This window comes from Diadema antillarum, unplaced genomic scaffold (assembly GCF_040938485.1).
Source record: "Diadema antillarum isolate AM-2024a unplaced genomic scaffold, OU_Dant_1.0 seq00000169_RagTag, whole genome shotgun sequence".
NCBI lineage: Eukaryota > Metazoa > Echinodermata > Echinoidea > Diadematoida > Diadematidae > Diadema > Diadema antillarum.
In genome coordinates this window covers 41326-185504 of record NW_027271238.1, presented here as the reverse complement: position 1 = coordinate 185504, position 144179 = coordinate 41326, and the positions used below count along the sequence as shown (strand labels likewise).

The 144179-nt window shown below is 37.7% G+C and overlaps 5 protein-coding genes and 1 long non-coding RNA gene across 6 annotated transcripts in view; 3 read left to right on the top strand and 3 right to left on the bottom strand.

The window, feature by feature from the left end:
- LOC139728191 (large ribosomal subunit protein mL50-like) overlaps positions 1-3635 on the top strand; it is a 4282-nt gene extending 647 nt beyond the window's left edge. The window contains exons 2-4 of the mRNA XM_071639152.1: positions 1131-1324; positions 2380-2521; positions 3086-3635. Coding sequence (XP_071495253.1) covers positions 1131-1324; positions 2380-2521; positions 3086-3361 — 612 coding nt within the window. The 3' untranslated portion in view covers positions 3362-3635. The remainder of the gene's footprint in view (positions 1-1130; positions 1325-2379; positions 2522-3085) is intronic.
- Positions 3636-10142: 6507 nt separating this feature from the next.
- LOC139728189 (translation initiation factor eIF2B subunit alpha-like) lies at positions 10143-19124 on the bottom strand. Its single transcript, XM_071639151.1, has 9 exons — positions 19023-19124; positions 16619-16720; positions 15675-15814; positions 14759-14875; positions 13923-14035; positions 13236-13304; positions 12665-12740; positions 11786-11914; positions 10143-10354 (listed from the first exon to the last, which is right to left on the bottom strand). The coding sequence occupies exons 1-9, from the start codon at positions 19033-19035 to the stop codon at positions 10199-10201; spliced, it is 915 nt and encodes a 304-aa protein (XP_071495252.1). The 5' UTR covers positions 19036-19124; the 3' UTR covers positions 10143-10198.
- Positions 19125-20407: 1283 nt separating this feature from the next.
- Positions 20408-34695, top strand: LOC139728188 (cell division control protein 45 homolog). The gene is made up of 18 exons (XM_071639150.1): positions 20408-20529; positions 21768-21920; positions 23134-23271; positions 23840-23911; positions 24552-24620; positions 25122-25229; positions 25676-25737; positions 26652-26702; positions 27289-27408; positions 28088-28159; positions 29185-29343; positions 30152-30206; positions 30627-30677; positions 31094-31149; positions 31926-32148; positions 32757-32878; positions 33553-33629; positions 34452-34695. The coding sequence occupies exons 1-18, from the start codon at positions 20479-20481 to the stop codon at positions 34514-34516; spliced, it is 1704 nt and encodes a 567-aa protein (XP_071495251.1). The 5' UTR covers positions 20408-20478; the 3' UTR covers positions 34517-34695.
- An 8419-nt stretch (positions 34696-43114) lies between these two features.
- LOC139728171 (probable ATP-dependent DNA helicase HFM1) lies at positions 43115-77763 on the bottom strand. The gene is made up of 24 exons (XM_071639134.1): positions 77656-77763; positions 62637-62769; positions 62083-62234; positions 61300-61380; positions 60695-60874; positions 60400-60446; positions 59831-59984; positions 59022-59154; positions 58380-58481; positions 56675-56868; positions 56128-56174; positions 55300-55481; positions 53236-53319; positions 52418-52509; positions 51421-51575; positions 50812-50909; positions 49881-50095; positions 49477-49560; positions 48611-48768; positions 47798-47901; positions 46688-46867; positions 45269-45555; positions 43998-44253; positions 43115-43800 (listed from the first exon to the last, which is right to left on the bottom strand). Exons 1-24 carry the CDS (start codon positions 77761-77763, stop codon positions 43115-43117), a joined length of 3912 nt encoding a protein of 1303 aa, XP_071495235.1.
- A 14655-nt stretch (positions 77764-92418) lies between these two features.
- Positions 92419-102100, top strand: LOC139728187 (uncharacterized). Its single transcript, XR_011710792.1, has 4 exons — positions 92419-92553; positions 93559-93602; positions 95589-95643; positions 102011-102100. It is a non-coding gene; the product is annotated as an uncharacterized lncRNA (long non-coding RNA).
- Positions 102101-105069: 2969 nt separating this feature from the next.
- On the bottom strand, positions 105070-105954 carry LOC139728170 (melatonin receptor type 1A-like). Its single transcript, XM_071639133.1, has one exon. It carries the CDS (start codon positions 105952-105954, stop codon positions 105070-105072), a length of 885 nt encoding a protein of 294 aa, XP_071495234.1.
- Between the last annotated feature and the right edge of the window lie 38225 nt (positions 105955-144179).

The window sequence follows — 144179 nt, the reverse complement described above, 5'->3', positions numbered from 1 at the left end:
TTTTTCGCATAATAAAAGAGCACTTGACTTGCCTCTTTCTAAAGGCAGGGGGAATGATATTACCCATAACATTTGTCGGTAACAAGTCGGGGGAATGTGTACTTTTTTCAAAAGATGAAATTTTGTGAAATTCTCTTTATATTTTCCTTATATTGTTGTACGCATGTGACATCTAAGTTAGTCACACACTACAATAGTCTTCTCATCCAGCGGCTACTGCACAAAAACTTCAAAAATTCATAACTTTTGAATGGATTGTCCGATTTTCCTCAAACTTTCAATGATGTGTTCTACTAATATTGCTACATTCTCTCAATCCTTGTGTTTATGAAGGTGAACTTGTCCTTTAAGAAGGACTTAACTTAAGTGCGACTGGTGATCATGTCTTCATGTTCTTGCGCTGAATTACTCACACACACAGTATTGAGATTCTCTTGCCCTGGCTGTGGCTGTCTGTAATCTACATCTAGTGTAAATTACATCTATAAACCTGAAATTTAAATCTTCAAAATATATGGCTATCGCTTAAGCGCTTGGCCTATGCTCTACTCCGTAATGTAAAATTTAGTAAAAATACAGTGGTTTAACTTTCTTTGTATCAGCGAATTTAAAATGTCAAGTTGTGCCTGGTTTTAAGTTTTTTTTTTGTTTGATTTCTTTCATTTTGTTCCTACTGCCACAACATGACATTTGTATTAAAAAGGACAATATTCTTGTTCTCTATTATGGATCCGTTTGCAGTCAAAGAATGTTCTCTTTTTTCCATGTTACATAGAACCTATAACGCAAGCTGCCCACGATTCAACCACAACGCCGTTCAAAATTTGACTGCCTCCTATGAATACACTGTACATGCAGAAACCTATGTGCTTTTGCTCAGTCTGAACTGTGGCATGGGTTTTGAACCTTGCTGTGGATGCTGACACACTGATTAATTGTAATGTTAGGCCCGTGAGTGTGAGGATGGAATTAGAGGTTGAAATGTAAACAGACTTGATTGTGTGTACATGGTTTTATGTTTGTGTGTGTGTGTGTGGGTGTGTGGGTGTGTGTAAATGCAAATCCTGTATCATAGATGTGACAACTTCCTGTGTATTGATTGCCTCTCCATTGACATAATGGTTCAGCAGATATCGACTAGCTGTGTACGGCATGATGACACTGGCCTGAAAACAGACTCCGAGATGTCATGGGTGCGCAGGATCCTGCAGGGGAGTGGGCCAAGTGCAGACGTTGATGAGACGGGGCTGGAGGAGGAAGTGGTGGAGGTAGAACCAAGATACATGGAGATCCTTCAGGAGACTCCATCGGACTTTATTTCTTGGTATGCACAAGTTTTTCTCTAACTGATTCTTATTTACTAACAGTGCCAGTTTCTCTTTGCCAGGGCTCATTATGGTCAATTTTATCCCGAGGTTGATAATTACCCCAGTACAAAGCACGTTGAATGTAGTTCGTTTGCTTGTTTGTTTTTTGATCAAATTTATAAAGTAGCAAGCACTGATGTTTTTCTGTAGATGAACAAAATGTGAGTGAGATAATGCATAAAATGTAGACCTTTGTGTGCTACAGCTGTATGTATTCTACCAGATGATGGATGAGCAGTCCTGTTATTTGGTGACAAATGTTGAAATAATTAAATCAGGTACTGTACAAGCTGAAATTTTTGCTATGGTTTTATTTTAGAATCGCCTTTGAACCGCAAAAATAACAACACGCGAATAACTAAGTTCAGTTAGACCCTCGCAACTGTGAAATTAACATGCAGAAATGTCCTCCAAGGGGCAATTCGCGAAAATTTCAGCTCGTACAGTACCAGGGTACTCCATAGTAGGTCAGTATGCAAAACTGTCACAACTTGAAGCTGTCTTATTCCAAAATGTCATGCTGTCTATGTCACATACATGTACGCACACACACACAATTTCTATATATACAGTCAGCTCTGCATATCTCAACAGCGCATATGTTGAATATCGGCTAAGTCAATGAAAATACAGAGTCCCAATTTGCATTTATAGCCTGTGTCGTATCATACCAACGTATACACGGAAGTAGAGTATCATCAGGATCGACTTACTTGGAGTTGATTTTATATATTCCAGAGAGATGGAAATGAAAACATTAGGAAGTTCAGATGAGTTTATTGAAGTAAACTGCTTGGGAAATTATTACTATGATTAACTGTTCTATATGTATGTTTGTGTGTGTGTGTGTGTGTATGTGTGCATGTGTGTGCATGTTTTTGTGTACGGAAATACTGATCAGCACATAGTTGTACTCAAGAAGCAACTCATCTTTCATGTCACATTTCCAGCTCTGTACCATTGTTCGATCATTGAGTTTTGTGTCACCATCTTTGTCATGTTCTTTGAACAGTCCTGAAACAAGGAGGTTGAACTATTCTCCCCCTGCTGACCTTGAAGATGCTCTAGAGGAAATGACCCTTCAGTTGACAACGGACACTGACCCAGTCAACTGGAAGGAAGTCTCTCTGGACGACGCCCTCCTCAAGTACCAGGTGACAATAATTCAAAGTGATAGCACCCTGCAAGAGTTTGCCTATGATTAGCGTATAGTGACATGCTGTGGGGTGTTTCAGTTTTGTTCAGTGTGCATGCACATGTGTTTGCATCTGTGTATGCATCCACCTACATTAAGAAGAGTGCATGTGTCTACTGGGGATTGCAAGCAATCCTGTTGAAAGAAACAATTTTGAGAGGGGTACAACAATGTTTTAGGTATATTTAAAAGTAATGATGATATGTGATTTATGCTGATGAATTGCTGTAAAATTCATTTGATTTCAAAACTTCCCAAGAGTGATATGGGCAAGCAAAGGAGAAACTGTCTATCCTCCCCCAACCCCCCCCCCCCCCCAAAAAAAAAAAATGAAAAAAAAAGCTTTAAAACTGCCCAAGAGTGACACTCACCATGCAAGCAAATGAGAAACTTTGTCCCTGGCCTCCCCCCCCCCCCCAAAAAAAAAAAAAAATAAAAAAAATAAAATAAAAATAGTGACATCAAAGCTTGGTATCAGGCGTCTAAACATCTCCTGCTTTGATTCTTCAAAACTTCTCTGCAGCTCCTGTCAAACTGCAGCCAGGCGTTCAAACACTCCGTCCCGAGCTACCGTCTGAGGGGGATGAAGACGGTCGGCGATGTCCTGCGGTTTTACCAGACCCCCATCAAAGACACGACGGTATTTGACGAGTTCAGCACCAAGGACCTGCCCCCAAATCTGCGCATACAGTGGGACTACAATGACTCCAAACTGGAAGTGTACGAGGATTACTTGGAATATGTCAAGAAAAAAAGAAGCAGGAAACCACCAGAGTGGCCTTTCAGGCCCTCGCAATAAGTAGGCGATCACAAACTGTGAATGGACTTCTCCAAGATTTGTCGATGAGGAAGTGGATGGCAGCAATTTTGTGCTTTCTGGATGACAAGTGACTGTCATATTGAGTAAAGGCCAGCGTTTGTGTGACATGAAGAACATCTGCAGTTTAATCATTGACATTCTTATCACTTGTTTATGTTTTTCTTCTTTTATTGGGGGGGGGGGGGTCGCACTTCCTTTAATTCCATAGTCTATAGGGAGGTTTGAAAATTGAAATAATACGATTTTGATTTAAGATATTCGATTTTGATTTAAGATATTCACTGTGCAATCAAATATTAAGATAGCCCTTCATTTATGTAGTTGATTCAGGGCTGATCTCGCTGGCCTGCGATACACAATGGGCTTAAATTTGTAAGTGAAAACACTTCTGACCCTCAAATAAATACTGTTTCAATTACTGCTCCTTTTCTGGTCAAAAGCATTTCCTGTGCTCATGCCTTTTGATATTGCAGAAATAATTTACGTGCTAGATATCCCGTGTAATGACACCACTACAGTAACTTGAGAACCGTCTGTGGTAGCCAAATGATGTATGGTATATATAAGGTTGCATTCAGAAACGGCAAATGGTTTGTGTGGATTAGACATGATAGATGTACATTTATAAACATACAATGTATGTGGAGGGAAGTGAAGAGATCTAGCCAGTCATACTTCTGAATATTGTTTTATTGACTGTTTTTATTTCAATCCTGTGAATAAATTCACTTTGTGGAAAAAAAATATTTATAAAACAAATGAGTCTACAATGTAGTGTGATGATATCTGGCTTCACCTCAAGCCCCAAAAACTCACTGATCACAATAACAAGCATGCACACTCATATCAGGGCAATTACCCCCCAGCTGGTGAGTGATAAGGTTAGAGTAAAGATTAGGGTTAGGTTTAGGGTATAGAGTTTGGGTTAGGGTTAGGAATAGGTCAGGATTGGGATTAGGGTTAGGGTCAGGGGAAGGGTCCAGGGTAATTGCCCAGGGGGTAATCTGCCCTAGATCCATGCACACTCTCGTACAGATCAATGTCACAAAACAGTGGGTTGAAGTTTGTACATTTGGAGGCTGCTTATGCCAATGAATTACTTCGATTCAGTATAGTGCATGACTTTTGACCTTTTTAATTTTTTTTTTCCAGGGCTCAGCAATTAAAGTTAAACATTTTCACAGAATGCTTATTGGTAGCAGGCTAATTTACACAAGATCAATTTAAGTGACTGATCCTTGTGTGTTGTATTGAAGTCGCAACATAAAATATAAAAAATCTACAAACTTTGTGAGGAAGATAAACTAATCACGAGTATTCCATGGATGATGTGATGAATTACTTTTTCAAGCGTTATATCTTAAGATGCAGATTGCAAATACATGTATCAGCACTGTAGACATACAGGTGAACATTTGTTGAGATATGTTGCAGAAAATGCATTACAATTTGAATGTGTGAGTTTGTACACAAGAAACGAACAAGGTGCAAGCAACTCTCAAAAGACATCCGTTTATTCAGTCAATCAATTTACATGATAACTTGCAAATACCTTCAATGGTAAGGTGTAGGATACATGGAGTGACCTCCATCAATTCAGCAGAGACAACTACATGTACACTTTGGAGTTGGGACTACAGTATTGTCAGTGGGGAATTTTACTGTTATCCAGAACTCTGCAAAAGGTGTGCTGACTTAACACCATTCTTCTCTTATCATCTCTCCTTATTACATCATGGGATCCCACATAATTCAAAAGAATGATTCATATTTAGTTTGCAGTGATGATTAGTATGATTAGTTGAAGCATTTTGATGTAGGATATAACGTTGGGTCAAGTTTCACCAATTGTATCCTGTGACTTTTCGCAGGTGGCCCATTGACAAATGGTGGTAAATTTTTCATTAAAGTGTGCATACACAGCTGTTACTTGATCTCTGATAACCACAATGCAGATTTGGGCCAGTGATGTAACTTGCATCGCAGCAGCACTTGCAGGCAAATCCCATTGTAATGAATACAGATACAGCTAGGATTTTTATTGTTACATAAAGATTTTCCTTGTGTGTATGTCTAAACATCTGTGTCCATGGCACACCCTTGTCCATGGCACACCCTTGTCCATGGCACACCCTCCACAACTCCAGAGTACTGTAATCTTATTTGGGTATAAGTGTTTCACAATCTTGTTTTAAAAGAGGATTATATACAGTGGCAAAATAGTCACTGTTAACCTGATTATCATTTTTATCATCGAGGGATTAATCAATTCATGATACATGAATGTGGATTCATCACTAATGGACATGCATATGGGCAATTCCGCAGTTAGGTGGACATGACATGGATAAAAGAAATGTGCCTCTTTATCTTACTCTTTAATCTAGGTATCATCTAATGCCATGGATGTTCACCAATCATTAAGGTCTTTCAAATTCAGTAGATTTTATCTTTCGTATTGATTGATTTCGCGAGATCTAAAACCATCATTTAAAATGTACATGTGGGACTGGGGATGCTGAAATTCACTTAAATGCAAATTGCAGTGGGTTCCTTTGAAATTTTTTCCTCAAAGTTTTGCTAAAGGGTAAAAGATATATACATTTAAATACTCCAGAAGTCATGTGACATTTTGTCAATTACAAAAGGGTGAAATGACCTGCGGAATTACTCCGGACAAATGTAACGTTACTAACCGTAACGTTACTAACCATGCTTTTGGGGGTCTAGCTAAGAAATTATTGGTCGAACTGCTAAAAAACATTGTGTGAACATTTGTCATGATGCAATAATTAAAATTAATGCAACACTTTGTTTGAAGTAACTTGAATTTTTGCACACTTTTTGTTACAAGACATTGATTTTTTGGTCATGTCCTTTTTTCGTAACGTTACTAACCAGCCCTTTAAGTTGCCATAGCAATGCTATTATTTCTTGGATTGTATTAATTCTTTTCTGTATCATACACCTGGGAATGGTGAACATGTTTTTGACATAATTTTGGCTTGAAATGAATAAATGGTAATTTAGTAGTAAAAACAAATATCTAAATTTGTTCAAATGTAACGTTACTAACCGCGGAATTGCCCATATGGGTAATTCCATTAAAAAGGGTCCCACTAGTTAAATGCCCCTTCTATTTGCTTCATATTGTCATTGCTTACAAATTACATACCCTAAGTCACTTTTACTTCTGAATACTCTTATTCAGGTAAGTATCTTCCTTTTCAAAGTAAAATATAGAAATTGCTTCTTCAAAGTTCCACATGAATTTTGACAAAAAGTGCAAAATCACGTTTTTGGGCAAAATTGTGTGACATACTGCAACACCAGTTAGACAGATTTACAGCTTGTTTGTGAATTAAACTCCATTTTAAGGGGTCAAAAATGATAAAGATGAGCAAATTTTGAACACTATAAATATAATTCATGCATCAATTGATACACATTTGCGCATGTAAATCCCAAGAAAGACGTTTCACGTGTAAGTTTTGGTGTCCCCATAATTGCTTACACGAGAAACCTTAATTTATGAGTGTGGAATCCATATTAAGGACCAGTGTTGAACTGTTTGATGTTATTTTGGTAGCAATGACATAGTTTCAAAGATTTCAAGAGAAAATTGGGGTAAAATAAATAAATTTGAAAAATAGACCAAATTATAATTTTCATGCACGTGGCTTTGGTGTCCCCTAAATATTACGTCGGGGCACAGTGATAGCTAATTTTTTTTGTGTCTTATCACGACAATAATTGCTCCTCATTGGCATATTTTACAATGTAGCTGTGCTTTCTTTGTAACAGGTATCAACTAGATATATCGCTACGGCTACTGATATGCCTCCGCCATAATGCATGGTTCTCCTAATAGGTCTATAGTACAATGTCTTGACAATGTGTGATGACAGTTTCACACAATTGGCAAAATATTAAAATGACAGGTTTGACACAAATGTGCTGAATGTTCACTTTCCTAGAACTAGGTTCAATTGGATGAATGATTAAAATGTCAGAGTGCAGGTATTTGGGGAACTGATGATTTTTAGTTGACTTTTGACCCTTTTATAAGTTTATGCATTGAGTAATTTTCAAGGTATTGAGAAAAAGTATAATTTCAGTATCAAATGGGAAAATAGCATTATCTAAACCTGGCCTTTGACCTTTGACCTCACAGTTCCAAAGAGAATCACTGTTAGGTTGAACATGCATAAATATGTAAGTTTCATGATGATACCTTGAGTTACTTTCGAGATATGGAGGAAAAAGTGCAATTTAGCACTTTCACTTGACCTTTGACCTTTTGACCTTTGACCTTTTGGCAAGAAACTTCCCCCAAAATATATAATGGGTAATACATGCCTTACATCAAGTTTAAAAAAAAAAAAACCTTCATGCATACTGCATTTTAAGCAAAGTAGTGATATTTTGAGGAGTTGACCTTGACCTTTGACCCCCTGACCTTTGACCCATGACCCCCAACTTCCCTAGATAATCACTGCCCATTGGTACAAGCATATATACTAAGTTCCATGAAGATACCTTGAACCATTTGCGAGATATGGAGAAAAACATGAAATTTCAATTTTTTTTCACAAAATAACCTGTGACCTTTGACCTTTGACCCTGTGACCCTAAAATCCACACAAAGTATTATCCCCCAAGGATATACCCTCATACCAAGTTTGATGTAAAACCACCACACGGTTCTTGAGATATCGACAAAAACAAAACGGGACGGACGGACGTACGGACGGACGGACGGACGACCCGAAAACATAATGCCTCCGGCCACTTCGTTGCGGAGGCATAAAAATTGACCACTCTATTAATTTGGAAAAAAAAAAATGCAAAAATAATATTTGGTGTCCCCCTTACACGAGAAACATTGAAGAATCTTTTTCTTGGCCAAAGATAGGGGTTGTGTCATTTTTTCAATAGTATAGTTAATTTCTTACTTCAAAATAATCACTTCTATTGAAACAAACATAGAACTAGTTTGAAATATGTGGTAAGATGCCAAAATGGATGGTTCACCGTGTAAGGGGGACACCAATGGTGTCCTCTTTACATGGTGAACCAGTTTTTCCCCATACACTGCAAGTTAGTATGCTGACTTCCTTCAATTTCAGTTTAGAATGTTAATTTTCAGTCAGTTTTCAAGGGACTTACTTAATATGAATGTTTTTTAAAGTTATGTTGAACAAAAATCTGATTTTCTGATTTTATTGGCAAAATAGGCATGTCACAAAGTGGGTCCCTATTTTATGGAATTACCCATATACACGTTGTGCACAAACAAACAAGCAAACAAACAAACGTGTCACATTTCATATGCTCTCAGCACACACTGGGTGTGTACTGTACGAGGATGTATGTTTTACTCGCAACTGTATGCAGTGCAGTCAGTTGACCTAAATGTGAATTTATCTGCTACAGTCAACTTTATCAGAGGCAGATGTGATTCCAAAGGGTCTTGAGAATAAGCTTCAACTTTGCCAATCTTTCCACTTAACACAATGTAATGAGCACATTTTTCACACTTTGGTCTTAAAATGCACTTGGAAATGAGGCAAATTTGACTCATACAGAGTCAATTGTATACATATTATTTACAAAATTACCATCTTACCTTTCACACATGAATACACTAACAAGATTGTTCCATTAACAGTTAGGGCTTACTTGAGGCAACAGTACCTAGCCCAGTCCACATTCATACCTTGTATATTTACCGGTATGCAGAACATTATGGATGTCCATTGTAATAACATTTTGCATTTCCCAGTTTGTCATTGCAACACAGTCACCTGTGCAATGAGTAAGTACGCCAGGGGGTTCTAATTAAAGCACAGCTCCATGGCTCTGATGGAGGCATTGTGACAGATTAAAATTCTGTCTTACAGATTTAGTTAACTCTTTTCCAAGTGATGAAGCTTATTCTATGACTACAGGACTAGCACAATGACTCTTCTATGAGAGGCACTGCCATATCAGTGTCTAATAGGGCCTTTAAAGGCAGTCTTTGGAAGATACATACCAAGTGCTGCATTACAAGGCATATCATGAAAACTAGAGAAGCACTCTCAGAGTGCAGACCTCCGCCATGCAGGTTTTTCCACCACTTATTTTGTTCTTCCAGAGATATCCACTCATACATGCATGCTGTATGACAATACCCCACTCTCCCCATACAGAAGCCTTTTGTTACATCACCAACGTTCAGCTGCGCGGCACCTCGCCCTGGCCCTAGCTAAACTAGAGCAGGCACTTTAGTGCACATATGCAAACCTCAAATTCGCGCAGCTTGAACTCCCAAGTTCATTGACCCTACCTGCCAAAATATTGAAAATCCTTCATAAATTCCCCCAAAATTCTCGGATCACTCCCAAAATTTAATCATCTGTTACTTGTGTCATTCTTACCCTTCCCTGTGAGTTTCATCCAAATCCGTTCCCAACTTTTGGAGTTATCTATATGTTGCACACGGACAAACAAACCAATAAACCAATGCCAATGAAAACATAACCTCCCGTGGCAGAGGTAATAATACTAGTAAGACATGATGGTCCATGCCTTCACCTGCTGACTTTCCATCCATCAGTTATTGGTGGTACGCAGATTCCAACCGAAAGGCTCAAAATGATTGAGCATCCAGTCTGTACTTTTCTCATCTCCATAGTCCACTCAGGCCAAAATATGGATCAACTTCTGCTCGGGAACCTCCACACCTCTGACCTTTGTGTAGACGCCACAACTCACAGACAGTCGTTATAATAGTAGTTTTGGCAGTCGCTGTCCATCTTTGGCCTTTGACCTTCATAAGTAGAGCTTGATGAGTTCGTCGCTGATACCAGAGGGGGTTAGGACACCGAGGTCAGTAAAGAGCAGAGTGATGAATGCTGGGGGAGTGTAGTCAATGAGTGGGTGTTCATGGTTCAGGTCTGCGTTGTTCTTCATCTTTGATGCTGGATACTGAAGAGACAGCAACAGAAAGGAGGAGGAGGAGAGAGAGAGAAACCAATCAAAGAGGTAACATACAAACACAGATTTACTGGTACACATATTGCATGTGATCACACTCGTAATTGACCAGCAGGATAAAACTGAACATGTCATACACACCTGTAGAAAAGACCAGACACGCACAAGCTAGCACACTCTAAGTTACAAATCCATCTGTAAATCGAATAATTCTGTAACCTCCCCTACCCCCAGTGAACCAAGAACAATATGGGAGGTATGACATGCAAATCATCTCGTATGTCGTTTTCCCTATTAACTCGTTACCCATTGATTGCAGGTCGAGAGCATGAGATCACATTTACTCTCCTCTACCAACATTAGACTATTTAACCTAATCATACATTACAGCATTCAGACATCATCCCACTCTACTTTGAGTTCACTTCAATAGACTGCAACATCCAATACAGTGGACTCCCATTATAACGAAGTCCTCGGGACCGGCAATTTTCTTTTGTTATATCAAAATTTTGTTATAACCAAACAAATAAACAATAATAAAAATAGTGAGGATAATTTTGCTGCCTGAATTGTTATTTTGTTGTAATTGGAATTTTGTTATAATTGTGTTTGTTATAATGGGAGTGTACTGTACCCTGAGGGCATGGTCCATTGATTTGCATGCCTCTAGATGTGAGTGGAATGCCTTCGTCCAACTACATGGATTCCTTCTATATAAGTCTTACAAGAAATCACATTGATGAAAACATTTAGGTGGAGGAGAGGACAAGCATAGAAAAATCCCCCTGAAGGTGGAGATGATGCACAGTTCCCGTGGACATCGACTATACCCACAGACTTGGGGTGGTAAAGCAATAATTTGCTGGTGACAGCTGATACAGAATACATCAGCAACAGAGAAGAACAGCATTACTGACATAAAATCTATAGTTCAAATTCATGCCCTTTTTCGTTGTAAACTTGTGACGATCCTCATTCGTCTATGCCCAAACATCTTCTGTTCACACTTCACCTCTCACTTATCTATGCCCCAGCACCTCCCCATCACTCCGGCTTCTGCAGTGAAAGGCAATAGCAAGCTTTAGATTTGTGGCGCGGACGTTTGAGACGAGTACGCTGGACGTTCTCCTTCTCCCCTTGTGTTGTGCTGAAAAGTCGCTTTAGATTACGCTGGGACGCAAGGTATAAAAAATAAAATGGTGCCCCCATATGATGGGTGCATGAAGTAGCTCTCCACATCATGAATTCAGCAGACGTATTTAAAACATAGCCCAGAACGCGTAGTAAACTCAGGCGATGCAAGCTTTAAATAGATCAACTTGACGAGCGTTTTTGCGCATGCTCAGAACATTTTTTTTCCCCCTCTGAATGTCCCCGTCGCGAAAATCTAAAGCTCCCTAATTTTCCTGGTCACTTTACCTTGTACTCGTCTGGTACATCCTGTTGGTTCAGTGGGTAGATCATCCGCACAAACTTGAAACTCTCCGCCACCACGTAGACTGGCTTGTTGGCAACTTTGGCACAGGTGGCTATCTGGTATGTGCCAATCTATTGATGAAGCACAAAGCACCAAAATAAACAATGCAATGTGGCAGCACTTCAAACTTGTGTTCTCCAGGACAGAAAAAACCCCAACTGAACATACATGTATTATCTAATAATCATGAGTGCCTCTAACATTCTAGAACAGTAGTGATGAATTATGACAGAATTACAAAATAATATCTTAGTAAAGCATCTTGGCATGTAGTTGCCAGTATCCATTACTTGCCTTTCTCCAAAGCCTGTACTCTGTTGCTCCTTGTCTTAATTGAAAAAGCATTTTTTTTTTTTTTTACAATAATTTTGTCACTTATTTCATGAACTAAACTTCCAGAGAGAAGCAAGATAGACAGATAGAGAGTTAACATCCACATTTATAGGCTGTAATTGTTCTGAAAATTCTATTCTCATGAAAAATTTTGAATTAACCACATCTAAAATGACAACATAATTGAATGCCTTTATACAATATGCATAACACAATATGAGTGTTTCAGTCATATCTGAATGAAATTATGTTTTAGAAAAAGATGGATTTTAAACTTCTCATGCTTGTGGCAATATGCAGGAAGAATGTGGACAAATTCAGTTGTACTGAACAGAATACAAAACATGATACAGTATAAAAATGAAGATGAAGTTCATGAAAACCTCACTAATATTTCAAGAGTACATGTAACAACTCATTTAACAGCAATGATTAGAATGCACAAGGAAAAAATAGAAAAAGGAGAAAAATATTGATGTCTAACAAACCTTATTGATGATACCTCCACTTTCAACGATTCCTTCAGCTCCCATGATAACAAGGTCTACCCTTTCCATTAGGTACCTGCAGAGAAAGGAATTTATGCTGATGAATCTGGTATAAAGGGGATACAGAAAAGAACCACTTATTTCATGCACCCAATCTTGGGCATCTCTCGTGCTAACCAACAGAAGCAGTGGCGGATCCAGAGGGGGGCGCAAGAGGCGCACGCCCCCCTTTATTTATCGTTAAAAACAAAAGAAATAAAAATAAAAAAATAAAATGAAACCCAGAAGTGGCACCAAAAATAATAGTTATGCACCCCCCCCCCCCCCTTTACAGAATTCCTGGATCATGTGATGAACCTAAGCTGTATATGGTGGAATTCCATAAAACTTGCTACTAGAATTAAGTATGCCTGAACAGTAAGCTGGTAACATTCAGGGGTAGGTGTGGGAAGTGGTTCTCGTCAATGGTTTGAAGAGATGTTCCTGATGTGTGGTGAATATTTGATTATTTGCACAAAAAAAAACCCCAGGCAATACTCATTGCTAGGATTTAAAAGCATAAAACACTTACCCTGCTGCTGAATCAAGAATAATCACTGTGGGAATTCCAAGATCCTGGAGTTCCTTGGCCATCTTCAGGCTGGGGATGTCAAACAAAAATTGACTGAATTTGTGTGCGTGAAACAAATTTACAATTTCTCCAAGAGTTTTCGCAAACTTTGAACTGTCCATTTATACAGTATTTGTGCCACAGTAGCATGCTGAATCAGCTATGATAAAAGTCTACATTAAGTACGAATGATACTATTCCAATACAAAGATGATCCCAGCTGGTATCAAATTTGGGAGCAGAAATCTTGGGAATACTTCCAAAATTGCCTGGCCAAGAAAGTAGTTTTTGATGACATTGATTCCATTCATGATAAAACTATGTATTGATCCATGTTTAAGAAACTTTGCATGCATTTAAAAGAAAACAAATCTCAAGAATCCAAACATTTCACACAATCAAGCAAGTTGGTCTATCAGAGAACTGGAGAAGACAATATATTCTTTAGGACAAAGAATTCTGTTTGTAACATTAACATTATGTAGAACCAGGGCAGCAAAACAACTGAATAAACAAATTCATACTGTGGTCCATTGAGACTACAATGTACTCTATACATGTATTGACAAGATTTTGTTATATCAGGGTTCTTTTGAACCATGAGTCCACTGTGCTAACTCCCTGGAGTGTGACAATGTTTGCACTTACCCTGATTTGTCTGGACAGGACTCTGTGACATAAACATTGAACCTCTTCTTTGCCTTGGCAGCCTCAGATAAAACTTTCAACACCACCCTCGAATAGGAATGCGTTAAAACATTCTACAGGGGAAGAATAGAACAGGGGCGGGGGAACAGAACAAAAACACATCAAATGGTTGAGAAGTGTCATTAAAAACAAATTGGACATCATCATTAGGTGATCTATGTATCCTCATGGATCACTTTCTGTATCTGTACAAATTCTTTCTTTATTTCACATTTATTTTGTTTCTCCTGCTATAGTATGGACTGTAGCTCTAAGAAATCATGGTAGGCCATGAAGGTTTGCGACACATTGCAGAAACCTTGATAGGTTAAGTCATGATCAAAAGTACATACTTTGATGGTAGGAGAAGGAATCTAGAAATCAAGCACTTATAATGAGTAAATATCAATCACTTGCAAAAGTTTGGTTAGTCTATCACTTTCACTAACAGAAAGTGATTTTGTTCCTTCTCTCTGTTCCTCTTTATTGATGACATAAAAATTTATGTAAAATCTGAAAACTAATGTAGAAATACAGGACTATTTTCCCTTCATTGCTCCTCCTTGTATTCATCCTCACTATCTTTCTGCTTAATCTGTCTACGTTCGATTTTGTTTGATCCCATTTAGTTTTGCAAATTAATTAAAATAAATTGTAATGAACTGAAATGAAATGAAATGCATTTTGTTCTTATAAAATCATGAAAATAATGTACAATATAATCAAATAAAGTAAATGAAATCCACCTCTATGTCCATCTCTTACTCTGCTTATCTGTAAGAGTCCTCTTTACTTACTGCTCCATCTGTGATGAATGGATGACCAAGCTTAGCAATCTTGTCTCTCGATCCTGCAACCTTCTTCAAGTACAAGTTTCCTCTCTGAACCAGGATATTCTTGCATTCTGTGAAATCCTGGATATGCAGAAAAAAGGGGATACAAGCAATGGGGAAAGAGATCAATCACAAAGAAAGTAAATGAAATGGTGCATGAGAGGAAACAGACAGAAAAAAAAAAAACTAAGAAAGAATAAAAATACTCAAATTGTTCCATAGCATCATCAACCTCATACAGTGGAACCTCTATATAATAAAGAGGTTGGATATAACAAAACCCTCTACACATAACAAGGTTATTCTGCAGGTCCTAACTCTTTGTATTTCTTTGTTTTTATATCCTTGTTACAATGATGATATCCCTGTTTATCATTTACGCTGCTTGTAACAAAGAAATTTCTCAGATCTGTATTAAATGATAACTTGCGCAGACATTACCTGATGATTACTGCAAAGTCCTGTACCAGTGTTTCATACTAAACATGCATCACAATGAAAGATTAGCTTTCATCCCTAAATTCATATCTGTATCATTTGTATCAATGCCAACGTCCTATAGGAACAGCCAATCAGGAAGCTGGATTCTTGTCGTTACCATGACAAGTGCCATTAAGGCAAGAGTTGCTGTCACATCAACTTTTTTATGAAATGGGGACCTGTGCCAATGGAAATTTCCTATAAACTGGAAATTTAAAAAGTATACGTCTACAACTACATGAATGATCTAAATCTGAGAATGAGTGAATCTTGAGTTCTAGTACTCTCAGGGAAAAATTGGAGACACCCCTCTACTACAAAAACTACAACACATCGCCGCAAAGGAGGTCGCCTTGCAAAAATTGCCATGGCAACAGGAGAAAGCGAGAGATGCTCATACCTGCTGATCCAGGGCAGCTAGCGTGATGAATCTGAGGAAGAGCTCGCATCCGGACGAGATTGCCGTCACAGAGCTATCCGTTTCCATGAGCCACGTTATACAGTCCTTCAGCCCATCCCTCAGTCCTGCCAACGTCTCGGCTGAATGAATAGCAGACGGAAAGAGATATTTTTGCTCAGTAGGGGTAGCAGATTTTGTGTTGTTGTTTTTCTTTCTGCTTACCACACAACTAGCAAATGACTGTGACTGGCAACAAAAGGCAAGAAAAAAATTGACTTAAGGGAATGACACCCAAATAAACATGTGGGTTGAGTGAATGCAACAATTATATTAGAACACATCATCAGTGAAAGTTAGAAGAAAATCAGATAATCCATTCAAAAGTTATGAATTTTTAAAGTTTTGGTGCCATCATCGCTGGATAAGAAGACTACTACAATTCATAATGTTGTATATGGAAAACATTTCAAAGAAAATATAAAGATCAACATAATTTGACTTTTCTAGCACATTGCACGAGCACTTGACTTGATTCTTTCAGAAAGCAGGGAGACTAACATTATACTGGTTATCTTGGAATGACTAAAACTAAGACATTTTCTCATAGACACTTTATCGGTATCTAAGCACAAACCTATGCACTGTTAGGAATATTTTTGTAAGCATTCAATTACGGGTTGACACACACAACACTATTAATACTCCGTAGCTTTTGGAGTTGATATGCCAGGAGGTATTTTTTTGCTGCACAATTTTGTCTTCAGACTTTTTAAAAGTCTTCTCTAAGTACAAACTGATTGTGCATTACCCTTTATTTCTCAAATTGAATGAATTTAATAGATACCTGCTCTTTTAAAAATTGGGACATTGTATTCACCCCCCCCCCCCCCGCAAAAAATAAAGGAACAACTGAAAAATCTGTCAGAAAACTGAAGAGCACCAACCTTGACTGATCTTGAGAAACTCTATCAGTGTGTTGATGGCAGCCACAGCTGGCGAGATATCTTGGTTGGTTGACATGTACTCTGTGAAGTACCTGACTGCATCTACAGAATGAATGATTACAGGAAAAAAAAAACCCAGACACAACAGTGGTAAAGAGATGCATTGATTTGCCTACAGGTTCAACATGGGAAAAAAGAAAAACAAAATGCAATGTCATCATGTAAGCTGTGTCTCTCTTCCACATGAGAACAACTGGCTGCTGCTTGGAGGGATATAAAACTATACAGCAAGTAGGTTCAAATGGCATCATGGAATAGGTTCTGTTCAGAATCCCCATGACATAATTAGGCAGAAGTATAGTTATCATCAGATAATCACCGAGCTAAAAAGTAATTTAAGTACACACAGAATTTACAGTGAAATCTCAAGAAGAGCAAAATCAAACTGCATACTATGTGCTTGAGATACAATGGTGAGTTATTTTCTTTTATTTTAACATTTTCATAGATGACATATACAAGACCCAAGGGGTACGGACCACTGGCCCGTGTAAAACAAGAAAATCCAGTGAGCGGCAAAATTTGGACAAAGTGGCAATGATGCATGTGAGGGCACAAGTCTTGGATATAGATGACATGAATATAAGTAATAGTCTCATAGACATCCTGCAAGGAGTCTGAGGGCCAATGCTTTGATACATGTACTTCCAATGCCATTTCAACAAATACAGTGTATTCATTGCTTCAGATAGACAGTTGATGATGATTGTGATGATGATGATTAACAACATTTATGCAGCACCATGCATCTGTAAAAACAACAAAAAACAAAACAAAAACAAAGCAAAAAAACAAAACAAAAACACAATAATAATAATAATAATAATAATAATAATAATAATAACTAGAAAAGCACCTGTAGAGTGCAGACCTCCGCCACGCAGCTCATTCCTTTACTTCAATCCCGTATTTTAAACAAGCATGCTGAAAATCGCCCAATGTCATTTCTCAATAACAGAAGCCTTTTGTTTACGTCATCCGCTTCCATATGTATATGCCATATATTTTGTGAGTCTAAATTTTCACGAATTGGGAATTCTCGATGATTTAGTGAGTGGTTTCTATTTTCGATCACGGGGTCCTGTACTGAACAAAGAAGTGTACACACATACGTCACATTCACTTCGGGATCAGAGTCAATATTTTAGCATGTCTTTAATTTCGCGAATAGCACCTGACTCGCGAAATTTGTGAAAATAAAAACCTCATGAAATATTCGGCGTGTACAGTAATGCGGCGCCACCCCCAAGCAGAGCATGCGCTTTACAGCGCATATGCAAACCTGAAATATGAGCAGCTTGATCTTCCAAGTTCATTGACCCTATCTGCAAAAAGACAAAAAATCTTTTAAAAATCCATAAAAATTCCCGGATCACTACCAAAATTTTATCATCCCATCTTTGTGTCATTATCAACTTTTCCTGCAAGTTTCGTGCAAATCTGTCAGCAACTTTTTGAGTTATTTTGCAAACAGACAAACCAATGCCGATGATCACTTTTTACCTCCTCCTAGTCCTACCTTATCCAATTGGCAGAGCCAGAGGTAATTATGATAAGGACGATAATAATAACAATAATATAATGATATTCAAAGGCATCAAGCGCTCACATTAATATGTCACATGTTATTCACAAAGTTGCTGAAAAAGATAGGTCTTTAGTTCAAATTTCATTGTATTTCAATCAAGATGTTGTAAGTGTCCCTGGCGTGGACTGAATACCCCACACCTACGTACTTTTAATGACAACTGGATGAACAGTTTGCAGGTCTAATTATCAAGAAGTGCATTGCGAAGTCAAACTATGGATAGACTAGTCTAGTCCTAGTCTTTCATCACCCACCTGAGCATCTACTGTAAATTACTCTATATTAATGACAAACAACAAAGAAGTGCAATTGCATAGATCTACATTTATGTGCAACGACTGCAAGTGCAACACAGAACTTCGAACATTTAATAATCATAAATTACCTCAACTACGATCATTTCATTAAACCATCACCAATTGATCACACTATGCACAAAGATGTGCACTGATACTAGCCTTATAACATTGCGCTGTTTGTTTGCCAACATCCCAAATTTTGTGCATCTTATTATCAATTTATAATTATTTTTTTCCCTCAAAGCTGCAGAGCCAGCGCCAGGCAAGATGATGCAATCTATGCAAAATGCAGTATGAATGCACAACTTTGCTAACATAATAAGCAGTATGTGGGACCGTCTACAGCTATCGGTCTTCCACACAAATTTGTCTGTCATTGAGTTTTTACATGTTTTGCCGCAGAACATTGAATTTTAGCGTTATCGACCACAAACATTGATATAAACGTCATACCTACCTTCTTTATTCATGGCTTGGTGCGAGTGATATCGTTAAATTCACGTAAAACGACAGCACATATGTGTAGAAAAATGAGCGAGCGCCGACAGCTCCGAGTGGGTTATTGCATATTCATGATGTGTAATCAATATGCAATAAATATTCAGATTATAGTATTCTGCACTCAACCCTCAGCACACAACCCGACAGAAAAACAACGGCAAGAAATATGAAATCAATTACGAAAGTTATGATTGAATTCAAAATAACAACTGGATTGGGCCGTCAAAGTTGAGATGATCAGAATATGGAAATGATAGCATCAGCTTACAGCATTTGTCTCATCTCGACTTACTAATCCTAGAATACTATTGGTCCATAAGAGCATTAACTAACTAACTAACCAACCAACCAACTAACTAACTAACTAACTAACCGACCAACTAACTAACTAGCTAGCTAACTAACTAACTAACCAACCAACCAACCAACCAACCAACCAACCAACCGACTAACGAACTAACGAATGAACGAACGCAAGCAAGCAACCAACCAACCAACCAACGAACCAACGAACCAATGAACCAACTAACCAACCAACGAACCAACTAACTAACTAACCAACTAACTAACTAACTAGATAACTAAATGCATTGTATTATTGTTGATGTTTGCAATCATTATCACATTTCAATATCTCCTACAGTCTTATTATACCATTTCTTTTATTTCATGTGATATATATTTTCTATCAAATTACGTTTTCTATACTTTAGAAACAGCGACAAACGCAAGGTGTTATGTTTTCTTCCAGTCAGGCTGCCATGTTGAGAAATTTTAAAGCATATAAAAAAGAATCTGTTCTTTTTGCCACTTTTTTTTCTAGTCTGCTAAAATGTAGATATTAACCAGAATAGAAGTTGCATTTGTTTCTCACGGACAGTATATTCAAACTCTCAGTTTTATTCATTCATCCATTCATTCAATTATTTTTTCTCCGTTTCCAGCAGAAAATATTAAAACTGAATCAATTAAGTAGAATCTGAAGCAAATTGAACATAATTTGCTGGAAAGGGATTATTTCATTTGATATGTTTATCAAATAATCTTGCATAGGGGGATCCCGCCTCGATAAAGTGTACAAGGTTTTTGGTCTCTAGGCTTTTGAGTTACATCCCCATAATAAGTATCACTAATCAGGATTTTTTTATTTTTATTCAGATTTGTATTATTAAGAGTTGAGTTTTCTTTTTACTTAAGACCTTAATAAAAGTCGACCTTCTCTAAAATGTTCCTAACTTGGCTGCCGCCCCCATCATGAATATTCATATTATGAATATGCATCAACCTTCATCGACTCTCTTGATCTCCGAATCACGTCGGGAGTTTGTCGCGGGAAAAACGATCGAACTTCATTCGCACTTTTGTTCAACTCGCCCAAATAGCAGACAATTTTTAGTCTTTGCCCGAAAATAATGTTTGTTACAGACATACGAACGCAGTTCTACGATGTCATTCTGCATCATGTAAGTAGTTTCGTGGATATTGACATTTATTTGAGGTCAATAGGGCTCATTTGCCCCGGCAATTATCCTAGCACTATTGTACGATTGCGATACCAGAACAGTCCCACATACTGAAAATAATGTTTGTTGTTGATTCTGCAGGCAGTTGAGCTGCAACAGCCTACATTAAATGTGGTCAGTGCAGTTACAGTAGGGTAGGGCCTGGCGATTGCAATTGTTACTGCAGTAACTGATTACCAACACTCCAGATCGTAATCCAACCTATCATATTGTTATGAATACAACATACCTAACTTTACTAATAATGCTGTTCTTGCTCGTGCACCTCTTTTATTTTGAAAAGCGTGTTGCCGTTGCGTAGAGCTGAGTAACATTAACAATCAAGAGGTAGAGCGCAGACCTCCGCCATGCGCCAAGCCCAAGCAAGGCCAAGCAGCTCATTTCCGTTAATTATTTATTAGCCTTAGGTCTATACACGCATGGTGAAAATCGCCCAGTTTCCCAATATACAGATAAAGAAGCTTTTTGTTTATGTGATGTGATCAGCTTTCAGCTACGTGGCGCCTCGCCCGAGCAGACTAGTGCATAGATCTATATGCAAACCTCAAATATGCGCAGCGTGGCCTTGAACTCCCAAGTTCAGTGACCCCATCTGCAAAAAGATGAAAAAATCCTTCAAAAATCCATAAAAATTCCCAGATCAATACCAAAATTCAGTCATCTGTTCCTTGGGTCCTTATGAACTTTTTCCGCAAGTTTTATTCAAATCCATTCACAACTTTTTGGTTATTTTGCAGACAGACAAACCAATGTCGATGATCACTTGATAACCTCCCCCTTCCTAATCGTAGGACCTTGGCGGAGGTGATAAACATAACCTACATGTAGCGCTAGGTTATTTTTATTCACAATCTTGAATCTAGCCTACTGAGAGTCTAGTACTTTTGTCTAGTAATGTCTCAACGAATGATACTCTTTCTTAGCTAGCTAGCTAAGACGGTAAGAGTATTGTTCGTTGAGATTTGACTGCCTGCTACATGTAGAAACTTGTTGCATACAGTTGAACCTAGGCACGGGAGGTCAAATCTTGGAGTGGGTGCTGATACTTGATCAGTGTTATAAGAACTATAAAAAAGAGCCTCTGAGAGTCTGAGATTTTAACAGTTTACACTTCCCTTTTATATATCTAGGGACAAGTAGAGTCTAAACTCTAATGTTAATAAATTATTCACATGCAGAGAGTTCTGGTGCTTGTGGCCAATGATGTGGATGCCTTGTGTGCTGGCAAGATTCTCCAGACTCTCTTTCAATGGGATCACATCCAGTACACTCTAGTTCCTGTTGCTGGCAAGCATGATGTGGAGAGGGCGTACTTTGAACATTCTGAGCAGGTATGAATCACAGGTGATCATCATGGTCATTGATCATAGGGGTCCTACTATCCTACATACTTGCTTGCCAGGGTCTAGATAAGCATCACATGTCTGTATGGGCAAGTCAATTACATGAACTCATTCCTGTTTATACCATAGATCCTACTCTATAGTAATATAGTATGCTGTATGGGACTCTTTGTTAGAAAAACAATTCTGGAAGGTGTGGGATTTCAAGTTTGATTTTGTCTTTGTTTATTGAAGATCTTTAGAATCTGTATGTCTCTGTCTGTTATGATTTGCTGTGTGATTCTTGGATAGAAAAGATGCAATTCACACAAGTATAATTAAAAAGACTCTTCCTTACCTGCTTGGGACAAATCCTGAGTACATTATGTAGTTTTGATGGTTATGTCACAGATATATCTACAATTATTATTTTATTTTCTTGTATCAGGAAGAAGTACGAACAACAATGAAAAAAATTGTCTTATCAAAAGCCAAACATTTGCTTTCCATGTCAAACACTCCTTTTAATCATCTGACTTTGAATTTACAGTGATTATTCAATAAATCCACTGGTGCTGATTATGTGCAACACCATCTTGTCTTTTTTCCCCCTTTTTTTTAAAGGGATTTTCATGTGTGCACAAAATGCTCTTATCATATTTTCAGAGGATTACATTAATTTTCGGGCAGATATTACAGAGCAGCCAACTGAAATGTTTATAGATTTGGCATGATTTTTTTTTTCTTTAGTCAAAATGATGAAATATGTTTTTAAAGTGATGTTTATATGTTTTTGCTGACATATTACTGATTATCTAACTTTTCAAGTTTTGTACCAAAATATGATTATTTGCCCTCTCATATATATATATATATATATATATATATATATATATAATATGTATATATATATATATATATATATATATATATATATAATATATATATTCTTTTTAATTTAATTTAATTTAATTTAATTTTTTTTGTCCGTGAATTAGTATGTTTTATTGATCTGTAGAATCTAGCAGTTCTGACATAGTACAGAAAGTTAACTTTTATATCTAGGCAAGCCATTGTGTTTGGCAAGCCTTATTCATATTGTAATTGATGGACTTTGCTGTTGATGTCAAAGAAGTATGCTGAGGAAATGAAGAACTCCTCAAGATTCATTCTTAGACTTGCACACTGACCTTCCATCCCAACCCCACCATCCTGTCAACAGGTGAAGTATGTCATCCTGATCAACTGTGGGGGCAGCATCAACCTCCTGGAGACGCTGCAGCCAGATGAGAATGTCATCTTCTTTATCTGTGACAACCATCGACCTCTTGACCTCTGGAATGTTTACAATGAAACTCAGGCAAGTGTTGATTTTTTGTTTGTTTGTCTATTTATGAGCTCTTAGTGCCAACAATATGACTGAGTGCAACAAGATGGTTCCTTTATCATTCTTTTGTATAGTGCAGTATGCAATTAGTTACTGGATGAAAAGTTGGGAAAATTATACTAAGTTGCATGGTGTGTTGTAGCTTTCATGTCATGTGAATGAATGAAAGCAATGTATTTGACAATGACAAAGTGAGTTGCTTTTGTTAAACCAGAATCCACACCCAAAATAATATCTTTTAGAATGAGATAGCATCCTGGACAGGCTATTTTTACATTCATGGTCATAGTCAACTCTATTTATCTATCTTGACATAATTCTTACAATTTACATGACAGATGAGTTGCCTAAGAAGTCAATTAGATGTGTTAGTGGAAGAGTGTAAGGTTACCTTGGTGGAGAAATCATTAATGATAAAATAGTCTTGCCTCTTGACACACCATGGATCTTTTATGAATTGACAAATGGAATTTGAGCTTGCGCCAATATTATCCCAACTTCATTAAAATCAGCTGTTCTCGCTGAACTTGTTCCTTCGCAGGTCAAGCTGTTGATGAGTCCTGATGATGACTTTGAGATCCCTTCGTATGATGATGTGTTCAGAGATGACGAGGTTTGTTTTGGACACATTATGTTTATATATTTTTGTGGTGTTGATTATTCCAGACATATAACTTGTGTTTTCTTTCCAACTATTTAGATATGATGTTTAAATATAAAATATTTGTGAATTCAATCAGCTGTGCTAATTCAGAGTGAAATTTTCAGTGTGACTTTCCCCATGCTCTGTTTCTTACTTTTCAGGACAAATGTGCCATCAATAGCATGAGGACATATTTCCAACTAAATGCATGTGACATTGTTATGTCTTTGGTAGGGGGAAAAGACAAGTCACATGGTCATGATTATGATCAACTCTTGTCATGTAATGTCTTCACATCTACAACACATCTGCTTGAGAAACTCCTCAAATGCCAGGGACCTGAGATTCCATAAGTGCTAATATAGAGAAATGCATTTACTAATGACAGACTATCCATATTTTTCCATGGAAATCCATGGAAAAGAAGAGCAAAAAGAAACAATAATGACAACAACAAAAACAGACAAAGATTAAAAACTGTTGTGATGAGATGAGAGGTAGATGTATCTTTAAGAGTCAGATCTTATCAGAATAAGAATTATTTAATGGAACATGAGGAGTAAAAACTAATGATCAAGCTTGTCACGTTCTTCCCCCATTCGTGCCCTAGTCTGATGAAGATTCTGGTGCTGAGAGTGACTCATCAGAGCCAAGTGGAAAAAGGCAACGATACGATGAGGTAAATCAGCAGACAGGGCCATAGATTGCTTGTAATGAATGTAGTGTACACACTTCAAATCCAATCTAAAGTTTCCAGAGGAAGAAGCTTGTATTTTCTTCTCAGTTTAAAGAAACATATCAGAATTCTTCAAATACCCCCAAGTCCACTGAACCTTAATTAAAAACATGCATCTTTTATTTTCATTTTTAAATTTCATGGGCACAGACATACTACTGTTTCCAGAGATCCCTCCAATCTCAGCCATACATTTGCATGTTTTTCTGTACTGTGCAAAATGATACTGCCTCACTATTTCACATTTTTTTCTGATATATCACATGGTCTTGCATTTGCCAAAGTCAATTTCTTTACAACAAATGTAATCATGTTTCTACTTTCATTGAACTGCCTGTATTCTATTATAACATTTAAAAAGGAAATCACTTGTGCCAGCACTAATATTCAACTCTTGCTCCTGAGTGAGATTGGTGTACATGTTTCATAATTTTTATATGACAGGAGGCTCTTGAGAGGAGGCTAGACAGACGTCAAGAGAGAAGAAATTGGGAAGAGAGGAGGGCCAAGATCCTCTTTGACTATGAGGAATTTTCGTACTTTGGTTCATCTGTGAGTAAGCCTATCCGGTTACATATTCTTCCATCATCTACAGTAATCTGTTAAGAAGACGTTGCCCATAGAAAGGAAAATAAATACAGGATGAAACATTTGAATGTTTGTTCATACGGATGGTGCACAAGTCGGTCCTTCTCACAGCTTATTACGCAGTAAAGGTAAGTAAACAATGGGAGTTTGACAGGGTAGGTGAAAACATTTGCAAAAAGTTTGCTTTTCACTGTTGATTGTTTCTGCATAAATGTGAGCAATGTTCAAGGATATTTTCTGACCTTAGTCATGTAAAAAATTAAATTTCACCCCCCTTAAACTACCAAGCATCAATGTAGTTGATGAAGGTATTGACTGAAAGTCAATCTCTTCTGCCAGAATTAATCAAGTTCCAGCATAAATACCTGATCCGATTAAGCTATATCCACTTTGTTCTCTTTGTGCTGAAGGCTGCTGTTGTGATGTACAACCTTGCATGGAAGCGGTCAAAGGACACAAATGACCTATTGTGGTATGCATTTCATTCTTTTCATATTCTTGACCAGTTGTTAGTTCCATGAATGATTGACTAATTTGGATATGTTGATATTTTTGGAAAGAAAACACCCATCACCACTAGCGACTAAAATAAAAATACTGTAATTATTCCAGTTGTACTGCGCTTCGATGTCTAATAGTAGGGCACACTCATGCTCAAACTTGCTCCAGTTTATCATAGATTTGTGAGTGCCCTGTGGAATTAATTTATATATTTTGCTCAATCAAGATATAGCTCAAACTGTGGGTTATGCGGACACACTAAGATTTCATTGGGCATAAGTGTTCTCCACACCACAGTTCATAAAGCCTGAGAAGTGAAAATTTGACAAAGAAAATTGCCGGAAAAAGCTCATCTGTACAGAAATCATTTTAAATGCAATCTAGGCAAGTAAGTCCTTTTTATTACTACATGATGCAAAAAAGTGACTGGACTGAATGAAGTCAGAATGTTTGTTTGGATATCTTCAGTTGAGCTTCTATGTTTTGAATTCCAAAGGTGCCACTTTGTATATGTGTATGCTTCATTCAAAGTGAGATGTTACAGATTCGACTTGAAATTTTTTTTTTTTCTGAAAGTTTATTTTGCATGCTTCGTTCATATCATTTCCACTTCAAACTAAGATAATTTATGATATTTTCCCTGCAGAATATGTATTTCAGAGTGCCACTTTTTGTGTGTCTTTTTAAATCATGCGTGTAAGGTTCGCATGCCTATGCATGGTCCAGGTTCATTGTACATGTACAGTGTATGTTCTCTGATTTTTTACCTTTTGGCTTCTCTTTATCATTCACTGTTGTACTGTGTTTATTCTCAATGGAACTTGACACCAGTGAATCATATTTGTTCATTTCTTGAAAAATATTTTGAATATCTTTCTTCCAAAGGTGGGCTATTGTTGGGTTGACAGATCAACTTTTGCACAAGAAGATTGACAGGTAATCTTGTTTATTGCGATCAAAGTGTGCTACTTCTGTGAATGTCATTACATTGTGTTTTGGTTTAGTATATTTATATCATGTATGTAAGCATGTGTACAACTGTATGAGTGTAGAGAGGACGAATAATGATCAAAATTCTGAATCTTTGTCGGAAATGAAAAGTGGTGTCGCTTTGAGTTGAAGGCACATAATAGAAATGTCACATCGTCCATCAATCTCTGTGCTCATTTTGAATGCTCATGATTGATTTGTAAGCCATGTCAAGTGATACTGTAAAAAAAGGAATGTTTTCGTGCTTTTTGATTTCGCGAAAGCCAAATTTCGTAAAATTTATATGCATGCAAAAGTTCTTGTCTACACTATATGCATTGAATTTTAAAGGCAACTCGTGAAAATTTCATGCCCGAAAAAGGGCGTCGGCTCCAATTCGCTAAAATTTCATGCCGTGAAATTGTCTTGTTTTACAGTAAGCGAGTCAGTGGTAACATCCTGCTCTTCTGCTGGAATATTCCATGACAATGTTTTATGGGAAGTGGTTAAGTGTTCATTGGAAAGCTGACTGACTTGTTTTCTTGTCCTTCAGGGAGAAGTACGTATCTGACGTGACAGAGTTGAATCGCCACGTGGCCCGACACAACCATCGTGGGGAGGACGATGAGAATGTTGTCTCCGTCAACTCAATGAAAATCTCCTTCATGCCAGAGTATCCTTTGATGAATTCTCACCATGCATTTGGGTTTTTGCTGTGAAATGTTTGATTTTCACTTTAGCTTGTTTTTGGAAAGATTTTATGAGCTACAAATCTTCCTCTAAATGTTTGAATGCAATGAACAGAAGACTGCAGAAATTGACTATGGGCGAGAAATTTAAGTAGATGATATTGATAAAGCAAAAGTGCTTGTTTAGATCATTTAATATAGTCGCAGCATCTGTTCCCTGACAACTAGATACTTTTTTTTTTTTTTGTAAAATGAATTTGCCTGTTTTTCCATCTAGTTTTGTCTCACTTGGAGGCAATACAAATGAACTTCTTGTATACTTCAAAATTTACCCCCAAAAATTGAAATGTGAGGACTGAATTCTTTAACAAGACAAGAAGTATTTCTCTCCACCAAGGTTTGTACTTGGTAAAAAGCTAAATATGAATGTGATCGGATTTTACATATGTATGGGTTATAAATTTACACGATGACCAAAGGCCTTCCAGGGAGTGGAGAGAACTTACTGTATGTGCAGATTTGATTTCAGTGACTTGGGTAATGATAACTTATAAAGCTTTGTAATCACCACTAGATAATGAAAGGGAAGGCTGTATAATGATTATGAAAAACAACAACAACAACCTATCAACATTGCAATCCTTAATTAATTGTGTTTGACAGTCTTCAACTTGTGCTCTACAGACACTGGTCAGTGTATGAGAGTCTGAAACACTCATCCTACACAGCATGCACGTAAGTTTGTAAGAATTTTTAATGTCCACAGAAACAGACTCATGCTACTTTATGTCAGTAACTTTCTGCCTATTAACCCATTGAGGACTAGTCCCATGAATACACGGGCAGGCGTCTATGGGAAATGTATGTTTTAGCAAAGTCAGCTCCTCGTCAACGGATTAGAGTATCAGCAACATGATGTTGTAGTGGCAGAGTGACATTGATATGAGAATTCAGTCATTTTCCAGTGACGACATGGAGTGAAACTGCCATGGCATTCCACTAAAAACATTTGATGCAAAGAACGCAAGATTTCCTATTGATTTCATCACAATCTACCCCCCCCTTATATTTAGTTTAGGTTTATTTCTAGGTCAATGGAAGACTTGTGAGCCCATGATTTCAGCACCTCATCTAATTTGCATATGTTTATAGAGTATGAGTAATTGTTTATATTGCGCTATAACTATTTACAGACTACTCGGAGCGCTTGCTGCTCTCTCTTGAATGATGTAAGATTCGGAAAAAAAAAACTGTGGTGAGCAATATACATTTCATGAAATCATATTCAACTTTCAAGTTCCATACCATTTTTTATATTTTATTTATTATTATTTGTTTTAGTTAGGGTCCAATTGCGACAAAACATCTACTATTGTTTTGTTTTGTTTTTGTTTTTATTTCAGTGTATGTACAAAAGCCAACTTGAACATGGTATGAAACACTGTGTATGGCACACATTTAACGAGTCTATTTTTTTTTTTTTTCGAATCAGGACTTTCTGGCAATTTTGCAAATGGTTAAGTTTGTAGTTGTAGAGTACATTACTGAATGGAGAAATGTATGCATGCATGTCACATTCATGTTGAAATCAGAGTTAATATTTTCATGTTTTGTTTAGTACATTTACTGAAATCACTAGTAGAACCCTACTCGCAAAATTCGTGAAAATACAAACCTCGCAGAGTATTCAGTGTATATGACCCCTCAGACTTTCTAAACTCTCAGTCTATCTCTCTGACTCACTCATGGTGACATCACAGGCTGAAACTGTGGACACTGAAGGGTAAGAAGAAGCTGAATGAGTTTCTGGCAGACATGGGGCTGCCCCTCGCCCAGTGCCGGCAGAAGTTCTCCGCCATGGACATCACCTTCAAGAACAACATCCGCGACCTGCTGGAGAGCTCCGCCAAGAAGTTTGGGTGAGTCCCGAAGAGACCCTCGGTGGTGACTGAACCAGATGTTTCCTTGTTCCTGTGTGTGTGTATGTTTGGCCCCCGATGAAGCACTGAAATGCTTTAAAGGACAAGTCTACCTTCATACTTGACATGATTTTACTTCTCTCACACAATAAAAGAATGCTTGACTTGCCTCTCTCAGAAGGTGGGAGATTAATATTACCCATAACATACATCAGTGACAAGGCAAGGAAATGTGTTTTTGGTGGTTTTTTTTTCAAAAAAATAAAATTTTGTGAAGTTCTCTTTATATTTTCCTTATATTGTTCTATGCATGTACTGACATCATACACTGTAGTAGTTTTCTCATCTAGCAGTGACTGCGCAGGTACTTTGAAAATTCATAACTTTTGAAAGGATTGTCCGATTTTCCTCAAACTCTCATTGATGTGTTTTGCTAATATTGCTGCATTCACTCAATCCACATGTATATGATGGTGGATTTGTCCAAGCTACAGTGGAAACAAAAGCTTGAAGCCCTCTACCAAAGGTCTAGGCAATGGCACTAAAGAAGATGTGCATTTGAAATGAAATATGTTTTTTTTTTCTGAAATTTCATTCAGCATGCTTTGGGCATTTTTTTTTAAAGCTCATGTTATGTTTTTGCTTGTGATTCTGTTCTTTATATTAAGTATATACCAGTATAATTATATTTCTAGCATGCAGACCAAACAGCATATCTGCAGAGGTTGGCAGCCCTACTAATTACAGTTTAAGTCTTCTTACACATAATGCAATACAATTAAAATAATTCCTTTGTTTTGCTTCATAGATTGGACAATATCACCTTGCCCTCATTCCATGCTCAGTATGGCTTCAAGAACAAGGTATGTCCTGACTGACTGTTCTGCAATTAATATAAACAAATACTAAACAAGCAAACTGAAAAAAAAAGAAGAAGAAAAAAATCAGCAATATGTGTTGTCACAGGTGTCAATATCTTTTAATGTTCAATATTTTTAAAGGTAGAGAGAGTTCTGTTCAACATGAGGTCTTTGATTTGTGATGTTGATTAACATTTAATAGCCTTCATAAAGTATGAGAACATATACTGCCTGATAAACGGACAGATACTGGTAACTGGAACATGTTGAATGTTAGAAAGTACTATTCTCATTCATGCCATGTTTTGCTTTAAGCACAAGACCAAATCAGACAGAATATGGAATATGGTGTGCTGTATCGTTGCCTTTTCTGAAATGACTCGTATTCTATGATATAAGTCCTCTTTTCTGTTTTCTTCACAGTTTTGTGCCTTTGACATTGCGTATGCTGTTGAGGCTGTCTTGGAATCCATTGTAAGTAACATATTACTCTTTTCCCCTATAATGGGCTTTTCAATTTTAGTTAGAAAAATGACAAGAAATTACATAGGGAGGAAGGTATATGCTGTTGAGGCTGTCTTGAAATCTGTTAGTTGAAATAATAACACGATTTCACACAGGAGGAAGGCATCATCTCCAATGAAGTAACACATGCGTTTACTCTGAAGTAGTGTTATCATCAGTGAGAAGTGCCCGAGCTGTATTCAAAATCATTGTTCCGTGAAAAAGTGCCAATCTGTCATATCATCATCCAAGTTTATGTGTTGTGACACAGGACTTTAACCATGTTGACATTATTTTTCTTGGAACATATGCAAATATCTCGTTCATAATTTTAATTCCTATGAAATTGTGATGATTGTTTGGCCTTTCCTATGATGATTTGACAGGACAAAGACAAGTCATCGGAGGAGAGATTTCTGGATGCTCTAGATTGCTTGTCAAGGTACGTGTATGGAGAAAGCCACGCCTGTCTTTGATGCAGGCTTTGGCATGCTTGAAGATAAATGTGGTAAATTGATTGATCTGTCTACTTGGGCATCATATTACTTATCAGTGAAACTGGCCTGATACCTCTTTTATCGTATCTTAGAGGAATTGTCTGTATTTTTTCATCTGCAAACTGAAAATACTCTCTATCTGATATTTGACATAGTGTAGGCTGCATGGTAGTGATAATAATCATAAGGTCTTATTTATCCAGGGTAGCCTCTTCAGTGCTGCCACTGCTCTACCAGAGGGCCCTGCCTTTACTATCACCCCAGTGTTGCTAGGTACCCATTTATACACCTGGGTTGAGAGGGTTGAGAGGGTAAAAACATCTTGTCCAAGGATGTAGGCACTTTATGGGATGGGACATCCAAGTAAAATTCAAGAGTCTTATCCACCATGCTACAATGCTCCCACAATAGTGGCATTGACATGGTGACATATTTTTGAAGCTGGGAACAGTTGCAAAGAGGATGCTGCTGCTTTTTAAACCAATAATATTTTGCTACATGCTGGCCTTCTTTCTTCACCAATTTGCACAAATGTCCTGAAGAAAACTCAAGAAAAGAACCAGGATTAATTCTTTTTGTCCAGTAAACCTCACATAAGTCATTATACTTTGGGACTAATTTGTAAACATGTGTTGACAGAGTTTGCAGTGTCTTTCAAGTCACCTGTATGTGTCTATGAAGAACTGAAATAGATTGATGTTGAATGTTCCACGTGTCCCAGGTCGTACATTGACCGTCTTCACAAGGGTCTGGAGTCGGCCAAGCTTCAGCTGCAGGCCATGGTCACAGAGGTACAGAGCCTACTGGACATGGGTCAAGTGGTCAGTGCTGGACCCTTCCTCTATGCCTTTATCCCTGAGGGCACACCAGAGACCAAGTTCTTTGCCCACCCCAACTGCCTGTCAATGCTGGCTCGATTCACTCTGGAGGCTTATGTCAAAATGGTGAGTAGATATCCTGCTTCTCTACAAATGTGTTAAAATGAAACTCATGATTACAATACACTTTTCTGAAGTATGCTATGGATTTTTGTCAATTTTGCTAAATTTATCTGTTTAAGTATGTATCTGGTGTTGACTTTAATTACTATAAGTTTGCCTTTATGGTGTTCCAAGGTTTACGAGGAGTTGCTTAAGACAGAGAATAAATTGCTTTAGTTTCTGTCATCACCTTTATCATTACACTCTGAATCAATAATATCATGAGTGTATGGAACCATTATTCTGTCTGCCCTGCAATCTGTATGTTGTCCCTTTATCAGGCATGACTCAAAATATATTTGTTACCAATGAACGACAGCTTTATATTCCACAGAAAACATATCAATAGAAAATGTTTTTAGTCAACTCCCAAACTGTTGTACCAGTATTGTCTCCAATCAATCTAGGACTTATTAAGCATGTTTTCACCATTCCAAGGAATGACCAAATGTTGTGTACCGGTAATAGCAAAAGAGAAAAGTAAAGAAAAGAGGAACAAATATAGACGCAGAAAGCAATGCCTGGAGCAATTCACGCATGAATGGTGATTTCTTTCTCCTGTCTGTTTGCAGTCAAAGAGTAAGAGGGCAAAGAACCTCCCCCTGGTGATGACCGCGCCCCTTGACACTGAGACTGGTACGTCACTGGTAGTAGGTGTGCCTCCACTGCCGGAGCTGGAGCAGTCTGCGAGGAAGTAAGTCTGACTTGATTAGAAGTGACTACAGCTTTGACCGTGTAACCCACTGAGGGATTATCAAAAATTTTAATGAATATTTTGATGATGTCTTTGATATGTAATCATTTGTCAGATAGTAATTGTTTGTGTGACAGTAATGTACTTGTCAGACAACTGTTTTATGCTGGGAATTTCGAAGGAAAGAATGTCATACTCTATTGAAATGCATTCTAACAATGTTGATCACTTTCTGAGACAGTGAGGAGGACAAATGGCATCTACTGCATAGTTGTAAACTTGTGTGGCTTGCCTCATATGGTATTGTCCATAGTTTCAAGTAATTCAGGTATTGGCACAAAGTAAGGACGGAGTGGTCACTCAATCTGTGCTTGTAAATGCCATTGCAGGTATTGATGAAGCATTAAGGGGAAATTTATCAGCCAACCTGGTCTTAGACATCTGTGTATAGATCATCATATACTTGAGAAATCCAAGCTCAGTTGATTAGAATCCCACCTGGAACCGACTGATTTTCTCACAAGTTTGCTAACAGTTCTAGGCAAAACCCATTTTTGTCAGACTTGGGGATTCAAATGGGCTGAGATCAACTGCTTTCTGTTCCATAAGACTTCATTTATAGAAATTTCTTGCAATAATGACAATCTTGGGATGTAACTTTTCCCACTTTTCAGTTTCTTTGGGAGAGCCTTTGAGCAAGCCGGAGACAAGACTGGATCGAGGACACTCCACAATCACTTTGACCCCTCAGGTAAGTCTTGATGCTGTCACAGAAACTACATCCGTGACATGTTGGCCATGCAAACTAGTAGTAACTTTGAACTGAAAATAAAGTAAAATGTTTTTTTTTTTAAAATAAGGAGTTGTATTTCAAAATATCTGCATACTCTCGCATGTGTTGTTCTTGAGAGATCTTGATACAAAGTGCTGTTGAGAATAGAGTTTTTATATTAGGGGAAATAGGACTAAGTTTCACAAAGCAGGTTGTAATTTTTGTTAGTTGCAGTAACTGCAGTTACCACAGCAATAGTTTGCATTCTCGCAACTGATAAGTTATTGCCCAACTACTACCAAATATGGAGCCCAGAATAATAACTATATTTGGATTTATTTGAGAAATGTGAATGAGTTTTAAAAAAAAGTTTAAGCTACTTACTACTCGATGCCAAAATGGTGTCTGATACCATGTCATGTCAAAAAACAAACAAACAAACAAGCAAACAAACAAAACTGTTGCGGTTCAATGAATACGACATTAAAAAAATTTTTTTTTTTTTTTTGCAGTACTCCTCTTATGCCCTGAACATGAAATGGCAAGGAAACACTAAATTTGCTTCCAATTTACAAATTAATTTTCATTGTATACATATTGAATACTATTGTGCAGGTTCCTCTAAATTTCCTTTTTGCATGTTGGAGAAAGCATTCTTATATTCAACTTGTGAAAAGAATAACGACAAGCGATAGTGTGGTACAGATATATAAATTCACCATTTTGTTGCATGTGTCTACAGTAATAAATATTGCACAAAGTCACTAAATCAGGTGCATTTTGGTTTGTTTCATTTGTTAGTCATGGAACTGAAGACAGAAGACAGAAGCAAGTTCTTTGATGCCCTCATCTCGCTGCTGTCATGAGTGACGTTGAACTGCTAGCTTCAGTTGCCTTTCACGTAGTATACAACTGCAATATGCATACAACTTTCGGCAAATTGTATCTTAACATGTTTCAGAGTTAGACATGCATCTTGTACAACATGATCATAAACTGAGCAATGCCCCAAAGTTTAGCTTATAGCACTGAAGATATACTGTAAAACGAGGAATGTTCATATGCGTTTTAATTTCGCGAATTTTGCGAGGTAAGATTTGCGAATTTTGCGAGGCAAGATTCGCGAAATTAAAATGCATGCAAAAGTCTTGTCTACACTGTATGCATTGCATGTTAGAGGCAACTTGCGAAAATTTCATGCCGCACAAAAGGCTTTCGGCTCCAATTCGCGAAAATTTCATGCCGTGAAAATATTGTGTTTTACAGTAGACTAAATGGTTAAACAAATAAAATCATATGTCAAGAGACAAGCTTCATGGGAAGCAGGGTAGAGATTTCATTTGCTGGGCATTTGTCATAAAATTGGCTTATGTGATGAACTGATAACCTTTATGTGTATTGAATCATTGTCTTGAGTAATTTTCACAGCCAATGACTAGAATAGGTTCACAGAATTTATGTTATGAAATTTATTAAGTTTTGTGTAAACTCATCTGTAAAAATTCAATATATTGTACATATGTATTTAATGTAAATAGAGATTGGTCAAGCTAGAAATGTTTTGCAACCATTATAGTGATGTATGTGTTCACTGGTTAATATTTAGCATATGAACAGTCCTTGTGTATAATCCCCTGAATGTGGCTCTTGTGAATCTATGATATTAGTATACCACCTGTGATGTGTTGCATGTGCAGTCTTGTAGAAAACTACAATAAGCCTTTGTATTGTAGGAATCTGCTTTAGCCATCACCCATTTTGAATATGCCCCAGCTTATTTCTCTTATAGTCCGTCAGCAAATATGCGAGAACAAGTTGTGTGCATATATTTGCTATCTATACCTACCACAAGAAGATGAGCCATTGTACTAATGTATGTGCAGGTTCTTACACTGTACCTGCAAAAATACACGAAAAATTTATTTGTTGTTGATCATAGTGTTTGAAGGTATTTAACAGCTATATTTATACCCTTAGTAAACAATTTGAGGGTAGTGTTACAATTCTGAAGCACCAGTCACCTCCTGCAAGTATTTTCTCAGCTCACTTGAAAAATACTAAGAGTAATCATTGTTCAATAAAAAGAATTAGAAAATAATGATAAAAACTAGTGAAAATCCTTTTTCTTGGTAAGCTTTATTTTTTCAACATAAAGAAGAGATAAATAAGGATATAATTCTTGAAAGACAGATCTTCATAAATATCTTCTATAACATTTCAAATGTATCTCTATACATATATATATATACAAGACTGTCATTATCATTAAAAACAGGCATCAGGGTACTGTTCAGCAAGCATTGCATATTATGCACATAGCTTATGTCAAAGATGCATATCAATATTTCTCCTGGAATATTGTAATCCGAGATGGCAAGCAGATAGACTACCTGTCACCAGTACCTTTGAATCAGTATTCACTGTCACTGTGGATGTGACGTGCTACACAGAGCAACCTTTGCAAACAATTATTGTCTCTTCTGATTTAGTGTACATGTAGCAGGGCTAGACATTTTGGTGGTTGATGTTGGGCCACCAAACTGCCAGAACCATTAACTCTTGATGGCTTGATTGGAAAACTATGGTTCCAGTGAACACAACGACAATTATCAATCACTTTAGGGCCCTTGAAATCTACAAATGTATCAGCAATCAGTGTATGTGTTCTATGAGTCTCAAAATTATTGAAAATTTAAGTGAGAAGAGTGCAATATGGCTCTTCTCCATGATGACTCAAAAATATAATACACTTTTTATGGAGAGACAAAACATTTAGAGCGTACTGTATACAAAAACTAAAGCTGCAATATAGGCCTGCAATCAGAGTTCAGAAACAACATGCATTTCCAAGCTTCCTTTTTTTCTTTTTCCAATACAGTTCTTTTTCAGGCCACCAAATTTCACAAAGATTTTAGTGGCCACTAGAGAAAAATGTAAGTGGCATCCTGCATAGAGATTGATAATTCTTGTGTTTATACTTGGTTTACAGGAAGCAGCTCTGTGGACTTTAAGAGTAGAGTAAATGTGCCCTTAATCATTTTCCTCTTCTCTGCACCAATGATAATCAGAATTGTTGTCTTTTTTCATTCTGTTTTTCTTTTAAGCTTTTCATTGTATTGAGTCATTTGGTTCCTTATACAGTGCACTCCCGTTATAACGAAATGCTCGGGACCGGCAGTTTTCTTTCATTATAACGAAATTTCGTTATAACCGAACAAATACAATATACATGTATAACGAAAACAAGGAAGCCATGCATATATGATATTCTGTTTGTTGAATACTCGTCATACACTGGAAAGCTATGTGAACAATAAAACAGATTATTGTATTACAATAACGCAAGTTCCCCTCGGAACCAGTGCGTGACACACCAAGCGAACACACAGTGATGTGACGCGTTCGCCCATGCAGAGACGCTGTAAATGCCTTGTTCCGCTACATATTTTCGAAAGCGATCTGCATTTCGTTGTAACGGAGCACATTTCTTTTGTTTTTCCTTGTCAGTGTGCTCGGAAAAGACTTCGTTTTAACGAAAGTTCAGATCTTGGCCGCCGATCGCGCGATCGCCGCGAAATTTTGCCTGAAGATAGAGCCGTGTTCATTATAAGCAAATTTTGTACCTTCTAAAGACTTTAATGGCGATAATTTTGGGACCAGAAGTTTTACTTCGTTATAACGAAATTTCGTTATAACCCTGTTCGTTGTAACGGGAGTGCACTGTACACCTAACGATCTATGTCATTTTTCTTTACCTTATCTTCTAAAGAAATTTTCTTGATCACGGCTGTGGTAAATGATAAAATGTAAGCCAGTGAATGATAAAAGTCTTAGTTATGTGTATTCAATAAACAGTGCACTCCCGTTATAACGAACATGGTTAAAACAAAATTCCGGTTACAATGAACTAAAATATTGGGCTGCAACATTGTCAACTCTATGTATTTTTATTGTTTACTCATTCAGTTTTAACAAAATTTCAATGTGACGAAAGAAAATTGCTGGTCCCAAGGACTTCGTTATAATGGGAGTCCACTGTATAATTTCTGTAAAAAAGATCTTGTATGGTGACAATTTTATGGGCAATTTCTGAGCACAAAAAGTCTAGTTTGCACTCATTTAAACACAATTTGCATTCTGCTTCAGTAAACATATATGTGAAGGAACAAATCTTCATGGCACTTTCAGATGGCAATTGCAACAACACTATTCTCTGATACTGGACTGAAAACTTGCTCAAGAATTGAGGCTTTAAATGCTATATCTTTGTAATCTTTATACTGGTACTCTTGTATTTCAGACTACTCTGTACATGTGTATATATTTTCATATTAAAATGTATCAATAAATATACCTTACGTGGTCTCCAGCTTACAATGATTTAAGTGGCTCCCTTGAATGAACATTTACACAAGTGACTACAAATGGAGCCCCACGACGATGTAACCTACTTACCTTAGTATAAGGAAAAATGCAATATTGCAATTGCCGTTTTACAGCAAAATTTTTTTTTAAAAAATCACATTTTCTCAGCACCATTTGAAAAACCTGACTTTGGTATTTGGCAGTTGTTATGACCCTGTTTGTGTACTTGGGTTTGCTTGACACACAAGGATGCTGTATTCAATAGCAATTTCTTGAAAGGACAACAGGCTGCATTAGACAATGATTGGGGGAGGAATACATAAAGAGGATGTCACTTACTTACAAGTAAGGAACGAACCCCTGGCTATGATGCAGGCTTTCACTGTTTTAGATTGGTGTTATGCTCACTGCTTCACATACAATTTGTAGTCACTTTCATAATCCACAATCTAAAACTTGGAAGATTTATGTAAAACAGGTATTGACCAGTCTGTTCATAAGCTGTATAAATTGTTATCGGTCGGTGAATATGTTTTATTTATACAATATGTCAAAACAGACAAAAGATGAATAAGCATCCGTCAACTGGCAAAGTGAGATAAACTCACTCTATATGATTGATATTACTGCATTTCTTGCAACATATATACAAAATATACACTCAGACCATTTGGCTTTTAGTAGAGAAAAACAATGTTCATTACTAACTGCAACACTCAATGAAAGTCTCCACTCCTATGGTTGATTGACCATGTAGTGGATGTGTTCATATTTTCCATACATTACAAGTACATACAAAAAAGCATTTATACATTGATCAGCAAAAACAAGAGGTCTCCTGCATTTACTCATGAGGCTGCAGTATATGCCAGAAGATAATGAAGGAAGATGGAACTTCAGTAAGACCACATACAGAATGTACTCTGCAATACATAGTGCAACAGAATCTCCCATCTCAAATCGCTCAAGGACATCGTGCGCAAATCTGACGACAAAACTTCAGCCCCTTCATGCAGAGTTTTCCCACTGAGCACTTTATGCATCAACTAAAAGATGTCCTTGAAAATGCTGTCAAATGAGTCCTTGTTTTCACTGCTGTTTTCCCTGCAATGATGCAAAAGTAGCCACAAACACAAAATGTTAACACGGATACTAAATCACAGATAAAAGCGGAATACAAATCAGCTTGATATTAAACACAGGATTTTTATGGCCGAGGTCATCTAAATTAAGGCGAAATGGCGAAAAAGACATAAAATTGCTTTTGAAGGACACAGTTCAACAGTTCAGCCACACTTATCACGAGTAGGATAATTGGGACTACCTGGTATATACATGTACAGTTGTCATATTTACCATTCGTCATGTAGGATTTCACATTTTCCTATCCCAATCCCCTCAAGCCTTGGAAATCATTTGAAAACAAATTTGTCGAGATCATGTCTGACAGCATTTGATGATATGTTTCAAATGCTAATTGTTTATATGAAAGTGTAGAGGAAATTAAATGATTGCAATTTCTCAATCAACAAGAGCTATACAAATTTTCCAGAATGTTTTCTCCCAGCTGAAAATAAAGCATGAAACCATTGCAGAAATACAAGTAGAACAGTATGAAATATAATTACAACACTTAGTCCATTTCCAGAGATTGGAATGTCAGTATTTCTGACAAATCATATTTACTCTTGACCTTTTATTCAACTTTTGATCTCATAAAAACGATTTAATGGGAATATTTCTCTTTTGGTTATGAATCATTCTATGCCAAGGTCATGCCACATCAAAGCACTATAACACTGTACTTTGACAACTAAGAAGTTCAGAGACACACAGTGAGGAATAAAAATAGTATGGTAATAACAGACACTTGTGCCTTTTATTGAATACTTTTGATGGTACTTACGGTGGAGATTTGTCAACAAAGAAATTGCCTATTGGAGCTCTCTGCATTGCCCGACTGTTACTTTGTTGCTTCTGCTGAGAAAGATATTTAACCAGAGTGAGATCACAAGTTCCCTTGCTCATCCACATATGCATAATGATCCACTCTGTCAGTAGTGCAGATCGAAGTTAACACAGATTGCCTGAATAAAAGCCACATCATCATACATTCTGAAACATTGGCAGAATAGATGTAAAGTACATAAATCCACCTTGTGTACTTGTGTGAAGAAATTTTAAACGAACTCCTGGCATTACGGCGTAGTTAAACTGTTCATTAGTGGATCTCCTGGTCCATAGATTACAACTGAGTATTTTATCCAATGAGATGGGTATCAAGTCTACCATAGTATACTCAGAGGCTTTCACACTTCTGTTTCTCAATTGCCAATGGATTTTACTTATCCAGCCATTTAAAGTACATGTACTTGATAATGAATCAAGATTGTACAGAGTTTTGCTCTCTACCTTCTTTATTGTATTAGTTCTAAGCAGATTTACATGTATGTCAAAAGCAAGAATGTTTGCCAAGAAGTTGGTATATTCATTTTTCCAGTACAAAGCAAAGTGCAGTATTAAATCAATGTGTGTAAAAAATGTGTACCCCGATAATCATGGAAATACCTGTGCTAAGTAGTCTCTCTCTGCAGACTCTAGGCAGGTTATGAGTGTCCTGTCATCGGGGCTGCTGTCATTGACTTGCTCTCTGGACTTAGGATGTGCTGTTGAAGCAATTGGGTGGGAGCCTTGGTACCTGGAAAGTGTATAAATGTATGCATATTGTGAGAGTAAGTGCACAGGCTGAGTGTCATTTTGAGAGATGATAGTAGTTACTCTGTTGTATTGTCTAATTTCCTATAATGAGAATTGGAGTCCGAACATTTCACTTAAATGTTGCAAAGCTTTATAAGTTATATATGTATTTCACAGACAAAGGTACATTGTATTCCCTCATTAAAAAGCATACTGCATATTCTAGTTATCAGGTTTCCATAAGCTTTATTCATACGTGCAGAGGTAGCTTTACTATACGTCATATTCGATATCCACATCTTGTTCTTTCAATTTCTCAAGAAAACAAAGAAACCAACTACTTATTCTAGTTGTGTAAGTGCTTCATTCCAAATTCATTTGTGTCATTGTAAATAAGTTTGTCATATCAAACAGAAATTGAATTCATATAGTAATAATAACAATGATAGAGATACTCCTATAAAACACTCATTCTACCTAAAAAGATAGTCATGGCACTGTGGAAACAAAAATTATTATGTTACAGCAGAGACCATGAAAAAACAGATCTGTTAAATAGATCTTTAACATGAAAAACAAAATATGAAAAGGAGATTCAAGTTGCCACCTTTAACCCTATTTTAACTGGGCTATTTGAGACCAAGTTTTTATTGGGGGGTCAATTTGACCCCCCTTCAGATCTTGGCCGCCGATCGCGCGATCGCCGCGAAATTTTGCCTGAAGATAGAGCCGGATATCAACTACAGGGGAAACTCGGTATAACGAACACTGCTATAACGAGATATCGGTTATTACGGGGAAATTTTCCCGGTCCCAAATGTCCTTCCACACAAGTCTATGTAAAATGCTACTCTTATAGCGAGAGGCTATAACGAAATAACTGCTATAACGAGATAAATTTTGTGATTTCCAAACAAAGAAAAACATAGCCAATTAAACCTGATATAGCGAGGTAAAGCAAAATGTCTTGGGGTAAAGCTTTACTTCGCCTGTGCTATCATGTTCCGAGATTGTAAAGCTCGATGCGCCAAAAACTGTCTTTTACACACATATTATTTTCTTCAGTTCACTCTACAGCTAGCACCGCATGTTGTACGTGTATGTGTGTGTGTGGTACATGCAGAAAATGTGGTGGGACGGCCGTATACATGACATCATCATGACGTTTAGCAAGTGTGAGGCAATCTGATGCTGTGATTGGCTTTCTACGTAGGGAATTCCCCATCTTCACACACAAACACCACAGTCACAATGTACTTGTACATACAGAATGTGTCACACACACATACACGCACAGCATTGTGCAGACCATTATTCAAGCTTTCCACACACAATACAAACCCATACCATAACCACACACCAATCCACAGACGATCTCCACATAATCGCAAGCTATATATAGATTTACGAATTCAAACATCTACAGCTGATAAGAAAAACATTCTTGATATCGGATTTCATTGGCGAAAAAACATCTTCTTACCCATAAAGGTGAGTAATTACCTCACACACATTACCAAGTTATCAATATAGATTGAAAGATGATGGGTAGTCCCACATGTGCAAATTAATGTCTTTATGTTATGCTTTCTTTTATGCCTACTGATATAACGAGATATCGGCTATAACGAGGAAAACGACTCGATCCCGACCATCTCGTTATATCGAGTTTCCACTGTACAAGATTACATGGTCATACAAAAAAAAAATATTGCCTTTCTATTTTTAATAAATTAATTATTCAAATTTATGCATGAAATCCTATTTTCATCACCTATAACTCCATTAAAAAGACTGAAGGATTGCTAAATTTTGTGTCAGAATTCCTCAAGACTTATCAAACAATTTTGTTGTAAAAAAATAGCACAATCAAAATCAATTTCTTTTGTTTTTTATTGTTTTGTTAATTTCTTATGTATTTCATTGTTTTTTCGACTTTTGTTTTCTATTGTTTTTTTGCCAAAATTTGTTGCAGTCACATTTTCAAGCTTATCTACACTAGAATTGATTAATTTCAATGGTTGAAAGTTGGAATAATCTTATCTATATCAATTTAACCAAAAAACACAATTTGCATTGCATTTGCACACGATATCATGAATTTGAGCTGTTTTCGGGTTGACATGCATATGCAAAACATTATGTAACTTCAGAATGGTGTACCCAGACGTCACAAATTTGGTCTCAAATATGCGGGAGACTTCAATGAAAAAAGTCAGGAAATAACGCGGTAAAATCTTTGCGCGTTGCGAAATCGTGGCGCGAAACGTTGAGGGGGGGTCAATATGACCCCCCAGTTAAAATAGGGTTAATTGTGTCTTTGCAGCTTTTACTATCTGATTTTGACATAGGCAGTGTGTACGACATCCCATACTGAAAAAGATGTACTGCAATCTATATGGTTACCTGCTTCCAGGATGTGGCTTGTTGAGGGAGAGTCGTGCGAGTGGCCTGGTCCACATACTATCCAGTGGAGGCCTCTCAAGATGCAGTGGACAGGAGGAGGTCTCCTGCCTGTAGAATCCTGCATTTTGCAAGGGTGGACGCTGTGCCCTACCTGTCACAGCTGATGTGGCGTTCTGGGCAAATCTCCTCGGAATTGAAGGCAGGGGTACATACTGGTCTTCTTGAATGGCTCGTCCGCAACTGGACTCTTCAAGTGATGATGCAAAGGTATGCTTGGTGGATGACAACGGACATGGTCCAGTCATAATTGCTTCAGATGTTTGATCTTGAGACAAACAATCAAGAGGAGGAACAAACTGATCACTGGAAGGATTCCTGCGCCTCTGTGCAGACTGATGACAGGAAATCTTGGATGGTAGCCTGTCGCCTGATGAGTGGTTAGCTTGATCGCAATGGTTCATTTGGAAGTATGAACTAGAAGGACGGTTCTGTTGGGAGCTAGGATGAGAAAGGGGGTGGTCAGCTGTAGTAGCCATGTCTTTCCAGAGATAGCCAGATGGAGTAGGTGGGTGAAAGTATTCGTCCTGATCTTCAAGGCAGATCACATCATCCTCTGCGACAAGGTCAAAGCACGGCAGGTCCTCTCCAGTTGCATCAAAGCTGAGAGACACATCAGGGAGCTCTGTTCACACGAAGAGAATAACAACAGATGCCATAAAGCAATTATTAATGTATTGTAGTCCTTTCAAAACTGGATTTGTAGAATGCAGTTGAATCAAGAGATGAATCCAGTAAAGATCATGCATTATGTGACATAATGACATCAGGTCATCAAAGGCTTGATAACAAGTCATAGGAGGGTGTTAAAATATAGGTCACCTTCACTTTCATCTCCATCATTCCACTCAGGCTTTTTGTCAGGTGTCCTCCTCCCCTTCTGATCACAGTAAAAGTCCAGGTGCTCCCAGCCAGAAGCCACAGGGGTCTTCTGGGAAGGTGTAAGGTCAGGAGTTCTGGTGGGACAGGGTGTTGCGGGCATGTTCCCCCTTTTCAGTGGTGGAAGGACGTTCTGGTTTGGCTTGTACGCAAACCTGTCCAGGCCTGGTAGAGGGGCATTCAGTGTTGAATCACTGAACTGTGGTTGTTTGAAGTGCAAGAAATGAATGACATGTTTAGAGGTCCAAAAAGTATTCTTTGAGATGAATGATATGTTTTGCAGGTCCAAAATTATTCCATGAGAGAAATCATCACAGTTTTTATACAATAAAAGCTTGCAGGCTCTATTTGTCACTGTCTTCTTGGCATTGCCCCAGGTTGGAAAAAGGAAATGAGCATCTGCTCATCAAAAGTCAAGTTGCATGGACATTAAATTGGAAATCAAAAACATAATTTTCATTACATCTTTTTATGTACAAACCAATGGAGAGTTGTGAGGTGATGACATACCACCTCTGCTGATTTGAATGTGAGATGGTGACCAATTAAGCGACAACATGTGAAATTTCCATAACTTTCTCATCACTTCTGAATTATTAGTCTGATTTAGATGAAAGTTCTACCTCTCTGTTCTTCTTCACTCAGATTGAGGTTGACTAAAATACAGTATAGCATTCCACTTAAAACAATTTAATGAAGAATATTACATCAGTACATTGTTATTTCTGTGTGTCTTATTACCAAAAAAATGTACTGTGAAGAGGTTTGCTGTCTTAAATCAAATACCACTATGCCTGATGATAACCAGGACTTGCATAAACTATTTTTTAGTAATGCTTGTATTTGCTCTGATGCTAAAATATAACTGTTCTCGTGGAGAAATGGCAGCACATGATCTGGTTGTGGTTGCTTGTCCTTTTAGATTTAGGCATGACAACTGCTAAGAGTCCAAAACAATCCAGCCCATATATGTATAAGATGTTATTTTTGCTGTAAGCTATTTAATAGTTGAACCTCATACTCAAGAAATCAACTTCACTCTCAGCTGTTGCTGATCATATTACTGATCTCTTGTTGGAACTATCTTTCCTTACAATTCCAGACAAATTTTCCCCCTGAAGTCTTCTCTTTCTATTCTGGAATTATGATTTTTAATACAAGGTATCTAGTTTCTCATATGATCTTCAAGAAATGCTGATCCATCATAAATGTACCTTGAGCCGTTTGACGTCAGGTGTAACATTCATAGCCTGAGCCCTGTGGTGCAGCTGAGATAGGAAGCCGTCAAGTCCACGCTGAACTTTGGGCCTCTGGGGCGTGGTGGGGACGGGGGCTTCAGTGTGACTGGTGCATTCCCCTAGAGGGGGCCTCTTGGTGGCCGACGCCCTAGACTTGGGTGCCGGCTTGACGGGGATTCCAAACTTGCAGCAGCTGTGACCACATGTGTCCTTGTCCAGACAGCGATGGCAGCATGGTTTCCGCTCCCCATAACATCCAGGATCTGTGTCTTAACCAAATGCAATTGATGATTGAAAACTTTAAGCACCCTAATGATTCCCTGAAAGAATACTTGTAAAGGGTGGTAGCATACATGTATACCAGATGGTTTATCTATACCTTTTAACTGATCAAACATATTTGTTAAAAGGGATGGCTAGTATCTCATCAGTGGGAATCAGTGGGAATGCTGGGGGATGATTGTTCCAATTCTTGTGCATTCATTTAAGAGTACATTATATATATCTATTGGTGTGTGAAAATTATTTGCTTCAGAATGGTCTCGTATTCAAGTAATGTGCAGTTCAATGTTTCCAGGTTAGCATGCCTGTACAGTGACCGGTCGATCGTTAACAATCGACCATTAACGATCGACCCGACACTGTACAGGCATGCTAACCTGGAAATATTGAACTGCACATTTCTTGAATATGAGACCATTCTGAAGCAAATAATGTTCACACAACAATAGAATGTACTCTTAAATGAATCCACAAGGATTGGAACAATCATCCCCCAGCATTCCCACTGATTCCCACTTATCAGGTACTAGTCATCCCCTTTAAATGATACAACACATGATATCTATTCGATTCACTCGTTCAGAATATCAGCTCTGCAGAGGGAGAATGACTCAAATTTTTTCTTTCCAGATAATGTTCCAGCAAAACATATTTCCTTACAAAAGTCTAAAAGGCAAAGTAGATTAGAGTGTACAAGATTTTGATCAACCTTAAAATGTTTTGACTTGAAATATTTGCAGGTATCTAAACCATAATTTGCTGTTATGAGGCAGCAAATTAAAAGTTCAATTAAGTTGCTCTAATAGAAGAAGCTGAATACCAGAACACTGATGATATGAATGTTCTAAACACTGATACAGTGCACTCCTGTTATAACGAACACGGTTATAACGAAATTCCAGATACAATGAAGTAAAAATTCAGGCCGCAACATTATCCACTGTATCTATTTTTATTGTTTATTTGTTCAGTTAAAATGAAATTTCTATACAGCGAAAGAAAACTGCCGGTCCCGAGGACTTCGTTATAGCGGGAGTCCACTGTACCAAAACTGATCTTTCATACTGATGGTATTCATGTCAACATCAGTGCTTGAGAATTACATGCACATACTCTCGTTTGACAGTGCAGGCATTTGGGGCTTGCTGCAAATTCTTCTGGAGGATGAGCTTGGGACAAGCTTAACAAGGGCCGGCTTTGTTTCGGAGTTTGGAACAGACGCCTCGGTAACAGCCCTGAGGTGTTTCGGCCCAGAATAGAATGGGGTGTACACATTCTGCACGTCCAAACCAACTGTAAAGCAGTATAATAGAAAAATTACAAATGATACACACACACACACACACACACACTGAACTTCTCTCTGTGCCACATGAATTACAAAATAGGAAGCTCTTCCTGTGAGAGAGTGTAATTAAAGTTGTATCTTCAGTATTGACAATAACAGATACAAGTTGGTGGGACAGAAGTGTTTCTGCTTTTTTCTTAAGTGTGTATGTGACATCTGCAGGTCACACAAATTATTCCTGATATTTCTGAGAAGCAAAGGCAGTGGTACTTTTTGCAGGCTTACAAAGATGTGGAGAACTGCACTTTGTTTCGGGATAACAAGCTGCTTCAATATGTAATTTAATACTAGGCAAAAGTGATAAAGTTTTATCAACACTATGCATGAGAACAGTACTATATATCACTCAACACTGCCATGTAACCTGATCTGATAGACGAAAGTGTTGATGGGCAGTGACCTCAAGCATCAAGACCTTTCTTGCAGTGTCAACCCCTACTCACCGAAAGATGCAATTAATATCTCACAGCATTATTGCTGGTTGAATCACAGAGGTGAAAGATACAGGGATGATATGAATTTGGCAGAGACACCTGCACGTCTTTACACCCCACACACAGACACACATGCACACACACACATACAGATATACATGGAGGTGGCAGAGGGCAGTTCAGTGATTTTTGAAAGGAATGGCTGTGGTTGGTTCAAATGCTGATGGCTTACTAATGGCATAAAGTATATTTACAGTGCAGCTACAACATGTTAGACTCAAACCTGAAGCCATAGATGTGGGAGTGGAAATGATAACATATTAAAACAAAGAGTATCAACACAAAATTAAGGGGGCATCGATGCTCTGCAAAGTATACAAAGTCAACATCCTTTTAGTTTTAATTGGATGATGAGCATCACATATCTGTTTCATATAGTACCGTAGTCCTGGCTGACGAGATTGATGCTTATGTCCTCTCCCTTGAGGGCTCTCTTCACCTCCACTCGACGTGTCCAGACACCAGACTGAAGCAGCTGGTTATCCCTGTGTCAAGTTGTGGGTGAGAAAGTTTTTTCTTGTTAGCAAACCCATGGGTACTTTACTTTCCCACTATGAACTAATTGTAAGCTCTTACTTTACTTGGATATCTCAACAAGCTACCTTATAGTGAAATCAAATGCACTGATAACATGCCGCCCATAACTACGTAGCCCTTATCCTGACAGAAAGATGACTGTCATGGTTGTTAATATCACTCATCGATTAGAAAAATAGCATGTATATGTCTCAAATGTCCGAATTACAGATGCTTATTTCCACCCATGCAAAATTAATACGGTCAACCTTGCCAAGGTTGAATCCGTTTGGACTGAAGAAATAGCTTCGACTTTAAGAAAACTCAACTTACGAGGGATTAAAATCAATAGAATATAAAGAGAAGAAGACTTGAGAGGACCTTTGACTTAGGTGATTATTTGACTCATGCGCGGTCGACTTAAGAAAGGTTGATTTTACACTGAAATTGTTGTAATCGTTCATGTCTCTCAGTACAAAAGATGTATGGTAACTCATGTTATACAGAACCAACATGGCTGTATTTTGCTTGTTTCTTTTTTTTCTAACACAATGTCATATCAACCTCATCAATTTAATCACATGTCAATTTAACTGGTATTCTTCTTGTTCGAAAGCACTTTGTATCAGGCAAACTTTCTGCATTTTTAAAGTTTTAATATTGTCGCAGACAGCTTACATGATTCTCTGCTTGTAGACCACCTTGTTATCTGCATCACCCAAGAGGAGGAGGCAGGAATGGTTCCGTTTGGTAGTCTGCTTCTCAGACAGCTGCTCCCAATTGAGGAGACTTACAGTGATGCTCAGTTCTGCTCTCATGGGGCTGTACCTCGGAGTCTGGAATGACAGCCACAGATTGATAATGAGACCAGTATACCTACATCTACCAACTTATCTCTCTTCCATTTTTTTCTCTATATGAATCTCTGTTTATCCATCTCTTTTCATATATATGTACTTATATCTAGCTTTGATCTCTCTAATCATTAAGGTATTCATCCAGCCATCTATCTATTCATTTGTCGACCTACCCAAATATATATCAAAATATATATCAATTTATTTACAATTGTTTGTGTGTGCATGTACGTGTGTTTCTGACTAGAATTAAAGATATTGTTATATTGTTGACCAAATAAAAGAAATTGGAGACCTCTCTGCAAATAAACTCATGTTTTGGGTCCTGAATAATAGCTGACTGCAATATCTGGAAAATGTGTTTACATCTTCCTTAGATGACCGAATTGCTGTGGATGCAAATACCCACTCTAAGCAAATTTTGTATCCGACTATTTTGACTGATGTTCTGACAGAGCCTTATAATAGGATGATTTAAAAAAAAAGATGTCACACACAGATGAACGATAACAAATCCTACCAGGGGATGTAGACATAAGATATTTCTATGTTGTTACTCGCTCAACAGAGTATTTTTACCCTAAAAAAGAATTTTGCAATGAACAGTACACATTATGAATATCCTAGGTAATATTATTCATGTGGAAATGCATGAGATATTTCTTTGTGCTGTTGCTCTGTTGTTACCTGCTCAATTGAAACATCATACTTTGGGAGATGCTGAATGGCTTCGATGATCTGGTTGCCAAAAGGAGGATGTCTGTTCAAAATCTAATTTACAACAAAAAGAAATAAGCTTGAATGACCATGGGCTGACATAATGAATAAACTTCAAATCAATAGAATAAGATTTAGGTAAGGTTACAATAGATCTTACAGGATATCCACTCGTCATTCTGAAGATATTTCAACCTTTCTTGCTCTCAATTGCTGCATGTATGCTGTGTATGAATAGAACTATTAACTGGTAGAAATAAAGCAGCAAATGTATGACAAAGTTAGCTTCTTACTTTTGAAAACATATAATCGGTTACTGGGGAAAATGCCCCTCCAAGGTCTTAAAGCTGGGCTAAATTGTACAAAAGACTCACCAGTTCAATCTCCCGTGGGTTCTTCTTCTCTAATGCCTGGAAGCTGACCAGTCCTGCATTGACCAAGGCAGTGGACATAGCGGGGCCAATCTTGTCCAGCTGGCGGGCCACGTGCTTTGAGTTCTCCCACAGCCTGGCCTGGGTGCACTTGGCTGCAATGACTGCACTCAGTAGGGACTGAAACTCTGTTCTGGTCATCAGGTATTCTGTCAAGCCTGGTTATTAAATATATTAGCAAAGACAAAGGGGAACGCATAATCTAATATCCACAATGCCAATAATACTGCAATGGGTAGATCTAGAAATTATTAACATGACACAGCTGGGTCGTAACTGATCCAAAACTATTTTGCCAAAATGCTGATTGTATGAAACCCCATTTTAGTATTTAATGAATAACATTCATGTTGTCTCACCCTGTGCAATGCCACAAAATCATACTCACTCTACAGCACTCACACACTCACAATTTTAGCACTGTACACAAATATCCAATGTGGTATTATAGGGAAGTTACTGATTCTTTCAAACCTAACTGATGATATTGCATACAGGAAATCAACAATGTCTTTACTGAGGAAGGTTTGTGGTATTTCAGGTTCAAGAAGGAACGTTGCTCTTTAAGGAGTAGGTCCTACATGATGCACTACATTAGATATGTCTTTCGAATTTTTACTCATTTTTTTACTCATTGTATGAGTGATTAACCTATAGAAGCCTGTGGATGAATACTTGGGACCACAGCTACCGTCTTGTAATACTCAAGTGTCTTGTTACATCTGATCTTATTGTACTGAGATCCTATTTACTCGAGAAATGATTTTAGGAAATTACATTCACGCAGGTCTGTGATACATTGCTATCTTATTAAAAGTCATACTGCCCTTCCCTGTAACAAACACCTTTCCCAGGCACCCTACACTATACTTACATCTAGTGAGTCTCTGGCACGCCCTAAAGATCTTGAAGCAGTCCTGATTCAGGGCAAACTCTTGAATGGGGATAGAGCCCAGTGTGGCCTGCAGTAGACTTGAGGGGCAAATCACATGTAGAAAAGTGAGTTGATAAACTCTAGGATTGTATCAATTTAGTGGTTTTGATCTGGTGGATGTCAATTTGATATTTTTATTGAACATCTCCTCTGAAGAAGTCTTTGTAGCTGAATTAAAAACCAAAGACGGTTTACAACAAATTTATACAGGCCATACTTGGAAGTACAGTACATCCTTGTTTCAGTTTTTTGTACTTTTGCAAGAAATTATAAAGTAATATAGCAAGGTAATCAAAACTTGATAAAAATATGACACTTTGGATGAAATTTTCTTTTCAGTAACTAGCAAACACATGATTGTCTGCAATGATTAGAATATATGTGGTAATCCACAAAGTTAAATTGATTACCAGGTACATGTAGTTGGCACACTATTAAGGAACAAAAAGAAAGAAAGAAAAGAAAACCAAATACACAGGTGGTAATTTGCAGGTGATGCTTTAGGGTAGTTTTTTTAAAGAATGTGATTAGCAGCCCTATGATGCTCACCAGTTGACTTTCATGTCGGTAGTCTTTATCTTGCCGTTCATGGAGAAGCGGATGGTGATGTGGTTCTTGTCCTTGTTCATCTTGTTCAGGACCTTCCTCTCGTTCACCCTGAGCTGGATGTCAGCAAACTCCTTGCACTGGGACAGCAGCACAATCTTTGTGGGTGTGACATCAAATGATATATGGTGGAAGTAATGACAATATCTGAATTCACTCAGACTGGACTTACTTTGGAGCTGCAGAGCATCAAACCATCTACCATTTAGGATATACAGTCAAACCTGCCTTAGCGGCCACCTGTCTATAGCGGCCACTGAAAAATCCCCCCGAGAGAAAAGCCACGTTGAAGACCCTGTGTATAGCCGCCACCTGTCTAACGCGGCCAAAAACCTGATGGAGCCTTTTAATAGCCGAGCCGATAATTCAGCATGTTTTTCTGCTTTTTAGCCGTGCCAGTCATTCCTGGGAGACGTTCAGTGATCGCCACCGTTGCATTCATCACTTATTCAGTCACAATAATGCACTAGTGTTAAGCTTTCTTCATGACTGTGCACAAGCTACATTTACTGTGCAACAATTTCATAAACACCGGCATTGTTCTATGCATGATACACACTTGTGCATACGTACACACATATATACATGTAAGTATTTATAGATGTATACAACGATGATACGTGTACATGTAGGCAATGCACACAAAGTTGGACTACCTGTCTATAGCGGCCACCTGTCTATAACGGCCACTTTTTCCGTATCCATTGGGTGGCCGCTATAGACAGGTTTGACTGTAGTATAATACCTGGTATTATCTTGTCATCAAAGCATTCCATAGTAGTCCCTACTTTTACCAACAGCCTGATTCTCCTACTGTGACTACAGAAACATTGATCTTAATCAAATATCGATTACACGGCACAAGTGTAATGTTTATCAGAAAACGCCAACAAAATGATAATCATTTTGAGAAGTATTGATATAGAAACAAGCCATTTACCATGTCAGAGAGGTTCTCCGTGCCAGCAATCTTAGTGAACTGCTTCATTGTCTCAAAGGCCACGCAATACCTTGCCATGAGCCTCCCTGTCTCTGTGTGTGACATTTGAAGAGAGAGAAATTACCTTTTATGTCAAAATAGTACAAGTGATTGTCCAACACTTTAGGCAGATTGGAATTCTTTCCTTTTTAAGCATGAGCAGATGCAAGACAGCTATATTCTGAATGCTAGATTCAGTCAACTTCACGTAAGTCTACAGCGCACATGTCAAATAATCGGCTAGGTCAATGAAAAAAAGAATGAGCTCAATCTATATTCATAGGCATATGTGTGTATTCCTCTGTGCATGCAGAAGTCATTTATATATGAATTAAGTCCATGCATTTTCCCAGTCCTGTCAAGGTTGTATGTTGACCTTATCTTACCCTTTCTGAGCTTTCCCCCATTCTCTCCTTAACAGTCATCCATTAGGTAAAAATTGATTTTTCAAGTGTAGGCTCTAAAGAACTAACTGATTGGAGTACTTGCATGAAAGTGTGTAGTGGTAAATGTGCCTTGTAAGTCTCTCTTTTTGTCCTTTTTTTTTTGGGGGGGGGGGGTGGAAGCTGAAGGTGAATGGCATTGCAACAAAGCAATATGGATCACCATAAAATATTTCCTGCAGAGGCACATATGGAAGTACAACAAAAGAGTACTTTCTTTGTTTTTTAAATCAACTGATGTGACTTCTCACTATCTCAAATTCACTGTAAACATACGCCATATTGAAGAAGTGGGATGCATCTGAGGAAAGCCAGTGCACATTCAATCAAACTTACCAAGAGGTTTGAGAACGCCACTCCCCATGTCCATGCTGATGAGATTAATACTGGCCAAGGATTTCAGATCTTTGGTACACATTTCTGTTATAGAAATAAAACATAAAGGAATAGGTGAAAATGAATCAAATTTGAATGAAAGACTCTTAAATTTGTTGGACTCATTTGGGTATGATAGAAACTGTATGTTTTATATTTACATTTATATCATTTACATTTTTATTTAGAAAAATTATGTGTGAGCATACAAAACACATTTGCTGGGTTTTTAAAAAAAATGAAGAATACAGTGCACTCCCATTACAACGAACACGGTTAAAACGAAATTTTGTTATAACGAAGTAAATCTTCTGGTCCCAAAATTATCACCATTAAAGTCTATGGTACAAAATTCACTTATAACGAACACGGTTATAGCGAAATTTCCGTTATAACGAAGTCTTTTCCGAGCGCCACTGACAAAGAAAAACAAAAGAAATGTGCTCCGTTATAACGAAATGCGAATTGCTTTCGAAAATACGTAGTGGAACAAGTATTCATAGCGTCTCTGCATGGGTGAACGCTTCACACCACTGTGTGTTTGCTCCTTGTGTCACGCACAGTTTCTGAGGGGAACTTGCGTTTATTATTGTAATACAGTTATCCCACCACATTTCACATAGCTTTCCAGCGTATGATGAGTATTCACCAAACATAATGGGCCGAATGCATAAAACAAGCAATTGCCGAAGTGCTTGTAAGCAATTGCTTTAAGCAAAAGCACAAGCTCGTCTAGCAAAAGGTCTAGCTCAAGCAATTGCTTAAATCCATATGCATAACCTTTTGCTTGTGCTTATACCTTTTACTTGTCCAGCACAAGCAATTGCTTGCATTTTCAACAAAAGGGACGTCACGCCTGTGCGAGCACAAGAACAAAGGCGAGTGTGACAACATGTATTTGAAAGGACATGTGTGTGCCAAACCATTTCCTGACATAGCAGAAGAGCTATGAAATGCACACACAGACTCACACACACATCTATACATACACACATACTGGCTGATTCCCATCACTGCTGATAGTAGCCCGGATCTGCCAGATCGCACGTAGAGAGAGGTCTCCTTGCTCTCCACCGAGTCAGACATCCTACCTGTTTTTCATTACATTTTGCGTGGTAACCACTGGACATTCCCGTTGTTGAAACCAAAAAGTTTCTTACACTTCTTAGGGGTAATTTCCTGTAGATTTATACCACTCCTGCACAAGTAGGGTCTTTCTTTTATGAATGTGAAAATGATACTTAAAAGGGAACATCCCAGTTAAGCAAAAGCTCAAGCTCATTTTACAGAGCTTGGAAAATCGTAAGCAATTGCTAGCAAGACTAAGCAAAAGGTATGTTTTATGGATACGTTTTTAAGCAAATGCTTGGTCTCAAAGCAATTGCTTGCGAGCAGCAAGCAATTGCTTGTGCTTGCTAGCAAAAGCTTCTGCTCGCAAGCAATTGCTTGTTTTTATGCGTACGGATTCGAGTAAAAGGCTAGCACAAGCAATTGCTAGCATTTATGCATCCGGCCCACTGTGATATATACGTGGTTCTGTATTTTCGTTATATAACGTATTTGTTCAGTTATAACGAAATTTCGTTATAACGAAAGAAAACTGCCGGTCCCGAGCATTTCATTATAACGGGAGTGCACTGTATAGGCTCATTTCTTGAACTACAGCATTAAGTGCTGTTGTAATGAACAACATTACAAACAATCCGAATGCACTCAAATGTAAGCATTTGTCATGATATTTCATTCTAAATATCAAATACTAATGCTAAATATATCATTCATTCTTATACTTGACTCAGTATGAATAAGGTTGACACATATACATTTCAAACCAAGGCATATGCCAAAACTCATCAGGCATGTTACATCAGCCATACAGACTGGTTTGTACAATAGTACATTTAGAAATCAAGTTTTATAGGTTATTTCTGCTTGGGCCTTCACAGGAATCTACTGAATTAGTATCATTCAGACACATTGATATCTTGAAGGCCAGTTTGAAATGAGAGGAGGTACATGAGAAACCTTGTAATTTCTGCTCAAGCTGTGTCTGAGTGAGTCCCACTGGTAGCCCATAGTGGGTGGGGTTCTTCTGGAGGCGGATGTAGAGGAAGGTAGATTTGAGCCACTCCAGGGCGATCTTCATCTTGTCTATGGTGTGGAGGACTATCTCAGCATTCAGATGTTCCACCAAGTGGTTGTGAAGACTGTGGCACATGGATGAAATAATGTAGGATGCATCATATTTTGAATGATTTGTTGGCCTACTGCTACTTGATGACCTGTAAGCAGCTTCTTGTTACACCAATCAACAGACAGATGAATAGATGAATATATGTACATGAAGAATGAAATGTCAACTAAAAAAAAAAATGCTTCCTGATTTTTACTGTTTGGTTTCTTACACACATTTATTCATCTTGCTATGTTGGTGGAACCCACTTTGACAGAAAAAAAAAATGTCATGGGTGCCTACAGTCAGTGATATTAATGCACGGATGTAACTAACTGTTCATAATTGTTTTAGTTTTTCACTGTTAAATTGGTTAATGCAAATAGACAAATATACAAAGAATGTGTTACAGTATTTTCTCTTTCCATAAGGCGAAGCTTTATTCACAATTAAACTCTCTTAGATATCTCATAATTATATAAACTGGTACAACCCCTCTCCATGGAATGATCAGCGAAGTCTCTACACACAAAAACTGCACACACATACAAAAATCAAAACCATATCTGAATCCTATTTATTGATTCTTTAATTTTTTTCAGTCAAACTGGTTCACAATGTAGGTTTGATAAGTGTTAATAACAATTATCATACTACAAGACTTATCTTGAACTGCATACCTGCTTTCGATCTCTTCTGTCCCATTCAGGAGATTTTCATACTTGAACTGTACAGATGAAAGAGAGAAGATTTACTCCTTTGGAAAGTGCATGTGCTACTGCTTTTCCAATAATTTTCATAGGACTCTGACATGATGTGTGCAGACTTGACAATTCGTGAACACTGCTCATCATGAATCAAAACACGATTCAATTTCAAAATTCAATAGGCAACAACAAACAATCTAAATATGAACTAGAGTATAAATTCACTCTTTCTACAAAACATTATTTTTATCATGACAGGTTCATATTATACATAAATGAGACTTTGAGACTTTAGGCATGCTGTAAACATCCACCTCTTGTATACTCTTAACATATGAACAATGTACTACAGGCTTTAATGTGGCTTTCACATCCATTAACCCATTGAGGATGGACTGATTTTGCTATTAAGACACATTTCCCATAGACCCCTGCCTGAGTATTCTTGGGACTCGTCTTCTGTGGATTAATGCATATTACAGGAATTCATGAAGCTGCAAATTGACTGGAAATTCCAAACCTTTGTCTTTTGCTTGGTCATGATGACAGCCGTTGCTGTGGTGTCAAACTGTGGCCTGCCCGCCCTGCCAATCATCTGCAGGATCTGGGTCTCGCTGTACTCTCGGTACATCCCGGCAGCGTAGTGCTGTGTGGACTTCACCACCACCAGGTGTGCCGGCAAGTTGACCCCCATCGCTAGGGTACTGGTTGACACTGATGCAGAGACGTAGGAAAGGGGAGGGAGGTTTGAATGATAATGGACGTAAATTTGCCATGTGTCATACAGTAGGCGTGTCTTCATCAGCCCGAAGTTCAAACTAGCGGGACATTTTGCGGTCTTAGTAAATAGCCCGATACAGCGAATGTGCGTCTTCATCAGCTCGAACAGCCTGCTTCAGGAAATTAGTCCAAAAATTAACGCATGCGCATTTTGCAATATTACTCTGCCTAGCTTGCGGTTCGAAAGTGGATTTCCCCGCTCAAAATCTCCTATATCACCGTATGTACGATACTACAACCAGGGAGGTGAGCGGTACAGCAAATTCTCTCCAAAGGGATATTAATAATGCTACTCTTTTGTCCAGTGAGGCATCTTATATGAAGTTAACAAATTGCAATGTTTAAACAAATAAAAAATACTCACAATCTGCAAGAATCTTCAGCTAAGGAAGAAGTTTACAAAAAACAGCTAGCATGCATGGCACTGAGTTTTATTAGGGAGGTGAGAGAAATCACCTCCCTGGTTTTAATGATGTCAACAACAGTAGGCCTATGTGATCCTGGATGAATACACCGTGCGTGGGGGTAATATACTATACACAATTACTAGCTTGTACATGCGTTTTCCATTGCAAGCTGGCTAACCAGAAGCGTGGAGGGATCGAGAAAATTTCGGGCTGATGGAGACGCACCCAAAATAGCGCGCTATTTCACGAATCAGTGCTCTAGTTGACGAACTAGACCAAGATTTTGGGGAAAATTTTCCCGATCAAATAGCGCGCTATCTGCGTCTTCACTACACAGATAGCGCGCTATTTTGACATCGGACTAGTTTGGTAACCGCAATATAGCGCGCTATTTTGAAACTTCGGGCTGATGAAGACACGCCTAGTGTCTAGACAGCACTGCCACAAGGTTATCAGAAGCACCTGTCCTGGGTCTAGATGATATCTTATCACAATGCCAACACTATCATTATCATCTACGGTATATCAGGATTATCATATGCACCAAACAGGGGAGGTTCATGTACCTTGTCGTGAGGCTTTTAAAGCTCTAAAGAGTTTATCAGGATCGCCACCAAATAATGATGAGAACTCAACTGGCAGGTGGTACCAAATGGATTTCATACAGCACATACTTTATAGTATAATCTAACGTCATTGCTATAAACATGATACATTACGTTAATTTCCGGCAGTGCTGATAAAAAGAGAAGGCGGTATGCAGCAAACAAATTGATTTTATTCACAGGGAAATAATAGGACAGTTACAGATCAACATGACATTGATGTGAAAGATATTTTTTACAGCGCCAAGTAGCTGGTAACCTGACCCAAGTTTGTACAAACATGACAAATAACATGCATAGCCAAGGAATCTGCATCTTATTCTGATTCTCTTTCTTATTTTTACTGCCTTGAGTGGTTGCACTTTCAGTTATATGATGTCTAGAGGGGAAAAAAATGATAGGTTGTTTGAGAAATCTCATGCTCTGTCCTTACTGAGGACTGGTAGATCCCCCTGTAGGAACATCTCTTCCACTGCCTTCCTATCCTGGATATCCAATCCAGCATGGTGGAAGCCAACACCATTCATCACAAGGTCTGCAAATTTGGCAAAAAGTACAATGATAGAAATGTTATGTTACTTGTTGCTTCCGTTACTGGCTAAATGTATCTGTATAAGCTTCACCTTTGCCTTCCTGTTTCCTCTCCTTATCTTTGTCATCCAATTCTGTTCATTGCGGTCTGTAATGAGATCAAGGTTTGGATCCGACCTTTGTCCTCTTTTGCATGAATAAGTTGTTGTGTGTGTGTTTTTTTTGCATTGGTAACCTGAATCCTTTAAAGAGAATACACATATCTGTTATATACATAAGTTATTATACTCTTACACAATTTGAATTCATTGCACATGTATGTATCAAATTCAAATGTTTGACCATTAAGATTTGCCATTCGGCCTCCTGTAGGATGTATGAAAAATGGGTAGGGTTAAGTCATATGCCATTGTCAACACAAGGAAAAAAACTTGTTACATCAAGTCAAATTTTAGTGCGTGAATTGTAGCATTTATCACTTAAGCCTATGTTCATCATAATCATCAAAGTATGACAACGTTCTCATGTGTCTTTGCAATAATACCTCTCAGCTTGGAATCTCTGATGCGATTGTTGTATATCTGAAGTCTCTGACGGTAGATGGAGTTCATGATGAATCTTGCCTCCTTGACGAGTATTGCAGCAGCTTGCTCTACTGCCTTCCTTGTGGCGCAGAACTAACGGAAGTCCATTACAAGAAAAAAATACAGGGAGACACTAAATCTCTTCGAAGGTAATGTTTGCATCTGGAAATAGATGAAACATGCTCAATTTAAATAGATGTTCAGGAAAGGAAGAAGGATTGTAGGTACTTTGATGGATCAGAGATTAAAGGAAAACATAGATATGTACCATCTAGCAGCAAAATCTATCAATTAGGTAGTACCTCCACTGTACCTCCTTCAGGATTTGTAATGCAGCAGGATTTTGTAGCAGAAGTAGCAAAGATACATATTCTAAATAAAACCACACTTCTGCTGGCAAGTAAAAAACCCCCCCAAAAACACTATTGAAGAAAGCCTCTATATTCTTAGATGTATAATAGGTTGATAACTAACTAGTCTATTGGGAATGAAGTGTATCATAAAAAAAAAATGCAGAGTACACAGATATCCAAACATCACATGGATGTCTCACCATATATAACATTGACCATAAATTGTTCAAGTTCATTTACACTCCGACAGCACAAGAGCCACTTCCAACAGTGTAGACATAGTTATGGTGTCTTCTGCAATATGTTCATTAACACTTTTTGTGTCAATGAGTCAAATTTTCACAAATTTCACCAACATACCTATGAACAAGAATTTAATGTGGCACGCAGAGAGTTAACAAGTATCATTCCCTTACCACAAGAGTAGGCTTGTTCTCAGAGTATGTCTGGATGACTCCACTCAGCTTGTAGTTCAGTGACAGATCAAACTTGAAATCAGAGAAGTTTTCTGAGCAGGGATAGCCAAGAACCACCTTGCGTAGTTTCACTGGTCTGTGACTGTCGTCAAATCTGGAGAAAAAAAATCCAGGAAAATTGTCCACAGTATAAAGAATGACTTACCGTCAGTTAATCATGATTTGTTGGTTTAGTGGAGTTTATTTGAAATCAAAGCAGACCTATATACCTGGCCCACAAGACATGTAATGACAATGTGCCTGAAGATTCTAGCCTTTAATGGTGTTTGCTGCAAGTATATGTCAGAATAATGTATTATGGAATAATGTGTACTACTTAATCATCACTATTGTCTTTTATCAGAAGACTCAGTGATAGTCTATTTCATAGAATAGCATAAGATTACCTACAGTGTGATGATAAAGTTTCATATTCTTCTTAACTCTAGAATTCTACATTTGAATTAAGTAGTGATATTTGATTTTGATTGTTTGTTTGTTTGAATAGGCATTCATAGAGGTCAACCTACCTATGGAATATTGCAGCTTGTCCAGCTGACCCCAGCCACTCTGCTATCTGCATGTTATAAAAAGAAAAATCAAAGTATCAATCATCATAACAGCATCTGACCATAAAACTTCATGAATTTACAACATTTCTGTAGAAAGACTACTCCAAGTGTTGTGCATTGCAGAAGTTGGCACATGATATAATGAGAGATAGCAACTTTTTGAGCAATGAAAGATAATATGTAGATTTCCTGGTGCTGGCATTGAATGTTGTGGTAGGAAATGGGCAACATGTCATGGACTGGACTGACATACATCTCTGATATTGGGTATGGTTGCCGATACTGCCACAAAGCGGAGGCGAGCGGCTCTGCTTTCTTCTGTAGCATGACTAGAGTTTGTTTCATGCTCTGGCTGGGCTGCCCTGACTGTCTTCATTCTGCTGATAACAGCCTCTACAGTAGCACCACGTGTCTCTTCATTCAGTGAGTGAACCTTAGCAAGAAGAGTGATAGAAACAGAAGTCAGTACCATGATCACCAGGTTGATATGTAAATGTATTGACAGTACGGAACTTTAATGTGTACATCAACAATAGATGATGACCAATATATTTCCATAATCAAGTGTGGGGAAGCTCTGGCCTGAGAATGGCATGCATTTTTGTATCTGCTACTACTACTCATGCCAATACTTATACCTCTTGTTTTACCAACAGTCAACAAAATTACACACTATATTAAACCATATGCAGGAAGCTACTTAGAAGATAGTTAAAGCAGACTGCATATAAAACATGTACTTATATCAATGAAATTAGTATTACCCACATACATGAATTACGTGGGTAATAATCATCCTTACAGATTTTTCAAGAGAGAATATGCTGCTGAATACGAATATAAGTGAATATTTCCCACCTCATCTACAAGGAAAAGCTTGACCAGCTGTACCAGGGACTGGTTATCTCGCCATCTTCTTGTCATGCTGTCCCACTTTTCCTGCAAGTGGCAGAAAACATGGTGTTCTCTTTTCTTTCTTTTTTTTTTTTTGCAATCATTGTTTTTTTCATTCAAATACAGACTTTTTTCCCCCAAAAAATCTCTTTACCATGTAATTGTTCACTGTGTTTGATTTTCACTGTCGTAATAGCTTCAAACCTCATTCCCATCTCAAATATTTATCTAAGTGCATTATCATATCAGGCCTGTAACTGGGATGTGTGTTTCATACCCTCCCCCTCCCCCCCCCCCCAAAAAAAAAAAAAAAAGTTTGCTTGGGAAGTTGGGAACACAGTTTGGAATGCATAGTTATACAACACAACTGAAATGCAATCAGAGCTTTATTTTCAGATAGAATTCCGCCCCTCCCCCCCCCCCAAAAAAAAAAATAAATAAATAAATAAATAAATCCCCTACCCTTGGAGGTATGACACACCACCGAAAATCTCTCAAAACTTATGCTTACAAAGAGCAATACCGTTCTTAATATTCATAAGCCCAATATAGTCTGCTGCAGCGAAAAGAGTAAAATTTTGGCAACAGTGAGGATGCACTAATGCTCACATGTTTAAGGATACAAGTGCATGTAGTGACAATTGGAAGTGACCAGAGCCAAATCACAGCAACAACTCAAACTACAATGTATGCCTATTGGAAATGTCTGCGTGTGTGTTTGAGATTTGCTGAACAATTATCACTTACAGGAGTGGTAAAGATGATGTTGACAGCTTGGAGTTGGTAGAAGTCATCAATGTCTGAATCTCCAGTAAGTTCCTGGCATATCAAACCCAGTGGTTCAAACTTCTCCTTCCACTCTATACAGCGTTGACTGCACAGAACCTTGATGGGCGCCACTGTACAAAGGCATCCAGTCATTAACCCTAAGTTGTGTGTTTTGAGTGACTTTTGCTACTCATACTTGTGTGATTTCTTCGTTACAAACAATCCTGACAATCAGTAAATAGGAATGTCTTGCACCTTGTTATCAATACAAATTATGTGAGTTCACCTTTATCACATTGGAAGAAGTAATTAAGTTGAAGGCATCAAAGTTTCTTGCTTGATAAGGCTGAAGCAGTTTCCTGCAAAAACTTCATTAAAACATCCAATTTCTTCTGTTCTCCTAGGTCACTATGAGATGTCTCAATAAAACATGATTCTTACATCATCAGACAATTACGTGCATTAGACATCTTTCAAAACCATTCAATTGAGCACAGATTACAAATACAAAGACCAAGATGATACGGACTTACTGTACACCACTTTGGTCCTGTTGTCATAGCCTCCCTGAGAAACCAACAGTCTAAGAATGGCCAGCTCAAACAGTACTGTCTTACCAGACCCAGTTGGGGCACTGATCACTAGGGGCTTGTCAGTATAGAGAATCTAGAAAACATCAGACAGGTGATGTTACAAGGAGAGAATAAAAGAGAGTGGAAATAGGTAGATAGATAGATAGATAGATAGATCTATATATATATAGATAGATAGTTAGATAGATAGATAGATAGATAGATAGATAGATAGATAGATATATACAATAGATAGATAGTTAGTTAGATAGATAGACAAATAGATCTATATATAGATAGATACAGTAGATAGATAGTTAGTTAGATAGAAAGATAGATAGATAGATACAGTTGATAGATAGTTGGTTAGATAGATAGATAGATAGATAGATAGATAGATAGATAGATAGATAGATAGATAGATAGATAGAGAAATAGACTGATAGAGGAAGAGATAGAGGTAGACATGCTGGTGTTGACTTTTGACCCCAATGTCAGAGACAGCAAGCTCATAATTATCTACATATAAAATTCATTTGCCAAAAGTTGGACCTGGATTTCACTCAATATTTCTTTACATTGTCACATGAATTGTCAATGCTGGCCTTGACCTCAACACCATGACCTCTGGCATATTACCTAATGCCCCTGGCACTAACAAATAAAACGAGATATGAAACTCGTCACGCTGACGAGTTAGGTGATACGCTTGAGGTCATCAGATGTCGGTCATCTGTGATCGACAAAGAAAAGAATGTGATATAGGCACCTTGAAGTTATATTGAGCGTGTATGCGAAACCGTTTCTCTATTAACCACTCGGCCACGGGACATCCACGGAAATGGTAAGGCAAAAAAGAAATGTATAGATATTACACGGGGAAAAAGTCAATGCCCACTCAACAATCGTGGCCGCGTGAACATGTATTGCATTGCTAGACGGAAATGCGGCCTTGTAACAACTGATGTCGCTATGCCATTTCTGGCAACTTGGAAAAAATACGCGCCGTAGACATAAAACCTATAATCGACTGGTTTTGATACCTTGCCTTTAATCACAATTTCCAGTGTGATGATGTCATCAAAGTACAAAACAATGACATGGTCTTGAAAGACAATTGTTCAAAGTACAACACCTCCGTCGTCGTCATTACAAACTATGATCGCTTTGACAAAGTCAGCCTGCAAAATTTTTGCAGCAGTCGAAGCAATGTGGTCTCCAACACAAAACAGAGGGATATGGTGTGTGTGTGTGTGTTTATGTGTGTGTGTATAGGTGCGTTTATATACGAACGTGATTTCTTCATGGACGAATATGTAATACAAAATTGAAGAAAAAAAGTAAAATAGCTAAGTATTTTGTTTCGTGATCTTGTGGGGTTCGAACCCGCAACCTCACGTCTCTGAGACGTCGCCTTTAACCACTCGGCCATACGTCTAGGCGAGAAAATATGAGGAACGTAAACTTATGTATGTGAAAGATGAATCGGGAATCGTTTTGTCCACATTCCATTCTCATTTTCAGTTTTAAACTGCAAAATTGTCAACCTGATGATGAGATTTCAAAAAATAAAATGCATGATTACTGAAGCTTATTGTCTCAGCTACAACATACTTAAGTTTCAGAGGAAATGAAGCAAAATCAGCTGAGATAAAGGTGCTTGAACGTTGTCAAGTCAATGCATGGTTTAAAAAAAAATCACCTCCCATAGACATAACACGTAAACTTGTCCGATTTTGCATCTTTACCTTTAATCACAATTTAAGGTATGATGCCGTCATCAAATTTCAAACCATGACTTGGACTTGAAAGGCAAATGTTCAAAGTACAACATATCTGAATTTGGGATAATATTGAGCTTAAACAACAGAGATACGAGCAAATGAATGTCAGAAACAGTACCTCAAAAAATTAATTCCACTTTTTTGATTTCAGATGATGATATGATGACGTCATAATGTATTTAGGGAAATATTGGTACTTGAAACGTTATTTTCAATTCATAAGCTTTTGTAATATGCAATAAAAACATAGGGTCACCTGACGTTTTAAAGAGCTGTGGCGAAATAAACAAAGACATGTTTTTCGCTATATTTCCACATAGACGCGCACACGAAATTTCAACTTTGACGCCAGCGCATTCCTTTGTTATAGGTCAAAATTGATCAAAAATCAATGGATATTGTTACTTAATGTATCAGGAATCCAAATCTGTCAAAAAATGTGCATTTTCATGTTGCTTACGCGCACTGCGCGCGAATATACGCGGACAGACGCCTACGCACGGAACGCTTAAAATTGTCTGAAACTTCGAGATTTCCCATTGGGAAGTTGTTTTGAGCCTTTAAAAAGTTTGACGCGCGCGTACGCGCGCGTAAAGATGTCCTTGGTAATTAGCATTACAAAGTAAGATAGAGCGTGACCTGAACTTTATGTCCACCGAAATTGATACAGAAATGTCCTTTAGTTATGAAGTTATGATCGATCATGTAACATGTCCGAAAATCACAAAATGGCGCCTAGATGACGTCATAGATACGTTACTGTCATGAAAACCTTATTGTGGCTAGATATTGTCATGAGACATGTTGACTGAAAATGTCATGTTATTCCGTCATGTCAATGTTGAGATATTCACGACACAAAATGTGCCAGAAAGAAAGAAGAACGAGACATGAAACTCGTCACTTTAAAGACGAGTTAGGTGATACGCTTGGGGTCATCAGATATCGGTTATCCGTGATCGACAAAGAAAAGAATGCAATATAGCACCTGGAAGTTATAATGAGATACTTAGTTGAACTTTTTTGGGCCTACATTATTCAGATCACATTTGTTTTTCTGTCACACAAACTAGGTGGAAATTATGTGCGTGTGCGACTAAGTTGATTTACGGACTTTTTGAGTACGTACAGTGCATAAACTTAGACCCCGTTAACGGTGCGGGGCTGGGCGGAACCGCGGCCGCGGCCAACCTCAATTGCGAGGCCGAGCCCCGCAATTTAGTCCGTTTACACTGCCGGACTCGACCGCGCTTTTGATTCAAACCTTTTATTATTTTGTCGTAGTGGCGCTCTACTTGTAAACAAACGCAATTTGGTATTGTCTGGTTTTCAGATCCTTTGCCAACTGAATTCCGTGGCGACGAAGTCGCCGTTCGGGCAAAGGCTTTTGCCGAAGGAGAAAATCCTTTGCAGGACAAAACCACCTTCAACTATACTAGTTTTCGACGTTGCAGTGGTTAATATCCTGAATAGCGAAATAGTACAGGCGAGGGTTTGGAAGCCAGACTAGAATTGGCCGCGCATTTAGCCCAGTTTGCGTTTACACTGAGAAAAAGGCCGGGCGCGACCGCGGCTCGGCCGCGGCCGAGACCACCTCCAGAGCGTGGCCTAATGCGAGGCCAAATTTGGCCCCGCATTTGGCCTTTTGCGCGTTTACACCGAAATGAAGGTGGGCTCGGCGCGGCCGAGCCTCACACTGTAAACGGGGTCCAAGAGATCCTCGGCACGTACAAATAAAACATGACAATTAAGTGTTTATAACCATCCTGGCTTTAACAGTGGCCTTTTAAAACATGACCTTTGACCATTATTTACATAACCAATATGACTCCCTCTAATCTTGCTATCATAATGATCAGTTCAGAGAGCTCTTACAGCTATATACAAGCCTGTGAGATTTATCAGCAGTAAAACCAATGAAGCCTCCGATACAAAACAAGGGATACAGAGCAAGTGAGTCTGTTTACATGAGAATGTGATTTATCCTGGACGAAAGTGATACCTCAATTAAAGAGAAAAGGGCAAAAGAAAAACGGGCCAAACGTACGGCTCCAGCGAAAGAGACATCGCCTTTAACCATGTAACTATAGGTCTCCTCCAACTAAGAGTACACTTTGAACGAAAGCTTATACGTGAATGATAATTTATGACGATCTCACGTGATCGACACACATTCAAAGGGGAGAGTTAGAAGTGGAAGGAGTGCTTAATCGTGTCATTAATAATTCCTAATCAATGACACCCCTACTATAGGCATATCATAATTTCTCATCTAAAATCAATGGCCTATAGGACTCATGCACCATTGCTTGTATCTTGCATAAACTTTGTTTTTTAAGCTTTGAGTGAAACGTGTCATAACATAACTCTGTAATTCCATCAGCAGTGATTGACATGATAAAGAAGAGAGATATATCACCGTATTGAACGCTTAGAACCTAAGGGGGGGGGGGTATTATAGCATGATACTCGGTTCTTTACTGCCCAGATGCCAACAACACCCATCACCCACGGCCACGCATAGAGAAACAACCATGGCGAAAATAAAACTTTCCTTTCTCATAGGCAGAATGACACAGAACCCCGTCAAACACACATCACTTTTATTGGCAGGGATGGACATGAAAAAATTCATTACTAATACTAAACAGCGTATGCATTCCATTCATGTGGCGCGAGATACCTCTATAGCAACATAAAGCCTGTCTTCAACTCCGTTGGTCGAACAATGACAACTTGAAATTTCAAAGAGATGAGTGAGACGCTATATTCACCTGGCCTAGAGTTAATTTATTCAGTTCTCATTCCTACTTCAAGTTGGGTTATGTTAGTGTAATCATTCCCATCTGCAGTATAACAAAACCAAAGTGAGGGAAAAGGGGAGAGAAAAACGAGAGGTGGCAGAAGTAAAACTGCATGCACAACTGCAATCCATATCATTGCGTGTGACAAGTGAAGCAAAGGTATTAGTTGTTTAGCAGTGTTTTATGAGCATAAACAGGCAAATAGACAGACAATGTCAAATATAAAAACCATCAATTTAATGTCAGAGAAGATGGTAAACAAGATGCATTGAAACTGTAACTAAATCGCTGCTCTTCGACTCGGTCAAGGAACGTCCAACTTTATATTCAACAAAAAAAAAAATGTTAGGGGAAAGAAACAAATTTAGATATAACATTCGTAAATTAAAAACAAGAAAAAGAAAATGTCCACGTCAGGATTTAAAAAAACGCCGCACGCCGCATTATATTCTAGATGGGAATACGGTGTTGATGCAAAGGTCCAATGATTGTCTCATTACTTTAAAAGCAATCTATGGTTCCCTTACCATCACCAGTACCACACCACAATGACGTCTCTAAAATCAATGGTAGCACATTTATCATTGCATCGTGTATTAACTCCCTTTTCCTAAACTACCAGTGGAACGTGTCATATTATAGTGTGTATTTCGATCAGTAGTGATTGACTTTAAAGAAGAAAGATAATGCAAAAAATTGAATGCTTACCACATTGCTTATAGGGCTATTCCAGTTTGGTACTGATCTGTTCTATTCTCCAAGATGCCAGCAACATATATCACCTATGGCTAACTAGTGAAACAGCCATGACGAAAATAAACGACAGAGAACCCCGTCATAATCACTACACTTGGAAAGGTGTTGCCCGAAATTCCTCATTATGAAGCAATATCAAGTCACTTCCTTCCCTGCCTGTCTTTAACTTCGTTATTTGGTCAAACAATAACAACCTGGAATTCCAAAGAGATAAGCGAGACGCCATGCACCTGGACTAGAGTTAATTAATTCAGTTCCCATTCATGTTAGTTATGTAAACGTACACGTTCCTAAATATCCTGCTACAGTATAACAAGAACAAATGAAGAGAAAAGGAAAGAGAAAACGAATGGTGGCAAGCGGGGTACTGTGTCAAGGGGCAATTTACAACATTACGTGTGACAAAATTAATGAAGCAAACCCAACCTCCAAACTCCAATGCAAAACAAGGGAAATAGAGTAGCTGTGTTCATGACATAAGAGTGAAGCTGAACTGCAGAAAAAAAAGAAAAAAAGAAATAAAAGGGAAAAGTCCTGCGGGACTCGATTAACTTCTCTCCTTCCGGTCGGGCATTATAAACACGCAGCGTGCTAAGCGATTCTGCCACACGGAAGATCCGATGATCTTGTGCGAAACTTAAATCTATCTATGTATGCTATACACAACACAAATTTACATTGATATTCAGTTTTTTGGCTATATACGTCAAGTGACTGATAGCGCTATTCAACTTCCCACGAGTGGCCGCGTGGATTCGATCAATATACAGTTACAAAGATAAATCGGGAATCGTTTCAACCAGATTCCATTCTCATTTTCAGTGATCGACAACGAAAATAATGTTAAGTAGCGACTTGAAGTAATATTGAGAAATATTCGTGAAGTCCAATTCTTTATACGGTCCTACATAATTCAGATGAAATTGTTTCTGTCATGCAACTAATTGAAAATTTCGTGTGGTGTCGGCGTGTTCAAGTAAGTTGATTGGAAAGGATATGTGAATAAATATTTACCAATAGGTCTTTATATTGTAAAAAAAAATCAAACATGGCCATGCGGTATTTTAAGAGTCATCTTCACTTTAACATTTGTAATTTCAAGTCCAAGTTGCCTGTCAAAGCAATGTGGTCTCCAACACAAAACAAAGGGATATTGTGTGTGTCTGTGTGTGTGTGTGTACGTTTACATGAAAACGTGATTTCTACATGGACGAAGGTGAATACTCCATAAAAGAAAAAAAGCAAAAGATATAAGTATTTTGTTTCGTGCTCCTTTGGGGTTCGAACCCGTACGTGTGCAACATCACGTCTCTTGTGACGTCGCCTTTATCCTCTCGGCCATGTACGTCTTGACGAGAAAATTTGAGGAACGTAAGCTTATAATGTGAAAGATGATTCAGGAATCGTTTGGTCCACATTCCATTCTCATTTTCAGTTTTTAGCTGCAAAATTATCAACCTGATGAGGAGATTTGAAAAAATAAAATGCATGATTACTGCAGCTTATTGTCTGAGCTACCACATACTTAAGTTTGAGAGGAAATGGAGCAAAATCAGCTGAAATAAAGGTGCTTAAACGTTGTCAAGTCAATGCATGGTTTAAAAAAAAATCACCTCCCATAGACATAACACGTCAACTTGTCTGATTTTGAGTCTTTACCTTTAATCACAATTTGAAGTATGATGGTAAGTCTTCTCGAACTAAGAGTGTGGAACGGAAGCTTCTACGTGAAAGACGAATCATGACGATCACCCGTGACCGACACATCTTCAAAGGGATCAGTTATTAGAGGTGGAAGCCCTCGTGCCAAGATATTGTCTCAGCAATTCCAAAGCAATGATACCCTTACATTTAGGTATACCATAATTTCCCTCTGAAATCATTGGTATTATTCATGTACAATTGCTTGCCTTGTCTATAAACTTTGCTTTACAAACTTTCAGTGAAAGGTGTCATAACATAATTCTGTAACTCCATTAGCAGTGATTGACTACATAAATAAAGATATATCAAATTGAACGCTTAGCGCGTATAACTAAGGGGGATTTTAGCCTGATGCTGTGCTATTCACTGCTCAGATACCAACAATACTCATCACCTACGGTTACGTATAGAGAAATAGCCATGACGAAAATAAGGTTTTCCTTTTCTTTGGCAGATAGACACACAACCCCTTTGAACACACTATAATTGACAAGGAGGGACATGAAAAGTTCATTACTACTACTAAACAGTGATGCCTTCTAATCATGTGGCACAAGATACCTCTATAGCAACATAAAACCTGTCTACAATTCCGTTATTGGGTCAAACAATAACAACTTGAATTTGAAAGAGACGAGCGAGACGCCATACACCTGGCCTAGAGTTAATTTATTCAGTTGCCATTCCTGCTCCGGTTGTGTTATGTAAATTATTTTCCGACCTGTCTTGTGCAGTGTAACAGGAACAAACGTAGAGAAAAGGAAAGAGAAAACGAAAGGTGGCAAGCGGGGCACTGTATACCAAGGGCAATTTACAACATTACGTATGATAAATGAAGCAAATCCAACCTCCAGCCTCCGACAAAAAAAAGGGGGAACTTGAGTGACTGTGTGTCGTGGGGTAATGACATCGGAATGAAGCTGAACTGCCAAAAGAAAAACAAAGAAAGAGAGAGAAAAAAAATAATAGCGTCCTGCGGGTCTCAAACATCTCGTCCTAAGGTGGTGTGTAATGACCATGCAGCGCGCCAAGTGACTATAAAGCCACACGGCTGTCCCGAAGATTGGATGTGAAATTTATATCTTTATACCATATACAACATGAAAAAGTTCATTACTACCACTAAACAGTGATGCCTTCCACTCATGTGGCACAAGATACCTCTATAGTAACATAAAACCTGTCTACAACTCCGTTATTAGGTCAAACAATAACAATCTGGAATTTCAAAGAGATGAGCGAGACGCCATACACCTGGACTAGAGTTAATCAATTCAGCTCCCATTCCTGCAAGTTATTTAAACGTACATGTTCCTACCTATCCTGCTACAGTATAACAATAACCAATGAAGAGAAAAGGAAAGAGCAAACGAAAGGTGGCAAGCGGGACACTGTAACAAGGGGCAATTTACAACATTAAGTGTGACAAAATTAATGAAGCAAACCCAACCTCCAAACTCCAATGCAAAACAAGGGAAATAGAGTAGCTGTGTTCATGACATAAGAGTGAAGCTGAACTGCAGAAAAAAAAAGAAAAAAAGAAATAAAAGGGAAAAGTCCTGCGGGACTCGATTAACTTCTCTCCTTCCGGTCGGGCATTATAAACACGCAGCGTGCTAAGCGATTCTGCCACACGGAAGATCCGATGATCTTGTGCGAAACTTAAATCTATCTATGTATGCTATACACAACACAAATTTACATTGATATTCAGTTTTTTGGCTATATACGTCAAGTGACTGATAGCGCTATTTAACTTCCCACGAGTGGCCGCGTGGATTCGATCAATATACAGTTACAAAGATAAATCGGGAATCGTTTCAACCAGATTCCATTCTCATTTTCAGTGATCGACAACGAAAATAATGTTAAGTAGCAACTTGAAGTAATATTGAGAAATATTCGTGAAGTCCAATTCTTTATACAGTCCTACATAATTCAGATGAAATTGTTTCTGTCATGCAACTAATTGAAAATTTCGTGTGGTGTCGGCGTGTTCAAGTAAGTTGATTGGAAAGGATATGTGAATAAATATTTACCAATAGGTCTTTATATTGTAAAAAAAAAAATCAAACATGGCCATGCGGTATTTTAAGAGTCATCTTCACTTTAACATTTGTAATTTCAAGTCCAAGTTGCCTGTCAAAGCAATGTGGTCTCCAACACAAAACAAAGGGATATTGTGTGTGTCTGTGTGTGTGTGTGTACGTTTACATGAAAACGTGATTTCTACATGGACGAAGGTGAATACTCCATAAAAGAAAAAAGCAAAAGATATAAGTATTTTGTTTCGTGCTCCTTTGGGGTTCGAACCCGTACGTGTGCAACATCACGTCTCTTGTGACGTCGCCTTTATCCTCTCGGCCATGTACGTCTTGACGAGAAAATTTGAGGAACGTAAGCTTATAATGTGAAAGATGATTCAGGAATCGTTTGGTCCACATTCCATTCTCATTTTCAGTTTTTAGCTGCAAAATTATCAACCTGATGAGGAGATTTGAAAAAATAAAATGCATGATTACTGCAGCTTATTGTCTGAGCTACCACATACTTAAGTTTGAGAGGAAATGGAGCAAAATCAGCTGAAATAAAGGTGCTTAAACGTTGTCAAGTCAATGCATGGTTTAAAAAAATATCACCTCCCATAGACATAACACGTCAACTTGTCTGATTTTGAGTCTTTACCTTTAATCACAATTTGAAGTATGATGGTAAGTCTTCTCGAACTAAGAGTGTGGAACGGAAGCTTCTACGTGAAAGACGAATCATGACGATCACCCGTGACCGACACATCTTCAAAGGGATCAGTTATTAGAGGTGGAAGCCCTCGTGCCAAGATATTGTCTCAGCAATTCCAAAGCAATGATACCCTTACATTTAGGTATACCATAATTTCCCTCTGAAATCATTGGTATTATTCATGTACAATTGCTTGCCTTGTCTATAAACTTTGCTTTACAAACTTTCAGTGAAAGGTGTCATAACATAATTCTGTAACTCCATTAGCAGTGATTGATTACATAAATAAAGATATATCAAATTGAACGCTTAGCGCGTATAACTAAGGGGGATTTTAGCCTGATGCTGTGCTATTCACTGCTCAGATACCAACAATACTCATCACCTACGGTTACGTATAGAGAAATAGCCATGACGAAAATAAGGTTTTCCTTTTCTTTGGCAGATAGACACACAACCCCTTTGAACACACTATAATTGACAAGGAGGGACATGAAAAGTTCATTACTACTACTAAACAGTGATGCCTTCTAATCATGTGGCACAAGATACCTCTATAGCAACATAAAACCTGTCTACAATTCCGTTATTGGGTCAAACAATAACAACTTGAATTTGAAAGAGACGAGCGAGACGCCATACACCTGGCCTAGAGTTAATTTATTCAGTTGCCATTCCTGCTCCGGTTGTGTTATGTAAATTATTTTCCGACCTGTCTTGTGCAGTGTAACAGGAACAAACGTAGAGAAAAGGAAAGAGAAAACGAAAGGTGGCAAGCGGGGCACTGTATACCAAGGGCAATTTACAACATTACGTATGATAAATGAAGCAAATCCAACCTCCAGCCTCCGACAAAAAAAAGGGGGAACTTGAGTGACTGTGTGTCGTGGGGTAATGACATCGGAATGAAGCTGAACTGCCAAAAGAAAAACAAAGAAAGAGAGAGAAAAAAAATAATAGCGTCCTGCGGGTCTCAAACATCTCGTCCTAAGGTGGTGTGTAATGACCATGCAGCGCGCCAAGTGACTATAAAGCCACACGGCTGTCCCGAAGATTGGATGTGAAATTTATATCTTTATACCATATACAACATGAAAAAGTTCATTACTACCACTAAACAGTGATGCCTTCCACTCATGTGGCACAAGATACCTCTATAGTAACATAAAACCTGTCTACAACTCTGTTATTAGGTCAAACAATAACAATCTGGAATTTCAAAGAGATGAGCGAGACGCCATACACCTGGACTAGAGTTAATCAATTCAGCTCCCATTCCTGCAAGTTATTTAAACGTACATGTTCCTACCTGTCCTGTTACAGTATAACAATAACCAATGAAGAGAAAAGGAAAGAGCAAACGAAAGGTGGCAAGCGGGACACTGTAACAAGGGGCAATTTACAACATTAAGTGTGACAAAATTAATGAAGCAAACCCAATCTCCAAACTCCAATACAAAACAAGGGAAATAGAGCAGCCGTGTTCACGGGTTACGTACACTTGATAAAATAATATAAATGACATCGGAGTGAAGCTGAACTGCCGAAAAAAAAAGAAAAAGAAAGAACGGGAAAAGTCCTGCGGGAGTCGAACTTCTCTCCTTCCGGTATGGCGTTATGAACACCCAGCGCGCTAAGCGATTACGCCATACGGCTGTCCTGAAGATCGAATGAGAAACTTAAATGTATAATAACACTGTCGTTATAGCGTTGACTTGTGATGGCGCTATTCAACTTCCCACAAGTGGCCGCGTGGATTCGACCAATATCCAGTTGCAAAGAACAATCGGGAATTGTTCCGTACAGATTGCATTCTCATTTTCAGTTTTTAACTACAAAATTGTCGACCTAATGAGGAGATTTGAAAATACAAAATACATGATGACTGCAGCTTATTGTCTGAGCTACAACATACTTAAGTTTCAGAGGAAATGGAGCAAAATCAGCTGAGATAAAGGTGCTTAAACGTTGTCAAGTCAATGCATGGTTTAAAAAAAAATCACCTCCCATAGACAATACACGTAAACTTGTCCGATTTTGTGTCTTTACTTTTAATCACAATTTAAAGTATGATGACGTCATCAAATTTTAAAACCATGACATGGACCTGAAAGGCAAATGTTCAAAGCAAAACATATCTGAATTTGGGGTAATATTAAGCTTAAACAATAGAGATACGAGCAAATGAATGTCAGAAACAGTACCTCAAAAAAATTAATTCCACTTTTTTGATTTCAGATGATGATATGATGACGTCATGAGTTTTCCTGGCAATATCGGTACTTGAAACGTTATTTCCAATTCATATGCTTTTGTAATATGCAAGAGAAATATAGGGTCAATGGACGATTTAAAGAGCTATGGCGAAATAAACAAAGACATGTTTTTTCACTATATTTGCAGAAAGACGCGCGCGCGGAATTTCAACTTTGACGCCAGTGCATTCCTTTGTTATAGGTCAAAATCGATCGGAAATCAATGAATATTGTTACTCAAAGTATCAGAAATCCAAATCGGTCAAAAAAATTGCATTTTCATGTTAGTTACGCCCTCTGCGCGCGAAATTGCGCGGACGGACGCGCACGCGAGAAAATGTTTGAAACGCTTAAAATTGTCTGAAACTTCGAGATTTCCCATTGGGAAGTCGTTTTGAGCCTTTTAAAATTTTGACGCGCGCAAACGCGCGCGTAATGATGACCTGGGTAACTAGCGTTAAAATGTAAGATAGAGCGTGACCTGAACTTTATGTCCACCGAAAATGATACAGAAATGATATCTAGTTATGAAGTTATGATCGATCATGTGACAAGGTCCGAAAATCACAAAATGGCGCCTAGATGACGTCATAGATATGTTACTGTCATGAAAACCTTATTGTGGCTAGATATTGTTATGAGACATGTTGACTGAAAATGTCATGTTATTCCGTAATGTCATTGTTGAGATATTGACGGCACAAAATGTGGCAGAAAGAAAGAAGAATAAAAAAAAAGAGAAATTTTGACAATCACAATAGGTGATACGCTGATAGCGTATCACCTAAAAAGTGATCTCATTTGAAGAGTGTCAGTACAATATGTCACACTCTCTCTTATTGATCCTAAAATTACCAAGATGTCAAGATATGGTGGATGAACAGAGACATAGACAGACAGACAGACAGACAGACAGACAGACAGACAGACAGACAGACAGACAGACAGACAGACAGACAGACAGACAGACACAGAGGCAGACACGCTCAAACATATATATTTGCATTCATAGCCTCTGTTACCTTGTCCATAATGTTGATGGAGCATAGTATGTCAACATAAGAGCTTACTTTTGAGATGTGATCTGCAAATGAATGCAAACGTGAGTGAAATTACCCAGCACTTTGTGTCTATAGGGAAAATGCTTGACACTTTCACCCAGCATGTACATGAGTAAACTGAGCGTCTGAAATTTAATGAATTATGAAATAATGACATTACTTTGTAGATGGTGAAGCTTGATCAAATCAGGCATTAATAGGGGAGCTCTCAGAGTGATTCATGCAAACAGTGAAATGCGATTTTCTGGCACAAGGGTTAGCGCTCCAACTCCCACTTACGTCATCGAGGAACTGTGACTGGACAAAATTAAAGTATGGGAAGGGAAATATTCCCCTGTACTTCTCAGCTGATGGTTGTGGAGTCAAGGAAAAGTGACTGCTGAATAAAGCACACATCATATGCATTCATGAGCAGTGACAAACACACAAAGGAAAGGAAGTGGGAATTATTTTACTGCATGAACTTTGCATACTTTTGACAACTTATATAATATTCCATGTAAGCAAGACCCTGGAAGTCAATGACATATATACAGGATTAAAGTATGAAATTCCAACTCTGTAGACTTCAGCAAATCAGCTTGCTAGAGTTGCAATGAATGCTTTTGTACAAGAACAATACACTATCAATCATAAACCATGTATTTATGCACTCTCCTTATCAGCAAAATTTTATGGTGATCAGAATTGTATTTCAGCATCAAATCACTACAATTTGCGCACTCTTGATAGAATATCCAAATGTGGTATCATGTCAAAAATAGCTGTGACTTACAGATACACAAACTTGATTAAATTGATCAAAACAGACCCAAACTGTATTCTTACTCTATGCATCCTCTTTGACAAAAGCTCATTTTACAGCTGTCAAGGGCTTTCATGTCAATTAACATGATAATTCTTTCATACATGTATTATGTGAAGGTGTTATGGTTTTCCTCACAGTGTTGAGTTCAATGTCAAATGTAAAGATGATAGCAATCAGGTCAATCCTAAGCATGACAACTAATAGTAACTTACCTAACAATACCTCTGTCTATGCACAGATATGCTTTGTTGGAGCACATTCACTGATTTACACTATCACCACAACCAATGTTTTGCGGTCATTAGCAGTGTTTAACCAGTGCAAATGGGTACAATCAGTTAAAATAATCTACAGATATCTGAAACAGTAAAGATCCAGTTTGAATGATTACGGTTTTCAGCTCAAAGGATACGGATCTCTTCAACTGAACGAAGGCATTTCACTCCCCTGCTTCCAGTTACTGGAACACCTACGTGATGAGATATTCACAGAAATACTGCAGTTGGTACTCGAAAAGTACTGAAATTGTGATGATATGCATTATGAAAGAAATAATAAAAGAAATTTAAATACTCAAATTCACAAAGGCAGTTGAACTCAAATCCGTGGCTTAGGTTTACTCAACAGACTAAAAACAAGCTTAAAAAGGCTTACACAGCTCTTGCATGTGACAGTGTGCATTCTTGATGCAGTCAAAAGTTGCTCAATCTAAGCACTAAATCTAAACTACCCTTGTGAATTCCAGCCAAATGTACAGACTGATAACCCCCAACTCACATAAAATCCTTTAAATTTCCTTCTTTTTTTCTCAGTCATTCTGAAAGACGGCTGTAATGATACACAAGGAATCGCTAAAACAACGAAACATGACAACTATTAGTTCTCTCCCACATTCAAATAATCTGTGATAAAAATTATTTAGATAAAATTCATCACCAAAGAGTCTCATAAGTAATATCATTGTTTTCTCTCTCACACACAGACAAACACAAACATGGACACTACACATGTCAACAAACTCAGAATCTATCACAAAATACATTTTTAAAAAAATCCTGTTTTGTCATACTTTGAAGATGACTAGGAGGCTGGATTGGGATATCAAAGTGTTGGTGGTCAAGATGCATCTGTCTTTGAGAGGTAGATTGAGCTGCAGACTGGCTTCCAGGAACACCATCAGGCTGGAGGATCTCCTCTTGACTTTTGTCCAAGTTCAAGCTCTGGCTTGGGGGTATGCGTTGCATCGGAGGCACAAAGCGTACCCTTTGCCTGCTGAAAAACAAAAGTTTATCAAAGCTGGTGATTTATCAGCATCTGCTAGTATCAGATGAAAAAAAAAATCCACACATTTTGCATGTCATTTGGAACAAGGTAAAGTTTGGATGACATTACAGATAATAACAAAAAAGGAATAATTGAAGTAGCTGTGCTTGTTTTATTATCCAAAGTTATCACTAATTCTGATACAAGAGAAATTTTTGTGTGACGGCAGCATGAATGATATTGTAGCCATAATTGTTCTTGGGGCCTATGGCAGAAATAAGGTTTTAGGACATTATTAAATTATTTGCATATTGTATAAGAGTGTCCTTTAGAGTCCTTTAGAGTCTTTCCTTCCAAAGTGTTTTCTGAACCTTCTACAGGAGATAACCTGAAAATTCCTCATGACTTGATAGACAACTTAATGAGTTTCCAACCGATGCTTGTGCTTATTACCTTGGCTGAGAGCTGTTTGATCTTCCCCTAAGAATACCATGGTCTGTGAATAAATGAATATCAATTGAGATGGATATGAATACCTCCTTAAAGGCAGAATTACAACATGATATCAGGATAAATTAAAATCACTGATAATGGGTAATGATCAAGAAAAACATTCTAGAAATTACGTGAAGGGGATGATTGAAGTCAAAATTATTGAGAAAGTTTCTACAGTGACAATTTCTGGGACAGCAACCAACCCCCCCCCCCCCAAAAAAAAACAACAAACAAACAAACAAACAAACAAACAAACAAACACAAACACAAACACAAACACACACACACACAAAAAAACCCACCATAATCCATCTGCTTTCAGCCTTTCAGTTGTTACCACTGTGACAACTATCACTGCAAATTTACTCTGCAAACAATTTTCATGATATAGGCCCTTGTTCAACATGAATATCTATCATCACAAACTAGTACAGACATTTGAATACTGCATGAGCCATGCATTAAGCTAGTCTAATTTATTACTACTACTATATACATATATATATATATATATATTTTTTTTTTTTTGGGGGGGGGGGGCGGCAAAACAGGAGTTGCCGAAAATTTCTTGAGAGGTCAAATCAGCACCAATGAAATAGGCCTACAGCACTGAATAGAGAAATTTAATGCATATATTGCATTCACGGTGGGGATCACAGTTGATATTGTCATGTGTTTGGTTTGCTAAAATAAAAATCCCGCAAAATGCATGTCATCTACAGTATATCAAGGGAAAATATAGTGATGACTTATGCAAACTCATGTTATCTTTTTATCATCATCATCAGCACTGAGCTTTATTTGAAATCACTACAGCTTTAAAGAAATGGATATGGGAACATGAGAAAAAGAGAAAGAGGGCAGAGACTGCTCAAAGTACAAACAAAGAATATTTCCTAGAATGATGCATCAAAGCATATTGAGCACTTGGGGCACAGTAAAGCCTGTTTATGTGTTATCTCAAATTACTTTTACTTGGTGAATTCCTGAGGACCTGTGAGGCAGAAAATGAGTCCAAGTCATCCTGGGAGAGTAGGATGTCCTCAAGTAAAGGAGGGGCTGGAATATCTGTCAAGTCCGAATAATGCTCCCTGAAAATAAAGCACACATCTTTCACTGTTCCAAGGCTGAGGAAAAATTGGGCTAATTTTTGTCAAAGGTATAAAAGATTTGAAACGAACATCCTTTAATCATTATAATGTTATATTGCCTGCAGTCACTATTCCTCCTTTTAGCAATGCACAATGAAACATGAGACCAGTCAGAGTAAATCAGGCAATCTCTGATTTTTTTAATACTTTAAACTTTAAACATATTCAAGACTAGACAGTCTATTTTTTAGGGCCAGCTATAACATGCTACTAAATATCTGACAAACTTTCTCATCAAAACCACAATGTTCATTTGTAAAAACACTATAACATTTACAAGTGTATTTATCCACTAAGAAATTGTTTGTGCTACCAACAAATCTACGGTATACAGATTTAGTGTATTTGTCCAAGGCCCCTTCCTCATGACGTTCAACATGAGGTCAATGAATCACTGTAGTTGAAACATCCAACACAAACACTGAAATGATCTAGATGCAAATGACTAATTTCTAGTAGACCCTTACCCCAGTATGATTGCTGAAAAAAAAATGTAAGTACATTTCACAAATTCAAAACATGAAGATTACAAGAACAATAGGATTAGACATAAATGATAATACAGATTGTGACCTTTTATGGTAAAGAACAGAAGATCCAGAATGTAGTCTGAACACCACAACTCAACAGCATTTTCGTTTTTTTTTTTGTGTGTGTTGTTGTTGTGGTGCCATGACAGTGCAACATTCTTAAAAAGAAAAGAAAAAAATCAGAACCCCAGGTTAATGAGGATGAAAAAAAAAAAGACAATCCCTTGCTCTACAGGTACATTTGACCGACAAGTGTTCTATATCAACAAAATCAACAAAATCTTTGAGAAAACATAGATCTAGAGCTCTTACCACATTGCATCAGCCTGGACCCAGCACAGATTGCGTGAATATGTGACAAGTATGAGTGTGAGTGGAATGTGACACTAGGCCAGGGCCCAGGGTGCAGGGGGTTGCTGGCCTAGGCATGTGAGTGGAGACCTACACTGTGCTGATGACATCGACTGACTGGTGAGGTAGATTCCTCCTGACGCAATGACAGCTTATTAGTATACAAATAATGCAAAGGTGAGAGTGTGTTAGTGGAGATGCAGCACACTCAAGGATATACAATGGTGAAACATGCACAAAATGGCGAATACCTGAGAGTGAGCTGCATTACCACTGATGTCACAAATTTAATCCAATGCATTTGTTTTATAGAATGGATAAAAAATTTAACAGCATTTTTTTTTAATGTAAGAGAGCTTATTGTATTAACATACCTTCATTGCTCTGAATGGCATCTTCAGAGGATGAAAATTTGAGCAAACATAGCACTAGTTATACACAAAGACCTGAAAATCACAAATTTTGCAAAATTATGTGAAATATTTCCTCTGATTTTTGAAAAATATGCGTCAAATTAACCCTTCCACAAAAAGTTATCTTTTTGTGCAGTGCATAATTGCATTAGAATCTATAATTCCCAACATGATTTTTGGGAATCGAATAACTAACGTCTGTCACATCTTTTTCATGCATCAGAATCACTATTATCCACAATTCACTGAAGGGCCTACACTGTAAACATTCGTACCAAGCGGACGACAAAGAGAAAAACGACAACCGAGGCTCAAATTTCATATTCTAGGCCTACAGGAAAAGGAAAAACATGGAAATTTTGAAAAATTTATGTGGTAAAATCTTGTGATAAATCTAACTCTTCTTCTTAATCTAAGGTAAAATGTGAATTATCTTTAATAGAATTTCTACATTTTTGTGCTGCATTTCGCCGATTTAAACTGATACAATGTCAGTGAGACAAATCTTCGAAGTCCCATGGATGTCATTATCATGCAGAAATCCCCCTATGCATTCGGAATTACCATGGTGTCGGGTAATACCATGTCTGTATATAGGTGTTCTATACCTCATGGATGTTAGTCCTTGATTATTGGTGAATACCATTCAGCTACATCATTGGTATGACATTACATGTAGACCCCTATACAGAACTTACTCATAACTACAAAAGTCAAGATGTCTGAAGATGTTTGTTCAAAACACTCAACAAACATTACCGGTACTACACAAGTACACACATGCACAAGGCACGAACTAGAGTAGATGATAGCAGAAATAAGTGACTGAGAGCGTGTGATGCGTTTGTAACAACTGATTGAGTGCGCACTGCTGAAGTACCATGCATTAATATGACATCGATGAGTGTGCAACTATGCCTTTTTGGTAAAGTGCCATAGGATCACAGCTGTGTCTGCAGGTTGCCTACTGTAGACTTTCTAACGTTAGTGTTGAACTTTTCGTTGCATATTAAATTTGAGCATGGCTGTCCATAGAATTCTAATAAGAAAATAAAGCACACACCCGACTCAATTGTCATTTCAGAGCTGCTGATTGGCTACATTCTTGAACACAGAACACTAAGTAACGTTGATAAAACCCAACCTTTGTTGTTAATATCGTCGACTCTCCACCCCAAGTAGAGAAAGAGTTTAACATTAGAACCACCAAAATGTGTAGAGCCTTATGCCATGGACATAGCAGAGAAACTAACCGTTAGATACATTCTATCTAACATTAAAACTATGTTAGGCCTAACGTTTAATGTTACTCCACCTTACCGCAGTGCCAGTGGCAGTAGGCACCTATCACTGGAAGATTCTAGAATCTAATGATAATTTCTGAAGTCTGACAATCACTGTGTCAGTGTGTGTTTATAGAAGTTCTAACTAACGTTAACAACTCTTAGCCGTTGGTCGGGCTAAGCTGCTGTGTGAATCATAATGATTAACGTTAGACTTTCCTAGCAGTGAGTGTGATATTTCGTTTAGCAACAGCCCATTCCTCACTCACAGTCACAACCATAGCACAACACACAAGCGCATCGATCTTGCTGACAACGATGTGGACTACCGACTCCACTTCGGTTGAGACTAGACACCTCTGCTGCTCTAGGCAAGTGTGAAGTCGAAGTCCGGGGGAATTCACGGGGCATCTGTTGGGAGCTGAGGAGTCTATCACGCCGCGCCTATCTAGTCTACGGGATCAAAAAGCCCATATAATATGACTACAATCGTGGTGTAATATGAGGTGAGGATCAGGCCATCCAGGCAGAAGATAGTAGACTAGTGATGGAGCTATCGAGGGCAGGGCCTACGGATCGGGACCAATCGGGACCTGGCGGCGGGAGCTCGAAGCTAGCTGGTGTATGGACGGAACCGAGCGAGAGCTAGAGAACCATTTTAGCATCAATGCATGCTATCAATGCTAGCAAAAATCGTAGCCTCAGTACGTACAGGCTGTCGAATTTTTTGACTCTGATCGATCATACTATATAATCGATCGCACTCAGCTAAGTACGCAGCAGACGATTCGCTCAAAGTTCGGGAAGAGTACATTTGTGTTAAGACACTATCATAATGAGGGTGATACAATAGAAAATACACTTTATAAGTATAATTACCAATCAAGGAGTGGAGTTAGAAGACAAAATGCAACAAATTAGTGTAACGCTATGAAATGGTTTGCAAGATGAACAATTCACTCGTTATTGATTTTAGAAATTTGTTGTTTGTAGCAAACAATTATAATGACACCCCTACTTCAGAATCGAACGTCTCGAAATAGGGCACGAACTCCACCATCGACTTTTTGTGGGAAACTCAAGTCTTGAACGTGAGCTACAAAACATGTAAATCGTGCGAAGAATAAATCTTATGTGGAATTGTCTTGCATATCAAGACTATTAACAGGTAGGTCACATTAACGTTTTGTACCAACAGGGCGTGAGCCGACAGTATTCTTACCCTAGCAGGTCGAATCTCATCTACATTGGCACGGAATTCTGTACATTCCCATGTATTTATATTGATGTTAGTTATGATCTTAACCGTGCCCGTACGTATATGTAACACGTTAGAACTCTGTATTTACACTATACACACGTAGTTGAATGAACTTGTACTATAAATTACCATCTGCGTTGGCATCATGACTCGTGCCCTGCTATTCGCGATATGTTTCTACGCATGGACCAAAACGGAGAGCTTGCCACCCCAATTCAAATTATACTGTGAATACAGTGAAACTTCACTCAGTATAACGAGTTTGGTTGTTAAACGAGGAACCGCTTTTAATATAACGAGGTGATCGCGTCAGTCCTGACCAGGGGGGTGTTTCATCAACGTTTGTCAGCGCTGACAATCACCATAGTAACAGTCAGTGTCCAGAGCTTCTCAGCCAATCAAAACCAAGGATTTTGCTGAAATTGTCAGCGCTGACAAACGTTGATGAAACCCCCCCCCCCGTTAGCTGTTTTCCTTTGGCTTTGCGTGTAAACCTATGGCAGAACGAATCGGTAATAACGAGTTCGGTTATAACGAGATTCCGGTTATAATGAGGACAATTTCGGTGCATCATGATGAAGAAAAACATAAGCAATTTGATCGGATATAACGAGGTTCCATTTCTTGACTTGCTGCTTTCAAACACGCGACAAACGAAACATTGAAAACCGAATTCACGCTCTTTCCTGTTTTGCAGAGTAAATTTACCATTCCTCCCATGTTTTCTTGTAAACCACACGATAATACACAGGAATACCTTCCAATGTTCCGACTAAGTTATTGAATATAATCATTCGATTTTCTTTTTCGCGAGATAGGGCCTACGTGTGCATGATAGAAGGTCAGACGAACTGCAACGAGAAAAAAAAAAATTAAGCATTCAAAAACTTTTCATGTAGCGACACTCGTGGCCAAAAATGGACAATTGGAATGCGTGTATAATTCATTATATCCTTTCCATTTTTAGTTCCGACTTACACTTGTTTTGCTGGTAAGTAAATATGAGTGTGTATGATTAAAGCCAAAATAATTAATGAAATCATCGCGATCCCGCCGGGTGACAGTAGTGTAAAAATAGTCGAATAATGCGTGTTAATCTGCTTAATTGAGTCGGTGTTCAGAAAAAGAAACAGACGCATTTAACAGTTTGAATAGATCTGGCTTTGTTCATCATCATTTAACAAATGATAATGTAAATACGAGTGTGTATGATTAAAGCTGAAATAATTAATGAAATCAACGCGATCCCATCTGGTGACAGTAGCGTAAAAGTAGTTGAATAACGCATGTTTATCTACTTAATTGAGTCGGAGTTCTGAAAAAGAAACAAACGCATTTAACAGTTTGAATAAATCTGGCTTTGTTCATTATCATTTAACAAATGTAAATATGAGTATGTATGATTAAAGCTGAAATAATTAATGAAATCAATGCGATCCCGCCTGGTGACAGTAGCGTAAAAATAGTTGAATGACGCATGTTTTTCTACTTTAATATAGTCAGAGTTCTGAAAAAGAAACAAACGCATTTAACAGTGTGTATCATTAAAGCCAAAATAATTAATGTGTGGAAAAATTGATATAGGTTTGGTAGGCCTAATATGTGTGTTGTCATTATGGTTTTGGAGCTATTGGAATGTTAAAAATAAAATCGCATCTTCAATCACACAAGCAAAATGTGTGTTCACACAATCAATCTCCCTTTTTAACTTTATGATTTACCTGGAAAGAAGTTCACATACATAATTAAAATACCAGTAAGTCAAAATATTCCCTTTTCCGTTTTTATTATAAAAATAACTCTGATATCTTCGAATTGAAATATTGCACCAGCTAAGATTAAATGTGAGAAGAGAGTAATAAACTGACATTGTAAGACACTCAAAATATGGAGGGTTAAATAAATGTAACATGTACGATGTAGAATGTAGCACTACAGAATACAATATGAAATGAAGACATACCAACTAATGAAAGACAGTTCGAAGTCAAAGCAAATGTTTTGCGAATTAAGTGTCCACAGTCCACGGTCTATTAAACTGAGCGACTTTATCGTGCCGACTGGTTAAGGTAAGCGAATCGCTGTCGTAGAAGACCAAATTGAAGGACTGGACTCAGTGACAGAAAAGGGGCTCGACTAACAGGATCCTGCGGAGCTGGGCGGACGTGAAGATGTGCTGAAGAGCTCGACGCGAAGATCGTTCGGAGACTTGAAGTGATGCGACACTCCGTGGTGAGCGGGGCTGAAGAGCCGTAACGGAGGTTGAGAGAAAGATGAAATGCAGCTCTCTGCCAGCGCAGTGAGTCGGCGGGAGACTGAAGAAGATAAGTTCAACAGGACAGTGAGTCACCTGGAACGATGTAGATGTAGATGCTCAGCCGGACAGTGGGTCGTCCATGGCGAGAACGATGAGTGGTTGCGGTCACTCGACGACAATGAGACGTGTCGGAGGGCGGATGAATGAAAGTTCTGTGCAGGAGGCAACGTGGCTAAAACTGTGAAGCTCCATCCCCGAATCTCCGATACGCAGAGAGGTCAGCTGCTGGGTAGAAACTTTACAGCCAGCAGGCCCATAAAAAACACAGAAGGTGAAGGGTGACTCTACCGCAGGCGATCCGGAGGTCGTTCCTCTACGGTGATTGATGCGGGAGTGGTTTGATGCTGTGAAGGGTCGTGTGACATCTCGCTCATGCGATGGGTGACGTGCGAATAGCGGTCGCGATTGGTCAAAAGTAACATAAATGATCAAGATTACTTATTTTGCACTTAATACGCATTTAAATCTAGTGATTGGATTAACACTATATGATGAATAATAAATCTACGAAATGTGTGCTACATTATTGCGACCGTGAACCGGTCTGAACCAGAATTTAAAGTCAAACAACTATGCATGGAAATTTCCACAGGCTATGAAAGGCTAGGCCGGCTTGGGAAAATCTTGCTGATATAAATACTGAATTGGTGGCAAATTAAACTGGCCAAAACAGAGCTGCTACACGCAAATTTATGAGCGGCTAATTGAGCCGATACAAATGAAATAAATGCGATCCCGCCGGGTTGAGTCGGTGTTCAGAAAAAGAAACAAACGCATTCAACAGTTTGAATAGATCTGGGTTTGTTCATTATCATTTAACACTGCATTTCACAATGAAGATTTTTCTTTCTTTTGGAATGGCCTTCGAGGTACAGATTTGCATAAAAAGGATCACAACCTTCCAAATTCCCTGTCGCATATTTTTCAAGAACGGATGTACAAAACGCGAAGATATTTTTGGATGAAAATAAAAAACGCTTTTTTAATCCCTTTGGGCGCAACGATCATACATTGTATAATATTACAGCCGAAATGAATCATGAAACCATCGCATTCCCGCTGGGCACCAACAGCGTAAAATACCTCAGAAATTACGGTAAACAACGCATGTATGTTACTCTATTTGCGCTGGTGTTTAGAAAAACTTAACAAACGCATTGTATACAGTCTGATTTTGTTCATTTTCATTTTACACTGTATTTCACAAGTGAAAAATATCATTCTTTCATAATGGCTCAATATAAGAGGAAGAGATAGGTGTAGAAAGAATCAGGAATATAATATAGGCCTACTTGTCAGGAACGTAATGTGCAACTATTATGCGAAGAGATTTTCTGAAGAAAAATAAAGAATTAACGCATTTCAACCCCTACTTTTTTTTCGTCTTTTTTTGTATCGATTCACAAATAATTTCCCTTTATTCTCTCAATAATAATGATCCATAGTTGTGTAATAACAACGCAAAGGATGTTCTTAAGTTTGATTGATGAGCATATGACGTCATGCTTATGTTTTTCTTTGTTTTTGATGCGTACGATTATAACGAGGTACCAGTTATAACGAGGTAATATTGCCGGTCCCACGGACCTTGTTATGGCGGGGTTTCACTGTAAAGTCTAGACCATCTACTGTATACGCTATAATTTTCCCGTACATAAATTTTCGCGAATTACCGCTGTCACACATTTTCGCGAGTGGTGAAATTCGCGATTGAGGGACCAGAGAAAATATGAAGTGGCAAAGAAAGTGTGAATTTTCAACTTACTAGCAAATAAGAATGATACTAGTTATACACTGCATGAAAAAAAAAACTTACCAAACTCTGCTAACTAGTAAGTTAGAATTCAACATTTTTGAAGGGGTTAAGTCCATCGCGCTAGATTGCTGACGAATGGTCCCCTTGCGATAATGGATTGGCTCTCTACAGTATTCGTAAGTAGACGTGGACGTGCTATATGTACGTAAACAAACTTAGCCAGTACAGTACTAGTATATGGTCTGTTCGGTAAGCCATGACATGGTATACTACTAGTACTGAAATTTTCGTATCATCAAGGCAAGGGATTCATTTTGGAAGGTAATATTTTCGCGTGTTGTTAAATTTGCGAATGGCTCCCGACTCGCGAAATTCGTGAAAATAAAACCCCCGCGAAATATATAGCGTATACAGTATATATGCTGAACTAGACTGCGTCAAACTTGCACAAAAAATTCCGTTATGAACAAGGTCAAGGAGTATTTGTAGAATTGTGCTAGAATCTACAAATAGTTCTTGTTCATAATGGAATTTTTGTGCAAGTTTGACGCAGTCTAATTCAGCATAGATCTAGAGATATTATCGTAGTATTTTGTACGCATGTGTGATAGTAGATTTCTACTTGTAGTAGTGTTTTTTGGTGTTATTTTGTGGACATTGTCTAGAGTAGTAGGAGTTCTATAATTTAGATCTAGTAAATTTTATTGTAGTAAGTGTAAACACACAGTCACAATCAGTTGGATCAGTTGGAAGAGCATTTCTCTATGTAAGCATTTTTTGTCTCGCCCACCGGAGGTGAAGGCGAGACGTCGTCCGTCCGTCGTCCGTCCGTCGTCCGTCACAAATGTTAAAGTTTACCTGCAAGACTCTCTTATGATGCATAACTTGGCAACTGTTACAGCAATGGCTGCCACACTTGGGTGATAGAAGCACTAGGGGTATCTTCATGTTATGGTGTTGTCAGTGGTCATGTGATGATGTCAAAGGTCATTTGAGGTCATATATTACAGAGTACAGTTGAACCTCTCTTATCCGGCCTCCCTTTATCCGGATCTCTCTATTATACGGACGCAATCTCGCCGTGTTTTTTTTTAAAATAATTACCTGAGGAAAGGGGGATTCCCAACTCCTTGAGAACTCCTACACAAACACACATGAATTACATATTACTTCCAACATGATTAACATACATTACATCAAATTTCCTTCCAAATTGCTTACCTTCAGACATTTTAACATCTCCAAACATCCCCAAATGTAACAATGAAAAGGTTGCAGTTTACACATTACTACATGTGGTACTACAATGGGCTACATCAGTACATGTGTATGTGTATGTACATGTATAAAGCATTGAGTCTCCCGTATCCGGCCAAATCCCTTATCCGGATGAGCCCCGGCCCCGACTTGTCCGGATACGAGAGGTTCAACTGTATGTGCAAGACTCTCTTTTCTATGTTAAAGTTTACCTGCAAGACTCTCTTTTGACAAATAACTTCACATAAGTTGCTTGGATTACAACCTAACTTGGGTCATAGATGCACTGGGGGTACCTTCATGTTATGGTGCCGTTGGAGGTCACAGGATAAGGTCAAAGGTCATTTGAGGTCATACGTTAAAGTTTACTTGCAAGACTCTCTTATCACATGTAACTCGACACATGTTGCTACAATGGCAATCAAACTTGGTTGATGGATGCACTGGGGGTACCTTCATGTTATGGTGCTGTAAGAGGTCACATGATAAGGTCAAAGGTCATTTGAGGTCATACGTTAAAGTTTACTTGCAAGACTCTTATCACACGAAACTCAGCACATGTTGCTACAATGGCAATCAAACTTGGGTAATGGTAGATGTCTCTTGGGAAGTTGAAGGTAACCACAAGGTCAAAGGTTACAGACAGGGGTCAACGAACTTTTAGTGCCCAATGTTAAGTTTTTAGGGCGCATTTCGTTTATGGCTCATAACTTTTGATCCCTTTGTCCGTTTGTGACCAAACTTGGATGGAAGATGTCCCTTGGGGAGGTGAAGGTCCTCACAAGGTCAAAGGTCACAGACATGGGTCAACAAACTTTTAGGGCCCAATGTTATGTTTTTAGGGTGCGTTTTGATTGTGGCTCATAACTTTTGATCCCTATGGATCCCTATGTCCGTTTGTGACCAAACTTGGACGGTAGATGTCCCTTGGTGAGTTAAAGGTCATCACAAGGTCAAAGGTCACAGAAAGGGGTCAACAAATTTTTAGGGCCCAATGTTAAATTTTTATGGCGTGTTTCGATTATGGCTCATTACTTTTGATCCCTTTGTCCGTTTGTGACCAAACTTGGATGGTAAATGTCCCTTAGGGTGATGAAGGTCACCACAAGGTCAAAGCTCATAAGCAGGTCAATTAACTTCTGGGAGTTATAAAAAATATTAATTCCGTGTACGCGAATGGGCGAGACACAATTTGGCGATTGCCTTGTTTTACATGGCATATCAACCTTGATTGATTGATTGACTGAGAGCGTAGAACTCCTTTATTTCTTTCAACATTTACAATATGTTCAGTTATAAAGATGAAATAGAGGTCTAACATAATTCACACATAATACACAAATGGATGACAAAGGTCATCATATAACAAAGTGGTAAAAAGTCAGACTTAAAAAAAAAGAACAAGAAAAGAGAAGTGGAGTAAAGTGAAAGAAAAAGGTGTCCCGCAAAAGCCTCAAGGGCTTGCAGTGATGGGATCACCTGACAATGAAAAGTTGGATAATACAAGAATAATAGAAAATGCAACGCTATGCTGGGTGAATTATATAAGTGGTGGATCAAGTGTGAAACAATGTAAAACTAGTATTTGACGAGGAGAGATATTTTGAGTTGTTTTTTTAACATCCTGTTAAATTGTGAATATCAAATACTGGGCGGTAGTGAATTCCAAATGACCGGACCAAGGTGTCGAATTGATTTTGAATGGATGTTTGTTTCTATTTTCCAGCAGTGGAATTTGGATGACTGATGGGTGATATAACTATGTACTTGAACATTCAAACAAAACATTTCAGTGAGGTATGGGGGAAGGCTTTTGGTGAAATACCTATGCATTAAAGAGGGGGTTGACCATGTCGTCTTCTGTAATCTTGAAAGTGCTATCAACCTATCATGAAGGTGACTTTGCTGTGCTCGCTTTGAGGATGAATATGTTTAAATCAATATCATAATTTCATATTCAAAGCCAAAATTGACACCTTTTGTGATTTGATGTGGCTCAATCTTGGGAGAATGATCTTGCAATTGTACATGGATATGTTGGAAAATATTTCTTCCTAGTTTGACGCAGTCTTGTCAGCTGAGATCAGGATATCTGCATCAAGAAACTGCATTAATTAAGTGCCTTGTTAGCCCTTAGCTTTTACTATCAGCATCAGTACGTGTACTTTCAACTGCTTAGGGATTGCAATCTGCATTTATGTCAGAAGGTATATAGAAGTCTACATATTGTAACCAAATCAAAAACTATGCAAGGACCAACAAAGTTTGGTACCTACAAATGTGTACATGTATTCCCAACTTTCAAGTCCATGATCAACAGATTTGGAAATTCCTCACAGAGGTTGGACGTCTTTCAGCATAACGGCTTAATAGAAAGCTAAATCTAAGTTATCTTGACTCATTCCATCCATGTCTCTATAGGTCAAAGTCCCAGCCATCATGCCACGTTAACACAATTTGTATTCCAATCCAAACCAAGACATGGAAAGAGAGACCCTGCTGCGATGTCTTCAATTGTATAAACCAACTTAGCTTTCCATTGTCAACCATGGGAGATGTAAGCTGTGTATAATTTAGGAAACATATGTTTTCCCATTCCTCTCTACACACAAATTTGGAAGTATATTTTGAAAGTATTGACCTTGGTCGTGGACTGTGCCATACATTAAAAAGTCATATAATAAAGGCTTAGCTAGTAATGGACTTTATAATTTTACAAAGAGTCTTTGTATGTTTAGACAAGAAGTCATGTCAGCAAATAATGGTTGTAATCCTGTACTTGCTTGTCTTTTAACCTGTTGAGGACAGACTGATTTTGCTACAACATGCATTTCCCATAGCCACCTGCCCGGGTATACCGGGACTCGTCCTCAACGGGTTATTAAAGAATTCCACAAAGAGACCATCTAAGCTAGTGACATATAGTACAGTTGGGCTTGCATTGCATTTTCTGCTGATTGACCTGTGCCCACATGTCTTTTACCTGAACATATACCTCATTCAATGATAACACATACTTCTCTCTCTCTCTCTCTCTCTCTCTCTCTCTCTCTCTCTCTCTTTTTTAAACAAGTATTTTCCCACAATGCTCTATGTTGATGTTTTAATGGGGACTAAACTTGCAGTCTTGACAAACTACCTGGTAAGTATGGTAGCAATGCATGGCCAAGTGTCCTATAAATGCTATATGAATATATAAATGCCATATGAATATGGTTGTATGAATATGAATATGATGTATTTCTATTTTATCTTTTTAAAAGAGCTGAGCCAGAGGGGAAAATGAGACGGTCCGCTGCACCTTCCCAGCAGGGCCTTGCCTGCAAGAGGCCCCGGTTCAATCCCCCATTTCGAGCAAACTCAGCCAGTGGTGCAGCAAATCCCCCTTTCAATTCTTTTTCAAAGCACTGTGCACATTGGGAGGTCCAGAACATTCCAGACGTTTGTGATTCCAGTACAAAGATCCTCAAAAAGAAGATGACAGGTGTGGGACACATTGACTGTAATTCATCAGTGGAAGAGAAAGATGAACTTTGTGACAAGTTAGAAGAGTGCCAGTCTACACCAGCAAGCAACAATGGAAAAACTCACAAAGAAGTGACCTCATGCCCACATCCTAACCATACCATCAATGCAGAAGAACCGGAGAGTCAGAAAAATGGAGGTGTAATGGGCCCAAATTCTCAGTGTGAAGTCCCGCCCGGAGAAACTGTAGAGGGTGGCTGTCAGAGTAATGCTAATCCTGGCCTGAATCAGTTGGCATCAAATAAACTCCAAAAGAGGCCATTCAAGGTGAAACAAGCTGTACATCCGCTATCAGCAAAACCAGCACAGGCTGCTGATGGAGACAGAGATGTTGAACCGAAGAGGCATTTCTACAGTGTCATGTGGTGAGGCATTCACTTGTGCATTTCTTTTGTGGAACTCATTACATCAAATTTGTAATCATGATTAATATCACTATGAGCATAATTATCACTATTGTAGAATGAAATTGATGATGATGATCATCGTCATCTTCATTATCATTCTCTAAGTGTTTCCGTGGAAAGATCGCGATCTGGCTCTGATGATATGCACTTTACCATGTACATACTAAACTCTTGAGGGTGCAAAGTTTCTGATTGGCCCTGAAAAGGACCTTCATGAGTCAAGCAATAATTGGCTGTATACATTATTTTTAATGACTAATGCTTTAATTTCACCCACTTTTTAATATATTATATACAAGGCATTTGGGAATGACAATTTTTTCCCCTATCAGATAAAATGTGTTTTGTAATGTAAACCAAAAATCTGCAGACCACAGCGGTACGCATAATATGCTTTACGGATGAGGGAAAAATTCTTTTGAATTGTTAGTCTGCTTTTAAGTGCATAGCACTGATGAATCAAAATTTCAGCCAAGCAATTTCCTATTGCTAAGACTTAATATGAGATCATACAAGTGTAATGTAATGTAATGTGTGTCAGGAGAGTTTATGACTAATGACCTTGACTTTATGTAATTGACATGAATAATCCAAAGTGTAGGTTCTGATAGCTACTTTTAATGTAGAATTTATTTATATCTGTGTAAAAGTCAAATGATGCTCTTTTTTCAGAGACATTAACTTTAATTTCAAGGAATCACCCTCAGCACTCCCTCAAAAAAAAAGAAATAAAAAGATAAGCACAAAATAGATGAAATTAAATTCTTTCCATTGAAAAAGATTTGTTTCTGTTGGTTATATTACTGTTTAAACTTCTTGGAAAGGCCTATATGGTCTTTCCACAATGTTGTTGAGTTCATCATTGGCTAGACAGCAGATATGAGGGGAGGGACTACAATATATCATTCCTATTCGTCATCTATCTGTGAACATTTCTTTCATTCCCATTCCTAACATGTGTAGGTGTAAAATGTCTAAGAAGAAACACAAGAAATGGGAAGGAGATGGTGAGTACAATTTGTGCCTCATTTTTAAATGTCTTTCTTACCATGAATGGTCCTTAAAGAAGAAATCCACCCCAAAATATGAATGAATTTCAAAACAGAGAAAAATATTCTCTACAGAACAATACAAACGTGACAAAAATCGGTTAAGAAATAAGGAAGATGTGACATTTTGAAATTTCACATTTTTTCAGAAAACATTTCTTGGCCAGTCCTAATGAGTATTCAAATCAGCAAGCTGATGATATCATGCTCTCACAATTTCTTATTAATTTCATATACAAAAATGAGAAAAATCTCATATTTCAGCTGTATGAATATAAAACTCATCTTAAACCCACCCAAAATAAAAAAAGAAAAGATGTTAACTCAGATATATTTTGGTATGGTAACATGCTATTTAATACTTGTACGAGCTGAAAATAACAATTTTCTGAATTTCATATAACATACATGCTTGTACATGAAAAATTGTGAGGGTATGACACCATCAACTCACTTATTTGAATATTCATTAGGACTGTTCAAGAAATGTTTTCCGAAAAAATTGAAATTTCAAAATGTCATATCTTCCTTATTTCTTATCCATTTTTTGCCATTTTCATATCACTGTGTAGGAAATATTTTTCTCCTTCTTTTAAAGTTTATTTAGTTTTGGTATGGATTTCTCTCTCCCCCTTTTTTTTTTAATAGCAGCTGTAAAGTTAATGAAGATTTCTGTGACAAGAAAGCCATAGAGGGGATAAATATGTTCATAATGCTATTGTGACTTGAAGGCCATGTATTAAAGTTGTTAATTATGTATTTTACACCTACCCCTGCATACAGTTAGAACCCCAGCCCTAAATAATGGAAAGCAGTTATACATATTTTTTTATCATTTCATATATTAATATGCTGATTGTTGGAATTGTGATTATGCAGAGGAGCTACCACCTTCAAAACAACAACAACAACAACAACAACAACAACAACAACAACAACAACAACAACAACAACAACAACAACAACAACAACAACAACAACAACAACAACAACAACAACAACAACAACAACAACAACAACAACAACCAGAGCAGGGTTCATTAAACCTATTCAGGCATTAATTTTGTAGAGCAATGACACAAAAGTAACACACTGACAAAGAAAGAAAAGAAATCAACAAGTGACTTGGGACAGTTACAACTGTATGATTTCAATGTGAGTTAATTCATAGAACATGATGGCCTGCTGGTTTGTCAGAGCAGGAGTCGAGGTCATGTGACTCAATTGCAGATAATTGCTATTATTATGAGGGTATATATATATAATAAAATATGCCGCAAAAAGGAATATGCACATAAAAGGTTGAAGACTTAAAAGGGGAAGGCTAGTAACTGATCAGTGGGAATCAGTGGAAATGCTGGGAGATGATTGTTCCAATCCTTATGGGATTCATTCAAGAGTTCATTGTATATCTATTGTTGTGTGAAAATGATTTGCTTCAGAATGGTCTCATATTCAAGTAATGTGCAGTTTAATGCTTCCAGGTTGGCATCCCTGGTCAGTGACGGAGCATTAATCTGCACATTACTTGAATATGAGACCGTTCTGAAGCAAATCATTTTCACACAACAATAGATATACAATGAACTCTTGAATGAATCCCATAAGGATTGGAACAATCATCTCCCAGCATTTCCACTGATTCCCACTGATCAGTTACTAGCCTTCCCCTTTAAAGCAATACTCAAACATTTTTTTGTCTTTTCACTGTGCATTATTGTTTAAAAGCACATCAGGAACTCTTGCAGCCCAAAAGAATATGTGTGCATAGGTTCTGCACTTTATGAATTGATTTAATTTTTATCATAATTATGAATAACCATTAATGATCTGAACGATGTGTATGATGATGATGCCATGTACAAAAGTGTGCCTCTTTCTAGGATACATTTGTGTAATAGTGATATGACTGCAGTGTGAAATACTTTGTCATTTACCTTCCAGCCATTTTGGTTACCAAGGGACGAACAGTGACACTGCTAGATACTGAAGGAAAAGAGTAAGTATTGCATGTCATAATGAATACTCTCTTAAAGATAATATAAAGTTTTGGTACCTCAAAAGTTTCCCTGAGTTTCCTTGTCTTAGTTTGTGTTTTAGGTTAAAGTACCTTTCATATAACTAATGCTGTGAGACTTACTCGCCCCAAAGTGCTCTCATGTCTTAGTAATCGTGCAATAATGGTTTCGTACCAGAGCAGAGCAGGCTCTGAAAAATTCGAACGAGCCGTTAGTTTGACTTGATGCGGTACCGCGACAATCAATATACACGTATTGTACAAAACCATTATTGCATGATTACTAAGACATGAGAGCACTTTGGGGCGAGTAAGTCTCACAGTGTTAGTTTATGAAAGACCTGTACTTTAACCTGAAACACAAACTAAGACAAGGAAACTCAGGGAAACTTGAGGTACCAAAACTTTATATTATCTTAAAGAACATTACTGTGTAACCTTGTTTATTCTGTGAATTTGAATATTCAGATGACACTGTGTTATGCTGTAAACTTGTTTGCATCTGGCTGATTGTGATTTCTGTATATTTGGTATGCATTTTTGTTATGCACCCCAGATATTAGCGTCTTATCCTCAATCTTTTCATTTTTATCTAGAAATGACAACCAAGGATCATTTAATTTTTGCACTATTACTCAATAAGTGGCTAGTCTCAAATTAACTTTACTGCTAGGGCAAGGCCATGGAAATCTTAGCAGTGGGTCAGTAAATGTGACTGTGTCTGCAGTGACCTTGTGTGTGATGGGCTAGTGGGTAATAACAAAATGAACTAAATAAACCGGAAGACATGCAACAAACCCACTTCATTGCCACCATTTTGACCCTAAGTTTGCCCTTGAGAGTGTGTGCTTGTTTGCTTGCAATTTTTTTTTTTTAAAAGGGAAGGTTATGATGGCAAGTGCATCCATGGGTTGCTGTCACGTGAAAGCAGTTGTGACTATTGCTATATTTAGCCTCTGCTAGCTGAATATGTCAACTAGAATTAGAAACACTCTGACCAGATGGAAAATCAAATAGAGCATGACTTGTAAGGATCTACTGGAATTCAAAGAAAGAGGTAGATTAAAAAAAAAAATTATTGTGCCAATTCGATTGTAGAATATGTGAAGAAATAGGTAACTGAGTAATAAGTCATGGATTAAACCCACTGTGGAATGATTTTTCCTTTGAGAGCAGTTCTGTGTTTCATCTCACTATTTGGTTTAGTTTTTCATCAGACCATGAAAGTGAATTATGTCCTCTTGTCCTTTACAACAAAATTCAACTCTGTATTTTGATGGTGTGCCAAGCTAGTAGTATTGCTTTTAAAACATGGTGTGGTTCATTAGATTAACTTATCATAAACAGTAGAGGGCAGTATAGCTGTCAACGGCCATGTGTAATGTCATTACTTTATAAATTTGCCGTGCACAGTACATGCTACATCGCAATAGTAATGCTAGATGCATTTTGAGCAGTGTATTATGTTTTTTTAATTTCCTTTTTTAAAAGAATTTTATTTTTGTGTTGGATTTCCTCTCCTGAATATTTCTAACACATTGCCACTCTTGCATTACATCAAATGGAAAAAAGTATGAAGGACTAGCTGTGATTCAAAGTGTAAAATGAAATAGGGATTAAGATGCAAGATCTTTTCACAGGATATCTTCAAGTCAATGATGTAAGAGCACCTTGTCAGGTCATTCTTGTTGTTAACTGATTTTTGAAATACAGATCTGTGCTTTCATGATTATACCATGAAGAGATTTGTGATACATATGAGACAGGTACATGTAGTTTACAAGCTGTCACTTGAGTGTCAGTGTTCAGTGTTCAATTCAGTTACACGTTGTGGTTTGTGCATCCTTCTGGATGTTAAATGCCAGTGCAAGTGTATATCATTAATCATCTGTATCTTGAGATGTTTGTAGCATACTTCAGTATTGTATTTGAACTGTGAGATGTAGAAATTGATATACAGTGAACAAAGTTTGTTGGCTAAACAATTTAGTTAGAGATGAAAAGAGAGGAAGAGCAGTAGAGCACTGCTTTTAAAAAAAAATTAATTGCAGCTAGTGGGTTTTGTTCTAGACATGTGTGTCTGTGCACATCATTCCCTTCATTATCATTGATTTTGCAGCAATTTATTGGTGTGTTTATTGATGCAATTTATTTATGCTTTATGTGTCTTTTGACTGCAGATCATTTGAATGTTTTAGATAAAAGACCATATATTAAACTGCAACATAATAACAAGTATAAAGACTTCTTGACAAGACTAGCTGCTCTTGCAGGTAGAATCAGAAATAATGAGCCGAAGTGGTCCAGCTGAAGTTTTGTATAGAGATGACAGCTGTTGACAATCTTATCATGATGACTGTGCATGTTCCGTGAAGCAAAATGTGTTTAACCCATTGAGGACGGTTTGATTTTGCTACAACGCACATTTCCCATAGACACCTGCCCGAGTATACTCAGGACTCGTCCTCAACGGGTTAAGGACAGTTGCAGGTAAACAATGTAACCTAACATTGAAGTGATCAGCTCCTTACTGCTCTGTATTTAAAGCTGGTACTAATGAAAGATGTCAAACTGTAGCGGAGCTACTGTCTGATCTGGATATGCCAAGGGGACTGTGACCAGACTTTGATATGGAAAGTCAAAGATTCATTAAGTGTGTTTACTGTGCTGCAAGGACAATTTGTTTGTCCTCTGTTTAATTACCAATTTCATATGTCATGCCTTGTGATTGATCAATGTCACATGTAACGCAACGTGTTTGAACACGTGATAGTGCTGGGCAGATTGAAGAGGATCATTATGCACAGATGTACCCCAAGGTTTTTTTTTTTTCTTTTAAATTAAAAAGAAATATAGCATTCCTTCATGTATGTTACACTCACATTTTATAGCTAGACAACAACTGAATGATATTTTTCATACCTGGAACATTTCATGATGAGACAATGTTACATCCACACATTTTTATACCCCTGCATACACGAAGTGTATAAGGGGTGTTATAGGAATCAGCATGTGGTCAGGCTGTCGGGCGGTTGGTCGGGCAGTCCATTGCAAATCTTGCGTCGCAAACTCCTACAGTTTTGAAGCAGTTAAGATGAAACTTTAGGGTACATGATGACATTGAGGTCTAGATGTGCAAGACATGTTTTTTTTTTTGGGTTGGAGAAAGCATTGCCATGGAAACCTTAATTTTGCCAAAACCTTGTGGAGCGAACTACTTCCATAGTATTTCAGCAATTTATTTCAAATTTGGTATATGATCTATAGGTTTATGCAAGACACTTTGTGTTTACACCCAGCAACGTATTGCCATGGTAACTGCATATTTTCTTGAAAATCTTGTGGAGTGGATTACTTCCACAATTTTTAAAGCAGTTGAAATCAAATTTGATGGACATTATGCCAATTGAGGTATAGATGTAGAAGACCTGATTATTGTGTTTGCCGGACAAAGTGTTGCCAAGGTAACCACAATTTTACCAAAACTGTGTTAATTGTATTACTTCCACAGCATTTAAGCAATTAAGGTCAAATTTAGTATGTGTGATCTATACATAGGTGTGGATATTCAAGACACCATTGCGTTGGTATCAGAAAAAAAAAAAAAAAATTTCCGTGATGGTAACCACACATTTTTGAATTAAACTAAAGCATTTAAGTTAGAACGTCAAATTTGGTGTGTATGAAGATCTATAGGTGTTTGTGCAAAATGCCCTTTGTGTATGTACCCCACAATCCCTGTTTCAGGTCTTTTTCATAGGAGTCTGAGCTGCTGGAGCGAGGGTATTAATCACCTTCAGTGATTGTTCTAGTTATGCATTATGATGTCGGTGTTCATAATAAAAATGTGCAGTATATGTATACATTGTGGTTACTTGGTGACAGGGGTAAGATGTAATCAGATGATATGCTTTCACCAATTTCTTGTTTTGGTGTTGGTTTTGATTTAACAAGAAATGGTTAAAATCTATGCCTAATAAGTGGTGGAAAAGCATATGCATGAAAGACCTTTTTTTTGATAGAGACATTTCAGTATATGTAACAAGATTTTAAGTTAGAATGGCTTTTGATGAATTTACATTAGTCGGAATTCCACACTCATATATTTTATGATATTTTTTATTGATATGTAAACTTTGAATGTATCAAATGACTGATCATCTTTTCTTTTAGGAAATACAAAATAAAAACAGAAGGAGGACAAAACAATATTGCACAGACTTGTGACATTGCTTTATAAACAGCTACTGACTGCATGTGGTTCAGTCTATACATAATTGATGTTTGGTCTCAAGATTTTTCCCCCTCTGTGAAATTGGATTTACATGCTATGAATGAGCAATCTTTCCATTTTTACAGGATTTGTTTTCAAAATTATATTTTACTATGCACTTTTTTTTCCCTGTTTGATCTGCAGGTATTGGCAGCCATCAATTTCTTTAATTTAGCTGTACAGTGTACCTTGTAGTGATCTTAAACTAGCTGCACACTGATAGTCCTCCCAAAATAAGTTTAAAAAAAGAATGTAGTACTTATATAAGCCTATACAAGATGCACTAAAAATAAAAGATTTGTTAGGTATTTGGGATAGAGGGATTTGTAGAAGAAGAAAGAGAAATAGAAGGAAGAGAAAGAGAGAGAAGAGAGAATTTAAGAAGTGCATGTTACAATTTTGGTATGGTTTATTTTGGACACTGAGCCATTCTATCTCACTCTATCTCATTCTATCTCTCATGCACACTGCCCAGGCTTGGAGGGGTGAGGGATGAAAAATTGTAATGATTGCATGCAGTGCTGATTCCTTTTGTTTTTGACAATACATGAAGTGATAGCATATCACACTATTGACTGAAAATAAATTTTCATTGTGAGCGCCATGTTATCAATAAAATCATCTGTCAGGATCAAAACATGCTAGAGTTGCTATGGTACATGTGTATATTTAGCAAGAGAATGACATTTGATTGGCTTGAGACTGGTGAGAGTTAAAAGTGTGATCAGAAAAACAGGACAGGAATAGAACAAAAATCAAATTTGACGTATCGTAAATCAGAAAACAGGATGTGTTGATCTTTGTCAGAGTAAACCTTGGGTACACAAGTGATATGACTGTGGTCTTTGGGTTGAGAATGTGCATTATGATGAAATCAAATTGTCCATTGTTGGTGGATGAAATGTGTTGTTATGCCATCATTATTGTTTTGTGTAGATGGGAGAGGTTGTCACAAAAGGCTACTTTCACATGGATTCATACTCATTTCTCATGCCAGTATGATGACATGGGTGTGGTTGTAGATATTGCAAGTGATAGAACAATGCCAGACTTGTACTGTTAGATATGCTTTCAATGAGGGTAGGGGGATGACTACACCACTGACTTGATGTGAATGCCACCATAATGATAGAATAATGATTATGAAGGAAATTTTAAAAGTTCGAGAATAAATTTCTATCATTTCAACATGAAGATGTTTATTCACCATTCCATTTATTCTCCAGAAAATGCATTTTTGACAGGATAATCAGAACCATCAAAATTGAGGTGAAGTAAACCTTTTCATGAGGCAGGATGACCTTCCTTCATTTTGTGGATTTTGTATCCACAAAAAAGGTCAAAATACAAATTCATATTAAAAACGAGACATACAATATTCATTCATCATCTATTCACATACTGCAACTGGCTTTACCAGTTGAAGCTGAGAAGTGTATACTGGATAATGTACTGATGTAATAATTTATATTTAAGTAAAACTTGAAATACATTTTTGACACAATTGTCTTACATTGCATGTAGACATTGGTAGTTCATACTTCATCCGGTCTAGATGACAATGAAATAATGATAATAATAATTCATATTCTTACCACACTTAATACAAAGTTTCTGTGCAATGAAACTCGCAAAAGACCAACAGTCTTTTAATTTATTGAACCAAAAGAAATTATGTGGCATGTCTTCTCAAGGCTGAAGATGTACTAACTAAATTCAGTTCAGTTCAGTTAGGTATATCATAGCATTTGCATTTATAGTAAAGCTGTTCTTCTGCAAATACATGAACAATGTAGAAAGAACAAAAATATAGACAAACTGCACACAGTAATAGAGCAAATGACATGACTCAAGTCACACACACACAAAAAAAAGAAAGTACAACATACTACCAAAAGGAAATCAAAACAGATTCAAAGCTAACACTGAGCAAGATCAAAATAGGACAAACCTTGAGGAGCATTATACTAGATAATTAAAAAGAAATTATTGCTGCACCCTTGATTTGTTTACAATCATTGATTTTTTTTTAACCTTTGTGTTTACAATTTCCTCCTTTTTTTTGTGCTTTAGAATTGGAAAAGGAAGTGGATACAGACCCTCTGAATTGGACAGCATGATGGAAGGGCACACTCTGTGTATTGGAGGAAAAGAAATAGAGGTAAGAAAATATTCACCTTTTAACAACATCCATTGTGTTTCTAAATACAATTTCTTCTACCTTTTTGAGCACACAATACATCATTTACAACTTTTGTGAATGTGCATTGTAGGCTTATTAGTTTTCTCGGAAGATACACTTAAAGGTGCATGGTCCCGGTGTTTTAGTCAAATGCATACACGGGCGCACGGCCCAAATTTCCTATAGAGACCTATGCTATCGACTCCTCTTTGGCGCTTACGCTGTGGCCCACTTCCCCGAGTCCGAAGAAATCCGATTCACTATAGTGGCTGAGGGGGATGACAGCTTTAGCAAACTTCTTTTGTGATGTCATAATAAGAAGCACATATGCACGCACCCTGGCATTACTACAGACTGCGTGATGCGCAGAGAAGACAATGAAGGCAACGTTACTTAACAACACCTACGCACTTTACTCTTGATGACAGCTCAACTTCGGTAATCTTCGTATCAATGCTAATGGTGATTGGCAGTATCATCAACAGCGCCCTCTACACTACCGGAACTATGCACCTTTAATTGTTCATGTATAGATGCAGTTTGAAGAGTAAGGCCACTTCTGTCAATGACTTAACATTTATGGTATGATTGAGAGCTGCAACAGCCTTTGTCTTTGAATATTCAACATGAGCGAACTGTACAAAATCTAGATGGTACAAACAAATGAGTGACACATTTGAAAAATATGAGTACATGGCATATGATATGACATCATTAATTGTACAACAATCTTACAGTATGTACCACTCCTGCTGGCTATTTGTATATATACAGCTAAATTTCACTGATATGACCTTAAATATATGTGATATATACTGTCTTTGGTTGATTCACAGAGAATATTGAATAAGAGTATTAAAGGTAGGGGATACCTTTTACAGACCTCCCAAAATGCAGTAAAACATTAAATATGAACCTCAGGGGACTTGCTTAGGCCACTGCTTAGAAATTTGGAAGTCATCAGTTATCTAAAATTTGAATAATGCACAAAACTCAACTACTCAGTAGTTCTGTGTGTCAGCCACACTTAAGCCTTTTTGTTGCATTCTTCTGTATTTGTGATCTATAAACACAAATCTAAAAGAACAAGAGCTGATGTAATAACATATAGAGTGTGTGGCAAGAATGTATATAGAAATGTTTGTAAGTGTTAATGAACTTTCTTCACAAAATATACATGATGGACACACATGCAGTACATGGGTCTGCAAAGGTAGCCTAGTAATGTACTGGAATTTACGGTGAGCCCCGAAAACAATTCAATTCAAAATCTAACGGTAAAAAAAATGTACTAAATGTTACCTACCATTTTCAATACTTTATGGGAGTTTCTATAATGATACTCTCTTCAGCATACCACTGTATTTATACAACTCTTCATTTAAGGCGTGCAAATGGGATTCCCTACCTTTAAGGAATCCAACATTCTTAATGGATATGCAAGAAAGCTGTACATGTGCATCATAAGTGATACAATGGGTAGTTACATTATTTAAAGAAAATAGTTTTCTCTGTTGAATTACTCTACAAGTGATAGTTGTAGAAATGCCAGTGGTCTGTAGTACAGAAGAGGCTTTGAAGAACAACACTAACAACTGTACAAAATGATATTCTGGCCCTGAGAGCAAAGCAAAAAGAAACTGGTTTCATGTTATGTTTAACACTCATGCCATTTCCCCCCCCCCTTTTTTTTTTGGGGGGGGGGGGGGATTATGTCAGCAACTATAAATCATTTTAGCTGACTTGCTCCATCAAGGAAATTGGGGGTCATTTAAGGTAGAAAGAAAGGAAGAGACATAAGCAATAAAATCCCAAAACATATTTAAAAACAGGAATTTGCAACAGAATATCAAGTGAACACTGTAATGAATCTAAAATAGATTTGTAATTAGGTGCTACTAATATGGAACAAACAGAAAAGCAAACAGACAGAATGACAAACAATCCCAACTATATCCTGGTTTACAAACAAAACCTAAGCATCCACATTTGATATATACTTTTTGGTCATCGTTAACTTAAAATTTTACAGTAATGTGGCATATAAAATCTTTTCTTCAATCTGCTATCTATGTTTCTTCATTTTCTTTCTCTATCAAACACCACCTTTCCTTTACATTGTGCAGTGCAGTGGAGTACATGTATATCTGTTCTTTTCCAGTCAAATATTCTACTGTAAATTGGAAAATACAAATCTTGAAAGTTAAAGCACAATAGATGTAAACCAGTTTTCTTCTTGTTGTTGTTTGATACCTTTATCTCTATAGAGAAATGGATTTTTGTTACATGTTCTTGCTCTTGAACATTGAGTCTCTTATTTGCCATTACATTAAATGATAATGATATTTAATGTATGTGATACATGTATGATGTGACTGAGAGCATGTATACACTTTGAGCACCCTACAGAGTCGATTTGGCATAATTTAAGTCATTTATATTACTATTATTTTACTGAAAAAAAAAGACTCTGAGTGCAGAATCACAATTATGCAAGTTGTAAACAAATCACAACTGTATTTTGTACACATGCATGCTTCATTCCTTGCTCTCCATGTATAAAAGGATACAAACAGAAATATGACAATATAAAAATCTTTGTTCGAAGACAATGGAAGATGCCCAACTGCTAATGAATTTTATAAAGGTTTTTTTTTTATTTTTTTATTTATACATTCTGTGCAGGTCTTACAGAATAAAGTTTTTTTTTTTGTAAGTGTCCATTTGCACTCTTATGTCACAGTAAAAAAAAAAATGGCAAGGGTTTGATCTGATAATCTGATTAGTTTGTCTTTTGGTATGATTCTGGTGCTTCAGTCCACAAAAAGAAGATTCCAAGTAAGTGTTGTCCTTCCCTTATTTGAAAAAGATTTAAGGAATCTTATAGAAAATGGGTAGTAGTTTGATGTGTAACCAATCATCATCTATGAAGGATTTTCTAGTTCATCTGCTAGAAAGGTGTATTTTTCTTTATGGAGTTGAAATTGTGCGATGGCCAAGCATCGCTGGTCAGATTCACCGGTTTGTCTGAGGGTATTGCACTGGTGGAGTTGTCAGTACTCTTTTGCAGCAGCAACTGAAGGATCTTGGATGGTTGAGGAATCTCTGCAAAACGGCAAGCGATGATGCATTTGAAGACTGCCCGAAAATGGGGGTGCTTCAGTCCATAAATGACCACATTGGCACAGCTGTTCACCACCAGGATAAGGGCAAGATACAGTGAGGCATGGCGCGCTGATGCATTTGATTGACTGATGGCCAAAAGGCACAGACTGTAAGGCACGACGCACACCATGTAGACGCACACAACGTAGAAGAGATTCATGGTTATCTTGACATTCACCTGGACTTTCTTGTCAATGCGATTCTGTGGGAGATGTTTGAAGTGCTGGTGCAGAGCTTTGGAGTGGTTTCTGAGGTGCAGATAGATCAGAGAGTAGCAGATCAGCACAATAGAGTATGCAGCTACCCCAATTGCAGCAGCGATGCTCTGGTAGAATTTGGCCAGTGGATGCGAGAAATCCCAGGCACAGAGATGTGTGAATTCGTCGTAGCCCAATTTTCCAAATCCAACTGCCTGTGGCAATATCAGGACGCCGATGGGTAGAACCCAGGAGAAAAAGACCATTCCGAACATGTTCCTCCCGCGGTAGACCCACATGTAGAACCGTCGAGACTTTGTTATGAGGCAGTGCCTGTTCACAGCAATCATCGCCAGTGTCAGGACACTGCTCGTTACTGAAACCACTATGACGGATCCAGCAAATTCACACACTCCCTCGGGCAGTGGCCAGCCATCTTTTGCAAGAAGACCTACCACTTGAAGGGGTTGCATAGTGGACACCAGCAAGTCTGCGACACCAAGACTCAAGACGAAGACGTTGGTAGGTGTTTGCAGCTTGTACGATAGAGAGATGGCTAATATGACAAGCAAGTTCCCAAAGGTCCCAAACGTTCCCACAAGAATGTACAGGAAGGCCACAACAGTTCGTTCTGTGTAGGGAACCAAATCTGAGTGGCTGTCGTTGCTGAAGTTGTTCATGTTGGTAAGATTCATATCTGGAAGACAAAAACAAAAAGGAAAATCAATTAGTACAGACTACAGCTACACACATGTACATTATAGGTTCCTGAACTGATTTTTGAATACTATCCTCTCATTAAACTAAGCCTCCAGCTTTGTAAAGGAGTGGATGATGTTTTCCAGCTGTCTGTCAGATAGAGAGGAGAAGGATGATTGAATATTTGTTGAGATTATGCTAGACTGTTGTATTTCTCAACCAAGAACTTGCCAGTCATCAAAAAGATTGATACATCTTGGTAATCTTGTTGAAATATCATTCATCCAATGAGTTACGTATGCTTCAAGAAATATTTCAATTATTCTCTTTTCTTTCCTACACAACCCTCATACTCTAGTGACAATGTCAGATCAAACTGAGGAATAAAATTATGAATTACATCTGGGAACTTACCGTTAGAACTCTAGTGGCAGATGACAGAGATGTTTAATAGTTGGTAAATATCACATTCAAAAAAGAGATTAACTGTGTATCATCCCTGGCTCCAACTACTAAGCATGAAGAACAAACCACAGCACCAATACTGCATGGTCTTTCCTCATGGCTGTCAACAGTAATTGAGACTGAATGCCAGTGTAGCGATTAAAATTGCCTCTCTCCTTATGTCAGGCAATGTGATGAGTGGACTGTTGGTGTTTCAGGTGGGAGCAAGCTCAGGCGCCTGCGAGGATGCGGTGCTGACAAAACAGTGAAAGAAGTGGGTATGCGCAGACCAAATATCAGTAGGAGGAGTCAGCATGCTAGTGGTTTCTCAGTGCTTTGGATGGTACCAGCAGGTCTATAAGATGCCATTAATCATTTCATGTCGGGTTGTGTTATTCTGGAGCATGTGTGATCTAACTGCCTTGATTGGAGTGTTCTCAATCAGCATGATGTCAGCTCTTTAATACTCATGGTCTCAAAGTGGAATGAAACTACGTGATATGAACTCAACTTAGTAATTGATGTGCGCATGCCTAGTCAGCAATGAACGTAGACATTGTCTCTACTTGTTTGACTTGTAATGATAAAAAACTGAGATATGGCGTCATCTAGAAGATGCACTTTCTTCTAGCTTTCAATTAATATCCTTGTAACCTTGCAGTTGTTGCTGCCTTCAGTGAGTCGAATTTAATCACGATGCTAACAAGAAAATTGTAATAGTGTGTAACTATTCACATAATTCTGTATTGAATTCGCAGTCCAATTCAACATTCAGGAATTTAAGTATGAATGTGCTGTCACAGGGACTTGGTCAATAAGCGGTCGTGGAAGAGCATCTGTTCATATTCCTGGTTGGACACGAGCATTACTTCCACATGCGTTGACACACGTGTGCTGTTTGGGTTTGCCTTTGATCAAGCCAGGTGCCACAACATCTGTACCAGCAAATTACTGATAACTAGAGCTTATCAGCAGTAAAGCACTTTTGCAGTTGTTAGGGAACTCTAATTGGGAAGCTCTTTATGCTTTGACTCTGCAGTGGGTTATAGTGAAGTGACCCTGATGTGCACATAACATTGTGTAGACTTAAAGTAGAAATTTTAGGGATTGCAGCTAGATGTTGATTTATCTATTAAATCTGAACATCCATCTATTAAATCTAAACATCTATCAACCTATGATGTAAAAAGATCATTTGAGTTTGGATGGTTTAATTTGGAAAGTAGTGTATACCATACACCAAATCTTCAGCACAGGACTCCACAATCGCGACTTTAACCACTCGCGAAATTGCCGGGAATTCCAATTTGCGAAAATTTAGACTCGCGAAATATATTTATGGCGTACACAGTAGTAGCCGCATCAGTGGCAAATGTTGTAAGAAATCTCTCAGTGGGAATAGTGATTCATGCAGAGTTTTAAGAAAGAAGGCTCTTGTAACTAAAATGATCACTCTTCTACATCAATGCATTCACCAAATTAGTCATTTTCTTGAGGAGGAAAGATAGCTCTCATGAGTTAAAAATACCCTAAAGAAATTAATCCTTTATATCCCTCAGGTACTTGTCTTTAGTTTGCATGACTGTACTGAAATTCAGCTCTAGGTAATTCCCCAAACTTTTCCCTTGTTATAACAAATCAATTAACAAACCCATTCAAGTACCCCCCCCCCCAAAAAAAAAGAAAAGAAAAAGAAAAGAAAAATGACATCTATACCTGTATATTCAAACACCAAGTTCAGACAATAGGGATTGACTGGAATATGATTGCAATTTACCTTGATCCAGTTGGCAAGTAGAGCCCATGAGCGGAAATGAACCCCACCTCCCCCCCCCCAAAAAAAAAAAAAAGAAGTACACATCTATTGAGTGAATGCAGCAATATCAGTAGAATGCACAAAGAAAGATTGAGGAGAATCAGACCATTGGTTGAAAATTTATGAATTTTTAAATTTTAGGTGCCATCATTGCTGGATGAGAAGACTAGAACACTTTATTTTCTCTTTCCCACTTTCCTTCCTCCAGCCCTATACAGGAGTACTTTTCAGCACTTGACTTTTCAGTTAAATTGATTACAACTCATTCCCTCATGCCGCTCTTTGCAAAATCGGATCCCCTCAAACCCCCGCCCCATCAGTTTTTATTCATTTTTTTTTTGAATTTCTCATATACTATAGTCTAATTTCTCTATGACTTTTAAAATACCTCTTTCAATCCCTTTTATAAGGTCCTACTTTTTAGTTTTGTTTCTGTGTTTCTTAGTCAGCATTGCTCACCGACTTTGTTTTTTCCCCATTCGTTTTGTGATATATCTAAATCAGAATTTCACATCTATTTTATTTCTCTTTCTTATCTCCATGGTTTTCAAGCCTTCAATTTCTCACTCTCCTCCTTCCTTTCTGTTTCATCTTTCTCCTCCCAACAATTTCCAAGCCCTTTACCTAATTTTTCACTCTTAGTTTTCCTAACAACTATCCCTGTCTCCTATTCTCCCGTTTCCTCTAAGTACTGTAACATCAACTTTCAACTCACCCCTGCCCCTCAAATGTCACTTTTTGCCTTCCTTGCACTCACTCTCCCTATGTCGCTTCACTCTACTGTCCTCTTTCTGGGCTTTTCTTCCACGGAACAATGGTCCCTGAAAACACTGCACACACATGGTGTTAACTCAAACCTCTCTTCCCCAACAATAACAAAGATTGTAATAGCTTAAAAGCTACCCATATTTACAGAGGTAAAATAGCCTCATCAGTATAAGCACTTCACATACAATTGATGAGAAAATCATGTGAAGTACTTTGTTCCCAGGGGTGACTTATCGTAAATGCACTTGAGTCTTTTTGCTTTTCTCTGTCGATGAAAGTGTCAGATGGCCAATCACATATAAGCAAGCTATCAAAGATGCCCAACCAATCATTTAGGGATAGTTCCTAGAAAGGACCCTGGATGTTAATAACATTATATTTGAGACCCTGCATTACAAAACCAACAAAAAGTCGCCAGACGTAGATTTTCAGTCAGCACAGATTCTGAAAAAGCAGACTTTAAGCTTTAAAGATAATATAAAGTTTTGGTACTGGTACCTCAAAAGTTTCCTTGAGTTTCCTTGTCTTAGTTTGTGTTTCAGGTTAAAGTACCTTTCATATAACTAACACTGTGAGACTTACTCGCCCCAAAGTGCTCTCATGTCTTAGTAATCATGCAATAATGGTTTCGTACAATACGTGTATATTGATTCTCGCGGTACCGCGTTGAGTCAAACTAACGGCTCGTTCAAATTTTTCAGAGCCCGCTCTGCTCTGGTACGAAACCATTATTGCATGATTACTAAGACATGAGAGCACTTTGGGGCGAGTAAGTCTCACAGTGTTAGTTATATGAAAGGTACTATAACCTGAAACACAAACTAAGACAAGGAAATTCAGGGAAACTTTTGAGGTACCAAAACTTTATATTATCTTTAAAATGATGTACAACTCAATTGAAATGGACTCTCCTAATCTATCCTAATGTTGGAAAGAAAGCACACACGCTGGAAAGTGTGAACTGAGAAAAGAGGCTTTGAAGTACAGATTCTATTCAAGCACTTAATCTTCACCAAGCTGTGCTAGCTGTGCGATAAATGGGACAAAAAATAGGTTGTAAACCAATGAAGGAATTATCAGATTAAGCTGAAATTTATCATGCTTTACTAACACATTCTGTAGATGATTAGTGCCAACTATCAAAGCAGTAGCATCATCCTTTCCAAAGTTAGTAGAGTTGAAAGCGAATAGTATGGACAGGGTTTTTAGGAAATGAAAAGGGGAGTCTATATGACACAACTCAACATGCTATTCTGCCAAAGAGTGTTTGCGAAAAAACTGCTAAAAACACAATTTTCTGTTCATTTTATGATTCAAAATTTTAGTTTAATGAAGAAGACTAGCTCTTTCAGAAAATAAAAAAATGTCAATATTGGCTGGGTTGGCCCATTTCACTTATTTTCAGTCCTCACACAAAATCAGTGTGTGTGACTTTCTGTTCATTTTGTGATGCATATGGTCACATTTAGCCTCTTAAGGATTAGGTCAAAATGTAGGTGGGTGTGAACTGCAGAAGAGGAAAGGCACATGAGATATCAATGATGATGTGATGCGAAGCAGTAATAGGCTATTGATTATTAAACAGAAGTGATCCCTAGGACATCAAGTATTAGAAGAAAAAGGTCACATTTTATTTGCTGACTCAACTTACAGTACAGATCATCGAGGGAAGGGAAATCATTTGACAAAATCATGAACATGTTGCTGCAGAAACTAAAACGGAAATGCTAATAGTCACAGTTAAACTTAATAACACATTTAGATTAGATAATCTTTGTCATGAATGTGGAATTACATTCTACTCTCCATTAAGGAGTTTAGAAAAGTGGCGAGCCATTAATTTCAAAATGATCATGGTAAGTTGAATTTTGTGCTAATGGTAGGGGAGAATTTATCATTTGATATCCTGTCTCTCTACAAAGCTGGTATCTTTTGATAATTGTTCATCTGAACCCACAGATCACATTAAAAAAAAAAGAAGTCTCCTCTTTTTCCCCTTTTCCGCAGTATTCGCAAACTTTCAGGTAAATACTGAGAAATCAGTATGGTATTGATGAACTCTATATGTTACAACTACCCTGCCTTAGTTGACAGTGAGGAATTCAGATCATTGTAAAAATTCTATTTAACTGAAACTTGCTTGACTTCTAAACCTCTCTCCTACCCTTTAACTCTTTAGTGCCACATTTGCATGCCTACTCAGTGGATAGCGTGCCATAAGTTCACATATTCTGCTCATATGTTCACACCTGCCCAATCCGATTGACAAATCGCCAAATGCTGCAGTACAGTGAAAGTGTTTCTTGCGATTCCATTCCTGTCACATGTACCTTGCATTTTATGTGGTGATTGACCATCGGGCAGTGTTTCCTACTAGATTCTTAAAGAAAAAAAAAATGGATCTAAGTTTCTGTCACTGTTTTGTGTGCAAAAGTCATGCCACCACAATCATGAACCTCTTGGTCATTTGAAAGGAAAACAATAACATTTGTCCTACAATTTACATCAAAGCAAAGCTTGGCATTTTCTTGACAACTTTACTTATTAAATAACGAGTCCAAGATAGCAAAAATCTATAGAGAAGTTACATAGATTTGAAAAACAGAATGCTTTCCCAAAGCAGGTCTACACGACTAGCCGGGTTCACTCGTATAAAATAGCGGGATGACGATCGCGATCCACATCTCGAGTTTTTTTGCGAGCGTCCACACGTACCAAATTAGCGGGATAGCGAACGCGATTGGTATCCCGCTAATTTGCCGAGCGTCCACACATACTGAATTATCCCGCTAATTGCCGATAGAGATAACAGCGAAGCCTGCAAACTGCGTCACACAGCGCCCTTCTCTATCACTACCCGCGTGCACTTCCCTTTGTCCTTCGCAGAGGCCTCGCTGTTGTGATGTGCGCATTACATGATTGGATATAAAAACTTGAGATTCTAATCCCGACCGTTCACACGTGAGCGCGGGGCAATTATCCCGCTAATTGATGAACCAGCGCAAGATTTCTTGGGATTAGCATCGCGATGCTTATCCCGCTAATTTTCGGGTTTTTTCGGTCCACAAGTGCAAAAAACTCGGGATGACGATCGCAATGCAAATCTCGAGATTTGTATCCCGCTAATTGGTGTACGTGTGAACCCGGCTACTGTCTCAGAAAGAATGTGGCACACAGGGGTTTACACCATGGCACGTAAAGAGTTAAAGGATGACATCCTTCAATTTTCCAGTATGAAATTTAAAGTGTAGTCATAAAATTTAAATGATGTCACATAATATTTAGTGTATTAGTACTGTATAAATCATGGTAGTATAGTTAAATAATGTTCATCGGTGTGATATTTCATGAAAGGTTTTCATGTCTGCCCATAGATGAGTGCATTTTATGGTCATTCAGTTCACTCAGGCTGGCAGTTAACCATTAGGCCTACAGTAACAAGTGTGTATGGTCACATCCTTTGTTTGCAATGAGATGATAACCATAATCAGAAAATCATGTGAAGAACCGTAATCAAAAAACTTTATCATGCAGAGAACTTTGCATCAGTTTCTCATGTCAAAATGCTACCTGTAGATTACATAAATTAGAAAGAAATAGTGCCTGATTTCTTGTATTTCATCGTGTTTTTCTTACTGTCTTCAATATATTTTTGAGTGTGTTGCTGCTCATTGCAATAGTTTTCCTTTCAAGGAAGGTTTTTATTTGTTTGTTTTTCTGTTTTTCTGTTTCTACTGCTGTTATGTTATTACGACATCATTAGATTTGGTTCCATTTCATTCTTGTGTTTGAGTTGGTGCCCAAGTACTTACGAACCATTAACGTGTACGGTGTTTATGGCCCTCGTGAAGTAGCACGAGGGGTAGCAATCAAGTGCCCTTTTGATGCTACCAGTATTTTGAAAATGATATGATGTAATGTCATCTTGCAACATATTAATTTTGTGCTGAACCCTCCCTGGTGTATGGGCTGTCAAGACAGTTCGACCACTAGGCATTTGAGATATTTGAACCCGTGGGCTCAAGTCTTGTACCAGTAACTTATCAATGGTTTCACTTTTCGCTCTATCCTATCATATTACTTTGAAAACTTGTACACCTTTGATATTGACAAGGAGCTTTCCAACTTTTTCACATACATAATAGGTCTTAAAAAAATGAAGGTAATTTCTCATCTGCATCTTCAGTGGGAAGTGATGCAGGAGATCCAAGACTATTTGATATCTAATTCTGATTTGAAGCTGTTGCACACATGTGCAATTGCAAGTACTGAGCACAAGGTACTGGCTTATTTTTGCACTGCCTTGTACAAGTATAATGAATTTCAGTCATTCAAAAACATTAAACATTCACAACCTATAAATACTTGCATCTGAGTCTCCAATATCAGGTAAAACTTGGCCAATTGCTGTTACTTGTAACACTTTTACTCATTTCAGAATGACTTTTAAATACAATGCATGCTGTATTGTATTTTTCAAACCAATGTCTGTGCTACTGTGTACAGCTAAAAGTATTGTACTGTAAGTGATTGCCAAGTACAGTGCAGAGCTTTTCAAAAGTTGAATTATTATGCAATGTGTAAAAGTGTCTGATACATTGTAGAAGTTTCTACTGCCAGATCATGGGACTTTGCAGACTTAGATTCAAGTTTGTTGGGGTATTGAATATTTAGGGTGAGTTTTGACATACTTGAAAATCACTCAGGAGGTGGTGTGAAATCACACTGTACGTGTGCTATTACAATAGTGGGCATCAATACATCCTTTGAAACCAACCAAGGCAGCCGGCTAGGCTCGTAATATGCATTCAATGTACATGAGCGTGCAGAGACAACTTGTCATCTATTCATGACAAACTGAGTACGTGCTGATGTTCTCAATGCACACAGTTGTGCACTGTTACTGACAGCTGCTAGTTTGTAGATCATTCTTGCCGTGTACGATAGTGTTATGTACATGCTATGTATTATCAGAGATTTGAATGCAATGCATGCATGACATCGTAATCGGTAGGTTGATTTCAGATTTTTTTTTTCTGTCCAAATGTAGTAAATATCAAAAGAGTCAATGTAGCCACCCAAAAGGATGTGGCCGGGGATGTGAAACACAACTTTTGACATTTTCACTGGTATTTTGAAAAATGGTAAATAGTATTAAAAAAACCCAAGCAAATTCATATAACCAATGCATAATGGGAAAATTATTGGAGAAGAATTAAGTCATCGCAAAGTATTTTGGAGTTCAGGTAGATAAAAATGTGATATCACATAGAAAGGGATTGGGTAAGGGTGGAGAACAGGAAGGGGAGGGAAATTCCTAACCAGGGACACGTTCCTGTGAGACAGACAGGTGTTTCTTTGCGTGACTTAAATGAAGTCAACTTAACATCCGGTAGTGTCAACATTTTTTATTCTCACATGATATATTTAGCTTAGGTACATGATAAATGTCAGACCGTATGAATCAGGCAAAATATGCAGTTCGAGAATTTAGTGATTATAGACTGATTCCTATACATGTTATTAGTCTTTGATGAAAACTCTCATGATATCAATTTGCAAAAGATTGATATAAGAAGTTTACCTGCAGATCAAAATTTTGATTTAATACAAATATTGAGTTCAGAGGGAAGCAGAAATACATTATGGTTTACTGATAATAGCCTCAATGAAAACTTTATGTTTAAAACAAATTCTGTGTGCCCTCATTGTCAGTAACTATAATGAATTTGATCTACTTCACCTCTTTCTTTAAAATGCATTTTATTGTATCATATAAAGTTTATGAACTATTAGAATATACTATGATTCTGCCTTTCCAACTCTTTCTTAAATCCAGGAATTTACTAAATATCCTACCATCCCTTGTTTAGGGTTCTGTTCTGAGAGTCTACTAAACTCATCATAGTTAATTTGCTCTTCAAAACATAAGAAAATATAGAAATGTGAGTAGCAAGTGTTATCTTTTTCTGTTCCTTGTATCCCCCAAATAACAAGTGTCATGGTTAGCCTATACATAAGACCAGGCAAAGTGCTTTCCAGGGGTATCTTCAGAATTTAAAAGTGCATATGATATGCATAATATTACATAATAGCCTGGGTGTGCGGCTATTATAAAACACTGACATAGTTCAGCAAAGGTGAGATGTGCAGCTGTTGATTATAAGAGTTTTGATTACGGGATATTTTGATCCCTTATTATGGACCAAATACCTGCTCTGTATGTGGCAAATCTTTTGTATTTCAAATTGTTTTCATCGGAAATTGAGACTAGTTCAAAAGGAAGGAAAACAAAAAAGGTGCCACAAAATAATGTAAGGTCTTAGTTCACTGCAGGAGGAAACAAACAAAACAAAACTAGGAATCATCTAACAACACAGAAGCAATCTGACTAAATTCAGTTGGCATAAATGTGTGTAACACAAGGCCTTTGTTTGCGGCTGTTTTTCAGGATGTGGACATATGCATGTTCTTGCGGTTGTAGCTCTGCAACTTCCTCCATTGGACTTGTGGTTGTATGAATATCAAAGTGGGATGATATGTAGGACTTGGCACTAGCCTGTTTCCAAGCAGTTCCTGGCACAAGTGACAGCAAAGTTTGGCTTGTGATTTACTTTATAGTATATGAAAGCTGGAGCCAGTCTGGTTACTGAGTCAGTGAGAGAAGTGACACTGGTTTGTATTAAACCACACAACAGTGTGAAACCACATCTCATGTGGTAAATGTTTAATGCCAGCCACTAATTAAAGCTCTTAATGTGAAGCTACCTGATAACTAGACTGCTCTAATCTTCATCCCACTTATCAGAGGGCAATATCCAGACCAGTTAACTGTTAGTCTGAAAATAAAGAGTACCCACACAGTAACATTTCATAAGCACAAGAGTAAAAGTTTGATCAAAATCAGATGAAAATTGGGAAGTTAGGAAATTTTGAAGCTTTGCTTCTTTTTGCAAAACAGTTCTCAAACAGGTGATATAAATATGCAATTGAGTGAGCTCATGATTTCATCACCTCACAATTTTTCATTGATGCAAAAAACTGACAAAAATTTAATTTTTCTGCTCTATGAATATAAAACATTGTGTGTGTGTGTGTGTGTGTGTGTATGTGTGTGTGTGTGTGTGTATGGCTGAATAACTTCAAAATAATGAGTTAGATACAAACTGTGTATATCAGGATTTGAGACTGGAAATATTATTATGTTTGAACAAAAATGGGAAATTTCAAGATTTTATGCACAAACTATATCTATGGCATGTTGTGAGACGATGACATCAGCTCACTCATTTGCATATCATACAAGTGTATTTGTGAAAAATTGCAAAACTTTACAATTTGATAACCGCCATTACAAGAGGCCGAGGCCTCACAAAATAAGTAGTCAGTGTATTATTCAAAAGTGGATGCACACTGGCATGATAAACCTTATAGACACTTTCAATGCCAATATCAGAATGAGTTTGAAGAGTAAAAGTAACTTCTGATAAAACTTACCAACAAATTGTGTAGACATAGTTGTAACTCCTTTCCAAGACAAACATCCTTTGCATTGTGTAGTAGTTAAAGTCGTGGTTTATGCCAGGATTGTTGCAAACATCAAACATGTGATTCACCAAGAGATAAACAGAGGGAGAAGAGGAGGCTGTTGTTTCCTGTAAGAGTCTCAGGCAGCAACTGATCCCCTCTGTGATGTTATCCTGTCAGATGCCATGTTACGACATACTCCTATGAGAGCACTCTCACTGTCTCATTGTGAGCTGCTTACAAAGTTCCATGGGCTGTCAGTGCTGAAAGTGACTGCTCCTCCAACATTACTTGTCACAGGAAAACATGCTCATGTCGCATACTTGAAACATTCAGCTCATGCTTGTAAGTGTGCAGTTCCAGAGTCCTGATGATATGAGCTGCATTGACCAAAGTAGTTGGGATAATCATGTGGCAAAGAATACATACAAAATGTAGCAGAGGGTGGATCAAGTTGCTGTTGTTCTTACTGTTTGAAAACCCAGTAAGGAAAGTCTGGCACTCTGATTGTGAGTGATTGCGTACTTTTTACAGTCTGCACACGTAATCAGCTCTGTGATAGGCTCAGGCAGGTTGTCCTTTCTACTCCCTTTGTTTTTATCTTGCCAAGTTACTGTCGCTGCACCAGAGAGGATGAGAACAATTGTCATTAGTGAAGGCTGTGCACCGGTTGACAACATGGGATTTGTTCAAGATAGGACTTCTTTTCAACAAGTAGGACTGAATTGGGAAATGTACTTGGTACTCCAATATAACAAGCACAGAATTATGTGAAATAAGATGGGGGGGGGGGGGGGGGGAGGAAAAGATGCTATGATAGGTATCAAGGGTGTTATGCAGATTTTTTGTTTTGTTTTGAGTGTGTTGATGTTTCAATAGCAGTCTATACACGCAGCTTCTAACTGTGCCTTTCAGTTGTGACTCTGCATTGTTCTCAGTTTGTGGAGACTTCTACCATTCTTTAAGTAAAGAGGAAATTGAAGTATCATCCACAAGAAATCAGTGATTATCCCCATCGTTTTTGAAAGTATTTATAATCGTGCACTGTCGTGTACCATGTAAAGTGGCCATATCCCTCACCCTTGCTTTTGAGACTTTTCTAGCAACAAGCTCATCCTGAGGATTATATAATACTTCACAACGTATTTCCTGGGTTTTTTCTGAAACTTCTTTTTTTTTATATTGCAGCCATGGGAAGCAGTGTTTACGTAAAACGTTCATGGCCAAGCACTAATTCTGATCATCCCATAGATTTGCACTAAAGAATTACAGTATTGTGAAACTATCCATGATCATAATGCACACTACAGTATCATATTAAGCTGTGATATCACTGTAATATATACAATGAGATTGTTTTAATGAATAAAAACAATTGAAAAGCGAAGTTGAGACCAAATAATAAAAAGGAAACCTACACCTATCCTATGCTATGTATCATCTCTTGTTTTTTCTTCCTTCTTTTTGTTCTTGCATTTACTTTTCATGTCAAAATATTGACCTGAAAGCATGTACACATAACTAGAAAAGCACTTAGCAGCTTGCTGCATGCTGCACCTTGCTTGAGGGTACCTCAAATATATGGACAGCTTGAACTCCCTTGTTTGTTGGTCCTATTTGTCAATAATAATCCTTTAAAAATAAATCTTATAAAGTATCCTTGATCCAGATATTTAACCAGATCACTAACAAAATTTCATCGTCTGTTCCTTGTGTCATTGTCAACTTAGATCCCTTCACAACCTTTTGAGTTATTTTGCAAACAGACAAACAAACAAACGAGTAAATAGTGACATATATAAAATAACATCCTTGGAAGAGGTAGATATAAAACAAGAAGTTCTTATCTCGACATATAGGAAAGTATGGTGCATAGATATTTTGGACACTGCACAATTTAGGCCGAAAGGTAGATTTACATCATGTCTGTTACATTAGGTTAGATCATCAGAATGTTTTTCTTTTTTTTTTTCTGCTTTGCAAGGTTGACTTAGCTAAATACTGTAAAACATGATATATTCGCGGCACGAAATTTTCGGGAATAGGAGCCGATGACCTTTTTCGTGGCATGAAATTTTCGCGAATTGCCACTGGCGTTCAATGCGTATAGTGTAAACAAGAAATTTCGCGCGCATTTTAATTTCGCGAATCTTGGCGCTCGCGAAATTGGCGCTCGCGAAATTGGCGCTCGCGAAATTGGCGAAATTAAAATGCATGCAAACATTCCTTGTTTTACAGTATTCAACATATGCACCATTGACTTGCACAGAGTTGACTGTATTTCCTTCTCTGTATTCTTATGTGAGTTGATTGTCTGGATCAGTAGGACGGACAAAAAAAATAAGATGAAATGAAGAAAAGACGTAAGGCGCGGTCAGACTGGCAAAAGATCGAGAAGTTTCAGATCGCGAAGTCTTCCCAATCTTTTGTCATGCGGTCACACTGGCAGCCAAACTTGATCCAAAGATCGAGAAGTTTGGGTCATCGGTGCGCGCGCGCAAGAAAGAAGAAAGAGCGCGCCGTCCGATGGCTAGTTATTGTGACGTAACAATGCACATCTGTACATGACAATGGCCTCGCGCTTTTGAGACACTACCCGCAAGCAGGTGGTGGACTGGTCACGTGACAAAGATCGCGAAGTTTCAGTTTCTCGTGGTCACACTGGCAAAAGATCAAAAAGTTTGGAGGGGGAGGGGAAAAATCCCTAGTCGATGTGGGAAGTTTTGCAAGAAGTTTTGCGGGAAGTTTCGCAGGAAATTTGCGGTCACACTGGCAAAACTTCGAGATCTTAAGGATCGCGATCTTAAACTTCTCGATCTTTTGCCAGTCTGAATGCACCTTAAATGTGATGTCAGCAGATTGAAGGTAAAAGTCGGTGGTTGCGATGAATGAATTTATTTACCTCAGCTAAATGTGGACCTTTAAAATTGTAGACATAATTAATGTAATAACTTTAGTCATAATAGTGTATTGAGCATAAACAGGAAATCAAACATTTTATGTGAAGGTTACTTGAAGACACATTAACAACTGATGGCTGTGACCTTGGGTCATCATTAAGACATCATGCCAGTTACCATCAAATTAAATGTCAGAGTAATTATCTTCTTTTAAAAAAACACACATAAAACAAAAACAACAAACAACAAAAGAACCAACAACAACAACCCTAAGGTAACTTTGCAAGGCTTGTATTCAGAGATTGATGACACATGCTATTGCTTATGAGTGATATGTATGTACAGCAAACTTGTAATTTGAACCAAAGATGCAATATTGCCAGAATTCAAGTTGTCACAATACAATACTCTGGAGTATGGGACAAAACATACACAACAACAACAACAACAACAACAACAACAACAACAACAACAACAACAACAACAACAACAACAACAACAACAACAACAACAAAAACAACAACAACAACACAGCAGCAGCAGCAACAACAACAACAACAACAACACCATCATCATCATCACCACCACCACCAACAACAACAACAACAAAAACTCAACAATTTTTGTGATATATCCACATGCAAGAAGATGGGGCTGATTAGCCTTGGTAAAGAGTTGATCAAGGAGAGAGAAAACCCTGATCCCAAGAATTTGAATAACTAGCTGGAATTGTATCACTGCATAGTATGTTAGTGCAGTACATATTATACATTGTTCTTTTTTTTTCACTTGTGCATACTGCTTTGCTATTTTCTCATTCTAACTATACAAATACCATGTAAAAAGTAGACTTTTAAAGGGTGATTGCATTTGTGCAATTTTTACTGCTATTTTCATGAATGGTTGATATTCCACTGTTAATTCATCCATGAGGCTCTAGTGTTTAACAGGCCATATTTGTTGTCTGTTGCAGTTTTAATGGTTGACATAAAGGGTGCAAGAATAATATAAATTGTAAAAATATCTTTTTTTTTCTTTCTTTATCAGCTCAATATAGAATTGACATTGTGTTATCTTGTATCCACAAAGTTTGGATTTTACCAGAGTTTAGTACCAGAGTATACAAGGCTACATTTCAGAAGTTTCACTAACATATCAGAAGTAACTCGATCATATCTGATATTATTATTCTATTTACCTTGGCACCATGAATTGAGTTAAATAGGTCAAGTGACAGCACAAAACATGCAGGAGAGAGCAAGGGGTACTGTTTTAACAGACACACACTGAAAATCTTACCCGGGTAAGTTTCCACAAAAAGGGTGTGTCCACTGATGCGACTACCACACCTACCAGCCAGCACCGCCCATTGTTCTAGATTGTGCATCTGATCTCAACTACGTAGAAATCAGTGGTTACAATCCATGCATGTGAAGCACGTAAATGTCTGCGTCGCGCATGTGGGTCGAGTGTACCAAAGGAATGTTCCCACAGTTATGTTCAAACAGAAGGACTGTAAGGTAGTGTCGCAGTAATGTCAGAGTAATGCTAGGGTAGAATTTGGCAAAAGTTCTGCAAGAACATCTAAGCAACATTTTGTGGGGACCGTAATAGGTGGGTGAAAAAAGATTACCCTGACATTACCTGGACATTGCCATGGTAACCCTAGTTTGAAAAGCTCTGTCTGTTAAAACAGGGCTTAAGACACTTAGAAAACTTAAGTTTCGGGCAGATTAACTCTCCTTCGTCAGAAGTGAGGCGTAACCTGAGAGAAGATGAGCTATATTAAAAGTGTATGTAGGATGCGGACCTATTGTAGGTGGAGATGCTGGCCTAAGGGAGCTATTAAATCATTGACTGGTGGCATGCAAGATGTTGCATTGCAGTTGTGGAGGAGATCCAGATATTCTGAACTATTGTTGTTGGAATGTGTTCATTGTTGAGTGCATCCATGAGGATCACTTGGTTGTTAGAGCTAGAGTGGAACTATAATTACCCGTAGATGGGTAGAAGTGGGTGGTGTGGATGACCTCCATCAGTGAGGGTGCCTTCTGGAATGAGCAGTGGGTGTAGTAGAGAGTGGGCGGTGTGGTTGATGTGCAGGTCGCTGTTGTTGGGAAATGGGGGTAGGGGTATGAGAAGCGGATACTGAGGACAAGTGTTCTGTGGAGAGAATGTTTGTATTTGTTGCAAGATGGTTTGTTGATGAGAGGAAGCCAGATGTTGTTGATGCGAAGTCCAGTATCTTGCGCAACAGTGTTGTGTGTGCGAATTTCTATGGCTTCTCTGATGCATCCTATGTGCCAGTTTTTGATGGATGTGATGAGTTTGCTGTTTTCCTAGTTGATGCGATGTTGTGATTGTTGAGCTTGTTTCATGATGGCTGAATTTTTCCACCTCGAACGTCTGTAGCATGTTTTGAGGTCTTGTTGTCTGGTCTCTAATGATCTCTGTGTTTCACCTAATGTATGTACCTTCTTGCATTTGCATGGAGTACAGTAGACAATTTCTGTTTTAGGAAATAATATCAGAATATGTGTTAAGAATTTTCATTGTGTACTCTGATTGATGTGCTTTTTAGACTATACATGTACAAAATGGTAATGAGCCCCGAGTGATGTAACAAGCAAACACCTTGATGTCAGCTACATGTACATTGTAAACACAGTAATGGTGCCATCTTTACAAACATGTGGAATCTGTGTAGTGTAGCAGAGAATAGTCTAGGCTTAAAGGTTGATACCAAGTAGGAGGTCCTGGGGTTCGTTTCTCCTCTTTTGTGCATACGTCCTTTTTTAATGCACTTTCTCTCTCATCCCTCGTAGCCCGTAGCCCAGGTGTACAATTGTAGTCAGGTAATACTGGGATATCCAAGTAATGCCATCGCCCTCGGGAAGACCAGTTCTGATTCTGACGAGGCTACCCCAGGAAAAGAGGCTACCCCAGGAAAAAAACTGTACTGTTTATCGTCATCATTATCACCAGCATCAGTTGAAAAAAAAAAACCCTGTTGTTGCACTCTCAACTGAAATGTGACCTAATGGATGAGAAATGTCACAGACTGTTACTGCTTAGGATTTTCAATGATGATCCAACCCCCCCTCCCATGTCCATAAACTGCTGAAGTACTTTTTCATCCATCATTTCAACCCTTCAGCCAATGACATTGTACTATGCATTTAACATAGTTATGACAAATAATGCAATTGAAACAAACCAATGACCCAAACCATTATTTGCTTACATTATTGTATTAAAGTACATGAACAACTTGCCCCAAAGCAGGTATCTATCAGCTAGCATGCCTTGAAGCTTTATCAAAATGTGTGATGTCCTAGAGGATAAGTGTAATCCACTTTGTGCTTTGATAACCAACTTTGGTGCAAAAAAAAAAAAAAAATCAACAACAACATGCTGTAGTGGTGTGTGTTGCAGTGATACCTACATTGTAATCAGTCATTTAAAGATATTTGCAGCAATTGTTAAGGAATTGGTCAGATATGTGCAATGTGTGTGCCTTCTTTTGCAGAATCAATTCAAAGAACACAATGGGTAAAGAGCTGTGATAAGTCACGTGATACATTGTATGCGCTGACAAAATATGTAGGCTATCAGTGGTGACTATTACAGTTGTCATTTATAAAATATATGTATTTGTGTGTGTGCATGTGTGTGTGTGTGTGTGTGTTGGTCAATTATCTTTTACAAGTAAGCAAAAGTTTTTCAATCTAATCATGTTAATCAAGGTGAATGTTCATATTTCTTTGTGAAAACGATGGTGACATTGAATGGAATTTGAATAAAAATATTGAAACAAATTATTTGTCTATCAAATATTGATAATTCAAAACACCAATGACTACATTTGGGGAGCTATAATCAAACAAGCTTTTTTTTTTTTTTTTTATAATGGAGGCCCTATCGAAAATTATTTCTTATTCCTTTTGGTATCCCACCATTACCTTGTCTTTGATCATTTTCGTAAATTTGTATAGTGTGTACAGTAAGATTATTCAACTGTATTGTATTTGTTGTTTCAAGTTTCTTTAGTTGAAAAATATGAAAAAAAAATATGCCCCCTTTCTCTTTAAAAACTTGTTGTTTTTTTTCATGTTGGGGGTAGCATGGTTGATATGTTCAAGAACAGTACTAGATATCAAAATTTGTATGGTACAGGGCAACATTTGAAGAAAGTGTACTTGTACGTCCTCATCAAGTGTCCACTTCAAAAAGTTCGCTGTTCACTTGTACCTGCATATTGGTTATCATACCATGTGATTAATGCTTGCGAGGTTATACCAAGGTTCTTCACAATCAGCAGCACCCTTGCCATGATTGCTTGCTCAGACAAGCAGTTGAAATGTCCTGCGGAATTCCAGCTGGCATATGTCTGAGGGTCACATCTAGATTAGAAGTGGTAATAAGATTCCTTTGGAAGCCATTATTAATGGATATAAAAGCTAAAGATTTTATTGAAGTAAAGCACTTGGATACCTTTTTTCTTTTTTTTTTCTTTTTTTTTATAGTTGGCATATGTCTGAGGGTCACATCTAGATCAGAAGTGGTAATAAGATTCCTTTGGAAGCCATTATCAATGGATATAAAAGCTAAAGATTTCATTTAAGTAAAGCACTTGGATACACATTTTTTTTTTTTAGTTGGTATATGTCTGAAGGGGCAGCTGCAGTGAAATTTTATTATCTTAGGCCACACTGTGGAGCCCATATTTTGCTTTGTCTGTAGGATCTAGTAGTTAAGTATGAATTATCTGATGCTATATATGAGATGGAGCTTAGGGAAGTTCTCAATCTCTATAGTTTCCCTGGAGACAAGGGGGATAAAATTGACCTCTTGTCAAAGTGACATGTCAGTAGGCCTTGATGGTAATTTTTTTTTTTTTTTTGGTCGTTTTTCCTCTTTCCTTGAGTAACAAAATATCCACATGGCCTTTTATCAAAATCTATTTTGAAAATATGTCACAGAATGTGTATCAATCAGATGAATATAGCAGGGTGCTACATAACTTTTTTTAACCACTTGCCCAGTCGGGCAAGCAGATTTTTAGATTGTTGCAGAACACTTGCCCAAACATGAATTTTACTTGCCAGAAAAGAAAGTCAAGAGATATAAGAAAATGATATAGAAAATCCCTTAAAAAGTCAAATACTTGATGAAACACAATCATTTGAATAAGCGGCACATAAGCGAAGTAACAAACTTGGTTCAGTAGAGTGTTGGTGTTGTATTGCATTTAGACTTCTTTACATATTATGTGTTGGGAAGTATAAAGGTGGCTTCAAAACATTTTGCTTGCCCAATTCGGGCAAGCATTCTTTCTCATTGTTCCAAAACACTAGCCCGAAATTGATTTTTACATGCCTCGGGCAATCAGGCAAGTGCTTATGTAGCACCCTGATATAGTATGGAAATTACTGTAGGTGAAAGAACTTTTTTTTTTCATTCCATGTTACTTGAGTGTTTTATTTGTCCAGGGTAGTCTTCTTCGATTATAGTGGACTGAGGCATTAAAAAAAAAACATATTTATTTCATTATATACCTCATGTGATGAAACCTCGATTCTGATTGGTCCAAGGTGCAATAAATAGTTTTCGCTGTACTGCCCAGCAGTCATCCAGTAGTTTTTTAAGATGGGCATACAGTGTAAGCCAGGGTACCTGCATTTAAGCGTATCTTGCACATGTATCTCACGTGTATTAAAGTGATGTATTTATACATTGTTGCTCATTGTGAATTGCATGCATATCTACATGTACATGTATGTATCTGCGCATTGTGAATAAATACTTTGAAGGAAACCAAAACCCCAAAAGAAATGTAGATTGAGTGAAAGCAGCAAAATAAGTAGAACACATCAGTGAAAGTTTGAGGAAAATCAGACAATCGATGCAAAAGTTATGAATTGTTAAAATTTTGGTGTTGGAACCGTTGGATGAGGAGACTACTAAAGGTTGTGGCGTCATGTGTGGACAACAATATAAAGAAAATATAAAGGGAATAATCCACTATTACAACCATATGATGAGATGGCTGTAATTAAAGTCATTTTAGTTGCAGTTTTGGAAGAAAAAAAATGGTGAAGATTCTTTATCAGAATTTGTTGGGTAATGACATCAGCATTTCATCTGCATTACATAAAGCCAATTCTGTATCTTTGAATTGTGAAAAACATGTGAAGCCATAGAATCCCATCTTTTGTGTCTGATATCTAATCTCTGTGAAATTGCTATCATTCCTGTTTTATCTTACTTTGTTCACTGTCAGTAGCAAGTCTTTTAGATTTTTTGGAGAAGTGTATCAAGAGTATTACAATGTAGGTCAAAGTGTAGTGAGCTAGAGAGAGTTTATTGATTATACAATTGTATATCGTCGCTGGGGTGACAAGACCTTGTATCTGCAATTTTGGTGAAAATGACTTTTTTGGATTAATTGTGAAATAATGGGTTAAGTGATGTCCTGTCCAAATCCCAACCGTCTTACTCCAAAAATGAAGCCACCACAGCATGTCAAAGGAAAGGCTTTCCCATTCACCATAGTGCTTTGGCCGCCATGTTTTTTGGCTCTCCTGAACATTTGTCATTTTGTAGATACGAGGTCTTGTCGCCCCAGCGACGATATATAGCTTGACATTTCACTATTAAAGTTGGAAATTTCAAACATACTTAAAAACCTGAATGTATGCCATCAGTATTAGAATTATCAATCTTCAGGAAAGTGAGCTGTAATGTATAAAATGATGTATGGCTTAATTGTGTGTTTCTATAACAGTGGTAATGCACAGCTGTTCTGTCTTTATTCATTCAGTTTACCCATTCAAGCATCAAAAGTTTGTCTCATGTTACATAATAATGCTGAATATAAGGAGAGTATAATGATAGTTAAAGTGAACACACACACATGTGCATGATTTGCTATTTTTATTTTCTCAATTTATGCTCAGTATCTGTGGATATCCTATACTATAATACTCGAAGTTGTTGTTGTTGTCGCGGCCTTATGTATTTCCTGTTTTATTTCGGCGTTGCTGGTTTCTCTATCTCCTCCCGAGCCGTCGGCTCCGGGCAGTTGCGACCGGTGCCGTCGGCCGCAGGAGAGTATCCTACATCGAATGGCGCGGGTTTCGTCCCCTCTCCGCCTCCGTGTCGACGTCGAGGACGAAAAAGAAAAATTAATTAGCTACATGCATAATGCATTTTTGTGCGTGACGAAAGAGCCGAGCGTTTCAATATTCACCGAACCTGCGCTGGCCTCCTGCTTTCTCGATCTTCCATCTTTTAGCTTGCAGAGACACTGGGGGATACTAAAGATGATGGTGCAGCGAAATCTCTGACATCTTCCGGCGGACGCGCACGCACACACACAATGTACCTCGCAGAACTCTATACACACTCTACACTGTGTGTATATAGTTCTGTGATGTACCTTTGCCTCCGCCTGTTACGTGTACTGAATGTATTGACGATGGTTACACGAATCTGTGTGTGCGTGATATGGACTACAAGGGCATTTACGTACAGTTCGCCATTATTGGCGTCCCCAAATGAAAACAACGAACGTTGGTTATGTAATTGTATTTTGCACAACTGCAGAATACTATATGCAGCTCAGGTACGTCATTTAGTTTGCTCGCCGTTTGCTCTCAAGTCCGGTGTCATTGTACGCAGACTGTTTAGGACGCGGCTAAATATATTTGCCGATCGTACCCTTCCATATCAGATTACACGCGCAGCAGTGTCCATTCGTTTACTGCAGAGCTGCTGTAATCATACATATTCATAAGATGAGCGGACGTAGAGGAAAACCTCGCTTTGCCGACCGCCTATTTTTAAAATTGCAAGTGGAAATAGAATGTGTGGTTCTATGGTCTATCAAACTAAGTTTTGGTGACAAAAAAAAAGAGGGAGCAAATGAAGACGAATGCAGTGATGTATATATTCTTCTTTCTTCCATAACATGGGAAAAATATTAAAGAAAAAAAATACGAGGTCGTGAGAACCTACTCACACGGGTGCCTATTAAACCTGATGACTATGATCTCCCCCTCCCCAAATAATAACAATGATGATGATAATAATAATAATAATAATGATAAGGATAATGATAATAATGATATAATAATAACAATAATAGGAGCAATAATTGTAGGCCTAATATTAATTATGATAATGTACAATCTGAAGCAGATGTAGTTCTATATTAATATGATATATCAAGCCAAGTTTTGGTGATTAAAAACAAAAAGGAGGGAGCAAAATTATGAAGATATATCTTATTTTTCTCTCATAACGCGGGGAAAAGAAACATGAAAAAAAAACCACAAAACAAACCGAGGCCTTGAGACCAGCCGTGGATTCCCGCGGGTGCCCGCGTGGATGCAAGAGCAGGGGGTAATCAAAGTCATAGTGTTAATATCTTCCCGTTTCGACGGGAACAACCTGTGGGCAGAACTTTCGGGGAATCTCATTTGCGTTTTTGGTAATTTTTCCCTGAATGTTTTTGTTTTTTGCCCTGTGGAGGTGGAAATGTGTGTGTGCGTGAGGGGGGGGGAGGGGTGAGGGGCAACAAGACAACTGTTGGACTTCAACGGGTGCAAATAACCCCTCGAAACTCAAGTTCTATAATAAAAGCAAGTAGTGGCGGGAATGATCCCTACCAATGGACCGGATCGCCTGGCATATACTACAAAAATGTATTATAAAATTTCTGGGAAGGGTGGTCATTTAGAAGACAGCACAATTAACGAAAGAATGAGAAGACTTTTCTCTTTATTTCTTCAATAAAAATGTGCAAAATCGTATTATGAGAAAAAAAAAATTAAACCCCTCAGACCCGTGGATTTCCACGGGTGCTGCTAGTGTAATTTATAATTCACTACGGTTATCAAAAATATTATCTTACCAAGGCCCATTGATATATGTAAGGGCATTACAAACATGTGTGTGGACACACACTCATTTACATACAAATGGTACTAACACTGTATTACTATCATATAGGCCTACCATACTACACATGAACAAGCAGGCAAACACGTGCATGCACAAACACATGCACCAGCATGTGTGTATTGACCATGCGTTTTAGCATGTGTCAAGATCTGGTGAGTTAAAACGAGTAACAACAGTTTAGATACTAAGAAACTCATGGACAGATTGACGGACGTAGATTTTTTTAGAAACTAGATGGTTTATTGGTTTGTTTGTTCTTTTTGACTGGAATTCTTTTTTAAGTCAAGAACAAGTCCCGAGTATACTCGGGCAAGTGTCTATGGGAAATGCATTTTGCAGCAAAATCAGCCTGTCCTCAACAGGTTAAGTAAACATGTATTTTTCAACATGTCAGAATACATTTGCTGTGATTCACTATCAATGTTTTAATAGGAATAAACTCTAGACTTCTTTTCTCAACATTTTCTCCCATTTATAAGTGAAGCAGGTAGTCAACTTCACATTGCTTTGAAACATTTACAGTACTTTATCTCTGAAAAATATTGTTAACAATGAAAGAAATATCAAGTGATCACACAAAATTATAGATCTACAATTTTGCAAGATTCAACATTGTTGACTCTGTAAGTACAAATTTGAATGCTCATATGCTTATATGGTATTATATGTACAGTAATTATGGCAGCAATAACAGTATGTTGAGGTTTCTGCACCAACTAAGACCTGATATTGAGACCTGCTGAGGTTTGAAACTCCTAAAAAGTCACTCATAATGAGGAACCCTTCACCACTGCCTTGATGAGAATCTGAAAGTTTTCCATTATATTTCCCTTCCCAAATGATATGATGGTATGTAGCTCAGTGATATTCTATGCATTCAGAAATTACTGAGATGCTGTCTCATAATGTAAAGCTGTTTTAACTCCACATGTCTTCATTTGCTCCTCATGTTATTTAAGATTTAGCAAAAGGCAGTTTGTTCTTAATGATGTGATTCCACTGTGCCAGGTCAATTACGAGTGACCATAGAAACAAATTCAGGAAAGAACTACAGAGCAGACAATTTATTCCCTTCCGAATGTTTAAGAAACTGATTTCACATTGATTTGAAGATTTTACGCGGTGTACATATGACATGCATCTGTTTTGAACACTTAAATCAGTCTTTTCCTGTGGTAAAGTACATGGCCTTCATTGTGATTTGATATCTGACACCTTGTACAGGGTGGTGGACCTTTTTTGTTTGCAAAGGATTGTGGGATAGTTCAGAATACACCAGTTGTTCATACAGGACAATATGTGCCAGGACTTTTCAGTGGTAAGCTTACCCGCTCACCTATGTAATGAAGACTGGATGATGCAATGGGGAATATTTACGTCGCTCTCCCTAGAATCCAGAATTGGCAACCGAGCATAAAAAGAAAAAGATCACAGTGGAGATCCTGAACATCAGGCCTGGCAGCTCTGTGTGCAAGTAGAGTAGCTTTGCCAGAGTGCATACTGTTTTTCAAGTATGAGTCTTACATTGAATTACCATTGAAGAATTATAAATTGAGATGGGTAGTCTCTGCTGAAAGTTTCATCACAAGTTTTTCCAAGTTAATTGGGGTCAGAATATTCAGACAGAAGAAACCCACAAATGCATCTAGCTAGTGTGAAAGGGCTATCAAATAAGAGAGAATTGAATCTATTTAAGAAAAAGGAAGAGGGCAAATGAAAGACTGTCATGTTACTTGTCTTAGCTCTATTTCCTTCTTCCACAAAATGTTGCAGAGGCATGTTTTAGGGTTGTTCGTCCTTCAGTCTGCCCGTCCTGTCTGGTCGGAAGAGATTTTGTGGAGCTTGTAACCTAAGAATTATTTGAGGTACCCAAATGAAATAGATAGTTGAATATATGAAGTTTGTTTGCAAAAACCGATAAGTCCATATTTGTCAAATGGAGATATTTGTGATTAAAGGTCATGAAAAATAAAGAGAATAATATTAAGAAAAATTTTGCTTCTTTTGACCATAACTTCAAAAATATACCTTTATATGTAGTGACGGATATATCATTTAAAAGGTATTATTTTGTACTTTATGACAGAGACCGTACTTCGAAATTGTCAAAAATGGACTTATCGGTTTTTGCAAACAAACTCTTCATATGGCATATTGATTAGTCATGGAAGGTTATTTACTGGTTTATTCCAATGTCAAATGTTGCACTTTGAGGAGTGACAGGCTAATATCAGGAAAACTGTCCAATAAGAAGATGGGGGCTGACAGGTGAAAAGGTGATGACGAACCATCTCTTAAGATAAGATAGCATCTGATCAGTGTCCACTGCAACATCTTTGGTATGGTAATTGGTTGCAAAAAAAAAAGTGTTCAAGAGGATCCTGTATATATACAATGTGCATAGTTCTGCTTACTTGCACATTTTGATATTCATCACACAAATGAAAATATAAATTTGCTGGTAATAATTTGTTCAATATATTCCTGTTAAAAAATGAGGGATATGAGTTCTGCAAGTATAGAAAGTATTCTACGCTAATGAGAAATGAGTCACCACCTCTGACAGTAAGTGGGTATTAACCCCTTGAGGACGGTTTGATTTTGCTACAACAGGCATTTTCCATAGATGCTTACCCGAGTATACTCGGGATTCGTCCTCAAAGGGTTAAGTGCATCTCGGCTTGAACTCAAATGTCAGTTAGCCTACCTGAAAAACAAAAATTAGAAATTCTAGAAATTCTAGAAATCTAGAAGTCTAGAAATTCTGATATTGAAAGTACAGTTGTATTACCACTGTCAACAACTCAGCAATGCAATAAAAAACAGTGTATGACACTAAAGACAGGTTCCAGAATGAAGCAAAGTCAAATACATATTTAATTGGTCATGTGACTTTGCATTAATTTCTTCTACCACACTTGGTGTATTGTCTTGTGGTACCCTAACCCATAACTCCTGAGAGCAAAGTTCAAATTTGATCACAAAAACATGCATACCCATGTTTCAGAACTGTGAAAATTTGCTGTCATTAAACCAGGAGCGTGCACATGCATATATGGGCCGTGACGCGAGAAAAGGGCCCTTAGGGCATGATATACGGAAAATGAGTTTTCACCTCCATATTGTAGAAGAAACTCTGACGTATTGGGATATGCAAACCTTTGTTTAAAATTCTACTCCTAAATGCTCCAATAACGACAGTCAAAACAGCATGTTTTGTCAAAAATCCTGTCACTTTTTGATGCGTCTATGCATTTCCGCGTATTTAGCTAGTTGATCTGTTTTTGCGCATATTGCTTTGTTAAACTTCCGCGCCGTTTTCTGGCGTTTGCACGCAGCGGCGCTAAGGGCCCTTTTCTCGCGTCACGGCCCATATATATTTTTAAACTTCATGTGACCAATACTATATTTGGTTGACATAGTGTCTGTAAGTGACCACAATGTGAGGGAAATTTTCCATGGCTTGGACCTGTTATTGATATAGATTCAGTTATATCCTATAGGGTATTTATAATAGAAAAATACTTTGATGGTGCACTTGGTGCATTGTGCACATATGTGTGCTCTGCATTCGCTCAAGATCAGTCACAACTGTGTATTCGAGTGTAGTTATTAATAAATTTGTATAATCCATATAAAAATTACTATTAAAATGCAAGGTGATTTTTGTAGAACTGCACAAGATCAACTAGAATACTGAACAACAATTATTATCTGACAGTTTGCCTTACAATCAAAGTGCAATGGTCTCAAAGTACAGTTGTATATGCTAGCATAGTACTGAATTGTGGTACATTCTGTAGTCACACAGAAAAACAAAATCAAAGCACATTTAGTCATCAAACATATTAAAAGAGCCTTCAGTATTGTGTAATAGTATCTGCAGTTGGTGATATGACACATTTTACTGTCTGTTTTAGTGGTTTTATCTGGATCTGCTCTATGCTCTATCAGGAATGGTTTGGGGGATTTAGAAATATATCTCGAGTAAGGCAGTGTCTTGCATTCCCACCCCCAGAAAGCAGAAAAAAAAAGAAGGAAAAAATGATGCAAATGATGGTCGCCTTCCACATTAACTGTTAAGCACATATTAAATGGCAAGCATTACAAGTTGCCCAACTTGTGTGATGCATATATTTGATAGCCCTCAGTAAGGGTAGGGCCCTGTTTTATGAAGAGTTAAAATTGATTATATAGTTGATATCAACTGTAAGTCTATGGCAGCCTGTGTGGTAAGGAAATTTAGAATCAATTTTGTCTTTTGATAAAATGGGGCCCTGGTGTTCTTTTACCAGTTCTTCTCAATTGTCTCATGATGAAATTTAGCAGCTTCTAGGTCAAAAGACTAGCTTATTTCTCTGTCGACCAGATTATATCACCTGTTTTATATGCTACAATTTAGATAACCATGATGATCAAAATTTAAATCATTACTGTGGCAATAAGAAGGATATTGCCAAATGTTGCACTCAGTCAGCGAGTATAGATGTCATTGCAACTGATTGAATAAGAGTATAGATGTCATTTACTAGAGCAGGTGATAATGATTAACTATGTCAAAGGTGAGATACTTGATGGGCTGAGATGCCTGTGCTCAAAAGTGCCCATCAAAGCATCCAGTGTCCTGTTTACTGTAAAAGTGGATATTTTTCGTGCGATTCATTTTTCACGCTTTGCCGGGCAAGAAGAGTTTCACATGTTTTTAATTCTGCGGAATCATGACATCCCAGTCACACAGGAACATTTGGCAAGCAAAAATATTCGCGTGCTTTTATTTTTGTGCTAGTTTCTGGTTGCGCAAAATGTGCGAAAATTTCAACACCGCGAAAATTTCCTCTCTTACAGTAAGTGGTCAGGACCTGTGGGTCATCCTCATGTCACTACTGGAGAATGACTTCAAGATCAGTGTGGATATTAAACTGCTCTGCTTTTTCCCACTGCTTTCCATGCCATATTCACCGGGGAATTGATGTGAACGTGCGATTCTGCCTCCTGCAGTAATCTGCATTGCTGGTCAAGATCATGATTTCCTTAAAATCACAGAGAAAACAGCGAAGGGTTGAGAGAGTGGCTTAGTACATGCTATGAGTCACTTATCAGAGACTTTGATATAACGCAATGTGACAGTGTGTGAAGAACGTTTATCACATCACTAGGTGTTGCCATAGTGATGATGCATGACATACATTTGTACTCCATTAGTTGCACACCTGTGCCACAGTAATTTTGTATTGCTTGACTTGAGATTGTTGGTTATGATGAGCTTCTGTGCTTGTGTCTGTAAATTTCGAAGCTACATGTAATTAATCAGTTCGTTTTTTTTTTCTTTCGGAGGAAATATATAAGTACACATATTTTGCATGTCTGTCATGAGTAGCTTTTCAACATTACCTTGCTGAGATGTCATTTTGAATTCCAGTCAGATACATGATTGATGATTAGTCAAGTGTTTGCTTGTTTTTTTATTACTTTCCAGATATTGTTTTAAAAAATGCTGATTTTGCTGTCATTCTCCTGTCAGGGATGAGTGAAGATAAATTGCAGGAAATACCGGATGACATCAGGGCCCAGGTTCATAAAATACTTGATAATGATTGCAACTCACAATAATTGCAGTTTCCTTTTCAGCCACTGGGTAATAACTAACCAGTTGTGAATATTTCAGTATTAGTTACATTCAGACGACAAGCCCTAACCTCGAGGTTAGGAAACCTCTAGGTTAAGCTCTTGCCCCCTAACTTCGACGTGCGCCCACACGATGAATCTTAACCTCGAGGTTACGAAACCTCGAGGTTAAATTCCTGCCCCTTTGAGTGCGTTTATTTTTGTGTCCACACGGTGCTTAACTTTGAGTGGGGACCCCCCGCGGCTCGTGGTTAGAGCGCTAAACATAAGATTTCTCGTGGCTCTTAACATCGAGCTAACCTCGAGGTTTAATGATATCTAACTAGAGTGCATCTTCACGGTCCTTAGCTACAAGCTTAACCTCAAGGTTTCCTAACCTTGAGGTTAAGGCTTGTCGTCAGAACGTATTGTTACAATGGTAATTGCAACTATTATAAATAATAATTGGAAATTCGTGGCTTGTGAAGCAGGGCCCATCTCTTCCTTGTTTCTCTGATAAAAATGGATAAGTGTGCTTACGTTTAAATGCTGCAATGGTAATAATGATGATGATGATAATATTGGACGATGCCTTATGACAATAATAATAGTAATTATTATTTTTATTATTATTATTATTATTATTATTATCATCATATTATTATCATTATTGTTGTTATTGTTTTGTTATTATTATTATTATTATTATTATTATTATTATTATTATTATTATTATTATTATTATTATTATAAATCAATAAATGATAATGGTAATAGTAGTATTGATAATTACCATGATAATAATAGTATTTTTTTCGTCATAATCAATTGTGTTATTAATATTTCTACTATTGCTACAACTACCACTGCTACTACTCCATGTACCTCATCTACTCCTACTACATCTGCGTCCATTAGTCTATTTATTTTTTAAAGACTATGACAACCAGACATTGGGTAAAATCTACTGTGCATGGTATATTTCAATAACAGTGACTCAGTTGCTGGTTATGTGCACACCACCAACTAAAGGAGTAAGAAAGCACTGATTAATCCAGGCACTGCTAGTCTGCCTCTCTCTCTCCCTCTCCCTCTCAATCTATCCCAAGCCAATCATTGTGGTTTTTCTTGATTAGCATGTCAGCTCCCTTCATAATTTCCTGTTTCTCACTCTCGCAAAAGTGTGCTGATTGACCGATATCAGTCTTGAAAGTTCACCTGACACCTCTAATATTTTTGTTTCTGTCAGTTTGCAGCCACAGTGCGGAATTTCAGGCGCCAAGAGTTTGAAAACACTTCTGGAATGTCTGCATCCTGGACTTTTCCAGGACATTGAACCTTTTTTGAAAGAAATTGAAAAAACATGAGACAAACAAGACATTAATGTACCAGTGATCTCTATGTATGACAGAAACTTACACTGTGAATATAAAGTAATTTCTGTAAAGTTTTCAAAGATCTAGCTTAAAATATTTGAATTTTTATTTGAATTTGATTCCTGAAAAGTTGATTTGACATATGTTTCAACAGTATGCATGAAAAAAAAAGGAAACTTTTACTTTTAAGAGGATGATGTACAGTGCAATAGAGCCTGATTTAAAAGAGGTTGGAGAACAAAACCTTTCTGATATAACAAGTTGATATTGCAACCCCCAATTTTAGATATTTCTTTGTTCTTGTACCATGATTGAGTAACTAACCTGATATAAAAGGTGATTATCATGGCTTTTAGGTTCTTGTTATCATTAGGTCCCCCTTAATATGTATATTTTTCTGTTTGTGACTACTTTTAAGTGCTGTGGGTTGTGAAATTGTTCATGATACAAGCAATGATATGACTCTTAAGTTAGTGATGAGCAGCGAACAGTGCTGCATTCCACTGAAGTTAAACAAGAGTTGGCTGTTCAGGAAGACCTAAAGGTCCTGTATAGACCCACTAGAGTGTACTCATGGAGGCCTGAGGTATAAGGACGTCTGTTGGATGATGCGTATCTACCGCTGTCTTCCTCCCAGTGTCTGGATGAGCCTCTCTGTGCCCTGTCCTTTCATTCACCTTTCTCTCGGCCCTCTCTTGGCCTGCTGCCTTCCTTCTCTGAGCCGACTCGTCCAGTGCTATTTCTGTCCCCTCCAGTGTGGGAGGTGAGCTAGCGGCATCTGGGTCCCTTCCTCCCAGCTGCTCTCCAGTGCGGGACGGCCGCCGGGAGCCGGTGGGCCTGCCTCCAAGTCATAAGTCATATCCCGTCCCATCATCTTGTGCTGGTGATGCCTGAGTGGAGGATGGGATGACGCAGAACTGGATTGGATCACAATGGCTTCAGAGGATGCTAGAGTGGGAGTCAGCTTGGCCCTTTGTTCAGATGTAGCCTGGCCTTTTTTTGTTTAAAAAAGCATGTCAACAAGATATGTGCCGTTCTCTTTGCCTAGTGCTTCTGCTTTGTTTGTTTGTTTGTTTGTTTTCTCACAGTCATTGTCTTTGTATGCAAATTGAGAATCATGATAATAATAATAAACCATTTTTATAGAGCGCAAATTACATTCAAGTCTCTAAGCGCTTTTAGAAATGAGAAGAGACAGATACATGTGTAAGAACACACAAAAATAAAAGAAGAAAATTACATATATATCAACCCAAAACACATATTAACCAATTTACAGAACAATGACAGTTACTTTACAAACAAATGAGACTTCAATAAAGACTTGAACTGATCTAATGATGAACATTCTCTGATATCATAAGGGGGCTGATTCCAAAGTTGAGGTATTGAATATTGAAATGATCGTTGACCATATGACTTAGTTGCTACATTAACCCGTTGAGGACGGTTTGATTTTGCTACAACGCGCATTTCCCATAGATGCTTGCCCGAGTATACTCGGGACTCGTCCTCAACCGGTTAAATGGTTTTAACAATTGTTTGGTACTTGAGCGAAGTTGTCTGGAAGGTTAATATTCCTGGAGGAGCTGTTGCAAATAATGAGGAGCTAACTGATGTTGACATTTATATGCAGTTATAAGTAACTTATAAACTAACCTATCTTTGACTGGCGACCAGTGCAACGTGTGTAATGTTGAAGAAATAGAGTCATATGTGTGAGTTCGGGTAACCAATCTTGCAGCTGAATTTTGAATTCGCTGCAGTCTACCTAACATTGAATCTGACAAACCATATAACAATCCATTACAATTGAAGACCTGAATATATAAGAACGACCCAAGTCCAATATTTGGCCAAATTCAGTTTGACATGGGAAATTGTAGCTTATGCATGGACTCATCTTGTGTATAAATGATAAATCCTAATTACCCCCTGAAGTGCCTGAAATGAATGAGTGAAATCTTATATGAATGTAAGAATTGGGTCATTTTTACATTCATATTATAGCGCCCTCTGTCATCGCTTCTCTCATCTCATATAGCAGCCTATCCTGTATATGAGTCAAAGAACGACCCAAGTCCATATGATTCAAAGAACGACCCAAGTCCATCACACAAAATGGCCTCTCCACAATTAATGTAAATGTTAATTGTCATAATGATATATGTTCTAATTTGTATATCTATACGATGTTGCCTTCCCATCACAGTTAAATAGAATATTATTGAACAAATAAAAAAGATATGAAGTTTTTTTAAGTTTACTCGAAAATGCCTTCCATGGACTTGGGTTGTGCTTATGTTCAGATACTCAATTATCAATTCTACTCATTACAAAAGCATGTATAAGCCGTTCAGTCGCACTTTGATCAAGATAACGTCTTATTGAACCAATTCTATGTAGTCCAAATGACGCTGTACGACATATATTGCAATACTTTAGAATTCTTATCCTTCAAATGACAGTTAAAGTTTTTCGTGACATTACAATGTTCAAAGCACCTTCAAATTATCACGTGAGCATAACCATGCATGTATGTATATCACGCTATACCTGACTTGCATTAAAATGGGAGGCATCTGGAGTGTGAATCACAAAATTGTGAATTGCACTCTCTCTGAGCATTACATTTTTTGGGTGCACAGCATGGAGGTAATGACCGAGGGCCAGCAGGCTGAGATGGTCATGGTTTAGTAAAATAGCAAGGTGTATTATACACATACACTATGTCACTTACACAATATCAGTAGAGTACTGAACACGGTGTATACTACACCTATGCTCTGTGTAACTTACACTTGCAGTAGAGCACTGGAACAAGGTGTATTACAATTCAATATGTAACTTACGCTCGTAGTAGAGCAAATATAATGCAACATTGACAAAATCAGAGACATGTTCTTCATTTCCTCTTGTCTTGTTGTTTTTGTTGTTTAAGGAAGAGGACAAGAGGGGGAGAGGGAGGGAGAGAGAGAGAGAGGAGAGGAGGGGGGAGAGGGGGGAAGAAGGGGAATGAGATCACCTCTGTGTCAGACTCACTTGGGAATCTCTGTTCAAAGCAGTAAAAGCTACATGTTGCACGCCATGGACAGCATGAATTCAAGCACAAGTTTGCATGCTTATTGCCCAAGAACTATTTTTCTCTTTTCTTCTTTGTTGTTCATTTCAATTTTGAAGACTCAAAGGCAAGAAGATCTAACTGAAAACATTTCCCTTGGGCAGTTGATGGTCTCCCATACTCAAAACAGCAACTTCCATCCCTTGCAGATAGAAAGTGTTTGTTGGTCTCCCCTTGTGGATTACTGTAAAGCAAGATATTTTCTAGCATGAAGTTTTCGCAAATTGGAGCTGATAGTCTTTTTTTTGTGGCATGAAATTTTCGTGAATTGCCACTGGCATTCAATGCATATAGTGTAGAAGACTTTTCAAATGCATTTTAAAGGGTGTGTACAGTTCTGGACGAGGTGTAGATTTAGCTTTTAACATTTTGCGAGATATTCAGAAACCACTCTATGAGATGTCAAAGAGCTTGCAGTTCAATTTCAATTTCAATTTCAATTTATTTTCATATTTCTCGATGAAAAATTACATCAAATATAACAAAATTAAATGAAATACATGACATACATAGAATATTGCAAATATGTAACACATAATAGTGGTCGATCTGTTAAGTTTTGAATCTGTAAATGAATGCTAAAGAAATATGAAGGAACCTACTTAAAAGCGAGCTTGTTGAGCATAGGTCCCGGTTCTAAGGGGTATCAAAAGTTTATTCGATGAAAATCGGTTTTGAAATGGCTGAGATATCCAAAAACAAAGTGAAACAAAGAGATCCTAATAAAGTTGTGGCATGTTGCCTTTTATTATTAACACTTTTTTGGATATCTCTGCCATTTGAAAACCAATTTTCATCAAATAAACGTTGAATCTTGATGAAAATTACATGCTCTTTCATATTTCATAAGAGGCTTTTCATTATCTCACTTAGGAATGTTCAAAACATGAATCCCTACCTCATCCAGTGCTGTACAGTCCTTTTAATTTTGTGAATCTTGGCTCTCATGCAATCAAAATGCACACAAACATTTCTAGTTTCACATAAACTTAAAGTTTGATCATCCTGCCATAATTTTTTTATGTATCACTAGTATCATATATCTTGCACTGAAAGTTTCCCACAGTCCCATGCCAACATAAGCAATTCAACAGAACCTGTGAATGTCAGTGTCATAAAGAGGTTCAGTACAGTCCAACCTCTCCTAACTGGCCTACCTTTATCTGGATCTCTCTGTTATCTGGATTGGGATTTTTTTTTTCTTCAATCTTATAATTATGGGGAAAAGAAGGATTTTAAACTCAATCAAAATTCCTACACAAACTCACATGAATTACATATTATTCCCCACATAATTAACATACATTCACATCTAATTTTGATTTGAATTACATGCATTCAGACATTTACTATAAATACTAACATTACCCCAAATCATTGTAAGAATGTGGACAGAAAGCTTTTCATGGTGTGGTGCAGGTGATCATTCATTGAGCAAATTATCAGAGAATTCTGAATGCAAACCAGCTGACGAGGATGTGATATGATCAGGCAAAAAGTGATACACACAGTTGAACCTCTCGTATCCGGACAAGTCGGGACCGGGGCTCATCCAGATAAGGGATTTGGCCGGATACGGGAGACTCAATGCTTTATACATGTACATATACATACACATGTACTGATGTAGCCCATTGTAGTACCACATGTAATGTGTATACTGCAACCTTTTCATTGTTACACTCAGTAACAGACCCCAAAATAGAGGTTCGTGTTTACAAGAATGAAATCATTTTCTTTTATAAATTCTTGTGATGATTTACCTAAATAATCATTAAGAAATGTATCAAGTAGATCTTGAAAATAAACAGTACGAGTCGACGAAACTACGCTTCAAAATTCGATTATCACGGCTTGGCAAGGTCGACTGTAGTGTAGGTCGCTATTGTTAGATTAAGTTGGGAATCCCCCTTTCCTCCCGTAATTATTTTTTAAAAAAAATCACGGCGAGATTGCATCCGTATAATAGAGAGATCCGGATAAAGGGAGGCCGGATAAGAGAGGTTCAACTGTACATGTACACGTGTACAAGTGCATTTAGCTACCACGTACTGGCCATGCAGCTGCATGTGTATTACGTAAATGTTGAGTCTAGTTTAGTCTCCCTTATCTGGATGAGCGCCGGTCCCGACAACTGCGGATAGGAGAGGTCAGACTGTATGCCTTGCTGTCATTGTGTGTAGAATCTCTAGAACATCAATTTGACATATATTCATAAGCATTTTACCATTATATGTTTTTTTTTTGCTAGTTGAAAAAATCACTAAATCATGTATTTTGTGGTTAGTGAATGGTGATGAAAGGTCTAGAAGCTTGCTGGGACTGTGAGTAAAAGATGCAGGGAAAGTGAGGTGAGAGTGCTGTCGTTTCCCTCATTCATCTTGTATGTATACTGTAGAGACATTGTATACTAACTTATTAATCCATTTTGACATGTGTTTCAATCTCTGATAAAAACTAGAACTATGTCCACCAATTTACTCTTTAAAAAAAATGATTTAGGTTATTAAATTATGGAGACAATAAATCCTAAGGTTGGGTCAAAAAAGATATTCACCCATTTACAGATTGTCTAAGAGAAGGCTGAATTGGGACAACACGTACAAAATCGTATTTATTTAGAACATGTAATCATATATGATGTACTGCTTTTTAACTATGATGGTCATCTATTTTTTTTTCCCCTGGACTTAAATTAGTGAACCTCATGTAGATACAGGCCTTTCACACCAGCAGTGAAAAAAATTGTAACATTTTGGTGAAAGTTGTGAGGCCACTGTGCTGATTGAAAGCCACGTGAAACATTGCATTAATATCACAAATGGGAGTACTCATGTGCAGTTTACTGGGATGACATGCAATGAGAAGACCTATCTTAAAAGAAACAAAGATGTTGGTCATGTGACTTTTGCTTGCATCTTTTGATTTCTAGCCATGGCAAAAAACAAACAAAAACAAAAACAAAATCTAAACACGCAGCTGGCTAGGCAGACTGATGTTCTGTTATTATTCTGCTGATCTGTATCCTAGTTGAAATTGATTTTTTTTTTTAAAATATGAAGATTGTGCAGGGCTTCTAGATCTCTGGGACACATCTACCACCACTGACTCCAGGAAAATATCCCGCCCCCATGTCTGTTTTTTTTTTTCCATTCACAAATTAATGCAGGGAATGTCACGTGTGTGCATTGCAACACAATATTCATATCCCCTGGATGTTTTTGATACAGCATGATCTGATTCTTATTGCAAGGACTGTGCCATTTAATTCAGCAACTTAACTGAGGTCAGACTGCATGAAACCAGAAAGAAATGTGATGTAATGCCTCACCTTTACAGACGACTGTAGCCCTTAATTAAAAGGACACTTTGTTTATGATGTACGTGCCAGATCATATTGCAAAACACTTGTGCTGGTATTGTCATCATGTTGTCTTGTAGCATATTTTTCTATTTGTTCAACTTCACCATCCTTGTCCTATCAAAGCACTCCCAATGTCCAATACTGTCGACTACATAGCACAAAAGTGGGATTCGCATCAATGCCAATTAGGGGGATACAAATCTTGAGATTTGCATCGCATTCTCAAGATCTTTACCTGTGTGGACATGAAAATTCCACTAAATAACATAATCAGCATTGCGATCCCAGAAATTTCAGGAGATTTTGGGCATGCCGAGTTTGGTTGCTTGACAAATTATCATGATCAGCAATCAATGGGATATTTCTGTCCATCTGAACAGGCGCAAAAAATCTCTGTAATTTGGATCATAATGGTTATCCCACCATTTTGTCACTTTGAATTCAACTAATTCAAGTTCTTGGAAACTGATAGAAAAAGCTGGTTGCGGAATTCCACCTTCTTCACGCTGAAGAAGACATCTAGAGTTGTATGTGGAACATCTTTGCAAGTAAAAGCAGATGAGAAAGCTACCCAGTTTAGACTGAGCTTATCATTGTTCCATTTCTGTGTTTAAAAAAAATACTAATGAAGGATAGATGAGATCTTTAGTTTTTTTTCTCATTTTACTACACTTGTACCTTGACAATGTCACCAGCTTCTTTTTCAATGAATTTTTGTTACCAAGAATGTATGTAGATCTCAGTAAACATATTCTTTCTCATACATGTACATATTGACTAGATCGACTCATTCCCTCAGAGGCATTAGAATCCCCAGAGACTTTCAGTATACTTACTGCACTAGGTTCCTTTCGGCTTTTGGCATAGGTGTATGCTGTGAAAGCCTTATTTTGCTACCCCTTGCGATTTTCACAAAATGTTTATCCTATGCACTCTTTGATAACTTACTCGAAAGCTTGTACCAGACTTCAACTTTCTGCGCATTTCTAATGGTATGAAGGAAAGCCTCTATTCAATCTTGTACTAACTTAATTGAATATTATTTTAAAACATTGAAAAATGAAGATTAGGGTTGCTTCTGTAAAGAGTGAATTGTATTTTGTTATTTTCAGTTGTCTGATACATTTTGGTATGTTTGTACACCCATTACAGGGCAATTTATATTAGCAGGAAAACTCTCAACACTTTAAATTAGAAGCGGCTAATCAACTGACAAGAGCCTTCCAAAACACCACTAGAAAAGTTACAAACTTGGTGATGTGATTAGTTTAAGTTGGCTGTCATGACTGTCGTGAAAACCAGACACACTTTTTTTCTGGAAATAATATTTTTTCACTTTCATTCAAATAATACCAGAAATACACGCACTACCAACACACTACTGACACAAATACCACACACAGCATTCCATGGCACGCACTCGTACAGACTATCACATTCACACTCTCCATTTGTTCTTATCAAGTATACAATTTTCTTGACATGGTTTGATTTATTTCAAGGCCGCCTTCCTAGTCAAGCTTGGTTATGATGGTAGCCTCCTGCGTTTTCCTCTATAATTATTCTTACCACAGACAACTCACATTTCTTTTTTTAAATTACAAATTGTACCTGGTACCATGATGTCCACTGAACATTGGAATTACTTCCTACTGCCATGTGCAGCAGCTAGCTTGCCAGGCTATTCACTGTGACAGTAGTGAAACATCATAACTTCATATTGCAGAGAAAATGGTAGAGATAAAGTTTAGCAAATGTTAAAACAAAAAATGCTGTGTGTGGACACAAAAGTAATGAAAGGGATGGTATAGTTTCGATTGACATGGGAATTCAGGTTTTAATCTTTTCTGAGATAATTAGAAAATACTCGTAAAACATTGAAGAGCAGACAATTCTAGGAGGAATTAAAAGTTTATTTGGTGAAAAATTGGATTTGATAATAGCTGAGATATCAAAAAACAAGGAGGTCTTAATCAAAGGTCAGACCTACCTTTTATTAGGAACACTTTGATTTACTTTGTCTTTGGATATGTCAGCCTTTATAAAATTGATTTTCATCATAAACTTTTAATTCCTCTTAGAATTACATGTTCTTTTAGAAGTGATGTCTCA

Excerpts from the sequence above, each read along its gene's own strand:
- LOC139728189 (XM_071639151.1), bottom strand. Across the intron at positions 14,876-15,674 it reads TAGCTGCCCTGGATCAGCAG|GATTTCACAGAATGCAAGAA; the intron begins GTATGAGCATCT and ends CTGCATATCCAG. Across the intron at positions 14,036-14,758 it reads CATTCATCACAGATGGAGCA|AATGTTTTAACGCATTCCTA; the intron begins GTAAGTAAAGAG and ends CTTCCCCTGTAG.
- LOC139728188 (XM_071639150.1), top strand. The coding sequence starts at position 20,479 with ATGTTTGTTACAGACATACGAACGCAGTTCTACGATGTCATTCTGCAT. Across the intron at positions 20,530-21,767 it reads ACGATGTCATTCTGCATCAT|AGAGTTCTGGTGCTTGTGGC; the intron begins GTAAGTAGTTTC and ends ATTCACATGCAG. Across the intron at positions 21,921-23,133 it reads ACTTTGAACATTCTGAGCAG|GTGAAGTATGTCATCCTGAT; the intron begins GTATGAATCACA and ends TCCTGTCAACAG.
- LOC139728171 (XM_071639134.1), bottom strand. The coding sequence starts at position 77,763 with ATGGTGTTCCTGGAAGCCAGTCTGCAGCTCAATCTACCTCTCAAAGAC. Across the intron at positions 47,902-48,610 it reads GTCTACAAGCAGAGAATCAT|GGATAACCAGCTGCTTCAGT; the intron begins GTAAGCTGTCTG and ends AACTTGACACAG. Across the intron at positions 44,254-45,268 it reads CTGACGTCAAACGGCTCAAG|TTCAGTGATTCAACACTGAA; the intron begins GTACATTTATGA and ends AAACAACCACAG.
- LOC139728170 (XM_071639133.1), bottom strand. The coding sequence starts at position 105,954 with ATGCAACCCCTTCAAGTGGTAGGTCTTCTTGCAAAAGATGGCTGGCCA.